The 144,179-nt window shown below is 40.4% G+C and overlaps 1 protein-coding gene across 2 annotated transcripts; it reads left to right on the top strand.

Annotated features, from left to right (window-relative positions):
• The first annotated feature begins 29,557 nt into the window (after positions 1–29,557).
• Positions 29,558–120,635, top strand: EPB41L4B (erythrocyte membrane protein band 4.1 like 4B). Of its 2 annotated transcripts, XM_061994897.1 has the most exons (17): positions 29,558–29,857; positions 81,253–81,357; positions 99,437–99,479; positions 101,658–101,736; positions 105,800–105,844; positions 106,632–106,684; positions 110,826–110,946; positions 111,577–111,664; positions 112,213–112,301; positions 112,630–112,699; positions 112,872–113,041; positions 113,147–113,256; positions 114,954–114,984; positions 115,488–115,521; positions 116,555–116,622; positions 118,685–118,727; positions 119,369–119,448. In XM_061994897.1, exons 1-16 carry the CDS (start codon positions 29,558–29,560, stop codon positions 118,710–118,712), a joined length of 1,434 nt encoding a protein of 477 aa, XP_061850881.1. In that variant the 3' UTR covers positions 118,713–118,727; positions 119,369–119,448. The 2 variants fall into 2 exon arrangements, with proteins under 2 accessions (XP_061850881.1, XP_061850880.1); XM_061994896.1 differs by lacking the exon at positions 118,685–118,727 and having other exon boundaries at positions 119,369–120,635.
• The last annotated feature ends 23,544 nt before the right edge of the window (positions 120,636–144,179 follow it).

Below are 144,179 nucleotides of genomic sequence, written 5' to 3'. Positions count from 1 at the left end.
TTCTTTCCCAAGGATGCACTGAACACACGAGCATTGATAAGTGTTTGCATTCTCTGTGGCTTGATTCAGAGCCACACAGTTCAGCTTTTTCCCCATTCACATTGGTTTCTATAGTAAATGACCACCTCTGCATAGCTCTATCATCCTAAGTCTAGACTGCTAGGACTGCTAAGACTGCTAGGTCTGTGGCAGATCAGGATGGTGCTGTCCAGGCAGTTGGTAGGTCAGTAGGATGGAGAGGTCTTCAATACCACATAAAAAGTATTTCAAGACTAGCTCTGACAACGTGATTGCCAGTGGGACAGACATGCCCATGATTTGCCCTGCATCCACCAGCAAATGTTTCATTGTGAAGGGTTATCAGCCTCTCCCTTCTGCATGGAACACAGGTGCTGTGAGCTCTGGCAAGACACACACCAGCAGGTCTCTGACAAGATCAAGCATGGATGTGCTAGGGCAACCAGCAAGTCCCTTGACCACAGCAGGTATGGATAAGCACCATTATTTGAGGAGATTCTGCTCTTTTTTTTTTTTTCTCTGTGTCTTAAGGCTGTGAAACTGCAGCTAGACTTTCAATTAAGTTTCTTGGATAGACAATGCATCCAGAGCAGAGAAACTGGGTAGTGTGTCCTGCCTCTGTAGTCACCCATATACCAATGAAGCAGACGTACGTGTGACTGCAGGAGTCTGTGCCTTACACAGTCAGACATCTCAGCTTCTGCAAACGCAGGATGTTCTTGGTGGGCCAGGCATTCTTAGTAGGAACACATCTTGAGATGTCTCCTGTCCTTTCTTCTTCCATTTAAAGGAGAACATTTTGTGTCTGCACAGATTATGGTAATGACTAGGACCACTCTGCTTTAGCACCTTCCTCCATTCTTTTATGCTGTATGTCCAACCAAAATAATTAAAAAATTGGGGAGCCCTCCAGTGGCTAAAACTATAGAGTCTAAACTACCGGTGTATTAAAGAGGTATCCAAACGGCTGATGCTGTCAACAGACTTCACAAAAATACATCTAATTTTAATATGGAATTTTACAAAATGCTACCTGTTTACTGAAGAAGAGATTTTTAAAAGGTCAGTCCAGTTAAGTACACGTAGAGATACTTAGAGAAAAATTTCCCTAAAAGTTCTTTTTAGAAAACACCCCTAAATGCAATGTATGAAATATCAACCTCAAGTTCTTAGACAGCTCCTTTTAAATATAAACTCTGGCAATTTTGAGAATGCTCTGCATTTGGCAATAAAATTGTTCTCCTACTCCTCAGAGTGGTACTTGATATTCTGTTTCTATTTTCCCCAAAAAAAACCAAGCTGTATATATGGGAAATCAGGCTCTTGACTCTATGACAATCTCTATATTGATTCCGTACAAGCCTGCATGCTGCAGATTTATCCAGAAATAATGCCAACAAAAGCTTCTGATAAAAGAAAGGAGAAAGTATGCAGAGTTAAACTCAGGATTGCAGCCCAGGGCTGTAGCTTACTGAGGTAAACAAAAAGCATTGAGGGACTGCTCTGCTCTAGATCCAACTTGATCTGACTTCTAAAGTGCTAATTGATTTCCATGAGAGGAGATTTAGAATAAAAATCTGTGGAGAGATGTTGCAAAGGAAAATATAATTTTTTATCCTTAAGATAGTCACTATGTCCTATTACATGCTTCATATTTCTTTTAGATTGTGAAACTCAGTACAGAGGGAAAATAAGTAACAATTTTATAAAATATGACATTTGGGACCATTTCATCTGTGCTTCATTCCAACAAACAGGAAGAACAATGCAAAGCCCATTTAAGTCAACAGCTTTTGGCTCAGGCTCATGGAGAAGGATAAGTGGATCAAACTAAGAAAAATGCTAAATCCTCCTTTTAGCCAGGAGACCATCTTTGTGCAAGAAGCAACTGCTGGGCTGCTGGTTGGCTTTGCCATCTAGTGAGGTGGAGATGCCCAACGCAAAGCCTGAGCTCTCTCACACTTCTGCTTGTTGTCAGCTGTAGAGCCAGACCAGTCACTAGCCTGGGAAGAGCCTCCTGCCCTCTAATTAGCAGTGAACTGACGTTAGTTCTTCCAAAGTCCTCCTGGTATTTATTTTTTTACCTCCTCTCAAATATTGCAACAGGTTTCTGTTGCCTTGTGTACAGCTCCACAGCCTATAGATAGATGATCATAGCACCCCATAGGCAGCCTGAGACAATATCTCATCTCTTAGGGCCCACACAGGCATCATACTCCTACCACATGATAGGAGGGCTGCACTGTCCCACAGGCATATCTCCATCACTGACCCTGGAATCACAGACATCCTAAGCAAGTTGGAGTATCAAGCTTCAACCTGATGGAAATGTCCTGCAAGTGTGAGGATGGCCAACTTTTAAGCTACTGGTGAAGAGCAGTCTCAAAGGCCCTCACTGCACAAGTCCAGCATCTCTCCCCTGAAGAAAAGAAGGTGCATGGCACAGCCTTCAATCATCTGCAAAATCACAAAAATAGCATGGGAGGCCTAGAAGTTGAAAGCAGTGTCAAGAGCTATCAAAAGCTGTAGTTGTCACAGGGATAATTGGTTTGTGCCAGCTGTATTTGATGGATACCAAGCTGATGAAAGAAGACAGGATAATATGCCTTCTGCTGTTTAATTAAGGATTTTCTAAATCTGCATAAACTGAAAGCTCTGGATGCTGAAAGTCACCTGAATGCACCCTGATATTTGTAGCAATCAGAGAATGCTGGTGATACACAGTTCCTCCCAAAATGTATGTGCACCTACATAAAGCACCTCCCTGCACAAGAAAAGGCCATTTGGAGATGCTCTTGCCCTCTATTTCCCTCTAAACTGCTTCCTGCAGATTAATGCTTGTCAGAATCTTTCCTTATGGCAGGGGCTGCAATCTTTACTTAATACCCTGAGGGAGGGACATCTTGGGTTATTTTGCACAGTGCAAGTGATTGAAATACGACAGCAAACCATTAACATGATCCCAAAAGTAATGGCTTGGAGCCCAAAATGTTTTCTACAGTCATTTCAAAGGTGACTAATAGCATGTCAGAGAGCTTCTCTGTATACCAAACACTACTTGAAGGATTGTAAATAGATAAAATGAATGATCAACAACCACATACTGAAATAAGGACAGGTACCCGAAGGGTGCTGGAAACTTCAGTGAATTCTACTTTTATAGTGGTTAATGGTAGGTATCAAGAGGGGATGAATAGCTCTCAAATTAAATTTGCAGCTAATCTCATGGTAGGAAGCAAAGACTTTATCATGCAGGCAGTAGCCCTATCTGTAGGACATAGTAATAAAATCCAGCCTGGACAACACAAGCTAATACACTCATAAGAAATGAAGAAATGTGTGTACCTGATGGGGCTGGAGGTGTTTGGAAAGCAGTGATGTTGGAAAAGTGCAGGGAGGGAATGAAAACAGAAAGCAAGCTCGCAGTGTGGTACAGCAATAAGGCTGAGCAGTTTGTGGGCAAAGCCCACAGTTGCAAGTCTGGCCAACACGAGAAGGATGAAGTTCTTCTCATAGGACCAACATGCTAGGCAAAAAAAACCAGACTATTGCTGTGTCATCAAGTATCAAACACTTGCCTTCTTAGGGCACGTGAAGGATTTTTCTCCCACACATCTCTCTCTGAGTTCTACCCCTGTTTTGGAAAAAGAGCAGTGGTAACACAGCTGTCTACACCAGTCCAGGTCCCCAGGGCACCTGCTCCTGCTCGGGGGGCTGGCAAGTGCACTGCAGCCCAGCTGTGCTCTGCTCCTCAGCTACAGGTTTGACAAGAGGAGAATACACACGCAGCATCCCCTGCTCAGTTCCAGGTAAAGCGGAGCAGCTGGGGGAGAAGAGAAGGAAGAGTTGGGCAGACGAAGTAGGGTAGGCCTGTGCTGACTAGTGCTGGACACAAAACTGGTCTCACAACTGCAGAGACGATAGTGCTGACACCTCATAGCTGCGGTATCATTTGACAGAAGGCACCTCTGTACTCATCACAAATATGAGAAGATGAAAAAAGATTCATATATGGATAACCAGGATCTTCAGAGGTGTGGAATGGCTTTTACAGCAGGAGCAGACCCAGACACCGGGACTTTCCAGCCCAGGAAAGGATGTGTACAACAATGGACATGCTAGAGGTACACCAAACAGCACAGGAAGGTAGGTAAGGAGTCTGTTGGTTGTCTCACATGATCTTGATATCCCACGAGGACTCTGACACCAGAGGCTGGCCAGGGCAGAACTTGCAAAAGGAAAAAGTTCTTCACAGAAACTGTGTAAAATAATCACGTTGGATCAAAAATAACGGAGTGAATTCACAAACATCCACTGTGAGCTTTTAAATATCACAATAGCCTATAGAGCTATTTAGATAGAGCTGCAAATTTTTGAAGGCTGGTGGAATATTCTAGGAAAGCATGCTTAACCTGTTCCGGCACTCTTGCTTACATGTCTGCTATGACTATGGTCAGAGGTTCGATACTGGGCCAAACTGACAAATACCCTGACTCAGTGTGGCCTCTCTGACATCTCTGATGATGTATATGTACCAGAGGTTTCCCTGTACGTGTCCTCTTGCCACAGCCCTTCTTGTCACAGCATGAGATGCATAAGGCTGCTCCTGATACCTCACTTCTCTCTGCTTTTATCAATACACGTTTCTGTGCCTCCAATAACCATCTCTGCCGGTGGTCACTATCATCTCCAAGGCAAGGTAGGGAATAACAGAGAGGAATCTGTGTATCTAAGTTCCTTTGGCTGAAGTCATTTTCTCTGAAAACAGCTATCAGGTTGGGATGGTGGTACCTTTAGCTATAGTTCCCACAGTCTCAGCCTTGGCAGGGGCAAAGCAAGCCACAGCAAGACAATTTTTCAGGGCTTTGTCCTGGTGACAAGTTGCTGCGGATCCTAGACACTCTTCCAGATAAAAATAATGGCTTTTGCAGAAGCCCACCTTTTACAAACCCAAGAAATCCCCAGGCACAAAACAAATGTACCCTGTTTGACTGCATACTAATGTTGAATCAGGGCGTCAGGTTATGATAGGTCTCCTCTGTCAGGTGCACTGGGCTTGGATCAACCCCTTGTTACTTCGCAGGTGGAACTGGCACTGGCAGCTCCCCAGGGCACACACTGCACATTCAGCTTCTCTGTTTCTGCCCTGAGATACACTCCATCTGCTTTTGAAGATTGTAAAAATAATCAATAATAGATTAAACGGCACATTTTCTTCAGGCACAGGATCCGTAATGAGTGTTTGTGAACTGAGGAAGGCATCCTAAAATTACAGAAAAGCTTTGGTAAACCTGAATCTAGATTATTTTTCTTTCTGCAAGCTTATGATATCCATTTGATTGTGCTTAGTGAATAAATTTAAATCATGAGCACAGTTTTGGACACATTTGCTTTTATTACATTTGGAAATAAAGGGCTAGTCATTCCTTACGCCACTATTTCTTAATTATGTGCTTTTGTCAGTGGAGATGAGTTGGTAAAGACATGAGATTTACATTTAAATTCAGCTGTATTTGTAGTTTAAACATGCGGGAAATGAGATGAGGGGAGGAAGAGTTTATGCTAATCCAAACAAATGGGAGTGCTAGTAATGTTTTCAGATGGTTTATTTGAAATCACATTAAATTCTGTTTGCAACCTAATGCATCAGTAAAACTGGGGCTGTCAAAATATGCTCACCTGTTTTAGCACGACCACTCCCAGGCTTTTAATGAACGTGTACAGCCATAGGGATGTTTAAATCATGTGCTGTATATGCCAAGCACAATATAATTTATTAAATAACTAATCCACAAAACCCATCTTCTAACTCAGCTGGGCAAATGAAGGCAGAAAGACAGAAGTGATCAGCTTGCGGCCTCACAGCAAACCTGCTGGAGCTGAGACAATAGTGTAGGAATATGGTATTACCCTCCCAAACCCTAATTGTTCTCCCAGGGCTGCAGTGAGCCTGTACCTTGGCATCCCAAATGAGTGATTAAGCACCGTCAGCAGCTCCAAAGCAGAGAGTAATTTGCAGAGGAAAACAACACTGCCTGGGCAGCTAATTAATCACCTCTCTCCTTTTTGTAAGACAGTGCTGGCCCTGCTTCGCAGCACCCAAAATCTGCTCATGTACCCCTTTGGCTTGGCTGTTTCTGGGAGATGATGCTGGCTCCTTTTGCCAAGTGCTATATCAGCGTTGTTCATACTCCATCCTACCTGAGCAGGATGGTTGGTCTCAAAGCCGAAGGGACTTTTCTAGTTGCAGGGGTTGCAGTGTTTCTGCAAGTGCAATTGTCTGGTTTATGATAATTTCACCCTTTGTGCACAAGGTAAATTATAACAGATAGAATAGGGGTTCTAGAAGAAAATGTCCTGCCAGGGATTGGTGTGGTGTCCATCTTTGAACAGGAAGCTGCTCCTACTCAGACTCTGCAGGCACTGTCCCAATCTACAGAAAGAGGACACTACCTTACATGTACCCTCTCAGTCAGCTTAATGAGTATTTCTGGGAAGAATCAAAGGGGGCAGCTCACTGGCTTGCTCATGGGTGGTTTTCATTGTGCCTTGGTAAGTCACCCCAACAGAAGACACCAAATGATGTTATGCAAATGTCCCTCATGCAGCCGTTCAAAACTGTGCATGCAAAGTCCTTTCACCAAATAGAGTTGTAGCTTCTTTTCCTAGGAAATCATCCTCTCCATTAACATGAGTGTTAAACTGATTGTTTCCCTAAGAAATAAATACACATTTGGAATTTTTTTGAAGCTTTTAAGCCACTTTTGCTGCTATTCCTCCCTTTTATTCCCTCAAAACGAGCCTGCTGGCCTACAATTGCAATGTTGAAAAACATGCAAAAAAAAATCCAATATTCAATATTTTTGTTGAAACAATCTTGAGAAAATAATTTTTAATAAAACACATTTACTATTTCTCACGTCTGTGCAATCTGTCTGATTTCCTAACTCCTCAAACTGACAAAAGCCATTTGTCTCTTCAGAGATGATGGCCCAAAGCCCATCACACCCACAGGCTGCAGTTTTATGATATGAAATGTTTGCCTAATTCTCCTTACTGTGGAATTATAACAGTTTAACAGGAAAAAAAAAAAAACCTGTTACATAAGCAAACCTATCAGAACATGGAATTAAAGGACAAATTCAATGTAGGCAACTCAGAGGAGTTGGACATGTATTTACTCTCTGAGATTACCTCTTAGCAAGTTCTAAGATATCACAGGGAGAGGTACTGTTATAAAAACAAAACACAGACTGCTGGAGCTAGAGCTGAACTGCTCCAGAGAATACAAGAAAATACTTCCGTCTCTTTCTAGCACATGCTCTCACGCAAGAGCAGCAGGTACTTTGTGCAGCATGAGTGAAAAAGAGAAAAAAAAAGAAAGCCCATAGTACTTAATATTGCAAAACAATTCAGGCAGATTAACTTACCTCAAGTAGTTAAATGACCTCAACTCTTGATTTTAATGAAAATTAAAAGTGCTTTGCTACAGCAAAAGAAGGAGCAGGATGTCCTGAGTGCTTTCAACAGGAAGGTCTGTACCTGCCAGCTTTCTTCTGCTCTGGATGGGATGAGACACAGGTGGTATTTCTTAGTGAGTTGTGGGCATTTCTGCAAATCACTTTAATGGCCTTGAAGCAATTTCAACAGATAACAAGACATTTTTCTCCTCTTTCATTTATAAATCACTCATTTGTGTCTTATAGACTTAGGAATAATCCTCTAGTCACATTGCTCAATATAGCATTATATTTATTTCTCATTTTCTCTGGTGACTTCACTTTCCAGGTGGACCACTTGGTGGTTTCTTTCACTTCATCTGGTGACCCAATGCAAGAATGTGCAAATTCTTCTTGCAAATACTTTCATTGCATCTATTTTGTACCTCCTGATACCACAAACTAACCACAAACAATAGATGAACTGTTTCTGTAGCTTTCTTTTCCCCTCTAATTGATGTAGCAACTTCATTTTTAATATACCAGTATTACCCAAACTCACATTTTTCAGGTTCATCACATTCTGCCTCTCAGCATGCTGTGATCTGCTCCTGCCTTGACAATGCCGAGCAGCACAGGGACTGATCTCTTATCACATATCTCCCTTTATGAAGGGATTGGTGGGCCAGGTGCTTCTCCACCTGTCCGACCTGATTCAAGGGTGATGTCAAACTCCTGCCCAGGAATGTGCCACGATGGCCAAGTGTACATGACTGCCTTTCTCCAGGAAGGCACAGTCCCCTATTTATACTGCTCCCCTTTGCACGGGATAAAGAAATGTTTGCTGAAGAGGAGAAGAAAGAGGACAAGAATGAACTTGCCTCTGTACAGCCAGTTATAGATGGCAAGCTTGAGCACAGGGAGGTGGGATCTGAGATGTGCTCCACGGCTTGGAGCACAGCAGGTCCCCTGTCCCCAGAGGAATGTTGTGACCATACTTTCCCTGAGTCATCAGTGATCTTATTCTCACTCCCACTTGATGTTTAGCAATCCCATGAAAAGAGGGACAGCATCTCCAGGAGAAGCATGAGTACCCCAAGTCCCATGTCTCTGTGTGTTACAGCCTGGGGAATTTGGAGACACTGATCTAACTTGCCTTGAGCAAGGAACAGCCTTTTGTCACCTATGAATGTGACTACTGACACATTCACAACACCAAATTATCCAAAAATTAGCAAAGGAAGGAAAATAGAAGATGTTTAGGCACTCATCTCCAGAAGGGAGTAAAGACTTGCAAATGTTCAAGAGAGCAGTGGCTCCTGCCATTCTGGCCTGAGACAGCCACAGCTTAGGACACACCCTATCCTAAAGGTTTCCTTCAGGCTACTTTACAGTCTCCCTGTTGGCACACTGACTCCTCAAGCACTCTACGGCACCCCTACGGGTCAAGTCAAACTGGGCACTGTCCTACTTTGGGCTCGGGTCTTCCTAACTGTGTTCATAGCTGCCATCACAAAGGATTCTAAAATAAAGAAGAGCAACTGACCACACAGTAATATGTGAAATAAGCCCCCAAGAAGGCTAGCACCCGTCATATGGGCCGTCCTGTATCAGTGGCAGTGGCAGCCAATGCAGACATGATGCTGCCCCATTTTGGCCTATACATTTGCTGTTTTGCATCCCATGGTGAGCACGGTTGCAAGAGTGTGGCCATGCCAGCAGCACCAGTAAGGCTTTAGACAGATAAAGCCCATGAGTCATGCAGCAGGATGTACCTTATTCAAGAGGGAGATATCACTGCCTTGAGATTTTTTGCCTCTGGACAGCTGGCCAGTGGTAGCCACTTGACCAGCAAGATACTGGTGGAGTGGTGCTTGCAAGAGAAGAGAAAGCACACACAGTGCAGCCTGCCTGGAGTGATGACAAGACTTTGGCAAAGGCAGGCAGGCTAATGAGAGAAGCAGATCCAATTTATCAGATCTTGTGTGCACCGTTGAGCATGCAAGCACTGCAAGGGTAGGCCGCTGCATTCAATGACAGCCTTACGCGGTAGCCAACCCAAGAGCTCCTCTCTCTGCTGTGCTACTGATGGTGCTTCTCTTTGCTTGTGAACAATTTCCTCCATAAACATCTACCAAAAATATGCACAGCATATGCAGCAGGTAACCAACTAACTCTTGAGGACATGTGAATCGGCTTTTAGAAATGGTAGCAACTTCTTTCACCTGTTTACTTCATCCGTTAGAGTAGTTGAAACAAATTAGCTATGCTGCTGCTTTAAACTACTGTCTAACTTCGACAGTTTGATTTTTATTTTCTAAGGTTTGCAGGCAAAAGAAGTATTGTTAGTAAGATCAACTAGAGTAGTTTGAAAAGTAGCCAAGGTTCAGGATACGTAGTTTCTTTTTCTATGTCTGGAGCATAGGTAATACATATCTAATGCAATACAAGTGAATCAAAGTGATTTCTTCTCTGGTTTCGCCAAAAGTTTGTAATTTTTTGCATCTGCTTTTCACATCAGGAAAAAACATACTGTTCTCGGTCTTCATTAGTAATGGAATAAACATAGTCAAAAGAATCATTCACAATCAATAGAAATTTTGCCATGAAGATTATAGATTTGTGACAAAATAAAGCCTGTTCCAGACTGAAATCAGTTAACAAAAACTTATTCAAATAACATACACTCATAGCCATACTCAAAACCTATGGAAATTAATAGCTGTATCTTGATAAGATCCAAATGAACTTTGAACAGATTCCTTTTAAAGAACAAAATAAAACCATGGGGATGTTACTGTGCCATGATTTAACCCCAGCCAGCAACTAAACCTCACACTGCTGCTCACTCACTCCCCCCTGGTGGGAGGCGGGAAAGAATCAGAAGAGTAAAAGTGAGAAAACTTGTGGGTTGAGATAAAGACAGGTTTTAGTAAGTAAAGAAAAAGCCACACATGCAAACAAAGCAGAAGGCATTTATCCACTGCTTCCCATGGGCAGGCAGGTGCTCAACCATCTCCAGAAAAGCAGGGCTCCATCATGCATAACAGTGACTTGGGGAGACAAACTCCATCACTCTGAACATTCCCCTTTCCTCCTTCTTCCCCCCGTTTTATATGCTAAGCATGACACCACATGGTCTGGGACATCCCTTGGTTCAGTTGGGGTCAGCTGTTCTGGTCATGCTTCCTACCAGCTTCTTATGCACCCGCAGCCCACTCACTGGTGGGTTGGGGTGAGAAGCAGACAAGGCCCTGACTCTGTGCAAGCACTGCTCATCAATAACCAAAAGATCCCTGTGTTATCAACACTGTTCTCAGCCAAAACCAAAAACACAGCCCTGTACCAGTTCCTGTGAAGAAAACTAACTCTATCCCAGCCAAAGCCAGCACATACAGTTAGGCTCCGACTTCATTAGCTTGAGTAACAATAATGATTGCAAACTTAACTCCGTTGCAGGCTCTTTCTCGTTGGATTCTACAAGGAGAAAAGTAAAACAGACCATGAATATTTACTCTACACCCTAAAAGTTCAAGAGACATGTTACAAGATACTCCAGATTTCATTGTAAGGGCTCCAGAAGCTCTGGAAGAGGGGTCAGAAATGTAACTGATTCTCACCCACTGCTGTAAATTCATTGTTTCTCTCCTGTCAGTCACTCTGAGCAGTAGTGTAGGAGAATGACTGAGAAGCAGATGGTTCCACCTAATAAATTTTGCAGCCTCATTTTTAAACAAGTGAGGCAGTAAGCAACAACAGCGCTATGTAAAAACCCTTCTGCCTGTCCTAATGTCAGCAGCAGCAGGGAAAACATGCCACGTGTCTCCTGGTTAGTAGGCCAGTCAGGTAGGCAGCACCAGCTCCTGCTGGGACAGGCAAGAGCCCATTTCTCCATCCATGCATCAGCAGCACAAGTTTCTCCTTCACTAGCAAATGTCTCCTGGGGTGGGGAACTGAGGAGAAACCTGGAGAATAGCAAGAAATAAGAGTATATTCTTCTTCAAACTATCAGTGTGCAACTACTTTGGTGATTGCCGATACAACAGCATGTAGGATTGCCAAGTCCTCTTTAGCATGCATAAACAAGAAGGACTAATTGGTAGATGGTGCTGTTGGCAATTTTGTTTTTCTCATTGTGATTTTCTTTTCACTTCCTGACATCTCCAGCACCTATTCTCAGCACTAGGTCAGCTGGGCCCTGGCAAAATGATGACTATGTCTCCAATAGCTTTTTCCAAGCAGTGGTACTTTATTGCACGCAAATATGCGTGTATGCATTACCTATGTATGCATTATTATCAGACACCCACTTTGCAGCTATGTATGCCAAGCTTTTCTTCCCTGAGGAGAGTGCAGTGAATCAATTCCTGTTGTCGGTAGAATCCAGAGGGGAAAAAAAGAAACTGTCTTCATGGATCCCTGTAAGTGAAATGTTTAACATATTCTGGAGACAAAAGTTAATTTTCACATATTCTTCTCATTTTGTGATGAAACTAGTAGTGCATGCATATTCATGAGTATATGAAATTGATGGGGAACAATTACGCTATTCTGGGTAGTAGTAAAAATGATTACATTTTAGTCACTTTTAGACTGAGAACTACCAAGGAAATCATCACTCAAATGCTTAGAAAATAGATTCCTGAGGAATGGAAGATTCCTGAGGTTTTTAAATGTCAGAACAATCTCCTCTTTTAGAAGGTCCGCAGAAACTGGACTTGATCGTCTTCATATAATTTTACATTTTATAGAGAATATACTATATGTGTTATAGATCTTATATATCATTACACAATACATTTTTCCATACATATGATATTTCACTTTTTTATATAAAACACACGGTGAAGCAGGCAAGTTATATTTGTTTTGCCTCAGGACAGAAAGCCCCAAACAGTTCTGCTCTGAGGGCTAGTGCAGCCAAGGTTTTGCAGGACCCTCGCCACTATTAACAAGTCTTTCAGGACTTCACAGTTATCCATGGGGACAAGTAAAAATTTCAAGTAACTGTTTCAGAGCAAAATCACCTCAAGATTTCTTCTTCAGCTCACATTTCAATTATATGAAATTTCTGAATGTTTTTTAAGCAACAACTTCCTGACTAAATCTGAAATGTCATTGGTTTGCTCTCTGTCTGTATTCTTGTATAAAAGCAAAGCATTTGGCTGAACATTCTTGAAAAGCTATATTTGGTCTGTAAAACTAATCACAGCTTTCAAATCTAACATATCAAAATGGAACTCATGATTTCAAATATCATTAAAATTCCATCAAACATATAATCACTTCCAGGTTGCAGAATGCTCACAGAATGCATTGCTAAAAATTTTAAACAGAGAACCTTTGCTGTGAAATTTGCCTTGAAAAAAAATTGAGCACTTTGCTCAAAGAAATCCCAGATCAGCGACAAAGCAAAACTCTTGTTACAGCTATAGCATCTCCTGTTTGCTTAGAGAAGCCCAGGCTAGTGCCAAATGCAATGGCTACAGACATAATTAATGCAAATTATGCACTTTTGCAGGAAGATAAAGGTTTCTAGAGCATGTGTACATTGCTGGCTTCTGCTTCTCCAGGCTGTACCCATTTGGTATCATTTGCTTGCTTTCGATAAGCATCTTACGGACTGAGAGTATACTTAATTACTGGTTATGGAACAAACTTTTGGAAATGGTAACATTTCTACAAGCTCCCAAAGCAGAAGGTATGGAGTTTTGCTGTTTCTTTTATGTATTTTTCCTACAGCAGGTGTTTAGCCAACAGGGCAGGGAAAGAAAGCAAGCTTGTGAGCTTTCTGACAGGTTCAAGAGATTTGGTCTACTATTGTGATTTTGGTACAGGCAGAATATCAAGTTATGCTACAAAATGCAGATATTCAACCCTTGCTCCAGGGAAAATACACTTCAAGGTCCTGATAAGACTTCTGGATGTGGGTGATTCTATCCTTGCAGGTGATGCTAGTGAAATCCAGGAAACTTTGATTCTGTTGCAGTTTCTAGCCACTGGAGATGTGGGTTGTTTTGGGTTTTTTTGTTGTTTGTTTGGGGCTTTTGAATATTATTTGAAAGACGTGGTGCATTTACGCATGGTGGGTAACACATTGCTCTGTGTGGACTCTCACTGACTTCAAGGAGTCTGCTCACAGTGCAAAGGACCCATTCAGCATTCGAAATCTGGCTTTGGGCACAATGTATATTGTCATTGCAAAAATTTGTTTTGAGCTGTGTTTAGGGAAACCACTTCTATGGGTGACAGCCATCAGTGTGTTTGGTGCTTCCCTGCTTCATTTCTCCTTCCCAGGCATAGCAAATGTGGCTGCTTTGCACTCTTTCCTCCTGCTGAGGCAGAGTGGATCAGGTGAAACCTGAGAGAGAAAGAAACCTGAAAGATAACAACAGCAGAGAGGAATTCTTGGGCAATAAGAAAGCAGAGCAAGGTCTTAGATGACTCACACTGGGGTTTCAGTGCTCACTGGTAAGCATGGCCTCTGGTTATTACTCTTTTGCAGTGTCTGAGGTGTAGAAGGCCATGGGCCTCAAGATACATGAGTAAACGGCAGTGTCTGAAGGCTGAACCATGTCAACTTTGGCACAGTATCTCTCTATATTTCATTCCACAGGAAGAATCCTTTCATTAACGCCCACTCAGAAGACAACAATGGCAGAATAGCCTGTCCTCATTTTTAGTTGCCCTGTATCAGTTACACCCAACTCCTCACACTCTTCTCCATCATTTCTGGTAGAGTCCATGCCACATTCCTCTTGTTTATCAGACAAAAGAAAATATTGTTGAACTAAACAATTTATTTTGTCTCTGTTTGGCACTTCTCCAAACATCAGCATTTAACATCACAGCTAAGTGGCTGCGGCTGTAGCTCTCATGCATGCTCAGCTGCATGGTGGGTTAGTGGGTGGGTTCCTGGGACTGAACCACAGTACTGTCTCCTGGCAGGCGGGCACAACAACTGCTGCACACAGGACAAGTAACAGCAGGGTACTCCACAGCCATGCAATGCACAGTTACAGGCACAATCAGGTTGATGTTAGGGTTATTGCAAGACAGAGTTAAGGTGCAGTTTGTTACAACAGTCAAAGCCAAAGGAGACCCATGTTCTTCCTTCATTCACATAGTGTGCTGAGTTCTTGGCTTTAGTGTATATGCAACTACTAAGGGGTGATTCAGGTGAGGTTTAGATTCTGAACAACACTTATTTCTCTCTCTTCCACTCCTGAGGTCAGGAAAGTAATTACAGAAAGAATTCCATAAGAAGTATTATGTTTCTATAAAAGAATTTCCAGAAAATAACAGGTGACTAACATTACCAATAAAATGGGAATATAATAGGTGAATTTCAGCAGTAAATCACAGTCATGATACCTATGCCTTAGGGTATTAAGATATGATGTACACTTGAGAGCTTTAGAAACTCCTGATCTATGTTCCATCACAAGCAGTATTTCATTAAAACAAGGAGGGGAGGAAATTAAATAACATTTGAGTCTTTAAAAAGCTGCTGCATTCTGACAGAAAAAAAAAAAGAGATATGTTCTTATCATATTCAAGATGTAATCACGAGCCTGCAACAAGAGATCTTGACAGTGTGATATGGTGCTAAAATCCATACTGAAAAGTTGCTGCAGTCTGGTTTTTTCCCATTATTTTTAAGCAGAGGTTCAAACAAAGGGAAAAATTACTGGGGGTGGCCACAAGTGACACATGTCTTTCTAGGACAACAGTCCAACTGGTTGCAACTGGACAGAAGGAAAAACAAAGTCACCATGAGGAAAATTAAGCACTGGAGCAGGTTGCTCAGGGTTGTTGTGCAATCTCCATTCTTCGAGGTTTCCAAGACAAAAGTGGATAAAATGCTGAGCAACTCAACCTGATCTCCAAGATGACCCTGCTTTGAATAGGGGGTGGGACTCAAGATTAGGAAACTAGATACTCCTGAAGTCTCTTTTGACTCAGCTGTTTTATGTTCATCTGAGCAGTGGGTGATGATCCTGCATTGTGGTGATTTTTTTTTTCTTTTTAATACTTAGAAAGTGTTTTTCCTTTCTTATTGGGAAAATAGAAACCTTTTGAACATTTACATGAAAATAGATGTTGTAAGAGTGTCAGCTGCACTCATCTGAGCCTTCTGGCTAGGGTGGTGTCTCAAAAGGTGAGAGACCTGAGTCTCTGCTGAATGACTCAGAGTAGAATTTCACACGCTGCATCACTCCAGATGGGTTGCAAACAGCACACCACTTAGATCAGTGTTTGCATCAGCTTACTAGCCATCTTTGCAGTCACCACCATGTTTTTTGGCTCGGCAAAGCGGTATGGTTTGGCAATTAAGTGCTGAGCCACCTCCGAATCCAACAGTGGTCAAAGGTGGTACAGTGCCTGCTGTGGCTTGGTCGAATCTCAGAGGTTACTGTAACTTGTTTGTGGCCCTTTTTTGTTCCCAGGGCAGGCTGAGCAATGTCGTGTTACTGATTTCTTCCTTCTCCTTGGCACATACCTGGCACAGCCTTGTTCTGGAAAGTAAGTATGGAACAAGAGGAGCTGTCAGCACCTATATTCATCCCCTTTGCTGCCTTAGAGGCAGCATATAGAAACTGCAAGAGAGCCCTAAGTGGGGAGCAGTGTTTTCAGCATCTCGCTAGGAGCCCATTCAATGTCTTTGGAGGCTGGCTGTGCTTCACAGAGCCAAGAGCTCCTGAAGGCTTACTCCTGCCCCTTAAAACTGTCTCCTTCTGCAGCCTCAAGACAAGCATTTCACTTCTGTTGCAATTTTTTCATCTGTAAAATTGGGATAATGACATTTTACTACCTCACAGTGCTGCTGTGAACTTCAATTAAGGCACGGTTTGTAAAAAGCTTTAATGAGTGAAAGCACTAAGAAGAAGTAGATTATGTGGTTAAGCTGGCTGATGTGGTGCTGCCAGACTTGCCCAAATAACTCAGGATCTGTATGTACACACTACAGACTGTTTTTCTGCAGGCCCTCAAAGATAAGCATTGCAGGACTTGGGTCTTGGGCAGGCAGAATTTGGTTTGGAAGTGCCCCTTCCTAAGTAGACTAATGTAGAGAACTTACATTCACTGCCCACCTTGTTTTTCTTTATTTTGCAGATAGCAAACAACTTTGACTTACCAAGAGCCACCTTAAAATGCAGTGCAAAGCCAGATAATGGGACAATCTGCAGTACCCGAGGACTGAATGCAGAATGTCTTTTCTGACCTCATGTTTCTAGGTATAGAGAAAGCCAAAGCCACAAGTACGTACGCATTACAGGTACAAAATCAAACAATTTCTGCACTGCAATGGCAGAGGTTACAAAGCGACAACATTGCATCCAAATATCTTTTCCTTAGCATCTGAGCAGGAGTAAGGTTTTGAGAGTGAGTTGCTCTGTTATGCTGTCACCACGAAGCTGCAGAGCCTCCTCTGAAACTGACATAAGGTGGCTGAGACAGAGTTTCTTGCACGGAAGCAAGCGGCATCTCTGCTTGCTGCAGTGAGCTGCAGGGAGATAGAAGGGATTGACCTGCCTGCTGTCTCCAATTCTTCATGCTCAGACATCATGTCACTGTTTTGCTGATGCTGGGAAGCCAAACAGAAATGTTTGGGGCAGTACCCAGCAGAGGGGTGACTATCACATAGATCTATTAATATGCTGTGTCTCAATCATTTTAAGTCTGTGTATCAACAGTTTAAAGTCCATCTGGATGCTGCCTTTCATTTCGCACCATATAGCAAGTGGTGAGTGATAACTCTATCATCCTTGCATCTCTCCTCCAGTTCCCTTTCTATTTTTTGGGCTGGGAAAGAATTAACTCCTGTGAGCTACACTGAACAATTCAATAAGTGGATGGAGAAAGGCATCCACATAAGAGGCAGGACTTCAACCAGCACTTCAAATCTGACAGCCAAAGGTAATGACGTGTCCTTGTTTCCTCAGATTGTGAGGCAGGCAGTCACAAAGGGACACTATGAGGACAATGTGCCCCTCTGTGAGGATCTTTAACCCTCCTTGTTCTACACCTAGAGAGGTGCAGGTTCTGCTGCAGCCTTGCCCAGAGACTGTGGCCCTGCTTCTCTTCCTCCCTGTTTCCTCACTGCCTGCTTGCATCCCCCAGGAGCATGAGAAAGGACCAGTCTCTCCAGTTAATTTGGCTGGAGTGGTGCTGAGGCCTCGGTCTCCATATTCTTCTCTGAGGAAGACTTAATCAGCCTGCCTCTTAATATTACCATGTTGCTCTTTGATCAAAAATTATTTAAGCTATTATTGAAATATTGTGCTAGACTTCTATTATGACTGGTATTCACAGAAACAATACTCCTCTCTATCTGAGCAAATAATGTTGAGCTGTTTGTTTTAGACAGAATTCCACATATTCACTTTATGTTACTTTCACACTGCTGGTCAGGAACAATGATACTTGTCCAGGGCTACAAGTGATTACTGAGAAGTAATTTCATATTTTGGTAACATTTCCAGCAAGCTTCTACAGTGAAAATCCATTTGCAGCATTTCCAATTCCTAGGAGTCAGACATTTGCTTGGCTTCGAGGTTTTGTATTCTGACGAGTGCCAGACTTCCTCACTGTGTTTCCATTCTTTAGATTTTAAGCGCGTTTGCAAAATGTCAGACATCTAAATCCATTTTTCTTTTCTCAGATTTGAAAGATTATTGTCTGGAAAGATCATCAGCTACTAATCTAGATAAATCTATGTTGTTTGTTTGCTGGTTCCACTACAGACACCTTGCTTCACAGGTATTCTCAAGATTAAGTATTAGCACAACGTATTTCTTTATTTTTTAGGCAAGATAGTTCAAAGCAGTTAACACAGAGTCAGAGCAATGACTAAGACTAATGATTTTAAATTTTTGATGTTGCTACTCTGTTTAGATACCTGACATGGTATACGAAGACTTGCATTTTCAAAGGAGAGCTGCTTAATCCAGCCTGAAAAATCAAGCTGCTGAGGTGAGCTACAAGTCAGTAGTAGATGCTATTGATAATCATGGACTTAAAGTGAAGCTTCTGACAAGTGGTTTTCTTAAACTGTTCCTGAGAACCACCCTGCTCTTCTTTTTTGTTTATTTGTTTTAATGAAGGTTTCACAAAGATGTTTCAAAGATACAGCAAGAGTGAGAGAGAACTCCAACTGCTGCCCCACTTAATAGAGTACTTGTTGAGATTCGGCATGCACTTGAAACCTATTGTGTGGCAAATCCAATAATCCAAATTATTGTTTGCTAATCCAAGTGGGAATTTTAATTAAACTGTGCAAAGTTCAGTGCTGCTGTGAGTTTTTATATCTGGGGTTTGTTTGATTTTGTTATTTTTGCATGCCATCAGACAACAGAGGTCTAGCTTGGAAAAACAAAGGTGTCTGCGTACTGGCAAGGAGCTCTCAAACGTTCCTGTCACTTTTCCCTAACAGCCAAGTCAGATAAAACTGCAGATCCTATCATTATCAAAGGCATCCAGTCCATTCCTCTGCCACTGATGTGCTCCCAGATGTATACTTACTTCAGTTTCCTTGTGATCTTCACCTAACCTTCAAATCTGGATAGAATACTCTTTACAGGATCTAGGCACAAACTGATGTGAAAGTTTTGTTACAAAAGCTAGCAATGATCAGAACCAGACTGAGGGAAAGGCTGTACACGAACATTGTCAATACCTCCTAAACAAATAAAACTGAAGTATACTGAAGCTGTAGCTGCCTTGTACTTAAAAGAACCCTGCTGAATAAGGCTACGCTTCACTCCACAACGTCTTGCTACATCTATTCTTGTGCCTGTGGGAGAGAAGGATAACTCCTCTATGGCCACACATGGGAATCCTTTCCCTTCATACAGAACACAGAATGGTAGGGGTTGGAAAGGACCCCTAAAGATCATCCAGTCCAACCTCACTGCAGAAGCAGGTCCATCTAGATCAGGTCACACAAGAACGTGTCCAGGTGAGTTTTGAAAAATCTCCAGAGAAGGAGACTCCATACCCTCCCTGGGTAGCCTGTGCCAGGGCTCCCTCACTCACACAGGAAAGTTTTTCCTCATGTGCCACCCTGATGTGCTGCTTTCAGGGTCAGCATGAGCTTCAAGCAAGCAATTGATTAGGCTCCAAGAGCACAACTTTTCCTTTTCCTTATGCACAAATAATGCTGTTTATGAACAAACTAAACGTGATTGGCCACCCTGTTAAGCAAGAAATATGATCACAACACTTGTAATGGTATATTAGACCTTTCCCAACTCTGGATTTTATTATTTGATTATTGTATTTGGAACTATTTTAAATGTTATTTTTAATTACTTTGAATTTCATTAATTTTGAATGATCTTATACTTCCAAATGTCTCCTCCAAATCTCTCTGTTTTAGGAAGACTAGAATGGGCTCCTTTCCTGCTGTGATGTGGCATGTTAGACAGTCCTGTTGTGTGATGGGTGGAAAGCCACGTTTCATGCTGGCAGCAGGGTTCTTATCAACTGCTAATTGAGATTTGTAAAATAATACATTAGCTGATAGCTGAGATCTGTAATGTGCCATTAACTTTCCTGCCAAAGGAGGCAGTAGAAAGTTTCAAGACAGAAAGCCAAATGCAGACCATTGCTCCTGTTAGTGTATGATCGTTAGCTCTGTCCTGTATCAGCATTTAGGACACACTTTACCTGGGACTGGACTTCAGGGCCACCCACTGGCATCTGCAGCCCAGCTATCCATCTGTCACGATGTATTCCTGCTGTGGAAAATTCAGCGCTGCTGTCTCACAGGTTGCAGTGTCTGCTCATTCCGTGGTTTTACTCTATAGTAAGGTTATTTACGATCTGGGCTGTGATTACCCCAGCCAGCCACAGAAGCAGCTGGGGAACTCTTCTCACCTCTCCTGACACTTGCTCTGTATGTCTGTATGGGAGGCATTACCCCTAGAGGGCTCCCAGCCCTCCCAGTTGCTTGGGCAGATTTCCAGTTTGGGATCCAGTTTGGGATTGCTGCCAGGCTTATCTTATCTGGAAAGGGGTTTTTCTGCCTGAAACCAGGCCTGAAGGGTTTTCAGTCCTCACTAGTGGGTGGGATTTTTTTGTCCTTTTACCAGAGGAAGCTACATCACTCTGGATTCCCTTTCTTGTTTTTATGTAAACAGCTCTGTGTTAGATGTGTCCCCAGGCAGGTATAGCTACATTTTATGTACTGAATAAATACCTCAGCTACACATTTGATCTTGACAATAGAGTTACTTCACTGTTCAAGATGGAGATGGCCCTTGTTATGTGGGTAGATAAGAGGTGGTTTTCCAGAGAAGCATCTCAGTTCTAGTTTACACAGCAACAGTTCCTATCCGAGTTATCCGAAGACTCTAAAGTAAGATCTTTCTGTTCAATGTACTTAAAAAATTTTGTTTTCATCCTTACTCAGCTAGTTAAAATTTTCACGGTTGGACGATGGAAAGAATAAAATGCATGCTTAGTTTCAGCATTTGAAGGAAAGGAGATGTGCAAGAGACCACATTCAGAGAGCACAAAGAGTGATCTGGGCATTCAGTAAGCATGCACAGTCCTATTTCCTCTCTTGCCCTTGGAATGGAATCACCTTTTCTATCTGTGCCTAAGCGGGTATTTCACAACACTGACGGGCTAAGGAAGCTGGGTACATTAATCCAAAACACAATTTTCTCGGAAGTTAGTCTTTCAAAGAACTTATGCATCAACAAGTAAACACTCATCTCTGACTTTTTTATTTTTTATTTATGAAGCTGAGAGGTGAGTGTTCCTCTCACAGTGAAGGAATCCTTGGTAAACTCCTGCCTGGGAGCTCAGTCGCTCCTAATATTAGCTTGCATCATTATGTAAATGCAGCGCCAGTGTTCCCACACTCTGGAGAGGGACTTGATCCCAGCTTCCCATTGTGTCCAACAGCTGCCCACAGCCTGTGCTCTGCCATCATAGAAGACTGGATCACTATGATCAGTCTTTGTCTCTACTTCAGTTCCAACTGGGGTTTTGCTAGCTCTGCCACTGGAAGTTCTTGTTGCAGCTCTGCATTTTTGAGTCTCTGCTCCAGTTTTCAAATGCAATAAAATATTAATTGCTAAGAATTCACATCAGTTGCTAACATTTAAGAGAGATAGTGAATACAAGATTTTTTTCATAATGCTTCATCTCAATGTCTACATGTAAACCTAAATCAATACCTTTCTGTTTTCCTTTTCTGGATAAATGTATTTGGAAACTGCTTTGCAATTTCCAAAGACACTGAAAAACCACAAAATCCTGGGGGTTTTTTTCTCTTTTTTAAATTTAATCTCTCAGGAAAGCCTGAGAAGACATTAAAACTCCCAACAAAAAGGAAGCAGTTCATTTATCCATGTTCAAGAAACATACCGGTAGCATACTGAAACTCTTTTCCACTCAAGCCAAATGAAATATATTGGCTTCAGTTCTCCATGAAATAAAATATTGGCTTGAACACACTGGAGCTTAAACATTAGGTTCAAGGTCTTTCAGATTGATAGCCCCTAATGTGTGGCTTGATGGTCCTGGGAATAAGTTTTATACAACTAGTGCCTTAGCTGAGAGCGTAACATGGTGCTATAACCCTGCGGAGGACCAAGTCTACCAGAGTAGATATCTCCCCTTCCCTTCCCTTCCCTTCCCTTCCCTTCCCTTCCCTTCCCTTCCCTTCCCTTCCCTTCCCTTCCCTTCCCTTCCCTTCCCTTCCCTTCCCTTCCCACCTTTCTTCAAAAGGCCCTCTCACTTCCTCAGAGCACAGGAGAGGAGAAGCCAGTAACCCTCTCTGCCCATCACAGGCCCTGTTTTGGTGAAGCAGCTAGAAATCTTTACTGCCTATCATCGTTCCCCTGCATTGCTCCATGCAGGGCAGCTTCAAAGGACAAAAGTTAACAGCCCAGTCTACTTTCCCATTTCATTTTTCTCATCTGTGATTGTGAAAACACTTAAATATACAAACAGAAAACACTTTTGGTTGCCTGCCTGTTAGCACAATTTTTTAATGCCTGAGTTCAAAACTGTAAACATGGGAATCAAACATCTGTTGTGCTTTCACAGCAGGAGGAAAGGATTACAGCTAGGCACAACTACTAACATACATTTATTTATGGCCTGGATTTTTTTTTTTAATTGCTAAGAGTTTTAACACAATGATCTTACACACAATATAAAAGAACTTATATTTAAATAGGCTTACAATTATTTTCACAAAATATTAATAATTTGGATGACACATGCCTTACTCTTTCATGAGCTGCCAGAGTAAAAAATACCGTCTAGCCCAGCAAACTTCTCTCTGCATGGCTTCACACCAGTGAACAAGAAAGGAATGCTTCCTGAATATCCAAGCTTCACCTAAAGCCACCAATGACTTTGCTATGTCTGAAGGGGTCCCATCTATCAGGGTTTAAGACATATGGTTTCTGCACTGCAGCTGTTAGAACAGTTGATATATTCAAACTTGTAAAGGAGTTTTATGCCATTGCGTTTGAAATGTATCTGCACCCAGTCAACTGAGTTCAGGTGTGTCTGAAAGTATGCCAAGTATTTCAGAGAAAATACCTATGAGGATTATTGTTCTTATAAAAAATGAAGCTGTGTAAATGGATTTTCTCATTTCAGGCAGAATTCTCTTTACCAGTCCATGTTTGGTTTTAGAGTAACTTGATTTCTTGTGTGCTGTAACTTGGACTACACTTCAGGGAAATTAAGGTAAGCAAAGAGTTTCTGTCTCTTTAGCAATTTGTTATAATATTTCCAAAGCTATCAGGTTTTCTTATGAAACTATCATTAAAACATTTTTTTAAAATTAAGCATTGGGATACATACAAGGAAGAGGTATGACATTAATCATCTTTTTGTTTTTAACTTGCCCTGATCAAGATGTGGTACTCAGCACTTTGCTCTATGTCATTATGCAGCCATGCCTTCTGAGCAGAAGCAATCCTTCATCAAATGCCTTTCCATGTTTGTTGTTTAAAGAAAACATGTCTTTCTGTGCTACTGAGTTTTGAAAGATAAGAAAAATAAATTAATTTATCTATACAATTGGATATTCCTCCTGACGAAATTCATGGGATACAAATTTCCTTCCAGTGATGTAATAAGGAGGATCTTTCTGATCTTCCTGCATGTTCCAGCCAGTCTACATCATTTTACTTTTGGTTTTGGGAAAGAGCTTCTGCAAACCTGCCAGAAGTTTTGCTCAGTGACTCCAATTAGTAAATTGCCATAAGCCTGGGTAGATCTGAAGAGAAAGATGAAATGAGCCCTTATGTATGCACTGCAGCACTGTGGGTCTTTCTATGGTCTAAGTATCTCTGCACCTTACACTACCATCATCTGACACAGGTTCTAGAGAGAAAAAAAATACTGCCAAGAAAACAGCCTCAGAAGAACAACATTAGAAAGTTCTGATGCCATCATTGCAAGGCAGCATAGGACAGTGTAGGGCAATCAGAAGAGGAAAATGTTGGGCAAGTAGGAACCTCTGTTGACAGTACATGTACACATTAATATTTGAAGGAGGAGGGGAAGGAGAGAAGGATTCAGAAAACATTTCCTTCTTCTGGTGTTGCACTTCTTATGAAACAAAAGCCCCACAAACTTGGTAGGAAAGCCATATGTCAGAAAACTTAAGTGGTCAAGTACTTGTTACGTCATTCAAACATCTTCAAAAGTTTTCTCCTCCAGACCATGCATTACAAAGAGATACTGCTCTCCAACTCTACCATGGATTTTTAAGCTATAAAAGAAACTTGCATTTGTGTCTGACAATCAATCTTGGAAGCAAAATTACATCTATACACAAGAAAGGACTGTATGCTTTCCCATCAGTATGCCAATAGAAATGAAAAGCCTTGCTATGGGGTAAGTGATGCAGTCCTTCTTCCATTTCCATTTTTCTTTTGAACACCAATGCATGTGACACTAGTGTGGCAAATTCTTCTTCAGTGGAAAGTAGATGGTGTTATTTCCTTTTATACTCAGGTTATTAGATAGACACAACCTATATTTTAATTAATATATGTTTTGTATTCCAAAATGAGCTGTTTGCTGTCTATGAAAATGCAGTTTCTAAAAACCAACAGTTAAAGAATATTTCTGTTTTACCAAGCAACTTCCTAATAATTCAACAGTTTGGTTCCACATCCCTCAGGTTTCACCAAAATGTGTGCTAGATAATGTAAGTTTACAAACTGGAAGAGTGTCTTCTTTTTTTAAAAAAATATTTTTATTTAAACTATTGGCACTGATTATGATGTTTACTCATTATATGACCTTTGTTTTATTTCTATGATGATTTTCCATACATACTGAAGGTTTCCAGCAGTTTTCATAATGGATTAATTTACCTATCATACCTATACAAGGTACCATTCAACATTTCTGTGTCAGTCAAAGGGATCCTTGTTACAAAATTCCGAACTTGTTATTTCCTGGACAGAACAAGAAGCCAGGGATATGTCTTTTTCAGTGGAGATTTAATTAAAAGACATAATTACTGTTAGGAAATATTTCTAGGAAACACTAGTGTTTTGGCATGTGATGTTTGTTTATAAGCAATATTGTGAGCAGTCTTCTAGGCTCCCCTGAGATTAAAATCAAAACAGTTCACCAGCAGAAAGGTGCCTCAATTCTTCAACTAAGCATCTGATATCTCTGTAATTTAACACAGCACTGTTAACTTTTTCATTAAAGCTTTAAACCTAATCATAGGTTTGAATAGAAATAATTTCTGCACTTTGAGGTCAGTACAAACCTGATAAAATCCTTACCAAAGGAAGAACATCTGATTAAGTGATATTGAACCTGCTTGTTAGATGGATGGGAGGCATTGCAAAGTGTTCACTCTGCAAGAAACATTTTATTTCTGTAGATTTTCTAACAGAAAGATTTTTGCTCTTACATCTTTATCATGAAACCTCTCTGAATATGCTAGAGAAGCTCTTTGAGCAGACATACTTAATATGGATTGAGTTACTTTTGTATTTATTCCAGCAGGAAAAAGAAAATCCCAGAATACAAGGATACACAAGAATAGCAATAGCTGCCAAAATACATGTGTACTGTGACACTGATATCATTCTAAATGGAGAAGTACTAAATTTCTTGCCTAATTCGGTTCTTTTGTAACGCTTGGAGGACGTACATTTCCTTTTAAAGGAAAGCCCTGACAGCCTATGATCGTGTGGCAATTTTGCAGGAATACATCCACTACCACCAGCATCATGGCAATACAATTTGCATAATAACTTTCTGCCTATCCTAATTCATACTTCTATTACAATTATATAAGAGAGATTCTTACTGTTTTTCTCTTCTGTTAAACAGTTGCTGCATTTCAGTGTCGGTAAACTGGTTTTACAGATAATTTTCTTTTTCTTTAATGAAAGTGCCTTGGGATCCCTCTAGCTGAAACATGGCAGAGAAATGCAAATTATCCTTATCTTAACTCAGAATTACCTTTGTCACTGAAAAACAATGACATTAGGCCTGCTGTATAACTGGCATGCTCTGAGGAAAAAAAAACAGATAGAGTAGTCAGTTGCTACATGAATGTTGTAATCCAGTGAATGTTTGTGCTAAAAAGTATCTCCTTTAATTTTTTTTTTTTTTAAACAATTTAATTTCATTTTTAAGTTTAGAAAACAAAATCCAACCAAATAATATCTGAAAGCCTGAGTGAAACTCTTCAAGTTTCTAACTCTCCCCTAGTTTTATTAGCACAAGTATTTGGGTGCACACCAGTATTTGCTTCTTGAATTCTTTTATACAAGTTTCCTTTAGTAATGGCTGTAACAAAACATATCTTGGCAGAGGCTTCCAAAATACAAACCTGTTTAAGTTACCAAACTGCAGAAAAAGAAACTCTAGCTGCAAGTAAATTCAATTTAGATCACTACTTTGCAGATAGTGAAAGCCTGGCAGGCCTGGAAAAATCCATAAATGTGATTGCAGTGACAGAAAGTAAAACAGGAAAGAGCTCTTTCACGTCCAGGCAATTTGTTTGTATCCAGTATAGGAGAGGCATCTTCTCAGGACTGTCAGTGGTTTGCTCCCCATCCCCATTAGGTGGCTGCTTCCATGATGAAGCTTTCAATAAGCAATTAGACAAAGTTTGAACAAATCAAAACTCTAAATGATTGGGAAAGAATAAAGCACTTATCACACTTTTGGTTAGTTATTTAGCCATGACCAGCAATAGTGTCTCCAGTGGTTACAAGTCCCCCTATCTTGCTGCTACTACACAAATGTCAGTAAGGATTTTGGCAAGTGTTCTCCTATTTACACAGTTTAGCATTATGGCGAAACCTTTGGTAAGGCTAGTTATTTGCAGAGATTGCTACCAGAACTGTGATTTGAGTTAGTACAATTGGTTCACCTAAGTGAAACACCACTTTTCCTGTAGTAGTGACCAAATCACAACTCCCAGAGGTGACTGCAGTACTCCCTTGGAGGTAGACATTGCAGTAGAGGGCTATTTTGGTAAAGATTTAGAAGCAACGTCCTTACCTACCGCACAGATGAGAAACACAGCACTTTCTGCTTTGCCTCTCATTGGAAAGCAAGCAAGTAGTAGGTAGACACTCTAAGGAGGACAGAGGTACCAGCAAACCAAATCACTTTTTCAGCACCTGAAAATGAAGAGAGGATGTAGACGAATGGAAAATAAATGTACAAACCCAAACGTAAATACCAGTTTAAATACCTCTCATCTTACAATAAACATATCATGGCATCCTCAGTATCCACAGTTGCTCAAGGCTCTTGTTTCAGGGCTAAAGACAGTTCTGTTGGTAACATGAGACAAAATAATGGTGGAATTGTTTTACTCCAAGAGCGACAGGTACTAAGGAGCTAGCTTTATTTCCTCCTACTACCAGCTCCTTCCAGATCCTTTACCATGAGTGTTATCTCATATTGCTTAATATTTAATGGGACCTCAGCACTGCCTCTGAGGTACAGCCAGTGGCCTGTATCGTGTGTGCTGGTAATGCAAGTCAAGCAAGCCTAGGTATATGCATTTTAAAACATCCAACTTCCATTTTCATGACGAAAGTTAAAAGTGACAGAGGGCTGAAGTCTCACAGCTGAGTAAAGGAGAGTTTTAGCAATAGAAAAGACTTACTCAGTTCTCTGCCAAGTCAATCCTGAGTGATGCCATACCTCCCTTCAATACCACTCTCACCAAAATTGCTGTAGCTCCCTCAAGAGACAATGGTATTTCTGCTGAATTTCCAATCCTTAAGATCATTTGTGTCACTTATGCTATGCAAACAAAATGTATGAAACTGTGATATCTTCAGTGTTCAAAGCAGTGAAAGAACCCCAAGGATCTGAAAGAAAACTCAAATTCTGCTCCTAATGCAAAACAAAAACACCAAAAAAAGAGGGAAAAAAATTCCATAATCTGTAACAAGGGTCTACTCTTGATTGCGAACATTAGCAGGCAAAGATTAGCACCTTTCCACTCTGTTTCTGTAAAAGCCCTGTTACGCAGTTAGACAGTGCAGAAGGGCTGCGGATGCATCCTTGCCAAAGATCATGCAGTTTCCTGACAGTCTTGGCTGATGAGACACTTGAAAACCTGATCCAGCACATTGAAGAAACACAGGAAAGGATGCAGAAGCAGCAGGCAGTTACCTAATACTATCAAGTCTCAATAAAAAATGACAATCTGAGACATTTTGGCAGGCTTTCTGAATACTAATAGGACCATGCTTGTGTAAACTGGCCTGGAAGCAAGGTTAAGAGAAATAAATCCACAGCAGAAAAAAAATCTCCTTAGAAGCAACAAATTACATCAGTTCAAAGTTACTCAGATCACATCTAACCATAGGGTGACAGAATTAGTGCCATTGATTTTTAATGCAAGTCATGATTCGTATCCAGTATTTTATACATGGCAACTCAGCAAAAACACTCCTGCTCAAGACAGAACACATATTTAGCTTTCTGGCAGAGCGACTCTGTTAAGAGAGTATTTGTACCTATGGATTTGCTATGACACTTAAATAAACTCGTTATCCTTCCCCACAGCTGCAAAGTCTGGAGGGTCTGCTTTGTCCACGGGACCACGTCCTCATGTCTGTTTCCTTGAACTCCCAGACCAGGGTGACTGCAAACGCAAATGCGGGAGCATTTTCACACACACGGGCAGGTGTGTTAGTGCACAACTGATGTATGCAGCAGCAGCGGCGGCGGGAGAGGTGTTTCGGTGTCCTCGTCCCTGCAGGACCTGCCGCTTCAGCCTTCCCCAGCCACAGGCAAGACGCGTCCTCCTGTCTGCGCCCCTGTTCGCTAGTTTTCCATCCTCCTTTGTCGTTTTTTATTTCGTTATTAACTTCCTCATCCCCATTCCCGCCCGTCCGAAGAGGCAGAAGCAGCGTCTGTTCCTGCACACAGGAGCAGGGACGCGGACCGCGAGCAGACGTGAAAGCTCGGCGCAAAGAACAGGCTATGTCCGGATGCGCCGCCGCGCAGCGGCTCCCGGCGGGCCGCACCCTCGGAGGGGCCCCGAGCCCCCGCCCCTCTCCCCTCCCAGGCCCGGCCTGGGGGCGGTGGCGAAGGGCAGCCACCACGCAGACACCGCCCCAACGGCCAGCGCGACCGTCCCTGCTGCCGCGCAGCCGGGGCAGTTGCTGGAGGGGCGGCGCGGCGTGGCGTGGTGCCGTGCGGCACAGCACAGCGCAGATCGGCTGAGCTCGGCGGTTTTCCGCACCGCTGTGCCGCGGGGACTGGAGCTGAGGCGCAGGGAGCCGGCGGGCCAAGGGCGAGCCGCCGCGCCCTCACCGCCGCTGCCCGTCACAGGTAGCCTCTCGCCGCCCGCCTCAGCAGCTCCCCCTGCCCGCCGCTCGGCTTTCCCCGCCTCGCGGCGGCGGGTGGTACCGCGGCCCGGCCCGCCCCGCCGTGCCGGTGGCGGGCGGCGCTGCAGAGGGCGGAGCGGACGGCAGGGGCGGGCCGGCGGGCGCCCGGCGCGGGCTGGCTCCCGGCGGGCGGCGCTGCTGCGTTGCTCTGGGAGGCGCCGTGGGGCCGGGCGCGGAGCTGCGGGCTCGGGGGTGTGAGCGGCCGGGCAGGGCGCCCCCAGGATGCTGCGGTTCCTGCGCAGGACCTTTGGCCGGCGGTCGATGCAGCGCTACGGGCGAGGACCAGGGCGCGGAGCCGGGCGAGGTGGGCTCAGCGAGGAGGGGGACGAGCGGGACGGGGGGCTGCGAGGAGCCGCCGCCGCTGCCGTCGGCTCGGGAGGCTTCCCCTCATCGCCGCACCCCGGAGGGGTTGTACACAGTGCCGGAGCCCCTGTCCACATCCCGGCGGCCGGCGGCAGTAAGCCGGTGCTGCAGTGCCGCGTCCTTCTCCTGGACGGGACCGAAGTCAGCGTGGAGCTGCCGGTGAGTAACGTGCGCTTGCTTCGCCTGCCTGCAAAACAGCGTTTGCATCTCCCCTCTCCCCTCCTCCTCATCGTCCCCCCCTTCCCGGTGCCAGGCACCTGCGAGTCGTGTATGTGTTGTGTATCGTGTGTCTCCCCCTCCCCCCAAGGCTGCACAACATGCACCGTTCTCTAGACAAGCCTCGCTAGTTTCTTCCTCCCCTCCGCGGGTTTCCTCGCCGCCTTCCCCGTCTTGCATGCACCTGCTGCCAGGTACGCGACGTGCCTCCTCGCCTTCACCGGCGCTCCTATCGCCCCCCATTGCCAGCTGAAGCCGTCTGTGTTTGTCCTTCCTTTCCTCGGAGCGAGCGTGGATGTGGGCACCTGCTCTCCTCCCTCCCGCAGCCAAAAATGCAGCCCCCTGCGGCTCTGCCTTCAGCGGCGCCGCTCCCGGGAGGGGCCGTCTCTATGCTATGGGGCGCTGCTGCCATGTCTCCCTGGGCCGGGGGGCAATGCGCACACACCCCGCCCGACGGCACCGCCTGCCTTCCAGGGCGCCAAGGTGTGCCGGGGAGCAACCGGTGCCTTTGGCCTCGCTGCCCTCCGGCTTGTAGCCAGCAGGGTCGGCCCGCAGCACCTGTGGCGCGGGCGGGGAGAGCGGGGTTAGGCTGGCCGTGAGGAGAGGCCGCGTTGCGCTCGCCGCGGCGGGGGGCTCTAGGGGCGCCGCCTGCTGCCGCCTTGTTTCCCAGCGCCGGCCCCCGACCCTCTGCCGGGGCGGGAGGCGAGCGGCGCTGGCTGAGGGGCGGCGGCGGCCGCTTCCCGCGGGCGGGCGGCGCGGAGCTGCGCAACGAGCCAGCGCTGCCCTCTGGCTGGGGGATGCCTCAGCCGCTACCCCCTGTCCCAGGTGAGCGGTTTGGTGCAGGGCCGTGTCACCGCGTAACTCCCCATAAAGGCTGCGACGTCCGTCCGGCAACCCGCCGTGAGGGGCGGCTGGGACGCCAGCGCCTCCGGCGGCAGGGCCCGGGGGCGCGGCTCGGGCAGGTGCGTGGACGGTGCTGGCGCTGAACTTTTTCCTCTCCTGCCGCCGTGCTGGAGGAATGAGGAAGGGACCATGCCCCTCGTTACCTTGCTTGGTGAAGTTAGGCCGCGTTTGCAGATGTTTTGGCATCCTCAGAGCCCGTTGTGGGTCCTTTTCTGTCCCTTACAGGAGGCTGCACGGTGTATGCTACTAACTTATAGACTTTAGGTTTCCCTAGACCTCATTGCTACAGCTGGTAAATACTCCCTTTTATTTCTGACCTTTCACTCCCTCTTGAAAACTAGGTTTCCTGTGAAATAATATGGATGTTCATAGCATTTGGAAAACATTTAATCTTCTTTCTCTTTCAACCCAAATATTGGCCGTCAAGTTTGGTCTACAAAAGCGGGTGGAGAAACTTGCTTAATAACGTGTAACAACCTGATAAATTACATGTAACTTTTTAATCTCCAGTAGTGTGAAAGAGTGGGTGTTTTTCAGGATACCTTCTGAATCTTGTTAGATGGTTTTCATATTAGTCTGTGTGTATATATGTATATAGGCATCATTTCACTAAAATGTGGTATTTGACATCCATGTGGTTTCTGCTTAAAAGAAACCAAACGTATGGAGTAACAGTCTTACAATATAGAGAATATACAAGCATGTGAATGGAGCCACCTAGAGATATTTGTTGCAGAATTTTCAGGCCTCCCTTGCCGTACAAACTAGATCACAGGTTTCCAGATACTGTAAATGATAATATATTTCCTCTCTTCATACCTCCTTCACAATTTGCTGCAGTCCTTCAAATGTCTCTGCACATATCATTTGTAAAGACGACTTGATGAATGTTATCAGCATGCTAAGCATTTACTTAGAGGTTTATGTAGATAAGCTCAGTAAATATTTTGCTTAAGGTTATACTTTTGATTTATCAGAGTTTAGCTTTTGCTGTAGAGCCTGTTTAAGATGGTCTGTGGTTTTGAAGCATTAGAAATGGTAATGACTCTATTCTTAGTCCTTGAGTATTGGAAGTATACGGAAGTAACTGTTTGGTAAAGAACTGTTTGGTAAAGTAACTGTTTTGGTAAAGAACCAGTAAAGAAGCTGTGGAGTGCACTAACTTGAATTTGACCACCAAACAAAGCTTAAACTGCTAGCATTTTTAGAACGTGAATTGCACATGTGGTGGTTGTATTTAATTTGTCCAGAATTCCGGGGTAAGAATTTGATTTTTTTTTTTTCACTGAAATCCATAGTGTGGTGAAGAGTTCTGGAGCACATAATAGCTGTCAATGTTTTGAAGATTAGAAACTGCTCTGTTGAATTGCATAGCTCTTCCTCATGCTTTTTCTCCTTCTTTCACGGAAAGTAACACCCACACTGAGAGTGAGAAAAACTGAAAGAGGCGTTGAACCATTTATAGAAGTTGATCAGTAAAGTTTCTCTGAGCTTTGCAGCTCTAGACTTTCAGGGATTAGGGCCTGAAACAAAATATGCTGTGGTACAGGAGTGGTTAAGCTGAATGAAGTGAGTAGCATCTTTTCCATTAAAAAAAAACCCAACAAATCCAACAAAACCCTCTGTAATGGTTTCTCTCAGCATCTGCTCAAATTTTACAAAAAGGAAGAGAGTGTGGACTTATCACCAGTGAGCAGTTTACCCGTGAAGTCAAGTATGTAGGCTATTGCAGAGGTCTTGTACTGCTGATTGTGTTCACAAGCACTTATTTCATTAAATACTGGCATCTGTAAAATGTGCTCTTTTTACTAACTGCTGACATTATATCCTAGATGTCTTCCCAGTGGAAAAAGGGATTTGTTGATATTAGAACATAATACTCATGCAACTACAACTTTTTAAGCTGCTATCGAAAATTTCACTTAGAAGCAATTGAAATGTTTATTAGATTTCAAAAAAATGGAGGGTCCATTTGTTTGTGTAGTGGAATGACAGAAAAGACATGACTGAGGGAAAACTTCAGCTATACATGTAGAAAAAAGTTTCAGTTTTTTTCTTTGAGAAATGCATTTGGTTTTTCTTTTTAAATATTCAAGTAATGCTAAAACCCTGGAACTTTTGTCCAAGTTAAATGTATCAGGTTCTGCCAGTGTTTTTTCATATGTGGGAGCTGGTGGTGATGTTGAAAAAATATGTTCTACATCAGTAGGTTGATAGGTATCTTTGGGGTTGTTAGAGATTCTGTCATATAAATGCTAGTAGAAGCTGCACATCTGGTAAACTCTTGGTGGTAACAGCAGAGATCTTGATCTCTGAGTCCTTTTTTAGCCTGTCCTTTTCTAGGCTGTAGAACAATTTTGTGACCAGAGTCACCTTTCTCTTTTTTTCTCTGCATTTCCACACTTGCTTCCTTCTGGGGTACTTGCACTTTATTATTGTTACTGCAGGTCCTCTTCCCTTGGACTGCCTCATCTCCGATCTGCCCTCCTATGGTGCTGCATGCTCTTACACTTGTGCATGTTTGCCGGCTTTTCCCGAACTTGTTTCCTCCCTGTCTGTCCCCATTCAAATGTCAATGTAAAATTATTCTGAGCATGGTAGATATCCCTGGATAATGGCTTCTATACTCATCTTCCTGCATGAAATTTCGAGGATTACTTAATGATTCTGGCTTTTTTGTTCACTCTTAAGGCAAGAATCATGTACTTTGAAAGTATTATTTCTAAATGGACTAATGCACTGGTTGGCTTTTGAAACCTACAAGCTCCTCGGGCTCTGTACTGAATACAAGATGCTATTAAGATTGGCTCTGTTGTATGGGAGTGAGCGGCAGTTGACCAGTTCTGTTGCTGTGGGATGATTTCCCATGGGAAGGGGGAGCATAAATGGTGCCATTACTTCCTCTTGACCAGACAGCACATCTGCATATCTGAAATCTAGTTATAAGAATTGATACAACGAGAAAAAGACTTAGATTTGACAGCATCCTTTCCTCCCTCTCACATAGGTATTGATGTATTTCTTTTTACTATTCTGAGTCTGATCAGTATCTTTTGTGTTGCATCTTCACCTACACTGGAGGCTGTTACTTGTTTAGATTTTGTAATTCAGCTGTAGGTAGGTGGAAGGCCACTTGCTCACTGCTGTCAAAACAATCTTGCCTCCGTTTTTTTCTGGAGGACTTGTGGCTGTAATGAAGGAAAAACGGTTATGGATGATGCTGTGTTCTTGCATAAGGAATGCAGGGAAGGAGCATTGACATTTACGCAGTAGTGATGATGCCTACTAGTTAATACGTAAACAGAACAGCCTACAGATGGCTCTCAGGTGAGGCCAAAAAGCCAATTTTTGTTGACTTTTAAGACATTGTTGCAGGCATTTCTAAAAACATGGGTCTTTTAATTTAGTGCATCCTATGAAAGCTTAAAGGGAGGATATGAAAGATGACTATTCAGTGGGGCTGCCCAGAATAGCAGGAATTAATGTCCCTTTCCATAATGTCACTGAAAATGGTATTCAGTGATAAAGTAGGGGACGGCAGTAGGAAAACAAACATGTGGAGGGTGTTCTTGGGTTTGTCTAATCTAAGTGGGATAGAAAGAGGGAACAAATAGCAGGCGTGCTATACTAAGAAAATCCTTATCCTGCAAAGCAAATGTAGGGTACTTTACCTTTTCTGTGACAGGGAGCCACAGCAGTCAACACATGATATGTCATAAATACTCCTTTCTAAAAACCTCCTTGCTCTGGTAGATTTCTGTGTTACTATAGACATCATTACGAAGGCCTTTGTGACGTATTAGAAAGTAGGTGATAGTTAATGATTAAATTAATGAACAAGTCAAATATAACTCTTCAAATCTATGAATTGTTCTCAGATGTATAGCTTTTGTATTATGCCTTTGCCTTCCTTTTGGTGTATCTGTGTTAATAATTGTTTTGGCTGCTATGGAAACACTTGAGGATAGGGATAGTAACTATTCTTTCGTACCCTTTTCTCATCTTCTGTGTGTTGTATGCTTGTTGGAGTAACAGGAACTTAACAAAATTTGCTATCTGGCCTCTATGCTAAGTAGTAGTCATCTCTATCATAATTATTGGTTAGTGTATTTGACTTGATAGTTATAAGTATCAGAAGTACCAAGTTTTTTTTTTTTTCTTTCTTTTACCTCACATGTTGTCTCCTAATGATAGGAATAATGACTCCAAAACATGTTACTACTTGTGTAGATACTTTGTTTCAATTAATTCTCTGTAGTCTTTGGTAATTCTGGAGTTACAGTCCCACTCAAATAGACATATTACACCAAATGGGGAACAGGATTTTTTATTAATTCTTTAAAGCTTTTATCACCTGTGAAATTTATAATATGTCGTCTTTATGCAGAAATTACCTTTCAACAACAAAATTAGAATACTTGCTGGAAAACATTAAAAGCATATTTGCAGCACTGGAAAGGCCTCTTAGGTTGATGAACTTCTACAGGCACCAGCACTTGTAATCCCTCTCATATACAGATTAAGCTCTGTTTTTTAGAAGGGGCTGTCTATTTTGCTTCTGCAGCTCAAGTTGAAATACCTTTTCATTACCTTACAGCTTTGAACAAGTATAACTGTAGCTAGAAGTGTATTGTCTTCTGACAGTAGCCTTTAATTATGTTACACACATACTGTACACTTTGATGCATTGCTGTGTATACTGAAGGTGTGTGAAAAGTGTTCATAGTAGTCACGGACAGAATCAGGGGCATACTCAGCCCCCAAGAGAGAGGGATGAGGTGGGATTTGGACATGTGACTGCAGCCGTGCTTCAGAAATGCATGATGTGTTAGGCTCTTGAGAGGAAAGAAAGAATTTTAGGCCCTTAACAAGCTCACCAAACATCCCTAATAAATCTGCAGCATATCAAAGACATTCCAAACGTACGTGGTAAAAAGAGACAATGAACAGTTTTGGTATATGCAAGGTAAATTCTGCTTGTGTGTTCCATTAGTTGTTTCTGTAAACCAGTATCATTTTTCAATGCAATACTGATACACAGGATAACAGGATCACCACTGCAAAGATTTGATGACCCGTGAGGGGAGAAAGCCACTTCTGAGAGCAATGTACTGCAAAACTAAAAGTATGAGCACCTAGTACTAATTCTCTGATGGACAGCTTATGTGTTTCAAGAGATGGAGCAAAGATAAAGTTGTTATGGGCATTCTTTTGAAAGCCTTTTTACAATGGCCTAGAACACAGATATGCGTACGAAAGTGAAGTATCAGTGTGGCTGGGCCTCTCGTTTGTTAGAACAAAAATGCATATTAGTAGCAGCTGTTTGCACTGGACTTAACTACTGACAATGAACATTGGAGAAACTCTGAAGACCATGATGTATTTGAATGGAAATGGTCAGTAAGAAAAAAACCTTAATAGAACAGTTAGAAAACATGTGTTTAATTGTAAACAGTGTACATCTACTATGTTTGGCTATCTTTTCTTTTTTTTGTCAATGACTGTGTTCCAGACAAGACTGGAGATTAGCAAACCTGTAGCTCGAGGCTCTTAGTAGTGATCCTGAAGAGGAGAAAGAGTGTCTGGTCATTTAAAAAATGGAGTAAAGAGACATTGAAAGTGCATCCCCTGCAGAAGAGCAAGCAGATAACTGGTTTTGTTAGGATTGCAGAAAGCAGTACAGGAAGAGACAGACTGAAATGGTGAAGAAACTAAAAACAGTATGTCACGTATAGGATTACTATCTACCCAGTTCTTTTCTGAAAGAGTGGACACGTATCTCTACCCTTTTTTCTGTGCATCCTTTTATTCATGTGCTTCTTTATGCTTCTATTTGTAGTCTCTCTGTAGACTTTTTTCCTGCAACTTTCCCTAACAGGCTGGCTTCATTTAGTGTCCCTCCTTCTCCAAGCATAGGTCCATTTTCCTGTTCGGGGCTTCTGGTTTTAAGTTTCCAACAATTTATCTCCCCCCCTCCCCTTCTCCTTTGCAGTCTCCTCCCTAAACAATTTTCTGTACTTTTTCTGTGTGGATGTCATCTGCATTGCTAGCATAATACATACTGAAATTTCTTTTTAATAAGAGCAGATTTCTTTTAGTTTTGTGGGGATTTTTCACCCACGCTGTTTTCACAATCTGTAAAAGCACTTTTCTTTGCCTTCCAGGAGCAGCTACACAAGCTATAAAACGTTTCACCATGGAGGATCTCTTAACGAACACTAGAGGTCTGCTTCCTTCTGGTTTGGGCTTCAAGCATAGTTCTTTGTCCCCTTAGCTCCTACTGTTTTAGGTAATTTCTGTGGTTCTCTGAAGTTGTCAGAAATTTGAAATGTTCTTCAGTCCCATTCCCCACAAAAATGTGATCTCTCAGCTGTGGCCAGGCATCCGAACCATGGAAGTCCTATGGCTGGCTCAGCCAGCTTGACTGGCAAAGTGCTCTGTCAGCACAGAAATGGTACAGGTGACCACTTGTTCTGAGCATTCCTGCTGTAAAGCAGATGTTACAGGAACATCGGTAGCAACTGGTGAAATAGTTAATTCAAAAGTTAAACCTCCTCACTTTAAAAATGTATGGCTTTGGATGAGACAACAAAAATGAACCTGAAAACTCAAAGGAAGTTGAGAGAAGGGAGAACATATATGTCATTGGATTTGTAGACCCTTTGCAAAGTAAAATATAAAGGATCAGTACAAATAATTTCTGTTATTGTTTTCTAGAAGGATGAAATTGACAGCTGTTAACTGTATGTACAGTGTTGTGGGGTTAGTATTTTAAATTTGCTTGAGGAACACAAGGGGGGGTTTTTGGTATTTGTTTTCCACTGCAGACAGTGATAAATGTCCTCTTATTCTTTGCACGTTAGAAATAAAAGGGTTGGAGGATAATGAAATGTGTAAAGTGACCATCTGCTCTTCATTTGACTTACTATTTCAATTTATTCTATGCATCAATTTAAATATGTCCTGGGCCATGAGCTATACTGTGATGAGATTATTTAGAAATATTTGTTGAAGTTCCAGATTCAGACTGCAGCTCTGAAGCATGAAAAATATAAAGAGTTAACTTCTGTTGGCAGTTTATGTTTTTGATCTATGCAGATTCAAATTATTTCCCTCACTTGTTGTTATGGAACCAGAGATCATTTATCCAAACAAATACCAAATGTTGTTTTCTAGCTTGTTATGTTGTTTTTTTGGGTTTTGTTTTTGGTGGGGTTTTTTTAGTGTACTTTTTAGACATATTGAGATGATACTGTATTTCATGATTTTAATATATGTGGTACAGTTTACAGGACAAACAGAGACTGGAAATCCTTACAGCATATTCAATTCGGTGTTTGTGCAGAGTGTAGGTCCTGTCTTTTGAGGAACCTGAACTTGTATGAACACAACAGTATCATACATAATGGAAATGCATAGTATTATAACTTAGGGATTCACACCTGTAAATCAAATTATTGCAGACTGCAGCATTATTTAAAAGAATCACTTACCCAAGGATTAATTATTTTATGACTGTTTGAAAATAATGCTTTTCAAAGGAGTTCTTCATAGTACTAGTATTTGATTATATGTGTTATTTTCATTGGTGGTTTATACTGATATATACATACATATATATAAATAAATAAAATCAAATATAGATTTGAGAGGAATTTTGTAGCTTAGCAGTCTTGGCTGGGAAAACACCTGTTTCTTTTCTGCCTAAATGAGACTAAACAAGGAAACCACTTGTACATTTCACTGTGTGAGGTCTTGTAGGTTATTTATTAGACGATAAACAATTTCACTTGACCGTGTTAAGCTTTAAAATTATCCTAGACTGTGAACAAATTCTCATTTTAATATTGTTGGGTAAAATAAACATATCAACTGTATCACCTCTTTTTTGTTGCTCTTGTCCAAACAAAATTACTTAATGTCCAAATGTTATGTGCTCTAATTGTGCAAGAGAATGTTTCTAAAATTTTTGAGAAAATGAGCAGTTCTGCTAAGTTTTTCCTCTTCCATTCTTGTTCTTAACCAGAATTAATCAAGGCTTTCATACCTTTTTAGTACTTCTTGGAGCTGTGATAGGGTAGGATTTTAAAGTGAGCGCTTGCATTTATGCAAAAAAAAAAAAAAAAAAACCAAACCAAAATCAAGAACTTCATTTTTTATAGGCAGACCTGAAAATGCCAGTACTCTGTATAATCATTGTATTGCAACAAAGATCACTATTCAGCAGAGATGCAAGTCCTCGGTGTGTACGTTTTATATTCAGGCTACTGAGTAGAAATTCTTTGTGAATAATAAAGCTTCCATGAGTGCTTTGCTTTGAGAGATGATGAATGATGAGTCTGTTATTTCTTTGAATTAAGCAAATAAGTGAAGAGTAGTGTTATTCTTCAAAATAGGTCATATCACTAGGATAGGCAGCACGTTGGACGTTTCAAGTCCGTTGGGCAGTATCCACTTACCCTCTCTCATATTGTGATCTTTGGATGTCGATGTACATCCTTGTGAGTTCAGACATCCTGCTGTAGCTCTATGGAGTGAAGAGCTGGTTTAGTAGAGCATTAATAGAACTTGTCTGTCATGCAAAAGACTTTGTTTCTTTCCTGTCTTTTCTTGACATTTAACGTTCTGGGTTTGATTTTGGTTTGTTGTTGGTTTTTTTTTTTTTTTCTTGCCCTGCTAGAGGGTGGCAGGACGTTTCCTTCTTTGTTACTAGCATCCCCCTTCTCTGAGGAGGAGCATTCCCAGCCCTGCTCTGTGACTGCTCCTGGAGTACTGCCTGCCAAGCTCAGTGCTGTGAGCTGTGGCTGGGAACACATCTGCCCAGTGCCTGCCTGACACAATTAACTCTGTACACAGGTCTCAGTGCCATGTTGACTTCCAGTTAATTAGATGATGTTAATTTTGATGTAGTTTCTTTAATGAAGGGACCTACTTACTAAGACAGCAGAAATTGCTGATTCCTTTTACAGAGGGCAGTGAAGCCACTAAATCTTGACCGTAGCACGTTTCCTTTTCTCCTTTAAACTGATGGTTTAAACTACCATCTGCCTATATGCCCCCTCCTCTCATACTGTATTTCACAATTTACTTTTCTCTATTGGATGAACTGTTGCAAAACTTGTAAAATATGGAATCAAGCCTCTGGGTTTAGGTATGAAAGTGCCTTTGGGGCATCAAAACATTTGCAATGGTACTCAACTTATTTGAAAACAGTAGGCACTTGGAGGACAATCTGTGAGGAAATAGTCTACACAACAGATATTTTTATAGTAGAAATTAGAACTATCCAGTAGAATTAGAAACAAGCTGAGGTTACGTAGCGCCGTCATCTCTTTTTCCTCTTGAATTCTCTGAGCCTTTCCCTCTTCTGTTGGTATTGCTTGCAATTGCTTTTTTCCTGTGTGGCATGTTGATGCACAATTGGTATTTATAAATTTATCCTCTAGGAAAACCTTTCTGATGCATCATTTCTGGGTTTAAAAAATAAAGATGTTTACAGAATATGGGAAAAATGAGGAAGGATTTAGAGCATTTGTCTATGCATTACAGAAAGAAGATAGACTTAAGTTGATGACTATGTTTCTCAGAGGAGAGTGGGAATACAAAAATTCAGCATTGTGAAATAAAAACAAATGGGTTTTATTGCTGCTATTGTAATTTGCCAGTAGATATTCTCCTTTTACAGTTCTTGTGCTATGATTTTCATGGTAGACACCCAGAATATTTTGGTTTGTAATTTGATGATAAAATGTTTTAATTTTTTTTAAATAGTTCAGCTGTTTCAGCAAAGATTTTGCTTTAAGAATATGAATGTGGCCAGGAAAGGGGACCTTGATTTCTTTCCCCTGCATGTTATGGTATTAGATACTAATAGAAACATTTCTTTCAGAAGAATTTTATCACATTTTGACAAAGAAAAAGGGATCATCTAACAACAGTTCCAATGTGATCATAATCTGAAAAATTGAGACAGAAAGCAGAAAGGTGTGATCTTTCGTAAACAGAAAATATTATTAATCAGAAGTTTGATTCAGAAAGGAGATTCTTTTCCCTGTTAAAACCATCAGTTTTCCAGCATTTGTGTAATGCCAGGAGTGTAGAACTTTCCCAGCTATTCCAGTAAGCTGAATGACAGAAGCTTTCTAGAGAGAGAAAAGAGGTCTGAAGACCCTCTCTGGCTTCACTATGCTTTTAAGGAGCTGTTGAAAGTGAGTAAGCTGAAATGCAAGTGCTATCTTGAAAGACAACCTGCAAAATGAACTTTGTTTCTTTTGCTTTTAGGATTTCCAAGACATTTCACTATTTATTGTATTATTACTTAATTTAAGGCAGATAGAGCTTTTAAATAATATAAAAGTCTTCATCAAGGTGTTTGGAAAGGATATTTTTTGCAAGCTACAAGGCAAATTAGGTTGTGAGGAAGATAGGGCAATATTTAGAATATTAATTCTTCTCCATTGCATATGCACTAACCTCATTAACAGGATCATAGAGTCATAGAATGATAGGGGTTGGAAGGGACCTTTAGAGATCATCTAGTCCAACCCCCCTGCAGAAGCAGGGTCACCTAGATCAGGTCACACAAGAACGTGTCCAGGCGGGTCTTGAAGACCTGCAAGGAAGGAGACTCCACAACCCCTCTGGGCAGCCTGTTCCACTGCTCCGTCACCCTCTTATGTTTAAGTGGAACTTTTTGTGTTTCAGCTTCATCCCATTACCCCTTGTCCTGTTACTATCTACTATAGAAAAGAGGGATGTCCTCACCTCCTGACACTCACCCTTTAGATATTTATAAATGTTAATAAGATCACCCCTCAGTCTCCTCTTCTCCAGACTAAACAGCCCCAGTTTCTGCAGTCTTTCCTTGTATGAAGATGTTCCATTCCCCTGATCATCTTGGTGGCCCTGCACTGGACTCTCTCCAGCAGTTCCCTGTCCCTCTTGAGCTGAGGAGCCCAGAACTGGACACAGGACTCCAGATGAGGCCTCACCAGGGCAGAGTAGAGGGGGAGAAGAACCTCCCTTGACCTGCTGGCCACACTCTTCTTGATGCATCCCAGGATGCCATTGGCCTTCTTGGCCATGACGGCACATTGCTGGCTCATATTTAGTTTTTTATCAATCAGGACAAGGCTGTAAAGGCTAGGGCAGCACTAAATAACTTGTGGGAGCTACCAAATGTAGATTCTGTGTAAAGTCCCAGGCATGGGGAGCTCTCGCTACAGAAAGCAGCTTTGGGAACTGTGCTGCCTGCTTTCCTGCAGGAGTTTAGGGTTAGAGTCCCAAGTCCTGGTATGTATCTGGGAAAAAAAGCCACTTTTTTTTCCCCCACCTTTCCTTTTGTGAGTCTCAGAAAATTGCAATTTTTTTGGTACTAGCTTATAAAATAGTGCAATAGTCTGTATTGCAGAGCTGATACAGGTGAGATGACAGATGAAATTCTTCTGTTTCCATCATCTTGTGCTTAAAGTGAAAGCACTCATTGGAAAACAGCCAGATAGGTGTCTGACACTATGCAATCCAGCAGCAGTTTGTGGTGCTGAAAAAAATGAATTCAGTACAGTTCCAGAAGGACAAGATGTGACCACTTTGTCTACTTCCAAGGCTGTCATCTGGTTTGCTTGAAAAGTATGTGCTATGAAATTCTGAACTTGGGTAACACTTCTGTCTCTGCACAAATGGTAATGAAAGCTCTTTAAGACGTGAACCAGGGAGTGGGAGACTGAATGCAGACCTGATGAGGAAATGTGTGCTCTGTGGTGTGTTTGTGCTTCTGTCCTATATGTGGATTTAACCTTCAATGCTAATAAACTTGGAGTGGTTTTGTTACTAAAGAATAGGTTATAAATGCAGAGATAGGCACCTAGTTAATGCTAGGAGGCAAATGTGCAGCTTTACTTTCAGAGCTACTTGAATTTATGGTGTTACTCAAAGCACCTTTTGTATCTCTGAAGCTCTTGTGAGGCTACTGGTTCCTGGTGGCACTAAGGAATGGAATTGATGTTCAGGGTAGCTAGGATTTATGGCACATGTTTTCTTTCTGTGCTTTTGTGCTTCAGGAGGGAGGGAGACGGTTTTCTGATGTCCTGACTAAATCAATACAAAACAAGAGTTCTTGTTTTTATAAGGAATTATTTTTCAAAGGGAATTGTTAGAATTAAGGATTTGCAGAACATCATTAATATTATTATAGTTACTTCTATCTTACACACATCTCCCACCTCTGACCATTTTTTTTCTGAAGTCCTGGCAATTTCATTGCCAGTTTCATTGCTACGGCATTTGCTAACTAAGAAAATTTACTTTGAGCAAGTGCTAAGCTAGCAGAGGTTCCAGATGTCTCTTCCCATTTGTTCTTCTTTTTAACATATCTTTGTTAAGGCTGTTAAGATGATATGAAGTGTAAGTCAACTGCCTCTTCTCCATAGATATCATTTGGACTATCAGTCTTTAAATTATATTGGAGAGTTAGCCATGTCAGTTGCTTCTAAAAGAATAGATGTTGAACTGCAGATTTGTTTCAGGTCAGACAGGTTCATTGTGAACACTTAATCCATGCTCCTTTCCGATCAGTCTCTAGAACTTCTTCCAAGAACTTGTTTTAAGCTTGTCACTTTTCAGCATCATCTCTCTCTTTGCAACTAATTAGTTTTTCTGCCTTTAAGAGTCTTTAATGACAAGCAATTAATTATCCAGGTTATACCTGGACTCTTCAAAATAGTAACAGATCTTTTATTGTATCTGATGTTTTTGTGGTTCCTCTTATTGCCTGTCATGGTACCTGAGCAGGCATGTGACGAAAAGTCATGGAACTTTGGGGAAAAACATTGTCCACATGAAGGTATGTGAAATTCACATGCCACTTCTTAGTGTTTGATTGTCTAAATAGATAAACCCAAAATTTATTTCCAGATGCTTTTTGAAGGCTCAAATTTATTCGTTGTAGCGTTTTTCTGACTTTGTGCACAGTGTGCAGACATTGCTGGGCACAGCAATGTTGTTATATTGAGTTGCCAAATATTGTATGAAATAGCATTGCTCCTTAATCAGTGTTTGCTTGTTATGCATTCATGACTCACATTTTCTTTCATGGCTATGGCATTAAGCTAGAGCTCACAGTCAGTTGGGTTTTTTTGTTATACTAGAGTTCTTACAGTGCTGCTGAAATCCAGGGCACTGTCTTTGACCTAATGAGTGCGAGTGAAACTTTTGTTCCTCTGTGTGTGACGTGATTTCACTGAATTAGCTAGTGTGTTGATGCAGTACTGCATTCCCAAGAGATGCAGATAAACGTGTACAACTGACAAGACCCATCACCTCCTGCTACTGTGCCAGTTCCATAAAATTCAGCAGTTTGTTTTTTTTTTTCCCATTTCCTTGGAGGGAAAACTGTCCTGTGAGTGACTGTGAGCAGAACGCTTTAGGATTGCACTGAGTGCTGCTGGCTCGCTGCTTTCCTCCTTTCCCTTCCTGAGGGGTTTGTTTTCATTGTTTTTTAAACCTACCTGTTGTGGACTACACGTGTCTAATTTTAGGAATAATTATGATTGCTTTTGTCTGACTAGTAGGCTGTGTTTTGAGAGTATAGGTGTTTCATGGTCAATACAAGTTCAGAGAGTTCCTGGTATCTTGTTCCCATCCTGGTGCTGTAGACAGATACCTGCCTTTTCAGCTGTTTGTGGGGCTATGCTGAAAACCAGGTCAGGGATCAGATCCAGGGATGTGTCACTGTAAAAACTACTTTTGCAGCATTGAATGTCAGAAATTTGTTCAAGATATGGTATAAGTAAGGAGCCAAGCATCAGGGAAAAACCTGACAGAGGGCATGGGATCTCTCTTTAAGGTGAAAAGTGCTGTAAAAGTCCCTGTACTGTTGAGATGGGCATTCTGGATGTAAAAAAATCACTTTAGGAATGGTTTGATTCATGTAGTTAGTGCTCTCGTGGCTTGATCATGTGAGTGCTCCTCATTTGCTCTCCTAAAGTCGGGGAGATTAGTATGAAGTGGAGAAGAAATGCTTAATTGCAGCAATGTGGTTCAGTTACAAGCTCAAGCTAGACCTGCAAAAACTCAACTGTGTCAAAGTTGGATATCTTACAGAAACATATTCTAAGGTTCCTTATTGCTATAACAAAACAAAAGTATAGTCATATGGAGGAAGAAGTTAGACTTATTTTATGAGCCTTAGTTTTCTTGGAATCATGATGAGTGGTATAAATTATGCTGCCATTATTTAATTTATTGCTGATTGAACCCAGACATGTCTAGTTTTTATTCTGGGACAAGGAGCCAGAATTTGTAAGAATAACAAAGCTGATATTGCAACTAGAAATATGATAGGAATTTTAGAGAAATTCCTTTTTCTAGGTTCCACCCCTGGAGTTTCAGATAGAACCAGAGCTTTGAAAATGTTTTGTTATGGTCAGACAGGCTGCCCAGGGAAGTAGTTGAGTCACAATCCTTAGAAGAATTTAAAAGACGTGTGGATGGTACTTAGAGACATAGTTTAGTGGTAGGCTTGGCAGTGCTGGGTTAATGGTTGGGCTCAATCATAAAGGTCTTTTCCAACCTAAGTGATTCTATTATTATTTGATGCAGATGTCTAGAGATGGAATACTTCTACGCTCCTTATCTCTTTAAGGCTGGTTGCAAGTGAAGAGAAAGATGACTATGCTGTTGAGGGAAAATGATGTTGCATGTAGCAGAGCTTGGATTCCTAATCTGTCAGGGATCCAAAAAATTAAAGTGATTCTGAGTCTAATCGTGATTTTTTTATTTGTAAATATTCCAGAAATTAGTCTTGCTGCTAGTAAAAATTCAATAATTCTTGATTGTGAGTAAAATGGAAAGATAACATTTGAATTGACAATTCTAATTCCTCAGTTATTTTTAGTTTACTCTCTCACTTGGAAAATAAACTGTGGATGAATTGTGGCTTCATGTTACATTTTCCAAATAACCCTACAAGGTTTAATGATTAAATTATCCCATTTATTGAGAGATACCTTTAAGACCATGATCTAAACCAACACTTTTTAACAGGCAGGTGGAAGATTATTTATGTTTTGAAAGCTCAAATGGACAGTTCTGAATCATGCTGAAAATACTCCCATGGAAAATATGCTTTTAGCTCCAGGTCCCCAGATTGCATTAGAAAATCAAGTTTCAACTAGAATGACAACTATTTTAAACATTTGAATAAACATACCTTTTTTTGGGAGAAGGTGAGGGGGAACGACACCAAGGAAACAAAGTTTTGCTTTAGTATTTTTTTTTTTATGACCAACTAGTTATGTTCTTCTCATGGCTTTGGGGATAAAATCAGTTTTCAAAATGCCTGAGAAAGCAAAGTTCCCAGGCCATCTGGTGCTTCTTTTTGTGCATGCTTGTATCCATATATAATCACAGACCTTGTGCTGCAGCTGCAGAGTGAGGGAGATGGACTTGAATTCCTGGTGTGGGGAAGCTGAAGGGTGAATGCATACTGACCAGAGAGCTGAGAGGTGCTAGTTTTAGTGTATATAGGTGAAGGCTTCTAATTTAAGATTTTTTAAAAATTATTATTCATTCTATATTTCAAGCCACAGACATTTGCTGCTTCTCTTGTGATGCTCTCAAAGCATCTTTGGAGGTGTTACACTGTCTGGGTACTAAGGTAACAATCCCCATCTGTAATCCCCATCTGGACAGAAACACTCAAAGCTTTGATAAACTACTGCAAAAAGATTACTGGAGATTGCCTAAGACATTATTGCCTTTAGCTGTCTTGCTCTGTGACTAAATTGGCAGGAGGATGTGTGTGCACCTGTAACTCAGCCTGTCTGTAGGATAACCAGATGTGAGCTTAAACCATGATATACTGCACTGTAGTGACCAAGATGTATGTATTTTGTATGATGTATTTTGTGTTGTGGAGGAAATGATGATCCCCAGCAGAGTCATGGGAGCATGTGCTTTGTAGGGAGTACAGATTTATTCAGCAGCTGCAGCAAGATTACCAATTTGGGAATCCATCTTTATAAGGAAAAGTCTACTCTTCTGGCATGCTTCACCAGCAAAGAGTCACCAAATCCTTTGCTTTTGTTTACCATGAGCTCACTCTTTTAGTTTAGCAGCTCTGTGCCTGTAGTGTGATGGATGTCATGGGAGTGGAGCACTGTAGTGGTTCTCTTGAGGAGCTAAGAGCAGCAGTTGCTTACCCTGTCAGGCTTCGTGGTATAATTCTGGACCACTCCTTCTGCATCCACAGTATTCCTCTGCAGGGATTTCTTTTTGTCTGAAAGACCCATGGAAACCACTACAAATGTACTTCAGAAACAAACTGAGTTTTATACTCTCCAAAATGAGATCTGAAATACTGTCTGCAAGAGAAATAGCATTGACGAACTACAGAAGTGTAAGACATAGTCCAGAGGTTTTGCACCTACAGACTCTGTGAGATTGAAGAAATTAGTTTAGTTTTACTGTGTTTTTATCTGGACTTTGTTCTAGAAGCAGCATTTCACCTTACACAAATACTGGAAGTTGACTAAAGGTATTGCAGTGTTACAGTACAAAGTTCCTTTTGCTTTAACATTCTTTATTGGATTGAGGTGATTGTCTTGAGATAACTTTGTACGGTGGAAAAGATGAGCTTTCCCTGTGGAACACCCAATAAATATAAATGGAAAATGTACAGCTTTTTAGGTGAAGCTGTCCATGAAGAATTTGTTTAAGAACAGAGCTAAACTATAGACAGAGCTGATAATGTACTAAAATACAGTTCTGTCTGTGCTGCAACTTAATCTATACAGATTATAGTTATTTTAAGCATATATTAGTGAGTTGTTACACACTTTTAATCCCAGAAAATCAAACATTTGTCATGAACTGCTCAAATTGGTGGACAAAATTTGACTTGATATTCCCCCAGCCCAAATGGTTTAGGTTAACAGGGTGGAGGGATGGGGTTGGAGAGGCAATTCTAAATTAAGTTAAACTGTCTGATTGCCTTGAGACTTTTGTTAAACATTTCTGCAGATTCTGAAGGGGGGTGAAAACAAAGTCCTTGTCTGAATTTGTGTAAGTTTGACTTGTCCAAACACACAGATTACTAGTTCATTGCATCAGTGTAAAATAAATCAACATAGACAAAGTTTAAGTGCAATGCTTATATCATGCACATAATTTAAAATGTTTTAATATGCTTTATTTACATTTTGACTAGTTTCAGTAAAATAGGTCTGTGCTTGTAAATTAGCAGACTTCTGTCACATTGGTTTCACTCTGCTAGGGTCAGAGTGCACAGTTCAGATAACTGCAGAAAGCTCTCATGCTGGAGTTATGGTAGAGATGACAAATCAGTCCACTATGCTGATTGTGTGTTTATAGCTTTATTTAGATATGTGTATAAGCTTGTGTGTGGTTTGTAATAACCACATGTGTAAGGGTAGGAAACTGACACATCTCATCTAAATGTACTTTTTTTTTTTTTTTGTTGAGCTGCATTAGCTCTAAGGGTTGCTAAAACCCTATAGGGAAGCTCCTTCTTTTCCACTAGAAAGAAAAGGAAAGCTTACTCTACTTACTGCAGAGACTGCTTTTAAACTTCTGCATTTAAATATGAAACTGTATTGCCTTTAGTTGGCTGTGCTGGACACAGTGTAAAAGCTTCATAGTACTTCCTGCATTAGGTAACTAGCTACAAGGTAGAAAACAATACACCTTAGTGTTGCTTCTAGTATTTTAACTTACCATCTTTTACATGTTATTGCAAGGATGGTCTTGATCTGAAAAGTGCCATTCCTGTAGCTCTGTGGAGTTGAGTGTTGTTAATTGAGTCTTATATTAAGGAATCCAAGAAGGGGAAGAACCACCTCTTCCTTTCTTCTATTCCTCCTCTACTTCTATTTCTAAGCTGATAATCCTTCAAATTCAGCCAGATATCTTGTTCAGACTAGACCTTTTCCTTCTTTTTTTGTGGATACTTTTGGTATGAGGTGGTGATAGTAAATTTTGATCAAGATTTGTCAGCTGAGTCTTAAATTTGCCATCAGCATAACACATGTAACCTGAGTTGTTGGTGACTTTGTGAGCAACAAACTGAACAGATCTTAAAGAATATGCTTAAAAGAAGGAATTCAAATCATGTCCATTCTTTATCTTTAAGAGCTGCTTTTCAGGCTGGTACACCGTCATCTCAAGTTAATTTTTTTTCTGCATATTCTTGGTAGTATGTAAAAGGCATGGATCTTCCACTCTTTTGATATGTAAACCTCTAAGAATCTTGCCAAGTGATCACTGCAGCTTTCTCCAAATTTCATGCTGCTGACACAATGGGCAGCTGTATTACTGTGACAATCCTTTCCCATTGCATTCAGCTGTTTTAGCCAATAAATTCAAGACTGTGCTTTAATGTGACTGGTGCATCCTGTGGCTGAATTTTTGACTTGGTATGCCTGTAATGGAGCTAACATGTCTTCCCAGTGACTGTCCTTCTTGCACCAGGTATGAGTGCTTTGTGTTCCATTCTCTGAGTTTGAAATACTCTCTATTCTGACACGCCAAGCTCACAGCATATTGTTTTCCAGCCCAGTGGACAGAATGTGTACTTGCATAAGTACTGTGGGGAATGAGCAAGTCAAATGGTACTTACCATCTCCTATCTCCAGAAGCATGCTCTTTTCTTTTGATGTTTTGTGTTGGAACTTCATCTTTTGTTAGAAATGTTTTAAGGCTAGAGCTTGTGGGTTTATGATGTGAAGTGTGTCTTTGATATTTGATGATGGTGTGGTGAAATGTTTACCACTCGTGTAACCTTATCTGGGATCTTGTTTTTGAGGAATCTATCTCCTTTGAAACCTGTGGAGGATGAGGAGAAGCGTTGTGAACTGGCTTCTACGGATACTTGGCAAATAAAGTATTACTCAGACAGTTAAGTAGTAAAGACCTTTATGATGCTTTGGAGTTTGGTACTTCGGTGTGCTGAGTTTGTTCAAGCTGGGGGAAAAGATTTGACAAGTTGTTCTGCTTGGGACTTCCAGTGAATAAGAACATGTCGTGAAGCTCAGTAAAAAGTAACAGTCAAAAAGTGGTTTAAACTGTTTTTTATAACCTTAATGATACTTGGATTTAGTTAAATGGAATGTTAAGCATTAACACGTGAAAAGATTAATGACAAAGTACCGAAGTTAGAAACTGAATAGCTTATAGCAGTCCACTCAAAATGCATTTTTCTAAACAAAGATGAACTCTTAAGTTTTTGTATTAAAGGCAGAGATTGCATTCACACTACTGCAAGCCTGTGTAATTTATCATAATTTGTTTATAATAGTAAGAAAGAATGCTACAAAACATGCAACTCAACACAGTCATTCTTTCTGACACATTGAATTTGCATGCTCACACTGCAGTCTTGACTGAAAAAAAAAAAAATATATTTTCAATTTGCTGCATGCTTGTAGGGAAAAAAAATAAACCTGAGATTGTCCAGTGTGGGTTTTTCCCCACACTTAAGAATTTGAAAATGTTTGCATAGAAATAAATTCAAATGTGAGGTGATTTAAAAAAAAAAAAAAAATTAAAATGCAGAAACATTTGCAAATTTGAATAAGATTACTGCATTCCTTGGTGATCTTATGCACACAGAATGAAGTAACTTGGTGGTTTTGCTCTAATAATGCTAAAATGCACCTATTGTTCAATAAAACATTGTTATGTTTACCTTGTGACTGTCTAATGATCTCTGTTTTGAGTTGCTATGACTCATTAGAGGATGGACTGTGATGACAAACCAAATTCTTGACACTTAAAAATTTTTGGTTCTCACATTCTCTTCCTGAAGCTGTCAATCTTCTTCACATTAATTTTTAATGACTGTTTCCTGACTTCCTATCTTAATTGTATGTTGATGCATTCTGTACTTGCTTTGGGCAAAGGAAGTTCGCAAGTAGAGCTCTGGAACCTAAAGATTTGCAGAGTGATAAAAACTTGTAAATCAGTAGATAAATAAACTGGAACCAGTACTTAGCACAGTGCTGGGAAAACTGTCTTTGATGTAAAAGCAAACTTGAACTTGGGAAGATAAAATATGAGTTTATTTATAAGAAAAAAAAAAAAGTTTGTGTCCTTTGTTCTTCCAGCATAGAGGATAAGGAAGAACTAAAAGGTTTGTGGTCAAAGCCAGACTTGCATTCCTGAAAGAAAAAAATTCTTTGTTAGGGCAAAACTTGACTGCTGTCATTAGGATAATCAACTCCTATGGTCAAGTAGTAGGCATATAATTTCTGGTTGTCTTTGTTACAGAGATTCTGTTATAGACAGCCCAGAGGATCTTCTCTTTCTGTAAGTTATGTTGAACTGTTGTCCTTGCATTTTCTAGTGTCGGATAATTTTGTCTTAATTTTGTGCTAACATTAGTGTTTAAAGTCAGGGTTGACCTAAGGTTTCTGGAAACTAATAAGACTACAGCCTCTGCTGTGGAAAGTTGTGTAAAGGTTCAGAACCTTGTGCTAATTTAAAATGTCACATGAATAAAAGAGCAATAAAAGTGAGAGGAAGGGCAAAGGCAGTAAGAATGTGACTTTGGTGGCTGACTGCAGCATGTGCTCACCTTTAACGGCTCTGGATCACAAGCTGATTTTATTGATAGTCATCACCTCAATGCACTTCTGCCAGTGTCACAGAATGAAGCAGGATTCCTGCTTCCTGACTAATCACACAAGATGTTATACTTTGTTAATGACAAATACAGTCAAGGAACAAATCTGTAACGGTAATAGAATGGTAGGGGTTGGAAGGGACCTTTAGAGATCATCTAGTTCAAACCCCCTGCAGAAGCAGGGTCACCTAGATCAGATTGCATAGGAACATGTCCAGGCGGGTCTTGAAGACCTGCAAGGAAGGAGACTCCACAACCCCTCTGGGCAGCCTGTGCCACTGCTCCGTCACCCTCTTATGTTTAAGTGGAACTTTTTATATTTCAGCTTCATCCCATTACCCCTTGTCCTGTTACTATCTACTATAGAAAAGAGGGATGTCCCAACCTCCTGACACCCACCCTTTAGATATTTATAAATGTTAATAAGATCACCCCTCAATCTCCTTTTCTCCAGACTAAACAGCCCCAGTTTCTGCAGTCTTTCCTTGTATGAAGATGTTCCATTCCCCTGATCATCTTGGTGGCCCTGCACTGGACTCTCTCCAGCAGTTCCCTGTCCCTCTTGAGCTGAGGAGCCCAGAACTGGACACAGGACTCCAGATGAGGCCTCCCCAGGGCAGAGTAGAGAGGGAGAAGAACCTCCCTTGACATGCTGGCCACACGCTTCTTGATGCTGGCCACACGCTTCTTGATGAAAAAAGGCTCCAGTTCTGAATCTCCTTCCTACCTTCTCCCACCTGCAGCAATTGTGATGGCAAGTAATAAAGGTTTTCACAAGCACTTTGTAATTTATCTTTTCTGGAGTTTTAAATTGTGCTGATTATGATGTTATTTTGTTGAGAAACTAGGATGACTGTGCCATCTTTCTTCTAAATAAGTGATTCTAGAAGCCCAAAATGAACAAGTAGGGTGCAATATCTGAATAAGGTCATTTACTTCAACAAATATGCTTCTCCCAGAGAGATTTGGAAAATTAGAGGCAACTTACCCAGAAAACACCAATCATTAAATGCTATGTACACTTACCAGGAGTGCAAATTTTCAGATAAAGGAAGTTGATGGAAACAGATTCAGGTCAACAGACTTGGGTTTATTCCTGATGTTTAAGGAATTTTGATGTTTTAGCTCATGTTGTTAGAAGCTTTTTGCCAAGAAAATGCATCAAAAAATAAATGAATCAACATCATCCTGGGCTGCAATATTTATGTATTGAAGTTGGATACTTGTCTACCTTGCACAGGTCTTCCAAAGTAATTATTGTGTATATATTTTTATACAGTAATTAAAACATTGGCGATTTGAATAGCTGTATTAAACCTAAAAATACCAGGCTTGAGGAAGCCATGTGCATATGTGTTTGCTGGAGCAACTTGTCATTTGAATTGAGAAAGAAGCCCTTATTGAAGATCAATGAACTAGGAACAGAGCTGATCCACCTATATTGTAAATGAGCCTTAGAAATGAGTATAAGGCCAGCGTTCATACCTGTTAATTTATACTGAAAAAGTAAGATAGCTGCTTGTGACACTGGAAGGATGTTGAAGTGTTGTGTGATAATTTCGTTCTCCCAAAAGGTGTGAGGTAAGAAGGTGGGAGGCAGGGAGGGAGAAAGACACTGAAGAAAAAGTTGCAGTGTGTTCCCTTAATCGAGGGATCTTAAGTTGATCTGGTAGCATGCTATTGGTCTTGATCCTAAATATGAGTGGTCTTCAGACTGCTATTACAATAGGGACTTGTGGTGAAAGTGTGTCATTGCTAATGTCTGTGAATTTTGGTAGTTTGAGTATTTTTACTTGCATGGATCCATTTTTCTGATGAGGTACACTTTGGGCATACTGAGATTGTGTTCTTTTTAACCATTAGCATCATGTATATAGTCTAAATGCTCTTGCATTCTCCTCCTTGAAACCATGTTTCAGGTCCTGTTTCATTCTAATTCTTGGTCCCAGAGTGCTGTTTGACTCCACAACACTGTATTTGAAACCTGGGAAGATGGAACTAAAATTTCTGGATGTAACCAGAGTCAGATGAATATTTCTGAATTTATTGTGGTGCCAACAAGCTGGAACCTGCTTATTCCAGTGCTCCACCCTTGTCAGCAAGCAAGCAGGCAGTGCAAACAGTAATATCTCAATAGGCCCTTCACCTGCCCAGGACAAGCACAGATCTGGTAGACTCTCTTGACAGATGGTAATGCAGCTAACCATAACTAATTTCTCTTCCATTGTTCATATTTGGTGTAGATCTATTTGTCTACACAGAAAATAGCATGCTTTGCCTTTGTTGATTCCGTCTTTTCTTTGCCTACTTCTTTTTATGTATGGTTAGGGGTAGGAGGCGAATTTGAGAAATCAGAGTCGGTGCAGGTCTAGCAGTCAACAGGATTTAGATGCCCCTCTGATTCACTGTCTTCCATTTTGAAAACTGGTTTGTTAAGAGAACAGACCCAAGACTGGTCCACCATGCAATAGGAACCTTTTCCATGATTGCATTACTGATAAAAAATTAGTGGTTTTCACCTGAGCTCATCCTTTATATTTCAGCATTTAAAAATTTCTAGGAGTGCTTTATGCTACCTCCAGTTCCTGAGTCTTCAGTAATTTCTGTTTTGTCAGTGTTACAGCCTATGTAAGAAGCCATTTTTGAGCCCTGCTAATGTACTGTCTTCAGTTGCTCATTCTTGAAGCTTACTCCCTGAAATAAATTCAGTGTGAAGAGCTAAGTAAGCCACTGTCTGCTTTAGTTAACTTGGATTAAGGTGCTGCTGTGATCCTTCTGCCTCCTTTTCCTACACTTTCCAGTTGCCTAGCATGTTGATTTTGTTTGTTAAACCAGAAAATTAGTTATACTCATTCTTCCACAAGTCGCTTATGTATGGGAGGTCTTTAGGTCCAATAGTTTTATTGGTAGGGAAAAGCATAAGCAAATGAAGACTTTGCACCTGATTTGCCAAGGAGATTCTAGCTAACAGAGGTGTTATTTTCTGTTTCAAAAAGAAATCCTGGCAGCTTCTTTCTGCATGAAAAAGTGTTTGTGTATTGGATGTATGCAGGGCTGCTGCTTCGTCCTAGATGTTCCTTTTAACAAAATAATTCATCAGGAGTCCAGTTGTTTTGTTCTTATTTAGATGGCTAAAGGTAGCTAAGGATCAACTGATTCTTATCTTGCAGACTTTGAGATTTACTATTTGTTGCCACAAGTGGGATGAGAGTAGGCAGAATGTGAGGGAACAGATCTTACACAACCTGCGGTTGTTCGGTCTTGGTGCGAGTCTTTCTTGGCTTGCATTCCTCCTCTGCCCCCAGTTTCTTCAGCACGATTGATGCTGAGACATTAGTGAGGGGAGTGGGGCAGCAGGAACTAAGCTACCTTTACAGAGAAGCTGTGCACATCTGGGGTGAATGAGAAGTTCTAGAGTAGGTGAGCAGTCTCCATGGACAGTGCCAGGTGGATACTGTCTGTAATGTCCGAGGTGCTCACCTGAGAGATGTGGAATCCACAGACACAGTTTTCTTCATAGAGGCCCAGTTAGTGAAGAGGGATAATATTAGGGAGAATTTTTTTCCTCTCGTACAAAGCAGCACCATGTTTTACTTTTATCTAGAGATGACATAGAAGCTGCTGTAGTGAGCCCAAGTTCAGAACAGGGGAATGTTGCTGAGCGTTGAAACCAAAATGAGGTTTTGATTCCCTTATCTCCTGCCTGCCTTCTGATAAACACAGAAACTGCAGCTAAACTTTGCAATTCTGACCTTTGGTATGTGCCTTTTTGTGTCATAATGTAATCTGTTGTATGATAAATAGCCATCCAGAACATAACAGAAGCACATAATGATTTTTATGCTAATTGTGCTGTGGACTTCATTTGATTTCATGGTTAAATGTGAATGGAGGGAGAGAAAAAAACTCACAGCACTGTCCACACAAAACTGATATATCAGTTGCAGATGGCTTTATAACCTCTCTGGCCATCACAAATGGCCTTTGGCAAGAAATGGTGTAATTTGCATAGGTACCATGCTTGTCTGTAATAACGAGATGGGGTTTCAGGACCTGCACGCATACTTAGAGGGCAGGTTTGGCCTCCTGTTGTACTTTGACAAGCCTCCAGCGTGTTCGTGGCCTGCAGTGTGGGCTACCATAAAGGAGCTGGTACTACAAATGCTTCCATCTCTTCTTATCTATTTCTATATAAATAAAATTCTGCTGAAAGCATCCAAAAAGAATTCTGTTTTTTTGAGTGCATGCATCAATCCTGTTACATAACACAGGTGTGTATGACAGTTGTTCAGTGGCTGAATGAAAAGACACAGAAATTAACATTCCCTTAAAGATAATCTGTTTTCTTGGAATAGCCACTTAAAGAAGTGGGAGATTGTGTCTTGCCTCCTCCTCCCTTCAAAAAAGGCAGAAGTAATGGATGCTTTGGTACCAGCCCACAGGTATTCTGAATCTTAATTTAAACTTGAATGAGGCTGGAATGTTTGTTCTTGTGTGTGTGTGTGTGTGTGTGTGTGTGTGTGTGTGTGTGTGTGTGTGTGTGTGTGTGTGTGTGTGTAATTTGAAAAAGACATTTACGCTACAGCTTTTAAATGACACCTGCTTTGATTCCTGATTATTCTCTTTTTCTACTGTTAAATGAGATACGCCAGGTGAGGCTGCTTTTTTTTTCTTTTCTTTTTTAGGTAATGTTAAAGAAAACTCATTTTGGTGTATTTCTTGATGTACTTATTCTGAGATGTTAAGGAATCACACTGTTAGAATAAAGGACCCATTCCGTCTAATTATTTACATGTCAGTTGGATTTGTCTGAATACAATATATCTTTTCCTAAAAACTGATGGTACAAAAAAACTCAAACCCTATTTAATAATTTGAATTGGATTTTTTGCTTTTATGTGTGGGAACAATTTACTGAGACAATTAGAGCCTTAGGAGCGATGACATAACTTGCACAGATAAATGGTTTTACCTAGAATAAAACAGAGGAGTATGGAATGCTTTTCTGCCAGTAAAGATGTTAAAATCCCAGATAGCAGAGAATTTAAAAGTTTTGGTAAATTAGAGCATTTTGAGTATGCATAAACTAGCCTGATTGCTCGCAGTATAACAGCAGTGCTTCACGTGAAAGCTGAACCTACATTCCAGGATTATCTGATGTGTATTATCAAGAAAAATTCCTCATATGTTGGAGGAAATGCAAACTCAGTGCTATTAAATAACCTGGAATAAAGCAGACTTCTACCAGTCATAGCTTGCTTGTAGCACAGTGTAGTACACAAGAGGAACTCATGTAGAAAGAATCATTACAAACCTGAATTTCTCCATCTGAATTCTGAGTGTTGAAATGGTGGAGTGATAACTGAGAATTTGCTTCTGTACATGGAAGCAGACAGACATGCACACCAATCCCAAGTAAAGAACACTATTACTAGCAATAATATTTGGAACAGATGCAGCTTTTTATAAACTATGTTCCCAGCAAAATTATTTGAACTTTGTGCAGACTTATTGAAAGCAATATAGACCTCTGTCTGTGTGTTTACATCTCAAAACTTGACAGACAGCTGTTTAACAAATTGGAAAAATAAGGGACTGAAGCAATAGCAAAATTTAGGGTTAAAATTGCAAGTCTGCCTCCCAGTGCTGAGTTATTTCTGTTGGTTGTTGCCTTGTTTGTTTATTGGGATGGGTTTTTTGTGTCTTTATTCTCCATTTGAACCTGAAGTGAACCTGAAGTATCGCTGAAGGTTACTGCCTTGGAGGGTGGTGCTGTGTGCTCAAATTTCACTTCAGTTGGATGTACGCTCCTTTGGGCTGACTTGTAAATACCAACCTCTGTGTATGTGTGTTTCTTTTTAATCTTGATAGCATTTGTTTTGTTCTATTTGATCTTGGCATGCATGTGTATTAGCTCCCTGGTAGAGATGAGTCATATCTGAGACACTGTACAAGTGCAGTGCTGTTTATCAAGTAGTAATTTCAGACTTCATTTAAATGTATTTCGTTTAGCTTGAAGGTGTGTGCATCTTGAAGAACAGGCTTGACAAGATTTTGAAGTGTAAGCTGTAGCAAAGCAAACGATATCTGCAATGAGTTTATAGCTCTGAAGAGCAGTATTAGAAATTGTTGAAAATATGCAGAGAACTGGAGAAGGATTTGGTATAAGATTAAAAATACAGAAGAAAATATAGAGTGGATTAAGTATAAAATAAGGAAAAAAAATAAGAAAATCTGTTGGGAAACAGATTTCTCAAGTCAATCTCAAAAGGAAGGACTTAACTTGCAGAAAGAAAGTTCTCTTTACCTTAAAGCTAAGCTACTGAAAAGGATGAAAAAGAATAAAAATTATGAAATAGAAATTTAAAAGAGGAATAAACAAGGAGAAGAGAGCATTTCTGACTTTCTCCTTTCAAAATATGCTTGAATACTGTGTGGCATTATCCGTTCTCACATATGTGTGGGTGAAACTTAAGTGATTTGGACTGATCTATCTGGGCCTTCTTTGCGTTTTGTGACTCCTAACTTTTGCACTAAAGCACAGAAAGGGTTCATGTCCCCCCTTTCGACTCCTTGGTACAGAAGAACTTCCTACAGCAGTCGGGACAGAATCTAGAAACCATTTAATCTTTATCTTTGTTAAGAGTCATAGACAGACTTGTTATTTGGTAGGAAGTCTTACCTTCCTGTACCTGACCCTTAGCAAAGGCCAGTGCCAAGTCCTGCACGTAGGTGGGAAAAACCCACACATCAGTATGTGCTGGATGCTGACTGGCTGCAGGCAAATCAGGGAAAGGCACTTTTCAGTGGTGCCCAGTGACAGAATCAGAGGCAGTGAGAACAAAATGAAACACAGGAGGCTTCACCTAAACATCAGGAAACATTTTTTTACTGTGAGGGTGACCAAGCTCTGGAAGAGATTGTTCAGAGAGGTTGTGGAATTGCTATCCATGTAAGTATTCAGAAGCCATCTGGATAGTCCTGGACAACTGCCTATAATTCGTCTTACTTGAGCAGGGGTAGTTGGGCCAGATGATCTCCAGAGATCCTTTCCAACCTCAGCTATTCTGATTCTATTCCTAACATGGGCAGTTGTTAAAGAATAAATTCACTCTGAAGATATCAGGGACTTAATACTGCAAAGTCATTAGGTACTGTAGAAACGCAAGGGATGGTGTTCATTTGTCAATGATACAGGGGGTAGAATCAAGTTCCTTTGGGCCATTTGTCAGTCTTGTTCCTGCAAATCATCGACGGCAAGAAATCCCACAACATCCTTTGGTATATTGTTCCTTAGTTTTAGTGTTCTGACTATTAAACCTTAAGCATTGCTGACTGCTGTCCTGTTCATAATGTGTTTTGTTTTATTGAAACGCTTTGGTTTAGACTGTTGTGGTTGGGCTGTAGGTTCTTATGTGGTAGACTGGATAGCCTTTTGCATTTCTGAGACAAATATCCCAATGGCTTTGTTGCTTGTTCTTTTTAAGCCACATTTACTACAACCAATGTCCTTGCAGTTTTCCTTGGGCTACCTTCTGTTTATCTGTCACCAGTTTAAAATATGAAGCCCCAAACTGGATATGAGATTCAAGTTGTGATTTGTCTTTAGCATCAAGGTGCTTTTTAGACCTCACTGATTGTCTAGTATAATGCTTCTCCTAGAAATGGGATTCGCTTTGTATTGTATGTCTAGTATTGAGCATGTACAGTTTTTAATCCACTGTGAACATACCATTCTCCTCTGCTGTGCTGCTTCAGTGATTAATCTCCTTTCTATAGTACATTTGGGTTTGTGTTTAAACCTCTTCATTTCTGATACTTGTACTTTACTACTAGCACGTTGACTTTTTAATGTAATATGGTTTTAAAAATTCTTAGTACAGAATTTATTATTTTGGACACCTTTGCCTAAATTATTTGAGCTACAGTTCTCAATGCCATCTATAAATGTTTAAAAATGTACCCATTCTGGCATTCAAACCACTAATTAAAACTGTTGAAAAGAATCAGATCCAAGAAATAATCAGCAGAAGGGAATTTTAAGTTATTTAGCTGCTATCTTGTGAGTGCAGTTGATCAACCAGATGAGTCCCGTATTTTAGGTCACGTTTCTCTAACTTGTTATGAGACCATTTAGGGAAATTTATGTTGAGAACCTATTAAGATGAGACTATACTTCACCTTTGGGTTAATTGCTCTATTTGAATACAAAGAGAAAGTTTTGCTAAGAGGTAACATCCATCTTAATTCTCCACTCATATATATCTTCTGCACTGTGGTCATTTCTATTCTGGAATAGAAGACCTGGATCCCTGTGAAAACCTTGAGAGTAATATGTCCTGTGGAAATACCTGAAATGGCCTTGTCTGAGGGAAATTTAAAACAATTAAAAAAAAAAAAAAAGGAAGAAAAAGTAACATTGCATCAACTATGTACTACTTCTGTGAAGACAAGCCAAGTATTTTACAGTAAAACCCAAAATACCGAGAATTTGCAGTAGTGACCCATTCTAACTATGGAAAGAGGGCAGTCCTCTCCTAATGGCAGCCACCAGTTGGAGAAAGTAGCACTTAAAAGTTTGGGCTTTTTTTTTTTTTCAGTAGTAAGATAGAAGAAATAGTACATCAGTAAGCTCCTAGCTTTTAAATGCAGTTATTTTCATACTATTTGCTATAATATTTCCTAGACAAATTAACTCCTCTCTAAGGTATACCGTGAATAAATAATTCTTATAAATATTTTTCCAGGACCTTTGTTGTAAGAGAACGCAGTACATGATTTGTATATCAGGGATTTTTTTTATTTTGTTCTTTTCAGTGTGAATTTACTTGTTTGTGATGAATAGAGACAAGGTCCAGTACTGTGGAAGAGCTTAAACTGTCTTATTGGAGTAGACCATTTTGTATTTTTGGAGCTTTTCCTTTTATATTTATCTTACTGAAGGGCCAGTGTATTATTATGAGCATTTACTTTGGATATTGCTGTTTTCCACTTCAGTGCTTTTTCGTACAAGAATTGGTTGTAGAATCATAGAATCATTACAGTTGGAAAAGACCTTTAAGATCATTGAGTCCAACTACTCACCCCACACTGCCAAGTCCACTACTAAATCACATCCCTCAGGAAGTGTCTTTTAAACATCTCCATGGATAGTGACTCTTCCACCTCCTTGGGCAGCTCATTCCTGTGCTTAATAACCTTCTTGGTGAATAAGTCTTTCCCAATGTCCAATCTAAACTTCTCCTGGGGCAACTTGAGCCCATTTAATTGTGTTGTATCATTCATTACTGGAGAGGTTGACTCTAGCTCACTACAACTCCCCTTCAAGCAGTTGTAGTGAGTGATCGCATCTCCTCTCAGCCTCCTCCAGGCTAAACAACCCCAGTTCCCTCAGAAGCTCATTGGTAAGACTTGTTCTCCAGACCCTTTACCCAGCTGCATTGCCTGTCTGGACACAAAGCAGCTTTGTTTTTCTGGTATCCTGTGTTGATAACAAAAAATATTGGTTTTCCTTTTGAGTAGTAGGGATTCTTCAAAAATGGTATATGGAAAATTAGTTGGCATTGACAGTGCGAAACTGCTTTCCAACTGCTGTCTGCTTGACAGTGAAGCTGTACAGGTGCAAGGTCCTGGAGCACACTGCATCTCTGGAAGAAGCAAGCCAGCAAGCATTTGTGAGTCTTGTGCTGAGGTATAATTACATGTGGGCCCCATCATCTGTAACAAAGCAGAAAGATTTTCAAGTTGGCCCCTTCCAGACAGGGCTATAGGTGTAGTAAAGCAGATGCTTCATGGAATGTCTGCAAATCAAGAGGCCCCTCATGAGTTGTTCATTTTTATTTTGAAATTAGTTATTCCAGCCTTCTGCAGAAAATGTGATTTCTCTTCTTTCCAACAGAAAAAATGCCATCTACTGCAGAAATTTCTGAGCATACATGAAGCATTGTTCTGTTGACTGTTGCTCAGTGCAGTATTTTTATTAGCCTTTCTACTCTTGTCAGAAAGGATAAGAAATTGAAGGAGTCCTCCCTCTTTTGGGATGGTGGAATACTGTGATGTGTGTTCTCATATGTATCACGTTGCAACACATTGACTGGTATTTCTCAAAACAGAAGTGCTTTTAAAGTACTGGAAGTGTTTTAAAATCTCTGTCATCTGCTGATACAGATAATAATTCTGATCTTTTCTTAATCACAGAACAACCTTGAACTATCTTGATGTGTAGAAGTGTTTTCCTTTCCTCTTTGAATTCAGATTTTTCTTTGGTATAATCAAAGTTGATGCCATAGTGAGGTGTCATAAATTTATACTTAATCAGCTACTGAATTGTAAAACCCAGCTGGATTTCTCCAGTGGAGGAAGAAAGTAAAGTTGCCGTCCAAAACCTGTCTCTTCAGAGGAATTTAAACAGGAAAATGCTTATTGTGACTGGAGTAGTCATAGTTCTTGTTGAAGTCATCATTCTTGTTGATGGGAGACCTTTCCAAATGTTTTCAAATCATTGTCATGTGGTTTGGAATGCTGGTCCAAACTCTTACTCAAACCGGAGTCAAAACTGAATTTAGACGATTTTTTTGATTTACATTTGGACTGAGGGCTGAATGAAAATGCATGGACAGCTTGAGACCAGACCACCTCATTTTCCAAGAAGATCGGGACTTTGAACAGAAAGCCCATTTGACTGGGCAAGAGGCTTCTTGATGAACAAAAACAAATGAGGCTCATAGGAGAAGTGGAAACATGGACCAGCAACAGGAGCATAAAAGCATTACTCAGCTATTTGAGGATGAAAACTACAAGGCCAAAGCCCAGCCAGAGTTAGCGCTAATGAAGATTAACAGGAAGGGCTTCTACAGGTATTCAAATAGAACAAGAAGATTCAAGGAGAGTGCAGATTCATTGATGAGATGGAGGAAACAACCTTGTGGGAAGTGTGGGAAAGATTTCTGTATTCAGTGCCATTCTTGCCTTTGTCTTTGCGTGAGCCAGTTCTCATACCTATACCTTTGTGTGTACTGATACAGACTGGGAAGTTGATGAGCAGATGGCATAACAGAGCAACAAGTTTAAGACTACTTAAAGCATCTGGATATGCTGACATCCATGGTGCTGGATTGAATTCACAGTAGGAAGCTGACAGAGTTGGCAATGTGACTACAAGGAGACAAATCACGGAAAAAGACTAATGCTACCCCATCTGCAAGAAAGTTGGGCAAAAGTTATAGGCCTGACAGTGTTGAGTCCCTGGAAGGATCGTGACTTGTCTCAGATTCAGTTCCATTTCCTAATACATGGTCAAGAAATTAGTACTCAATAGTTTGCATTGACCAAGAGGATGTTTACCTAATCTCATTGCCTTCTGTGGCAAAATGGCTGGGTATATGAATGATGGGGGAACAGTGAATATATTATAATTTGAATTTACTGTCATTTTTGACACTGTCTGCAACTGCATTTCCATTGAGGAGTTGAGGAAAGCATGGGCTGGATGAATGATCTACATAGCAGGTTGAAAATCAGCTGGGCTATTACTAACCAATAGCTCAACATCCATCTGGCAGCTGACTGAGTGTAGTATACCATGGATTAATTCTAGGGTCTGTATTTTTCAATATCTTGTGATTTGGATGATGACATGTATTTGCAATTGACACTAAATTAGCGGGAGTTGCTAACACGATATATGGCAAAGAATAAATCCCAAGGGATCTTGAGAGAGTTAAGGATTGGGCTATCAGAGGCTTCATGAAGTTAAACACAAAGTGCAAAGTTGTACCCTTGAGACATAGCAATACTGTGAATCAGTACAGGTTGGGAACTGATGAGCTAAGTGGGAGATTTGCTCAAAAGGACTAGGATTTATCATTGAAGCCAAATTGAATATGAACCAGTAGTGTGCTGTCATTGTCGATAAAGCTGGTACCCTGCTATGTACATTATATATACGTTATGTGCCAATAGATAAATTCTTCTGTACTTGTGCTTTTGTACTTGATACCAATGAGCCTACACCAGTAACGTTTCTTTTGGATCCACTAGTTTGAAATAAATGTCAAGAAACTGAAGGTGTTTCAGTGGATGATTACCAGAGTGTTCCGTGTGGCCTGGAAGGGGAGGCTGATGGAGTGAGCTTTACCTGATGTAGAGTAGGCTAAGGGCTGATCCAATAGCAGCTTGCATCTGTTCGGAGGGTAGTTACACAGGTGATGGAGCTAGGCATGTCTTAGTAGTGGCAGATGATGTAACAAAACCAAAGACCTATTGTCAGTTTGAGAGGTTCACACTGACCGTTAGGAAAACTTTTACCCCCAGAAAATAGTGTAGCCCTCTAGAGCAGAGAAGCCATACCTTTAAAGGCTTTTCAGGAGTCTTGTCTGTCAGTCAATCTGTCAGTTCTTCTTGTCCTTATTGTGTCTAGATCTACAGGATAAAGGATATAGGAGAGCCTCTGGTGCTTTCATAATTTTACATTATTTTGGTTGGAGTTTCTTTTCTTTTGCTTGGAGATGTGTATGTGTAGATCTGAAACCTCTCTGAATTCAGAGGAGATGCTTTAACATGCTCTAGCAGCATGCTTTGCAGTTAATTAATATACCTGCAGTGTGTAGAGGGAGAGCTGGGGGGAAAAAACAAGAATGCTTTGTTAAGTACTGGCACCAGTAGTCTTTTGGGCTTTATCTTAGGGGAACATGGTAATCTTGCTGGCTTCAGGATCACAGTCTGGCTTTTCTTGTCAGGGGAGTGGAGTCTAGGCAGAGTTCTACTATACAAGGGGGTTTTTTTGTTTCGTTTCATTTGTGTTGATTTGGTTTTGTTTGGGTTTTGTTTTCACTTTTCCCATAATGGTGAGTAATTCCCTCCTAGTAGTGGAATTTCAATAGTGCCCCTGGGGAATCCATAGTATCCTCATAGGTTTGTTGCTTCAAATCGGCCTCTTGACTGAAATGGGGCTGAGAAAGTTGAGTTTCAGTGTGAATGAGTGCGTCTATGCACTACCTTGAGGAGCTAGGAATTCCTCAGAAGCAGTTTTGTCTTAAGCTCCTTGTATTTCGATAAATCAACTTCTCTGTAACAAGGGCTTTCTCCATCAGTGATGGATGGCAATTCAAATTCAGCATAATGGGAAGCAAGAAACTTGAAAGCAGTAGAGAGTTTGTGAATTCTTTAGTAATCCATAGCTGGATTCAAGAGTTAGTAAGAGCTGTGCATATTCACACTAGAGACTGAGTTCACTTTTTGGGTATAAACATTGTTTTGCTGCAGCAACATAGTCCAAATCTCTGTGCTTAGTATGTTTAATATGAAATAATAACTCTACTCTGACTAGTACACCACTGATTATCCCCTACCTTCATCTTAATTGCTGCTTAATTATTATCTTTCTGAAGTAATATGCCAAACCTCTACACCTAATATTTTTGTCTGGAATTGATAGGAATCTTTAAGTCTACATATTCTGTAGTAGGCATGTGTTGTGAAGCTGAAACACAAAGTTTGAGTGAGTTGCTTGTGAGTTTGTGTTTGAAAGCCATAGTAAAATAGTGAGTTGTGTGAGAACTATGCTTCCTTTCTCTTAATTTGAGGCACTGGCACTTCAGAGTTTGTTGCACAATTTTCTGGAGCTGTTTATCTGGGTGATGTGTTGCTTGGGCAATCCTTTGAGTATGGGCTGTTGATTCAGGGCTTTCTGCCAACTAATTGCCCAATTCATTTCCCTCCTGTACCTTGATTCTTGTCGTGCAGTCTGTTCCCTAGTACAATTATATACACATGCAAGAATTTTGTTAGTTTTGTAAGATTTTTATCAGTTTTCATAAATTTGTCCATACATATCTTGTCGGTATTGTTTGTCTAATGCCACCTTCTCCCCCCTAGCCAGGCCTCCATATTTGGCTTTTTACATTTGATTTTGTAATTAAATATGTCATTTTTATGTAGCTTAATTTTACAATAACTACGTTTAGGCAAAAGTTAAAACAGCTTCTCTGAAGTCTTAGAACTGTGCAAAGTCTATAGTTTGTGCATCTAGATCATGCCAACTAGGCACCATTAAGGCTGGTTATAGTGAGCATTGCAGGATCAGACATCAAGATAAATTCATAACCTTAAGCAGATCTTGTAAGACTCAATTCAGTGTGTATACTGTCTAATAGAGGAAGGTATTTGTATTGATGCAAGCAATCTCTGTGGATTCCAAGCTAGTAGAAGATGACTGGCTGATTTCCTGTGTTTCTCCACATCTCTTCCCCAAGTTGCATTCCTCAATTATACCTCATATATGTCAACATTTACACTTGCTTGTGTGGTTCTTGTTCCCTTCTTAGTTTTATTCCTGTCTTCTCTTGACTCTTAAATGCCCCACAAAGTTGCAGCCTTCACTTCTTTCAGTTAAAGTGTTTCTCCTCTACTTCACAGCAATGACTTCAACTCTTCCGTTTCTAGATCAGTAGCTTGTGAGATATTAGAATGCAATACCAGGAGCATAGTTCTTTCTTTGCTTGCAATGTTTAATACAGAAAAATAAATACTCCTTTCGTATTCATATTGTGACATTGCATGAACAAAAGATTATTTGGCTCCAATAGCCGCCTACCCTGTCTGAAAGCATCAAAATTAGATTAATCAGTTTATCAGAGTGATGGAAAAGGAATGTGAAATCAATAGCTGAGCTGCTGCAAAGTGCAGAAAACACAGATGCCATCTACAGCTGTTTAAAAAATTAAGATGTGGTTTTAGTGCATGATAAAAATATGGTATGTGATGTCTGCTCTATTACATAATTTGACATGTGCACCAGCTTGTTCTGACACAAAAATAAGACAGTTCTAGTTCCCTTACAAAGATAAATAGTGCAGCACACCTGTAGTATCTTCCGAAGTGAGAAAGAAGTTTGCAATTTGTGTAAATTCTCACCTCTACGTATGAGCACTAGTGAAAAGCTCCAGTGAGTGGTCTACATGCTACACTCAGTTCTTATCTTGACAGGTTATATTCAGGACTGTCAATAGAATTATTAAATATTTTTAGACAATTCGGTATTTTGAGCAATGTCTTTGGTATGCTCTTTAAATGCTTTTTTAATCTTTGGTGAGTCAGCCTCATGTAGTGGAAAATGGTATGCATTTAACCTAGTTTTTAGTAGTAAGACTTAACAGCATGAGGAACTTAGTTGTCTTAGTTCTAGCAGAGTTGTTTCGCTCTGGTTTCCTTGCAGATCTCCTATCCTGAAATGGGTGCTCAACTTCCTGAGAACTTCCTCTTTCCAAAGTGCAGAAGTTGCTGCAGAATAAATTGCTTGTAGCACAACTCCATGAGGAAAGTGGAATATCATTTATCTTAGAGGGATGCTTTCTCAGGCTTTTGTGACGAGTATCTGAAGGGTAAACAAGCTGTAACTCATTCCTTTATCTGTGTATCCCTTCCCAGGATCTTGAAAACAGCTGGCAGGTCTCTGGAAAATGATGTTTTAAGCATTGACTATGTTGAGTTAGAACAAATGAGTTAGACATGCACCTTTCTGAAAATTGTTATTTGAGCCCATATGTCTTGGGAAACAGATGTATTACAATAATGGATTGTTACTTTTTTAAATGCTTGCTTTGTGTAGGTAGTCAAGTATAAGTGCATGAAGCCTAAGTAGACGTTTTGGAGTAGAATAACAAAGATGATTGTTTAGAGTTGGTATGTCTACTATTATTCTTGTGCTTCGGCAAATTCCTACAATTTAATACTCTCCCTAGTTCACAGTTTATCCTGAAAATTCAAAACAGCCAGTGGCTTTAACAGTGATGGAAACGGAAGACACCTGGAACATAACATGAGAAAGTGCTTTGCTTCTAAATGCTACATGCTAAACAAAACTGCATTCATTCAGTATGAGTTGCACCCAAAGTCAAGAAAGGCTTTTTACCAACAAACTGTCAATCCTATGGCTGCTCGCTTGCAGAAAGCTTAAATTATGGAGTGAGGGAAAGAGAGAGTTTATGATTCACATGGATTGGGAGATGATAAATCTAAAGCTACATTTAAAGTAACATAAAGCTTTAAAAATGCTTTTAAAGTGTTAAATATTTGTCATATTGTAGTTTGTGAAATTTTATGTTTTCATGATTCACCAGGGAAAATTAATTCACTGGAAATGAGAGAATAACTCAGGCTAGGGAAAGATACTTTCAAATACACAATGCTTTTCAACTCCTGGATGTTGGGGAAAATGGGACTGGGAAGCATTTGGAAGCTTGCAGGTCCATATGTACTCCCCACTGACTCTGTGGCTCATGGAGTCTTGGCACTTCACTTTTCATGGGATCTTTGAGCAGGAAGGAAAGAGTGCTCCCACATCAGAATAACCTATATTTCGGTGGATTTGGTTGTGCTTGTATTGGTAAATACATATTAAATATATGAAAGTTGTATTTTAATTGAATGCCTATAGTTATTGAATAGGAGGGAAGATGTTTCCTTCTTTGAATGTGAGGAGGGGAGGATGAGAGAAAAAGGAGCCATCCTGTTTCTCAAAGAGTTGAAAGAGTTTTTATCATTCATTCAGGACAAGAGCTCAGTATTGTAAGTAGAGAGTATTGCCTTTCAGTAATGAGTATGACAGATTTAAGATAACCTTGTCTTGAGTTAGGACAGTAAGAGTGACAGAGGTGACTCCCTGCTCTCCACCCTCCTCTGAACACTGGCAATCTGATACTGTAGGGCTCGTAATCTGTACATGGTGTATGAGAAGCCTAGATACTGAGGTTAAGACTGTGAGAAGTCTTTGAGGGAGGGTAGACATTTGTATTGGATTTACTTGGCAAGACTTTGGTAGTAGGGGGGCTGCAGGCATGGCTTCTATGAGAAGATGCTAGAAGACACCTCCATGTCAGGCAGAGCTGGCACCAAGACAGAGATGACACTGGCTAAAGCTGAGCCCATCAATGATGTTGATAGCACCTCTGTGATACCATTTTAAGAAGAGGAAAAAAATGCTGCACAGTTGCTGTGAGAGAGAAGAGCAAGAAAAATGTGAAAAATAGCCCTGCAGTCACCAAAGTCAGTGGAGAAGGAAGGATGAGAGGTGCTCCATCACCAAGAGCAGAGATTCCCCTGCAGCCCACGGTGAAGAGCCATGGTGAAGTAGGCTGTGGCTCTGCAACCCATGGAGTTCTCCATACCAGAGCAGATATTTACCTACTGCACATCAAGGACCTTGTGCAGGAGCAGGTAAATATGTCCAGAAGGAGGCAGTGACCTTGTGGAGAGCCCATGCAGAAGCAGGCTCCTGGAAGAGCCACAGCTGCCCCATGAAATGATCCCATGCGGAAGCAGTTCCTGAAGAACTACAGCTCTTGGGAAGGACCCACATTGAAGAAGTCCATGAAGGACCATATCCTATGGATTGGATCCCATGCTGGAACAGAAGAAGAACATGAAGAGGAAGGAGCAGCAGAGACAAAGTGCTGTGGACTGACTGCTACCCTTATTCCCTGGTACTGCTTGAGGAGGAGTAAGAGTCAGGAATGAATTTGAGCCTGGCAAGTAGGGGGAGACAGGTGGTTTTAGTTCTGTTTTTGTTTCTTGCCGTCCTACTGTTAGTAATCGGTAAATAACTAAATTAATGTTACCCAAGTTGAGTCTATTTTGCCCATCACAGTAGTGATCTTCCTGAACTTGTCTCAACTTGACAGTGCATGTGGTCCGGCCTCAACACCATCATGGCCCTTTCCTCATCTCTAGTTTGTCAGCATCCCTATGTACTGCCTTCACATAAGTCACCTGCACACCCCACCTCGATGTCTTCCAAAAAGTCAATGAAGATGTGTTCCATCTCTTCCTCCATATTGTAGATGAAGCTGTTAAACGGGATAAGTGCCAGCATAGATCCCTGAGGAATTCCCCATACAACTAGTCTCCAGGTAGTGTACAGACTGTTAATCGTTAGCCTTAGAGCCCAGTGATCCAACCTTCTGTAGTAATCCATCTATTCAGACTATAATGTCCCAGCTTGGATGCAAAGATGTTGTGGGAGACCATGTTGAAAACCCAACAGTTGAGATAAACAACTTTTGCTGATCTTTCCTGGAAAATTTTTGAAGAAAGCATAATTTTAAGATCTTCAGCGTGCGTGATTAGCAAGTGATTGAGCATTCAGCTTATCACTCTCAATCTGAATTGCTTGTTTTCCCCCAACATATGGTATTTTCTATACAGTGAGATGAAAAACTTGAGTTGCTCTTAGTCTACAGACTCTCTGGTTGTATCAACAGTCATATGTGCCTTGTTGCTCAGCCTGAATAAACTTTATCACATGCTGTCTCTTTCTGAATCGGCACAGCTAAACAAGTGAGTTGACACTTGCTCTTCCTGCATCATTGGTACAGTGTTGTGGTTGGTTGTAGTTCAAGATTCTGCTGGCTATGTGTGTAACTTTGAAGTCAGCTGAGTTGTTGGTGTTGTTTAAAAGCCCCGAGGCAGTGAAATTGTCACTATGGTCAGAGTTTGGCTTGCAGAACTCTGCTCCAACAGAAGAATGGGAGCTTGCTCCCATTATCCACGTCTGGAAATGAGAAATGTTGTTTCTATTTTTGTAGTATAGCCTTTGCTGCAGCCACCAGAGTAATTTCATTTTTAACTACATTATCGCTCTAACTAAAAGTTATGCTGTGAGTGGCTTCATGTTTCAGTGACTTTTGGGTATGGACTGATATATTCATACTGAGAGTAAGGAATTTTCGCTTTTCCTTGAATAACAAACCCAAATAAAAATGAGATGGTAGCAGTTCAGCCATTTGTGACTGACCAATTCACAGTGTTTGATCTGATCTGTCTTGAGGTCCACATGCTGAGAAAAAGATTTTTGCAAGTGCTGTCAAGCATAGCCAAAGTTCTATTGAGGTAAAATCAGCAGCTGGAAGGAGCCAGCCACAAGGAACGGCCTGTTAACCCGTCACAGGAAACTGGGAGCATCGCCAGCTTCATAAGCTCTGTTCAACCTCTGGTGGTCACTGTAGCCATAGTGAAGGCTTCCTATGGTTTTGGGTAGTGGTCTGAATGAAGAGTGTAAGATCCTATTGAAGCCTTGTTAATACACAGGTAAAATAAGCAAACTGAAAAGCTGATACTTTATTTACTCTTTAAGGTGCTTGGGTTGAATTTCCACTCTAGTCATCTGGATTCTGTTTTATTTCCCTGGACATGTAAATGGCCAGAATCTGTTTAATGACAAGGAGACAATTGGGCAGCCAAACCTCAAACTGAAAGACAAAACTGAAACCTTCCTGCAGATGACTAAAAAGTGCAGCCTACTGCAAATGGATTTTAAAATCCAACCATTTTTGGTATAGCTGCATAGCTACTACTAACATAGCTATATTCTCTGAATATATATACATGTAGCATGTAGCTTGGATCATGCATTTTTCTTTTCGTCTGTATTTTTTACTAAAAAATTCTGAAGGCAGTCTTTCAAAGTACATCCAAAGGAAGTGCTGGCATGTGATATTCCCTCCAAAGAAGTACCAAAGATTGCAGCTTTCAAGGGAATTGTTAGGGAAGAAGTCTGGCACTTGTGTGGATTTGTGGTGGTTCTTTTCTGCCTTTTTTGAAAATGTTCCTCTTCCGGATTCTGATCAATTCTGTGGTGTTCTGCATACTAACTATGGGGTCAGAGGTTTTGTTAATAAATGCGACTTTGGTCTTCTCAGCCTCTTGATTGGATGATCTGGTGATTGGCATGAAATACACAAAATCAATTTTAGCTATAGTCCAGTCTTTCTGTTCCTCATGCTGACACTCAGAACTTCTAATTTAAATGTGTTTGTAGTTAGGAAAAAAAAAACAACCCCCCCAAAAAAACAAACGACAAAACCCAGGTACATCAGTAGTTCTTATTCATTCTTCAGAATGAAGATAAGCTGAAAATTGTGCTGCCATGCCTCTTTCAGTGCTGTAAGCAGACCATTTCTTCTTCAGATCTGAGTATTTATAACAGAGCAAGAAGTCAAATTCTATGGCATGATGAGAATTTATCTTCTCTCCTAATTCATTTGTAGCAGTGAGGAGATCAGTGTGCTGGACTTCTTTTTTGATATAAAAAACTGAAGTCTGGCATTAGTGTGTCTTCACTGAGCAGTGGTAACACCTCAGAGAAATTATTTCTGTAACATGAGCTACTGTTTATTCTAACTTTAAAAAAATATACTAGTGAGGTTTCTTTATGAAAACCACATGGCTTTTCCTATGGCATCTTTTATGTTGCTAAAAAATATAATTTGTAGTGATCTTCCTTAATTGACTAATTATGTGTATGTTCAAAAATAATTATGTCTTCCTGGCTGCCCACTAAATAAAATATTTTAGTAGCAAACTTTTCTGGTATTTCTCTGTTTTTTAAACTGCTGATTATAAACATGCAGTTTAAGAGATTTTACTGCCTCTTCTGAACCTCTGGATTTCTATTTCTCTTCAGAGAGATGCAAGAAATTGGAGTTGATTCTTTGGAGAGGTCCTGTGACTTTAGTGTATGCAAGAAGAAAGAGTGAAGAGTACTGAAGTCTGTTGACTGTCTGAATTCATAGGTAACTTCTAAAAGAGTTCGTATTTTCATTTTAAATTCATAGAGCTTCTGAGGAAGGACCAACTTAGATCTTTGTCCTCAGGTTCTAAACTCCCTTTGTGGCCATTGCTTCTATATTGCACATCTTTGAACTTCTTTTACTGTCTATAACTGTCAGATTAATGAATAATTAATATGATTCATGTGGAAAGTTTAGCACTTTATAAGACTTTGTGCCAAATAAGCAAATAGGTAGTTAATGCTAACGTTCTGCTTTCAAAATTGCCACAGATAATACGTATAAATTAAAACCAGACATAGAAACAATTGAATGTCAATGATGTGAACATAAACAGTACTCAATAATATGCTGGAGGAGAGAAGTGGTTCTATAGAACTTTTAGTCTTAACTGGACATAGATAAAAGTAAATTCCTGCAGCATACATAATATGATATTTCTAAAGGGATATACACTCTTTTACTTTAAGAGGTTAGCGGTAGGGGGGGAAGAGGCAGTTCTTGTTCTATACACTCAATACCAGTTCTTAGAGCAGCACTTCTGGGTTTTGCCTCCCAGCCACAACACAACTTTGTGACCGCCTCCTTGCCCCAGTAGCCAGCATTCAAGGAACAGCTTTGGGTACAACAGACTCTGTACCAGGCTGTACAGCGTGGCTTATGTGTGAGTATTCATGTAGGGAGGGAATTTGAAAGCACTACTAGCTTAAGTCTGTAGTGATATTTTACTGACGTAACTTCCCGCTGTAGGCAATTCTTTACTGGTTATATAGCTGTACCACTGCACTGACAAGCTGCTTGGGTGGAGTCAGAAACAGAACCTGTGACTTCGCTGGTTGGGATAGCAGGGACCCCGAAGGCTTCCTTTATATGAGGTACTTCTGTCTTGCATTGCATGTGTCTGACTGGGTGTTACTTCTGATCTTAGCTATGTCTGTGCTAGAGGAAGGTTGCCAGTAGAGCCATATCATTAAATGGTTTTATTGTAGACAGACACAAGTGTCCTATTTTAAAACAAGTTAAAAAATTGGAAGGAGTTGTCAGGCACACAGACATATAGAATTTATATGAAAGACCCATGTCCATGTGGAAATTCTGTTTGTACAGTTGCATCTGTTTAAAACCATTTCTACTTGTGCAGCACTCAGATGCAGATATATAAGAAAGCAAAGATGTCTTCTGAAATTTTGGTACTGTCATTAGCATAAGAAAGAAAGAATCTTTGCTAAACTCTCCTGGAGTTCTCTTCTGACAGTGTTTGCCTCTTCCTTCTTGTTTGCTTTTAGGTTAACTTAGCTTATGCTGGTGTTCTCTGTTATTTTTCACATCCAATTTAAACTCATTACCTAGAATCTTCTCTAGCTCTCCAGCATAGTGACACCTATATCCTGCTGTGGTTTTCACAGGAGGGCAACAGGCAAGTCACACCAGGGAATCCTAACATTATGTATCATATGTTTGATGGTATCATGTCTTGGATGTGACTACCACTTCACACCTATAGCTTAGCTTTATCAAGTTCTTCTTCTTCTTTTGGGCATGCGGAACTGTAAATTATGTTTTGAGTGAGATCATATAGGTTAAGAAGTCTCATAATATGTTTTTGTTCTCTTCATACTATCTACTTTGCTTTTTCTCAGTTGTATGCTTGAACCTGAGAGGCATGTAGTATTTCTAGCAGGTCAGGAGAGGGAGCTGGCAGTCTAGGGGTGGAAAAGAATCTTCTTTACATATAAATAACCATTTTTTTTAATCTTGTCTGTGAGTATGGAAATGGGGTGGAGTAACCTGTCTGTATCTGAAATAATGAGAATCCGGCCTCACTTCCAGAACGTAAAGTTACAAGTAAGGATTTTTTTACTACTTTGTTCTGTATGGTACTTTTTATCTATTGCCTAAGGATCCTATTTACCAGTGTTGGCAGTGCTTCTCTCTTGGAAGAGGTCTGTGTTGCCAGTAGTACATGTAGGTGATGGGGACAGTAAAGAGTGACTCTCACCTTTATCTGAGTCCAATAAAATAAATATGTCAGTGGTGGTACTAATGTTGCCAATAGTAATTGCACTTACTGGGCACCCATCACAGTAGTATCTGCTTGACCTTCATGTAGCTTTTGGAGAAGTTGAAGGCTGTTGAAAGGCAACATGCCCTTTAAATGATTACTCTAAAACTGTCCAGCATAAAGGTTTCTCCAGTGCTGTGCGTTAGCTTTAGCCAACAGCCAGGCTCCCACCCAGCCCCTCATTCAGTCCCTCAATCTGCAGGATAGGGAAAGAAAATATGGAGAAAAACAGGAGAAAGAAAGCTTAGGGATCAAGATAAAGACAGCTCCTTGCCATGCTCAAATCCAGTCCTTCACTTGCAACTTCTGTACCAGCTGCCTTCCCATCAGCTGCTAGTGGGTCCATTGTGGAGATGACTGGAACCAGCTATACTCAGCCTGGGGAAAAAAGCAATTGGTAAAAATATCCTGTCATGTAAGTCTTGATGTGATAGTTCCATGCTGCTTTTTTCACCAGAAAAATGGACTTCCGAGGAGGCTTTAGATGTGCTACTATAGTGAGTTTTTGAAGGGTTGTACTGTAAAGCTGAGCTAGTGAAAGTGGGTATGTTGAAAACTGTGAAAAAAACATCTTTCAGAAAAAGTTGGGATTATGCAGATTGTTTTAAAAAGCTTGTCCACTTGTTTTTGTACATGCCTACTTGAGGAAGAGGCAGAGAATATATTTCAGAGGCGAGGAAAGGAAGTGACTGGATGCCACGCTGTGAACTCACAAAGAAAGCCCTATACTCACCCTTCAAATCTCACCTGACTTTCTTAAATCTCTTGTCTTTTAAATGTTACTGCACATAACGACATCTTTCTACTCGTTACTTGGCATGGTTTGAGTCTCTCTAGTGATTGTTCTGCATGTAAGGTAATTCCCTGTCTGCTATGTTTTCTGTATATTCTCTACAGTGCTGTGCTGCTGTTCCAATCCTTGATCCCCTTCAGTGTGTTTGTACTTCATGAATAACTTGTTCAGAAGTGACTGCCCTTACATAGAGGTAGAAAGCTTGGGCTGATACAAGAGACGTGGCCAATGTCATGCTAACACATACTAAAGGTATAGTGATCTAACTAGAACCCCAGTGCCATTTGGGTTTATGTAGTGCCTTGCCTGATACATACAAAATCTGGTCATCTGTTTATTTCTTCTTGTTCAAGTGTCTCCTCCATGCCAGTTTTATAGACTTTCTACCTTCATTCCTTGCTGTCCTGTGAAAAGGAGCAGAGATGCTACTTATCTTTTACAGTCAATAATTTCTGTATCTGTCTTCTTTAGCAGGGAGTTACACTAATTCTTCTTGTCGATAGTTGGTGGAGAGACAAGAGTTTGAGTGCTGTTGAGGAATGCTGCTGTGCAGAAATAGTGAAGTTTACTATACACACTGTTTAGGGATTTTTTTTTCTTAATATGTGTCTGCAGATGCTTATTGGCATCTTAGTTACAGAAAACCAACTCACTTGCACTGTTATGGGCCAATCTACCTGCACAGAGAATGTACTTAAATGGTAGTGTGCTGTTTTTTTATTTGAGGTTGCACCTATCCCCTTGATGGGATGTGACTTGCAAACATCCTAGTTTTTGAGGGTTCTAGTTTTATCATAGGTTTTGAGAGTAATTTGAAGGAAGTGACTTGGTTTATTGGTTGGGGTGGCTTTTGTAATTTTTTTTAAGGGTTCTTAAACTGCTTTTGCTTAGGAAATAATTTTAGTTTGGGGCCTTGACAAAAATGACTGGGAGCAAAATGTGCTTTCAAGGTTAGAAAAAGTAAATGCCATTTAGGGAATGTTTTGCTTCTGATGAATGGCTGTAGTTTTGTTGGTGTCTGTATGCATTTGGGGATCTGTGGGGTTGGTTTTTTTGGGGGGAGGGAGGTTAAAGCACTTTCAGCTCTTGTTTTATCTAATTTCTGGAGAAAGTTAGAATGAATTTTGTTCCCTTTAGCTGAAAGTTCACATGCATCATCAGTTGCATTTTCTTCTGGGCACGTTCAGGAATGCTGCTGGTTTCTATGGTCCATACTACATTTAAACGTAATTTGCATGCGGCAGCAGGCTCAGAAGCAATGGTGCTGTTACTGCTATGACAGGGTAAGAGGCTTAATGGTTGTTTGAACGGTGTCATTTTTTCAAGTTAACTTGGAGCCAGAACTGAAAACTTGAGTAAGTGGTTGACTGGTAAGAAAACAACCTCACATCTTCATATAGCTTAATCAAGTAAGCGAGCCTCGTGAAAGTATGATATGTAGAAATAACTTGCTTTTCTTTCAGAATTAATACTGAATTTATTGTGTATTGAGAGAAAGCAATATGTGCATAATTTCAAGCACATAAACAACTCTGTCCTTATTAACTTGTGCATTTGGTCCCCTGGGAGGAGGAAGGGACAGTCATCTAAGTCATGCCTAGTTTATGGAGAGCAACATGTCCTCTGCATCTCTGGATGGCAGTACAGAAACCGAAGCTTGAAAGTATGTTACCATCACTGACAATACTACCTGTTACCAGCATTGCTGGGATTGATAGCGTGGTTTTTGGTGCAGCTTTTGCAAGCCAGCCACAGCCTCTACTGTGTACTTGGCTGAAGCAGACATCACAGTAACTGTGCTGTGTAAAACCAGCTCTTTTTAGTTAACTGGTAGCTCTGATGTGCCTCCAAGAGTCATGGTCCAAAGGAGAGCTTTACTGTGGTCACATAGCTACCAGTGACCAAGCTTAGAGGGTGCAGAGGGTGATGTCTGTTCCATCCTCTTCCCAAGAGACCTAATGACCAGATTCATAAGAATAATGAAAGGATTGTATTTTCGTGCTTAAAGGTATGCAGAAACTGCTTTCTTTTAGTACAGGTGAATATGTTAGAGAAACTGAGGGCTTGACTACCTAGAGGAAAGCACAACAAAAGACAGATGGTAATGACCATGAAGAGTCAAGGCTAGTTAGAAGCCCAGATGGCTTTATGTATGTTTAGCCTGTAAGTATGTCTGAAACGCTGGGAAACAACATTGCCAGTGACGGCTAAAAGGCAAAGCAAATTTTTGCTACTAAGCAATCTGGCCAGCAGAGAAAGCCTTAGTTCTAAGTTTGAAAAAATTGCTTAACAGTTCAAGTTTAAGAGCATTGAGCAGAACATAATGAGCTAACCTGTTCTAGGAGATGCCAAGGAGAGGCAATGCTGATGCTGTCAGAGCAGAGCAATGTCAGGGCTGTGGAGCAGAGAATTGCCAGCTAGAAATGTTGCCTTATTAATTTCTAGAAGCTAAAAACTGGTGCTTGTGTCCATGAGATCATAGCGACCCACTCTGCAAAATACATAATCCCCTGCTTTCTTTAAAAAAAGGAACTAAATCTACCCTACATACTAATTTATGATACTACTGACTGTTAAATTTGGGACACGTTATAGCTAATTGACTTTGAGTTTTTTCTTGGTAGTAATTTATTTTCTTTTTTGCTGTTAACATTTTGTCAACTTGAGGGCTATTTCGTGTACCTCCTGGCCTATTTGACAGGTTGTTTTCCCAACACAACTCGAGCTATTTCTGTAATCTGTTAATAGTTCGTTTGTAATGCTGTAACCTGAGATCTCTACTATGACTCAGCTATTTCAGCCACTCCACCTGGGTTCATATAATTCACTTGGTTGCTGCATACTGCACTTTGGTTTGGGGAAGGTGTGTGCAGAAGCTCTCCAGCTTTCCTGTGTGTGCACTGAGAGCATTCAATGGCTTTCTTACACTGTATCTGCACTAAAATGAGACTTTTCTGGCTTGTGTGTTCCCTTTTCATGTCCTTTGGCAAAAACCTCTCAAACAACTCCAGAACAACTAAAATCAACACTGATCAGCCTGTTTAGACAGAGCCAGTTAGTGTAAAATGTCCCTGGCTGATCAATTTGCCCTTTCCTTCATGCCCACTAAAAGCAAGTTAAAACCTTTTGCCTATTCGCATGTCAAGTCTGGAAGAGTTTCTAATTAGAGAAGTTAATCTTTGTTTTGTTAGGTTTTATCTGACAAGAATATCCATAGATTCCCTGAGATTAGAAGCCTTTAGCAGCTAAAAATTTGGCTTCCTTGAAATATGGGCCATGCAGCTGTCACTGTGGCTCTTCAAGGTACCTTATATCCGAGCTGATTTGAGTTCTTGTAGGAGGACCCAGCAATAAGTCCTCATTAAATATAAGTATTTTCTTTAATGGCATTTTACATAGTCTCAAAGAATATAAGATGAGAGATTTATTTGAGAAGGATTTCCAAGATACAGAGTGGAGGAGACTGGCATGACTGTCAGGCATGACTTAAGAAAAAACGTTTCTTCTTGTTTCTTCTTTTCATAGAGATTCCCCAACTTCAAGTGTACTTCCATGTTTCTATGTTTCTTTGAGAACAGAGAGGCAAAAGGCAACACAAATGATTACTTCATGCTAGTTCAGTTTTACCTTGGGTTGAGGCTGTAGTTTTGTTTGTAAGCTGGACATTTAAAATGCTACTCCCTCTGTGTTTGCCTGTGAGGTTTCATGTAAGTTCTCCTGGGTTCCACAGAATGCTGTACCAGAAACTGAGAATAGGTTAATTGTTTTGGGTTTGGGGGTTTTTTTTCATTAAAAAAAAAAAAAAAAAAGCCCAGGCTAAAAAAACTCAACTCCAAACCACAGAAATAGACAAGGTTTTGCAGCTTTCCTTACATTACTGTTTCCAATTGTATGTAGTCTTTCATAAAAACAGAGTAGTAACTGTGTATAATAGTATACCTATATTGTCTGTTGCCCTATACTTCCTTTTTTGAGATATAAGTTATACTGGTCTTCTATATCTGATGATTTTTAACTATCTGTCTAGCAAAGTAGGACTGTAAAATATTTTTAGTTTAAAGATGGAGTTTTTAGATGTATCTTTAAGAAATATACATGTCAGAAGTCTACAGAGAAAGCATGATTTGCAAACTTCTGCCTGAATAGATCTAGTATGAAAATTTTGTTGTATGAAGGAATTTTCATATTCTTTATGTGGAAGAGGAAGCATTTTTTTTGGCTTCTGTATTATCTAGGAGAGGAGGAGCAAAAGACCATGAAAATCAGGAGTTTCTCATAATAGGGCCATTTTTTCAGTTATTGACCGCTTTTATGCCTATGTAATTCCTGAGGAAAAAAACCCACAGTTTTGTGTATACTATTCATTTCATGCAACACACAGCTACCAATTTATCCGTCCTCAGTCTGGTTTCCTAGATTGTCAGGCAGTGAAGAGTCAGAGGAAAGGAGTCGATCACTTTTATCTTCCCCCTTCAGTGTAATATCTCAAAGAAAATTTTTTGTCAGCACTTTGTTCGCTGCAGCAGCTTTATCATCTAAGAGTTACGAGTTACTGGGAAAACTCATTTAGTGACAAGTTAAATGTTATAATCTCCTGTAAGTTATGTATGTAATACTGCATTTTATGGTCTAGCCGTGCAGTGCAGAGCTATTCTCCGTGTAACACATGTTGAACATTAACTACTCTTTGGATACAGAAGGTGGAGTGTGCCCTTTCCAATTTCTGTTGGGTGTGTGGCAGTCAAAGATAAACACACTGGTAGCTAATGCCATAAAGCAAGCAACCAGGAACAGAGTGATCATAGGGCATCAAATCAGTTTTTCCTTGTTTTATTAATTCCTTGTGTCTTGCTGTTTCTTCTTTATTGCTTTGAAGAGTTTTCTCCTCCCTCATTTGAGCAGAATCAGTTTAAATTATGCTATGCTTCAGTTTGACTTCTTTTAACAACTGCTAAATTTACTGCATATGAGAAAATATGTTCTGGAGAGTTTTTAGAAAGCTTTTTGTTTGGTTTATAGAAATTATCATACATCTAAAGATGATGGTTTCTTAGCAGTGTACTGCTTTAAAAAGCAATTATAAAGTAGTATCTTGTTATGATAATTTAATGCTTGTTTTAGCTTGGCATCCTGGACAGGAGTTCAGCATGTTAGGATTGATTCTGCTTTTGTGCAGAAGGACAGACTAGAGGAACTGACTGCTATTAGCTCTCCTTCATTTGATATCAGTGAATTTGGCTACATTTGGGGATAAAGCAGGAATGTCTACTATGTTAGAGATTTCAAAAATAAAAATTAAATCCTCAAAGATTTGTAAGGGACGGCAGGCACAAAAAGGATTCCAGATCTGCACCTTCCTGTATAAAGTATAGCTTGTAGCTTCAGCATCTTACTGAGGTTTATGACCATTAGCCAAGAGTTTGAGTTTTTTTTCTCAAACTTGAAAACTTCCTTCCTGAAGTGACACAACAGAGTCTGCATGAAAAGTTGTTTTGTTACTCCCTCTTCCTACTACACACCTGTAACCTCCAAACTTTACTGCTTCTAATGTTTGAGAATTGAAGCACTGCGTATCTAAATTCTTGGCTTGACCTCAGAACAAGTACACAGTCCACTGCAGAATAACTTCAAGATCAGATAACTTTTCTACTAGTACTTAGAGCTCTCATGACTGGTATTAGTTTTGTTTCTATGCCTATCTGTTTCAAGTGTAAGAGGTAGTAAGGGTAAGAATTAGGGTTATTAAGTAAGAATTATAGCACCGTGGGTTTTTTTGTTGTTGTTGTCTTGCCATTGAAAGGCTGTAAATGTGATTGGAAATAGCAACATAATGGAATTTGATAAGAATCTTTCAATAATTTTTCCTCACAGTGCTCTTCATGTGTTCCAGCTGTCTGGAATTTACTTTGCAGCTTGACTAGTGGTGTGGCACTGCATGACTGCAGTTGATATTTGATTGAGCCAGTAGATTTCAAGCAGTGTGTCAAGCAAGGTCTTCCTGGAGAATTTGACTTCCTGGGGTTTTAAATATTGGCTCTGTGACTTAGAACACTTATATGACATAAGCCTTTCTCTCCTACAGTTTGAGTTACAGTGAACTTGGCAATTTTTCTTTCAGATTGAAGTCTGATGCTTTTGGAATAGCTGCAGACAGAAACAACATGTCATTGTGCCTTTCTTGGAGAAATTATAAAAATATCAATACAATTCCTTAGAATAAATAGAATTACTGTATAGATGTTATTTTCTATTGTGCATCCCCTATCCCTTTTTTGAATGTTGAAACACACCTAAACAAACCAACCCATACCCACCCAACAAAAAAAAAAACCAAAAAAAAAAAAACCAAAAAAAACCCCACTTTCTTTTGTGTTACAGAAAAATGCAAAGGGACAGGAATTGTTTGACCAGATTGTATATCATTTGGACCTTGTGGAAACTGATTACTTTGGCCTACAATTCATGGATGCTTCCCAGGTTACAGTAAGTATACAAGTTAATTTTTATATTCTGCAATAGTTTGTCTTACCTGTTTATAAGTGTATTACTTGTGCAGTTTCATGGAGAGGTGTAGGTATCAGGGCATTTACTGCTAGAGGTTTTCACATACGAAGCCAAATCCTCTAAATGAGTTGTGTCATTTTATGATACACACGTGACTTGATTTTACATTAAGTGAAAAAGCAACAATTGTAGGCAAAGAAAAATATGATTTATGTTTAGTAGGCTCATGGTATTAAAAATGGGGCAAATCTCTTGCAAGCAAGGGTTTCTTTTAACTCTTATTTTTGGTGTTCTATGCACAGAGTATATTGCTGTGTAGATTTAGCTTCATTGGCAACAGAGAAAAATTTTCCTATCTTCCCTATTAATGCACCTACGGGTAAAAGAAAAAAAAGAATGTATTTAGGGTGCATGTAGATAGATATATATTCATAAGATAGGTTTAAAAGACTGCAACCTTGTGATTAAACTGTATTACTATATATTTAATGTTTTCCTTTGTCTGTTCACCTTGTGTGCTGAGGTATTGGTATGTCAGCAGCCTTGGTTGTGGATAGAGAATATGCAGACTTGGAAAATGTGTTTGCTTTCAGATTGTCTGGTCAACATGTAAATGTTTTTGTTTTTTTTTCTTTAAAGCAACAGAAAACAAATGTATTCTGTGCTATTAGGACAAAATAATGTGAAAATGTAGCTGCAATACTGATATATTGTGAAATATAGGTTCTAAATTTATTGTCTCAGATGTCTCAGCTTTTTTCTCTAGCAAGTTTGGGTCAATGTGATTAAGTCAGATCAGCGTTTTACCAGTTGCATTATCATCTGTGTTTTAACAATGACTTTTAAACAACAAACAGGAAATCTGTCCAGATATAATGACTCTATATTGAGAAAGGCTTCTATGCTTTTGAGGAAGAGAAAACTAGTATTATCTATTTAAGTGTTATCCTGATATCCCAGTTAATATAAGGATATGTACTTATGACCGGAAATTGATGTTTGAATGACCATAACGGGTGTGGAGTTTTCAGGAAGTTCATAGTGTGTGTATTTCCTGATATTACATAAATTGTATATCCTTTCATGACAGATCTGATCATAAGGACACAGCTAATAGAGCAGAGCCTGCTCATAATAAACCCCCAGATTATATTGTCACTGAGTGCCAGATCACCTAACTGGGAACTTGATAGTGAGGAACAGTTACCTAGCAAGGAGTTCTGCAGTGTTTTGAAACAAGGGACACAGAAAAGGGAAAGCAAAACAATCCTTTCTAGCAAGAGAGGGCAGATCAGAAAGAAGCAAAAGACCTAACTGAGGAAGCAAAGAATGATCATTTTCTTCTATATTTGTGAAACTGAAGGGCTCTTTTGAATGGTTAGAAAGGTGAAGCATAGATGTAAGCAAGTACGTTTTGCCTAGGTAGCTCTATAGCCGGTGATCAGGGCAAAATGTGCCTATATGTGCAAGTGTTTTAGCTTTGTCTGTATGCAGTTTCTTTGCTCTGTATTAGGTGGGAGGAGTAAATCATGGTATTTACAGTTACAAGAGGGAGAATGGCTATGAACAGCTTTCAGGGAGTCAACAGTGACTGAAAAAGTCAACAGTGGTTTTGGTAGTAGGGTTATGGTTTCCTGGATTAAGAGGAGTGTTGAGGGGCAGAGTTCTTCACCTTCACTGGAGTGCAGACTCTCCTTTGAGTTGTTTTTTAGGTCTACCTCAAACTGGACAGAGAGTAAACTTTAGAGAGCTTCAAGGCACAAGCTTTTATCTTCTCCAGCACCCTGTGCAAAAATATTCCATGCTTTTACAGCCTCCCTTGATCTGTTTTGAAGCTGTGACCCACTAATTTCATTTGCATAGCAATTAATGCACAGGCTTCATTTGCTTCTGCTTTGTGCCAGCCCAGCCACATAGTGGCAGTTGTGGAACTGGGAGATTAAAGGTGTGTAAACTCCTTGAGGCTCTAAGCCTTTGTCTTTATTATGTATTGTTAAGTGCTAAACATCTTTAAACTACCATTATAAATGAGAGAGCACAAAATAGTGTTTGAGTAGGTGGAGGTTGCTTCTGTGTGCTCCAAGACCAGCAGCTTTTGAGTACACTGTGTTTGTTGCAGTCCTGTAACTTTGCCAGATTCAGTACAGTGTTCATAGAAGTGTCGTAGAAAAGATAGTCACTATTAAAGCTTATTTGCTTTGTAAGAGGAAAAAAAAACTTCCTTTATTTGAAAAGTTATTTAAAATACACCTCCTTTCCCCAAATATTTTTCAATATAAACAAAAGCCACAATGGTGAAAGGAAAGATCTCAGCAGTAAGGAGGTAAATACTGTAAAGCCTATTCGGTGAACTCTGCATCCTTTTGTAGCTTGTGCTCTTTGAAGATATCCATGAATAGAAGGATGCAGACAATGATCTAGTAGTTTATTCTAAATCAAAGCGTAGTATATTGTTAGTAAATTAGCTGGCATTAACTCCAGAAGCAGAAATACTCAGTGGGAGAGGGGTTGTTCAGTTTTGTTAGTGTGGAAGAACTTGATCCAATGGAAAATCTTTATTCATAAGTGAGGTTTAAAAAGTGGCACAGATCCATTGCCTGATGTTCAACACCTTGACTGATCACAGTTTATAGATTATAGTGAGGAATAAAACTATATCTTACTGTATTGCAATAGCTTTAGACCAACTACTTTCTTTCTACCGGACTCAGTAACAAAACTCCTGAGACATAGTGCTCTGAAGCTGCTGTAGTGGTGGTTTTTTCATCATTCTCATGGGTTTTTTTTAGTATCTACTTTTGTGTATGTTTTACAGTGTGCATAATATTAGTACAGTGTGACATGTACATAATTTATAAATAAATACAAATATATAGGAAATGTGTGCTCAAAACCTAATTTACTTTTTATGTCCTCAAAAAAAGGTTGGAGACTACTGCTGTGTGACAGCTCTAGTGATTCTGGGAGCATTCTAAGGCTCTTCAAATGTTTCCACTATTTTGTAATAAAAAACACTATGCTTTTCTGTTCCTTCTGTTTAGGGAAGGGAGAGAGAGTGAAAGAGAGAAGGAGCAAAGGAGGAAAATGGGAATCAAATAATTTCTTGTTCAGCTGCTACAGAATTTGCACAGGGTTGTAGGACTTGAGGTGATCCTGCTCTAGAAGCCAATTGCCCATGGTTTGGATGGACTTACTCTGAGATGGGTGAAAAACTGTCTGGATGTCTAAGGCCCAGAGAGTCTTGGAGAATGGAGTTAAATCCAGTTGGCAGCCAGTTACCAATGGCTCAGTGCTGGGGCCTGTTTTGTTTAACATCTTTATCAATGACCTGGATGAGGGTATTGAGTGCAACCTCAGTAAATTTACTGATGACACTAAGCTGGGTGGGGTGCATAGAGCTGCTTGAGGGCAGGAAGGCTCTTCAGAGGGCCTTGGACAGGCTGGATGGCTGGGCCATGGCCAATCACATGAGGTTTAACAGGGCCAAGTACCAGGTCCTGCGCTTGGGCCACAACAACCCCAGGCAACGCTACAGGCTTGGGGCAGAGTGGCTGGAAAGCTGTCTGGCAGAAAAGGACCTGGAGTTGTTAATGAACGGCCAGATGAACATGAGCCAGCAGTGTGGCCAGGAAGGTCAATGGCACCCTGGCTTGTATCAGAAATAGTGTGGCCAGTGGAACCATGGAAGCGATTGTTCCCCTGTACTCAGCACTGGTGAGGCTGCACCTCAAAAAGTATGTTCAGTTCTGGGCCCCTCAGTACAAGAAGGACATTTTGCTACTGGAGTGTGTCCAGAGATGGGCAACAAAGCTGGTGAAGGGTCTGGAGAACAAGTCTGATGAGGATAGGCTAAGGGAGCTGAGGCTATTTAACCTGGAGAAGAGAAGGTTGAGGGGAGATGTGATCACTCTCTACAGCTGCCTGAAAGGAGATTGTAGTCAAGTGAGAGTCACTTTCTTCTCTTCCATAATGAATGATAGGACATGAGGAAATGGGTTCAAGTTGTACCAGGGGAAGTTTAGATTAGAGACTGGGAAGAACTTTTTTACCAAAAGGGTTATTAAGTGTTGGAAGGGGCTGCCCCGGGAGGTGATAGAGTCACCATCCCTAGAGATATTCAAAAGACTCATAGATGTGGGGATATGGCTTAGTTTAGTGATGGGCTTGGCAGTGTTAGGTTAGTGGTTGGACTCAATGATCTTAAAGGTCTTTTCTAACCATAATGATTCTATGTTTCTATGGTTCTATGATTTCAGAGTTTCATTTATTATGTAAGAGGTCTGCAATGGTTTAGAGGAAATGTAAACCTTATTGGATTTTTAATTACTTTTATTATCGTGTGTGTGTTCTAGTAAAGCAGGAAGCCTTGAAAGCTTTAGTTGAGTTTAGAAATAGCAATGATAAAATCTTGAGATGACAGTATTGAGTTGGAGTTGCCAGATAGAAGTATTTTATTGATCTTTACAGAAACTAGTCATGTGCAACGTATTTTATGGTTGATTTGGATACTTGGCATTTATTTTAGGGTGCTAGTAGCTAACATTTATTCCTCTTCTATCCAAGCTTGTTCTTTCTTTTTTTTTTTCTCATCCCACATCGTAAGATAAAGTACTTTTGTGTTTTAGCTCCTTATAAGCTGCAAGTTATTATACAATTCTCTCCGTATACAGATCCCTCCATTTCTACAGTTGCAGTCTGGGTTCTAGTTGTCTGTCCTGTGACAGCAAAACATGGATGCCCTTCTGTCCCCCTCATTTTGACAGAATTCAGAACAATTAAATTGTGCATGTTGAGTACCTTATAATTTTCATCTGTTTCCCTCATTTTGTTTCTAATGAGAAGAACAAATAGAGAGGAAAGAAGATTTCAGTTACATATTTAGATTTTGCTACATTTTAGCTACTGTAATCCTTGAGATGTGAAATTCTGTTGGGAATGCGTGGAAGCAAAAAAATCAAAATACCACTTTTCTTACATGGATCCCTTTCAGTGATCCTCTTAAGTTCTTTAAGCCCTTTATGTCTGATTCTAATTTCACAAAGGCCCCTTTGCTTAAAGAAGGCCTGTATGGAACAACCTTTTTCAGATGGGTAAACAGATTGCGCTCTACAGCCAGTTGAGCCATTTGGAGCTTGTCTGCATATGCTCAATGTATGTGCATTTACTGGGTAGCACTGCATTTACAGCATCTGTGCAGCAAGACTTTTTTGCCAGGACAGCTCATGCCTCCTGCAAGTGCCCATGGCTATGATGGGGGCCAAGATTCTCTGGAGAGATGAGAGCCAGGACCAACCTGCAGTGAATCGTCCTGTCAAGCCATGTTTTCATCTGAACTTCTTCATATTGACTAGTTTAAGGTTTTTGTATTGACCAAATTGAGTTTTGATTAATTTTCCGTGAGAGATGAGGAGTCAATGACAGGAGGAGATGGAGAAGAGTGTATAGAAACTAAAGTAGACTTTGAAAGCAGTATTCCAAGTGCAAAATAGAAGGAAAGAGGGCCAGAACTGTACTGTCCAGACTGGGCCTAACCAAGAGCAATATGTCAGGGCCCACTGATACAGACAGTGAGATCCTCACCTGTATGAAAGGTGGCTTTGTGGCCAGGTTTTTCTGGGAGGGTCAGAATTGTGTATGTGCTTCACAACATGGGCTTTCAGCAATTCGGTGTGAGTGTGGGCAATGAAGCAAACTGAGAAACAAAGAAGAACACCTGAATGCCTTTGTTTTCTCTGCACATCATGAACGAGACTCCTAGATGTTTCAGCAGGTATTGGATCAGGCCTGAGGAGGGAGGTGGTGCTTCATAACTGCTTCTGCTGCCTCTGATTTTCTTTTAAGTGTTCCTTGTCATTTAAATTCATTAAGGGTGTGAAAGATGTGGAAAAATGAGCAACTCAAACCAGTCAATGAGCCTTATAGTGTGATATGTGGGAGCCTTTTTCCTTATATACTGCTTAATACTGTAACAACAGGAAGTGCTTGTTGGACAGAATGAAATAGGTAGGGATGAGCCTTTTTGTTCAATACATTGAATGCTGGGAGGAAGGGACAGTGGTAAATATTTTGATAACGCAAAAGGTTTCCTTTCTTGATTCTGGTAGAAACATCCCATTTCCCCATGAGTAAACTGTGAAATTCATCCACGACTCTGTTTCTCCTTGATGAATCTCTCTTGTTCCTCTGGGTGATGAGCTCTTTGGAACTGTGGTTGTTGCAGGATATGTTTCTTGCTCAGAGCAACAAATACCAGTTCCAGCTGGAGAGTGCCAAGAGCTGTCGATGTAACAGTATCTTTTAGTACTCAGTGCTTTGGTTACTAATAGTGACTTACTCCACAACAATGTGAAACACCCAATGAATGACTGCTTCCATCTGTGGCTGTCCAAGGCTATATTTGCAGTCTATGAAAACTTTGTGGGAGACTCCGAAACACTAAGAATTCCAAGATTATCTTCAGTTTTCAGTCTTCCAGTGACCCTTGCTGTTTCCAGGATGACTGGAGACTATTTCTCTGGCACAGATTTGAGATGCAACCATGCAGGGCAGATGGCTATGGTACTGTCTCGGTGCTTTTTCACCCATTTTCTTGGTGTAGAGAAGTCTAGTTTCCAGTCTATCCAGGACAGCAAACAGTTTTTGCTGGTTTCCTTTGTCTTTGTGCATGTTGGAACATAAGCTAAAGTGATTTCCCTAGTTTTCTTCTGCAAATTTTGTCAGGTTTGTTGCTTGCTTGCTACAAATCCTTTCAGTTTATTTTTTGACTGTGCATGGGCTTCAAAATTAAAAGTAACTTACTTTTCATTGTGAGAATTAATCTGGAATGACATAAATTTTCATTGTCTGTATAATAAATATAATTAAAATTATGCTACACAAAGCACATTTCACTTAAAATCCATAGATGAGTTTTTGCTCCGGACAGTAGTTACAGTTGGCTAGAAAATTACTTTTATGGTTGATGCTTAGTTCTCTGTGGGAATGGATGCTGTAGAATATTTGTACTGCTTCAACTATTAAAGGTTAAAAACTAAAATAAGTGAGACCAGGGCAGAATGAATGCATGGGCAATATAAAACTGGAGTCCACAAAAAACAGTGACTGAACATTTTTATACTGTAGCAAAGATGAATTGATACTATACTTGGTGATTAGAGAAAAAGATGCAACAGTGTTTTCACAAAAGCATGCAAGGGTCATCAGAGTGTGTCCAGTAAAGATGAAGTGGATTCTTAGAAGAACAGAAGTGTTTGCAACAGAATAATAATGGACAGCAAGCCTCAGCACAGATGGGATGTTTGATACATTTAAAAGATAGAGAAAAGTACTCTGTCTTTGTTTAAAATTAGTCAAGTTGCTGATCTTATCAAGAACTCTGGAAGGGCAGGAGGTCAGAATAGCCGAAGCATTTGAGGGCTTGTTTGTGAAGTGGAACCTTTCACTGGAGTGTAAGCTAGAGCTAAGTCAGTGCAACTGTGGAGGTGAATAAACAAGGACCTTACTGTCTTCTGGTAAGGGGTCATGGTGTCTCTAGGCTGACAGGGGGACAGGACAGCTGAATGTTTGACACTCACTGGTAGCTCGTAGAAGCATGTTTGCAATAGTTATTGACACTATAACTTGCAGTAGTATTTCTAGGGGTCCTTGACTGCAAAAGAAGATGCATGAAACTGAATACAAGAGCCACCTGAAACTAGTAACTGCATTTAGGAGGTTGCTTATGTCACGTAGTTGTGTGATCTGGATGCTGAATGTCAGACTGCTTGATTGTATGTGTCAATATATTTAAAGAAAACAAAACTCAATGCTCTTACAAGGCCAAAGCTTCCAGAAGCACTTCCATATTGAAACAGAGATAAGAGGTACCCCGGACACATTGGTTTGATATGTTTATTTAGAGGGTGTTTGCATACTATGAATATTAAGAACTGATTTCATGAAGGTTCATGCAAAATGTTACATGATCATGTTTGTGACCAGGAGATAGTGGAATTCAAGATCCTGTGTGAAAGAAGCAGGACACCAAGCTGCGTTGCAACCCTGGACTTCAGACTAGCTGATTTTGGCCTCTTTAAAGACCTGCTTGGAAGAATCTCATGGGATAGCATTCTAGATGGTAGGAGTGCCCAAGAAAGCTGGTCAATCTTGAAGTGCCACTTCCTCCAAACCCAGGAACGGTGTGTCCCCAGAAACAGAAAATCAGGAAAGGGAGGCAAGATGCCTCCATAGATGAAAAGAAAGAAATACTGGAAGGACTCAAGGAGAAGAAAGAAATCTATGTAAGGTGAAAAAAGGGCCTGGTTTCTTGGGAAGAGTATGCAGAGATGAAACCAGGAAGGCCAAAACCCTTTTGGAATTAAACTTGTCAAAGGAAGTAAAGAAAACAAGAAAGGCTTTTTCAAATACATCAGTAGTAAAAGAAGATTAGGGAGAATGTGAACCTGCTGATGAACAAGGAGGGTGTCCTGGTGACAGATGATGCAGAAAAGACGGAATGACTGTATTTGCTTCAATCTTCACTGCCAAGGCCAGTCCTTGGGAAGCCCAGTCACTGGAGTGTAGTAGGATAGTCTGGAGAACAGAAGACTTTCCCTTGGCAGATGAGGAGAAGGTTAGAGACCCATTGGGCAAGCTTAACACCCATAAATCTATGGGACCTGATGGGATGCACCCATGAGTGCTGAGGGAGCTGGCTGATCTTATTGCTAAGCCATTCTCCATCATTTTTGATTGATCGTGGAGGATTGGCAAGGTGCCTGAGGACTGGAGAAAGGCCAATGTCATGCCAGTCTTCAAAAAGGGCAGGAAACACAACCAGGAAACTACAGGCTGGTCAGCCTCACCTCCATCCCTGGAAAGGTGATGGAACAATTCATCCTGAATGTTATCACTGAACATGTGAAGGAAAAGATGACTATCAGGGAGTCAACATGGCTTCACAAAGGGGAAATCCTGTTTGACTAACCTGATAGCCTTCTATTATGGCATAACTGGCTGGCTAGATGACGGGAGAGCAGCAGATATCATCTACCTTGATTCAGCTAGGCTTTTGACACTCTTCCATAACATCCTCATCAGAAAGCTCAGGAGGTGTGGCGTGGATGGTGAGGTGGATCAAGAACTGGCTGAATGACAGAGCCCAAAGGGTGGTGATCAATGGAACAGAATTGAGTTGGAGGCCTGTGGCCAGTGGAGTTCCACAGGGATGGGTTCTGGGGCCAGTCTTGTTCAACATCTTCATCAGCGACCTGGATGAGGGGACAGAGTGTACCCTCAGCAAGTTGGCTGATGACACCAAACTGGGAGGACTGGCTGATTCCCCAGACGGCTGCGCTGCCATTCAGCGGGATCTCAACTGGCTTGAGAGTTGGGCAGAGAGGAACCTCAGGAGGTTCAACAAGGACAAGTGCAGAGTCCTGCATCTGGGAATGAACAACCCCATGCACCAGTACAGGCTGGGGGTTGAACTGCTGAAGAGCAGCTCTGCAGAGAGACCTGTGAGTCCTGATTGATAATAAACTTGAACATGAGCTAGTAATGTGCCCTCGTGGCCAAGAAGGCCAATGGCATCCTGGGATGCGTCAAGAAGAGTGTGGCCAGCAGGTGAAGGGATGTTCTTCTCCCCCTCTACTCTGCCCTGGTGAGGCCTCATCAGGAGTCCTGTGTCTAGTTCTGGGCTCCCCAGCTCAAGAGGGACAGGGAAGTGCTGGAGAGAGTCCAGCGCAGGGCCACCAAGATGATCAGGGGACTGGAACATCTTTGTTATCAGGAAAGGCTGTGGGAGCTGGGACTGTTAAAACAGCTTGTTAAGACAAGACTGAGGACATGTTTCATTAATACTTACAAATATTTAAAAAGTCAAGAGGATGGGGCAAAGCTTTTTTTCTCTAGTGTCCAGTGATAAGACAAGGAGTAATTGACAAAATCTGGAATACAAATAGTTTCATTTAAACATAAGAAAAAAACTTCTTTCCTGTGAGGGCAAGGGAGCCCTGGCACAGGCTGCCCAGGGAGAGTGTGGAGTCTCTTTCTCTGGAGGTTTTCAAAACCTGCCTGGTCACATTCCTATGTGACCTGATCTAGGTGGACTTGCTTTAGCAGGAGGGTTGGACTAGATGATCTTTAGAGGTCCCTTGCAACCCCTACCATTTTGTGATTGATTCTGTAACTTTCTCTTGATTTCACAGTATTTCTGGCATTAATGTAATTGCAGGTGTGACTTGTTTGTGCTATTTGTAGTTTCCTCAGGTGACTATTTTGTAGTCTTGAGCTTTTTAACTTGATGTCATGCTGTGCTGATCCTATGGCCATATAGGGTTCTTTTCCTGACTTCTTGTTGCCTCTAGAAAAGCACCAAGAAAACACTGCCTCTGGACCTCAGCACACTGATTAGAAAAGAGAACTCCTGGAACAGGGATCAATCAATTACTCAGGTTTTTCTGTACTCTATTCAGGCATGAAATACAGATATCTTGCTGCCTTTGAGATATATGTAATCATTATGATTTTTTAATTTCATTTATGATGATTGTTTCCTAAAGTACCTTTTTAGCCTGGAATTGTAGACCACAAGGTACTATGGACAGTTTGTAAGGACTTTACAAAAATGAACTAAGGAAGAAACAAAACTAGTGTCAGCAGTTTTGAATTTAGTGTACAAGAGTCTTCATCTCTAGTGGAATACTTGTGGGAGCTTACTTAGTGAATGATTGTAAATTGCTGGCATGCTGCTAGTACTTTTCTTGAATCACAGGAATACAAAACATTTTTCTTCCAAACAGTGCTTGTATATAGATTTAAGCTAAGGAAAACATTTAAACACATTATCAGTACTAGTAGCTGTTTCAGTGGTTTTGGGATTTAATTCAGAGGGAGGTTGCCTCTGTTTTTGGTACCAACCAGATGTTAGTAATCTATTTGGGAACTTCTGTACTACAGGAATGTGATAGAAATTGTTTTCAGATTGTATCATCTTACTTACCTGCACTTATTAGATCATTATTAATACCTTTATCCCATCTGTTAATGGACCCAATCTTACAGTGCAAGTACAGATTTCTCCACAAAGAACATAAAAAAATAAGAATAACATAACATGTAGTTTTCAGATGAAAAAAAAATAAAAAGCTGCAGAGAAATAAACTTGTGAGTTCATTAAGTTACCAGCCATAATGGGAGATGGGAGTAGAAGCATGGGATGTAAAGGCAGGACATCTGACGGTGACATCCCCTGCCATCTGGGGAAGGCAACAGCTCGGTGGAAGCCAGGTTCCCTCCTCCCCTCTTCCTCAGTGCAGAAGAGATGCCACCTCTTTGAGGGACACTGTAGCTGAGGATCGGAAAGAAGGGCCCATGCAGCTCTTGACAGTTTTTGTGGTTTAGGCCCAGACAGGAATAAAGAACCACAAACAGCTGCTTGCTTGTCCCTACCCCTCCTGACAAGATGGGGAACAGAGAAAGACCAAGGTCCTTTGGAATTCCCTAAGGACAGGGAGGGCTCACTTACCACTTATCACTTACCTGGGCAAAACAGACAAGACTACTCAAGTTTAGGAAGAAAAAGAAACTGAATTTAATCCACTAACAACCAAAAACATAATAAACAGAAATACCCACTCAAAATCAATACTGAATAGGATGATGATAGAGGGTATGACCTGTCCTTTCAGACCCCCTTCCTCCCACTCCTCCTTTTCTCCCAGGCTCAGGGCACTGATCCTGGTGTTTTTACCTCCTCCTCCTTAAATGACTTAGGGGGGCAGGGAATGAGGGTTTCAGTCAATCCTTTCCCCATGGCTCCTGCTGCTTGTCTCTCCTTAAGGCAGATAAGCTCCTCACCGGTCCTCTCTGCTCCTCACATGCCAGGCAGCCCTGCACGAGCCTCTCCAACGTGTGTTCGTCCTCAGGACTGCAGCTCTTCTGTGCCTATTTGGGCACAGGGTCTGCCCCAGTTGCCCACTCTGGCATGGGATCTCCCCACAGCTGCTGGTGCCCTCCATAGGTTGCAAGGGGACAGCCTGTGTTCTTGCTGTGGGCTACAGGAAGGTCTCAGATCAGGCACTGCTCCTCTTCCTTTCCTCCTTCTCTGATTGCAGGGTTCACATAGTCACCTCCATCTTGTCCCACCCTTCCACCTCCTTCTATGCACTACAAGTTTCCCTTCTTAAATAGTAACAGCAGAGGCACCAGATTGGCCAGGCTGGGGGTGGGTCCAAACCTAGAGCCAGGAAGAGTTTAGGAAACTCCTTTCAGGGACTGGCACTGCAGTCCCCTCCTCCTGTTACCAAGCACAAGTGGCTTCACACAAACCCATCACAACAGTCCACAAAAGATGTGTCTGGATGGGAGATGTTGCAGGTGATCCTGTGGGATATCCACTGAGTTTGTCTTCTCCCATATAATATTTGTGCTGAGGCTGGGTCACGGACTAGGAACTCACTGGCACAATGTCACAGAAGAGACACACTGGGATAGTGCCAGGCCAGCCCAGCTGAGGTTGCATCCACTTCCATCAGTGGTTTTTCATCTCGAGGTGGGTCCATGCTGTAATCTGGTGGATTGATATGCCTGGGCCCCACACCATGGTCTGTTGGTTAAACATGCATGGGCTCTTGGGTACAAGATGCCTCCAAAACTTGTCTATGGAAGGGTGGGCATATATCCAAGCTCCTGCTCAGAGGCTGTGACCCTGTGGAGAGCCCACACTGGAAGAGGTTCCTGGCAAGACCTGTGACCTTGTGAAAAGAAGAGGCCCTGCTGGACTAGGTTTGCTGCCAGGAATTGTGATCCCAGGGGGAACCCATGCTGGAGCAGAGGAAGAGCATGTGAAGGAAGGAGTGGAAAAGACAATGTGTGATGGACTGACCACGACTCTCCATTTGTTATCCTCCAGGGGAGGAGGTAGAGGAACTGGGAATTCAGAGGTCCAGGAAGAAGGATGGGTTGGGGAGAAGGTGTTTTAAGATTGTTTATGATTATCTTACTCTGATTTGATTGGTAATAAACTAATTTTGCCAAATCAAGTGTGTTTTACCTATGACAGTAACTGCTGAATCATGTCCCTTGTCCTTATTTTGACCCACGAGCCTGTCACCATATTTACTCTCTCTGGGAGGAGAGGATGAAGTGCTAGAGCGGCTGATGGAGTGATTGTGGACCTGGAAGCCAGCCAAGGTCAAACCATCACACCAAAGCAGAAGCTGTCTCTAACTTCTTTGCTTGATCTGCTGCTGTTGTTGTGCCCTGCAGTGAAGGATCTGACTTCATCTTCAGACACTCCTTGGGTAGCCTTGTTGTCGTCAGAGTGAAAAAGCTCCAGGCCTCAAGGACCTCAGTGACCCTCTGTCCTCCCCTATCACGGCAGCCCAAATGAAGCCAGGTGGTCACCTCTCCTCTGCCTTGGGATTCAGCCTCAAATTTGGGAGTGTCTGTGTTGATCCCACAGAATCCTATTTGTTAATTTGTCCAGCCAGTTTAGAAATGCCTTTCTATGTCCCAGCTCTCACTTTCTGTGCAGTTTGGGGTCATTAGTAACTCTATGGAGATGCATTGTGTCCCATCATCCTGCTTCCTGTTGAAAATACTTGCCAGTGTCACTCCTAGTGTTCATTAAGTCTTGAGTTGTGTCTGCGCAATTTATCCAACAGTGGTTTTTCCTCTGCATTTGCATTTTCAAGAGGAATATAACTTTCTAGGATGGATTAAAGAAACTTATATGAGTATAAAGGACAGTCTTGTCATTGTTTTAAGCTGTGAATTCATGGGAGCTTATACCATTTCTAAGTATATGCTTATATAATCCCCGAGTTTCTATGTGACCCCAATTCTGGCTTGTTTTTCTGTTACTGCCATCTTAATATTGAAAAGATAATCTTCAGAAGAAGAGAGGAAAGGGCTTTTTCTCCTTTGTTACTTTTTAACTTCATAGGTGTAGAGAAGTCCCCCAAGTATGGTTTGGTGGGTAGGGTGTCTGTTGACATGTTTTGATGATCCCTTCTTCCCATATGTTACATACATTTTTGTCCTCTTTGCTTTAGAAGGCCATGTGGCTAATGGCAGACAACTTGATAGGATTCAGCTGCCTAGAAAATCAACAGCAAAAGGACACTTGAAGAAACAATTGGGTTTTGATTTTAGAGGTGATATCTTTTGTTTAGCACACCTTCTTGTCTGAACCTGAGTATTTGGCACATTTCTCCCTCCTATACCTCCAGGTAAGGCTTGAGAAAGCATTTAAATAATATTTTTCAGACAGCAAATAAAACTTCCAATAAGAATGAGCTTTCTTTTACCGATAGTTAAATATGTAAATAAACATAAGAGAAAACATTCTATGCAAGACCTTCATCATACATTTTAAACTAGCAAAGTAAGCCAACAAAAAAGGGTCAAACAGTCTTTTTCAGGTTGCCTTTGAGGTCTGTGTAGATCAAGACAAGGATTTTTTTTTTTTTTTTTTTCCAAGTAGAGAGATGGTGGAATTTGCAAAGCTCAAGTGTGTGATGGATTTCTGTCAACCTCTGTGGTACTTTCCTTTCAGTCTTCATTTGACAGTCACTATGTTCCCTTCAAAGACTGCTCCAGTAGCTATAGTTTATCAGCTGTATCTTGACACAAATGCATCTTCCCTTTCTGCATGACTATCTTGAGAAATTATTGGTTGCTACCACTTAAAAAATGTTGAGTTGCTTATTTTTTCGTCTTCAGTTAGATCAAATGAGCGATCGGCAGAAAAGCATGCTGAGATAAATATATGCTTCCAGTATTTTAAGAGATCTTTTTTAGAACGATATTTCACTTGTGGAATTGATTTTCAACACATGAATCCCAACCACTGACTACTGTTGTACGCCAGTCAATATGGTAGGTAACATTATTTATTTGACAAAGCAAAGAAACTATACTGGGATTAAACAGGAGTAAATCGAAGTTAATCCAGTATTTGAACTTCCAGTTTTCCTGACAGAATTGGAGGAGTGACCTCATGGCACTCTACAGCTTCCTAAGGAGGGGAAGTGAAGAAGGAGGTGCTGATCTCTTCTCCCTGAGATCCAATGACAAGATGCATGGGAATGATTCACAGCTGTGCCAGATAAGATTTAGACTGCACATTACAAAGCATTTCTTTATTGAGAGAGTGGTCAAAGAGTGGAACAGGCGTCCTGGAGAGGTGGTTGGTGCCTCAAGGCTGTCAGTGTTTTAAGAGGCATTTGGAAATGCTCTTGATAATGAGTCAGGCATTTGGACTATGACCATTGTAGGTCTCTTCCAATGGAACTAACTATTCTGTTCTGTTTTTGTCTAAAGTAATCACAGAATCTTGATTACCTGCAGTTTGACCAGGTTTGGGATTGTTTTTTCTCCTTACTGTGGAGAAAGTAGCTTAGACACCAGTCTTCCTATGACAATACAGTCCTAAACTAATTAATCCCCTTTCCCCTCCTTGTTCTGCACAGATGCTTCCTTGAAGTGACTGCAGTCAACTTTTATCCTTGACTGTCAAATCCATAGTTAAGTTTCGTTGATGAGTTTGGATCTTGAAATGATGTAGTTACTATAGCCAAAGCACGAGATAGGCAGAGCTACAGTCACAGGGGCTGAGAGAGAAATCTCCTCTGGTTTTAATCAGCTTCCTAGTGAGACCTCAGAATTCATTGCTTTTCACTTTCCTGGTCTGGTGTCAGCAAGACCTTTCTTTTGGCTTTACCTAGAGTGCTCTGAGTTTCTTTTTTGAGCTCAGAGGGACATTTGGAAAGCTGGTGTGATTTCTAGTGTGAAGAAGACCTCTGACGTCATCTGAGGCAAAGAAGTGTTGAAATTCAGCCTGATTTTCACAGAAGTTGCACAAAATATTATTTTTAAATTAGTGCTGGTTCACAAATTTGCATGAAAACTACCAAGCCTGGGAAGTCTGGGCCAATAATAGTGCCAGACCATATTTTTGTTTTGTGATCTATGTGGTGGCCATATCACATGCAGCTATTGAGGTGCAATGTGGGATGAGGGTAAAAATGCAGCTCATATGTGCTTCCAAAGAGAGATGAGTTTAATGCTTGCTGTGTTTTATCTCCTGGAGCAGTCTACCTCTGGCTCCACTCACTTGGAGAGTGAATGATAGTTCCCTGTCTAGGCTATAGTCTCATTTAATGGTCTGTGCAAGTAGTTTCTATAGTCTTATTAGTTATTTTTAAACCTTCTTTGAAGTATTTACACTTAGAAATAACTTGGTGTTATTTGATTTTTAAACACCTAGAATACCACATTCCAAGACTAAGACTATCAGCTCTTATTTCATTGGGAATTATTGTAGGGTTGTGGGTTGTGTGGTGCCTAGTTCTAAACATGGTACTAATATGACCCACAGATGAAAAGTTACTGGAAAATTTTTACATGTGACATAAATATGATTCATGTTTGCTCATATCTAACATGAAGCTAATCTTTTCTTTTAATGGAATCTGTATATTTGTCTTTGAGTAGTTTATCTTTAGACAAAATAAATATGAAGGAGAAAATAATTTTTATAGCTAGATATTTGAAGCATAAAAAAATTAATATACTCTGGAGGTGTAAAAGTAGCACCTTGTGTAATTTCATGTTTAAAAGCATGATTTCAATGTTCTTTTTTTTCCTTATCAAAAATCTGAAGTTTTGCAAAGCTTCAGTGAACTGCTGTGGTTTCTGGTGTAATTCTTCATAAGAGAGCAAAGTAGAGACAGAATAAATTGTTTATAACTTTAAAGAATGTATTGCTATGAGCTGCTGTGATGTTTTATTTCCACTCTGATAGAAATTTCTCCAATTGTATGGACTGATTCCTTTGCAGCCTCACCTAAGGGAGTCCAGCAAGTCTCATGCAAATAAAAGCACCTTCAGGATAATTGTCCCATTTCTCTTTCTCTTTTTCCTTTTTTTTTTTTTGTGTGATTTTAGGGTTTTTTGGTGAGAACATAAGTTGTCAGACTTTTTATTTATAACCTTTCTATCTATAACCTTATCATCATAGATATATCTCATAGATAGATCTCATAGATCTATCTATGAGAAATCAGTTTTTGCCATGGTTTAGTGCATATTTAATAGATAAATACCAGCCTTAGTATCCAACATATAATTTGTCACATTTATATAGCTGTAGTAGCACAGTGTTAGTGGAGCAATAAGTAATAATTCAGAGATTCTTCTTTTTCTGAAAGCATTAATGCTTTAATAGGGAAGAATGAAGAGTTTTTCTCCTAATGTTTTGTTCATAGTACGTTATTTATTATTTAAAATAAATACATACATACAGAAGAACATTTATTTCAAGTTCAAATACTCTTTTATTAGCTTGTGTAACAGGAATGTTTATCTGGGGTTACTTCAAATCAGAGTACAGCTCCGTGTAGGACGTTGCACAAAGACAGTCAAAGATTTAAGCTGAATTCACAGCAGAGAATGTTTATTGCTACTCTTCTGCAGATGCAGCTTACACTGTCAAGACCCTACATAAACTTTACACGCGTTTTTGTCGTCATAGTTACATCTATTCAAGATCTTTTGCAGTTAATTTAAAAAAGGCAGATATGCATCAGTGTCTCATAATTGCTTTTAATGGGGGTTAAGTCTTCATCTTTATCTTGAAAACACTTGGTTATGCAGCAAAGGCAGGCAGGATAGTACAGAATCTGGAAGGTCTCCATCAAACAGGGGAGCTGAAAGGAGAATGAAAGCCAGGAGTTTGGCCTGCTGTCCTCAGAGGCACTTGAACAGTTAAAACTGGGAGTGAAAGGGTATTTTGCTTGCACACCACTGCTTTTGTTTGAGGTTTAGTCTCTGGAAGAGTGAAACTTCCCTGACGGTAGTGATGCATTTGTAAGACAAGCTTTCCACTATGGAAGAAGGTAAGGCGTTAAAGGTGCAAACACTTTTGCAAATGTATACAAGTTTAGCAAAATAATATGGTTATATTTCCTTGTAAGATAGCTTTATTTGTTAAATTTTACTGTAATTAGTTTATTGCATCAATAAAATCTTGAAATGGAACTACCTTTAAACATGGATTTTTTTTTTTTTTTAGCACTGGTTAGACCATTCAAAATTCATTAAGAAGCAAATAAAAAGTAAGTACCATGTCTCTGCCTGATTATTTTGTTACTTCCTTGAGAATTTTAACTTAGAGTATTTGAATGTGATTGTGAATGTTTAAATATGACCTTTAATGGAATAAATGTTTCTGAGGAAATAGATTTGATTTAATTTAATGGCTAATTGGCTGACTATATCATGTCTAAATGCAAGAGCACTTACAAGTAGTAGAGCAGCCTTCAGTAGCCCATGTTAAACATGTGCTGTTTATCTGAGACAGAGTAGGTTGCCAGGTAATTTCAGTCTAATTTGTGAAATCAGGTTGCCTGGACACAGATTGTGGCTTCTGTCACTGCTTCTGATCCAGAACAGGTTTGCTGGGGTGTTTTTTCAAAAACTGGATGGAAAATATTTCATTCTGTAATGATTATCCCTGTTTTGTATGTTATAAATAAAACGAATTGTTTCATCAAGGGAGTTTTGGGTGGAGGGTTTGGCCATTGAGTTTTTTGTGGAAATGGGCTAAGACAGGCAAGTTTCTCTTGGCTCTCTAATCTGGTTGCAGAGTTGGGTACAGTACAGCATTGGCATTAACATGTTTTGTTAATATAGTGCAGCTGGCAACAGCCGTAGGCCAGTTGATAATATCACTTCTGTGAGATAAAATGATAACATTTTGCAAGGAAATTGTTGACCTCACAGAAATGAGACTTGATCACTTCAGTGGTGCTTTGCCTTTCTTTCTTGTATTGGGATATGAGTATCCAAATAGCTAGGAGTTTTTTGTAAATATTGGAGTAGTTCTTCAAAGAGCTTTAGGACAGTTAGTTAGGTTTCACCCTGTGGCATGTGGGTGTCAGCTACAACAAATGGTAAAGACAGCAGCTATGGATAAGGGTTTGATGGTTGGTTTTCTCTCACCTTTACATCACATCACATCACACTCTGCTTTACTTTAAGTGACTTAGTGTTTTGCAGGTGCAGTTTCTGCAATAGCTTTGTCCTTTTCTTGTTCAATCTTAAAATGTGGAAAATCAGTGATTCTGTAACACCAGATTCTGTAAACAACCAGTTTAGAGGCCCCGTTTTGCCTGTATTTAATCTGTGAAGGGACTGTTTTTAAAAGAAGTTAGCCAAGCCTTGCCCTGAGGAACAACCAAAGAGCGAAGCAATTTGATGACTGATGCAGAGGTCTGTCTCACAACAGGATACTTTACCTTGCATTCAGCAGGTGCTTTGAGAAGAGTTCCATGAGGGATGTTGCTCACTCCTCTTTTTGTTTTTTTCCTGACACAATCTCACTCTCTGGCTGATGCAGACCTTGCCAGTGGTGCCTACCTGTCAGCTTAGTGTACTGCAGTATGTCTTCTAGGAGCTATTCTCAGAGACAATGTCAAAGCTCTAATTATTAGTTTTGGCTGCATGTTGCTTAGTAGAGTGGATCATTAATAGGCACGTGTATACTGTGTTGATGTGTTGTTACAGAAGACCTTAGAAAGGTGTGAAAAAAGAGGCATTTTTCCAGCACTTAAAATACCAACAGACTGTTGCTCTGGAAGATGAGCAGATAAGGATGCCTTGGTCACAGTCTCATGATGGTAGCTGGGTAACATTTTATTATCTGTGTTACTTAAAAAGTCAAACCTGGTATTCACCTCCTGGCATTACAAAACAATTCTTGCAACTCCACTTCATGAAACTTGTTAACTTTCTGTGTTCATGGGTGCCTTCCAGAGTCCTCTTCAGCGCTTTTCACCATATTTATCTTGGCGTTTCTCATTCATAGAGAATAGCCAATCTACTGGGGAGGAGGAAGGAGTTGGAGTTGTACTTGTGCCTGGTAACAAGAGGCATCACCCTCTCTGTCTCTCTCCCTTCCATCTCCCCGTGCCCCTAGCAACATGCAGCATACCTGGAAATTGCCAGTCATTCACATTGTGCAGTGAGGCACCCATCTTTGAATAAAAGTGTGTTTGACAAATGGACTATTGCTTGACTAATGATTAGGGTGTCATAAAGTATGGTAATCATCTAGGGGGGGTTTATTGCATGCATTTTTAAATATTAAATATTTGCTTATTTGAAGAGTTTGAAGTGTGTACTTCGAGTTTCTTTGGTTGTGGGATTGTGGGTGTTACCTTACCTAAGCAGAATTGCAAGCAGTGTAAATGTCTTTATTTTTTTCCCCGTTTTCCCCATCTCTGCAAATACAGTTGGACCTCCATACACGCTGCATTTTCGAATTAAGTACTATTCATCAGAACCGAACAACCTTCATGAGGAGTTTACAAGGTAGGAACTAGGCATTGGTGAACTGTGGGTGAGCAGCAGAGAGGTAAATAAGCCATCAAAGGTACATGAGGTACTGTAAGCAGGCAATTTACCTTTCTTACTAAAATTGGTCATTTAGTCTGACTTCTAAGATATTTTGCTGTTGTCAGAGAAATGTTATCTTTTTTTTCTTTGCTACCAAAAAATGTTTATGGGGCTCTCCAAGTGTTCTACAGTCTGTAGGAGATGCTGTGTTCTGCTTTGAAGTCCGCGAAGAAAGGCAGCATAGGGTGGGAGAGCTGCAGCTCGGAGACAACTGCTCTTTGCACCAGCATTTTCTGTTGTGTCCTGCTAAAATGCCAGTGCTCTGCTTTGTCCCCATTGCTCCAAGACTGACAGTAATTAATAATGGTACAAAGGTCACAGAATTGTGGGAATAGAGGTCTTAGTTAGCAGTTGGTCGATTGAATGTCTTCCATTTGCCAACAAGTTCTCAGTGGTGGAAAACATGTAAAGACTGCATTATATAAAGTCACCTTAGAGTACCTGGAAGGTCTCTTGTTTCAATCTGGTGGGCTGTTTTCAATGCTGTGAGGACCATTCCTTGCTGGGTTCTTAGCACCCTGGTGTGATCTACAGGATACTCTGAAAATTGGGAAAGCAGCGGCTGGAGGAAAAGGGTTTCCTCATCTTTTCTATCTACTAATTTTGTGTCTTTTTTGCATAGTAGTCATCTATGAATGCTACTTTAGGTGTTTGTTTTTCTGTTTCACACAGTAGGACACTTTCTGTGTCTTATAATTTGCTTGTCAGTAATCTGTGTACTCCCAATCAGCCTAAGGTGTTTGAAGATTGTTGTTTTTCATTTGCATGTGATATTTCTCAAACATAATTTTTTTTTTTTACCTCCTAAGACAACACCAAAGAGCTAATTGTAAACACCTTATGATACTCACATGGAGGCTTTAATATCCATTATCCATGTAGTCCAGAAGTGTTAATTCAAGAAAAGGGCGTATTCCTAAATAATGTATAAATAACCCATGGAAGCCCTTGCCATTTATGTAACTGAGTACAAGATTTTAGAGAATCCGAAAACCTGAATGAATTTTGGACAACTCTGATGAGAAAATGTAGTTTAAAAAATAGCAATAATACGCAGTTTCTGAAAATTGGTTTAAGTCTTCATATATCGGGGTGCATGTCTGACAAGTATTAGAGTTCCCCTGTGGTCAAATTATTCTAGTTCTGTCTACCACAAAATTTCATGCTTAATCCTCTGAAGCATATGATTCTAGCCACTGTGAGATGTGGGTTTCTGAGCTACGTGATCGTTGCTGTGATCAACTAAGACAGTTCCTCTGAAAGTATTAAGTTCTGATACTTTATGGAGTAATTATTACTGAAAGGTGACATTTCAAAGGACAATTTTAATCACAAAAACACTTTAGTCAGCTAAACTTGAGAGTTGGGGAGAGGGGAACCTCATGAGGTTCAACAAGGACAAGTGCAGAGTCCTGCATCTGGGGCGGAACAACCTCATGCACCAGTACAGGCTGGGAATTGAACTGCTGGAGAGCAGCTCTGCAGAGAGAGACCTGGGAGTCCTGATTGGTAATAAACTAACCATGAGCCAGCAATGTGCCCTTGTGGTCAGGAAGACCAATGGCATCCTGGGATGCATCAAGAAGTGTGTGACCAGAAGGTCAAGGGAGGTTCTGCTCACCCTCTACTCTGCCCTGGTGAGGCCTCATCTGGAGTCCTGTGTCCAGTTCTGGGCTCCTCAGCTCAAGAGGGACAGAGAACTTGTGGAGAGAGTCCAGCGCAGGGCCACCAAGATGATCAGGGGAATGGAGCATCTTTGTTATCAGGAAAGGCTATGGGAACTGGGACTGTTCCCAGCTTGGAGAAGAGAAGACTGAGGAGGTACTTCATTAATACTTAAAAGTATTTAAAAGGTCAAGAGGATGGGGCAAAACTTTTTTTCTGTAGTGTCCAGTGATAGGACAAGGGGTAATCAACAAAATCTGGAATACAAAAAGTTCCACTTAAACATAAGAAAAAACTATTTCACTGTGAGGGTGACAGAGCAGTGGCACAGGCTGCCCAGAGGGGTTGTGGAGTCTCCTTCCTTGGAGGTCTTCAAGACCCGCCTGGACATGTTCCTATGTGACCTGATCTAGATTGACCTGCTTCTGCAGGGGGGTTGGACTAGATGATCTCTAAAGGTCCCTTCCAATCCTACCATTCTAAAAAAAAAAAAAACAAACCCTCAATGTTATGAAAAATTTGTTAAAGCTATAAGCTTGACAGAAGATGACTGTGAAGCTATGGAAGGAAAATGAAAGTGAGCTGGAAATTGATTCTACAATGAACAAATAGTTACATTTTTCTCTTTTGTTGGGAAAGTAATTTTGAATATTTCTGGATTTTAAGAATAAGCTGGCTAGATCATATTTTCCATGTAGCATTTTGAGTAAAAAGTGAGGATTAACAACTATATATGCAGAATTACTCCAAGTGGAAATGGAATGGGCGGAAAAAGGGGAAGAGGAATTAACAGTAACCATGAACTGACCTGGTTGTGTAGGAGAAGGAGTGTTCAAAATTCCTTATGGAGACCTGTTTTCTAGCACACTCCAGTTTCTAGTGAAGCTGTAAATGTCATATTCTCATAATTAGCACAGTAATGGGAAAGTGTTGAAATCGTTCACCCACTGTCTTTTTCCAATTTAAAAACACAGTTGAAATCCAGTGCATTTTGGAACACATCTTCTGTCACTTTTATGGGACTTTTTATGGGACCTGATTAGTTAGTTCAGATGGAAAAAAACCTCCAACAAAACAGAGGAACGTGTCTGTGTGGTGTGCTGTGGGGAATTTTCTAAGGTATTTTTTCTGATTTGGAATGTGAACAATTGAAGTGACAATGCTTGTCAGTGTGCATGCAGAAAAAGAGCAAGATTAAGCCATACCAACCACAGTAGAGCTGCAGCACTGCAGTCAGGATGACACTCATAGAAGCACTGCTCAGATTTTTCATGCAAACTTAAGAGTTCATAGGATTGGGAATCATTGGTGAAAACAGTAAGGACAGCAAATACCTACACCTAATCTGTGCACATAAATACCCATGTTTGATTGGCAAGTCAGTATTAGCCAAGTAAATGAATCAGAGATGTGACACAGAGCTAACATGGATAAATCTGATTCTGCTATACTGTATGATGAGAAGTCTTTTTAATCTTCATCTTCTTTTTAATCTTCTGTTTTTCTCTCTGATTCCAACTATTAATCTTTTGCCACATTCACAGCACATCTCTGTAGTGATCATCTAGCATCCTTTGTAAACATAGGAGAGGTTTACATTTGTGTTTACTGGGTTGACCTTCAGTAGCACTTCATGCTCTCTTCTCATGGGTCACTCATCATTGCAGGCTTCACTCCACAGTGCCATCCTGTCCTCTACAGAGCTCTAGTATGTGTACCTCAACTCCCAACTCTGAGTGGCTGTGAAATATGAAACATGCTTAGAACTGAAGATTAAAATACTACTACAGGTTGAAGGCTGTAAATTCCTACTCAGCCTCCTAAATAAATGTGTAGGCTCTGAAATTCAGGCTTCTTTTTTCATAACTTTTCTGCTATGAAGTTTTCTGTGAAAATTGGATCGTGACATTTCCTTTTGTCCACTTTGGACTTTGTCCATGTTCTGTGTTTGTGTTTGAGAAGGTAACCCTGAAGTCTTTGTGCCTTTATCTGCCTCTTGTCTCTAGATCTTTCTTGCTTGAATTGGGCAAGTCCCATTGTATTGTTGTGTATGCTCAGATGGAGCATACCCCTAAACAGCAAGGCTTTCGACAATGGCTTGAACACAGCCCATAGGTGAAAAATGTTCTTTTTAGTGAAATTTAAGGAACTTTGAAGGTTGCAGGGTATGTCTGAATGATCCTAAAGCCCCTTTGTTTAAGAACAAGTTAATGGAAATGTTGTGAACTCAATGAATTGGGTTATCTTTCCAGCCATTGGGGCTAGAAAGATCTTATTATATATACTTTTGACTTTCTGAATTTTCATTTGTCAGATACCTGTTTGTATTACAACTCCGGCAAGACATTCTTTCAGGGAAGTAAGTACCTCTTTGTTATTGCAGCTGTAACTTAAAATATTTAAAATGGTTAATCTCTTAGTGGTTTAACTGTGTGATCTTTTTAAATTCCCTATGGTATTTGTGTAAAGATTATAAACACTATTTGCAGTTCCACATGCATTTTTTTCCCCTTCAGAATATAGAGATGTATGTATGACTGTGTTCATTATGCTTCATTATTGACTGATAGAACAGGTAGAGACTTTTGATGGGTTGACCGGATGATGGAAATGAATAAAGGGAGCAAAGACTGTTGTGATTTTTGTGACTTGAAAATGTAACATGGGCTTGCCATATTTTTCAGTATGTCAGATGAAAGAGAGGAGGAAAAGATGATGATGTGCAACATTTTCTGTATAGGTCAACTTTGAACAAATAATTTGTATGTTTATAGTATCACCCTGGAAAGTAAATTCACACCTACTCTTTTTTTTTAAATGGCAAGACAAAAAAAAGCACCTCAAAAACAAATGTTGTAAAATACAGTGTGGAAGCAAAAATGGTTTCTTAGTCAATTTAATGTTGTCCCTGTTAGTTCAAGCGTATTATATAGTGGAGAGTATCATGTGTTTAGTGCTAGTTAGAATGTACCAAATTAGGAAATAATCATATGTGAGTAAAAATTAATTGTGTTTCTTATTATTAATAGCTTGTGGAAGTTAATGTTTACATTTCTTATACCAGACCACATTTTAGTTTTATTGCAAGAAGAATTCATTAAGAAAAAGGATTTGTTTTTTGTAGCTTGTGTTTTTTTCTTTTTAAGACTGAAATGCCCCTATGAAACTGCGGTTGAGCTAGCAGCTCTGTGTCTTCAAGGTATGTAGTCTTTGGAAAGTGGCTTGCCTTAATGTATTAAAAAACTCACCTCCTAGTTTCTTTTCACTCTTTGTTACTAGCGCTTTCTCATTGATCATATGTAAATGCCATTCCTTTACCTGAGGAGAATTTTAGGAAGATTGCTTTCCCACCTTCTCTCCATTCATAACTTCTGAACTAGCACTGCATTAGCCAACATTGGCACACTTGACAAGGGGAAGGAGCCTAGAAGACATGGATAGACAAAGGTGTATAGAAACCAGGGGTGACCAGGGAAGAAAGACCCTAAATAGTTCCACACTGAGGGAGAAGCTGCAGCGTGTGGACAGTGTCACCACTTCAGTCTGAAGTGCCAGTTTGGTCCTTCAGCATACACTTTGTGGCAGGGCTAGCTCTGAACATTGTCTTCCTGCTGCCCAGCTGGTGCTGAGGAGAGTGTTATGGGACACCGCAGATGGTGGCAGGTACTAGGGAGGAGAGAATTGTATGGAAAGGTAAGAAGTAAGATTACTTCTATGTCAGGAGCAAGACTTAAAAGATTTTTTTAAAAATCCCAGGATTTTTAATTGTGGGAAAAGTTTTCATGTTTGGTTTTTTTTTTGCTATGAACACATCAGTACAAATATTAATTCCATTTACAGCAGTTTGTTTTGCAGATGGTAAGCAAACTTGTACAATGAAGCTCAAATCCAGTTCATTCTTTACTAAAAGAAAGTGTAGTGAGCTGGACCATTCTTGATCTATCAGCAGCAAAATGACTCAAATGACAAATACCCATCCCATTCCATTGGTGGTTGGTAGTAGCACATGGAGTGCTTAGGGCAGAGCCTCTTAGTTTAATACAGCAATGGAGATAGCTCAATGATTCTAGATGGACTTGACAGTCAAAAGTGGTAATTCAGTTCAAAATAGCCAGTGGGATAAATCTTAAGGCAGTGGATTATTTCCCTTAACCAATCTGGCACAGCTCAGATTGTCAGGTTTGCAAAGAACTGCTGCAGGCAAAGTCCATTAGTCTTTTTGAGATGGAGAAAATCTGGAGCCCGGATTTGATTCATTGCTTCCGTTTCCACAGATTAAAACACCGGTAACCTCACCCCTGGTCTAAGCAAGGAGAACCAAGCAAAGAGTAATAGGTTGATGCCTCAACATTTTGGGTAGTAACTGATACCTGTGATTACTGTGTAAATGTAATACAGTAGCCATCCACCATATTTATAATGTCTCCAACTAGATACCAAAAATAACACTTTTTGATGCTGTTTGTGGAAACATAGTCTTATACTCTTCTGCTGTCATTTTTTTCAGTTTCCTGCTACTTTGACATCATGATAAATTTCTACTAAAATATTTAATTATTTCAACTAATTTATTATCTCTGCTAAATATGTAGTGATTAGCATTTTTTAGTATAACATTTGTTACATTTTATTAACATTGGAAACTTCACCAAGCAGAAGGATTTAAAAAAATGTCAAATAATTATTCCTTCCTCAGCAGGTTACATTTACTCTGTAAAATCCACTCTTGCTCCTAGTGTGCCTTTCCTAAGACTGAAGAAAGAGTTATAAATGGCTGAATTGGCACTCTAAGCCCTGTGAAGGAACAGCCTTTTCTCTTCAAGATAGCTTTAAAGTTCAAGCATTTTCATTGTCAAGAAAGTTGTTATGTTGTAGTAATTCTTTCTTTCTCTCTTTCAAACAACAGTTTCCAAAGCTGGCATTTTGTGTGACTCATCTTTCAAACATAAATTATTGGTTTGTTGCCAGTCCCATGAAGAAACTTCTGTAGTAAATAACTTCATTTGCGGTGTGGTGTTGTGAAGCAGATACGTAATTCTATCCTTCCCTTAGGGTTTATCTGTAGAAAGGTTGTAATCAAACTTGAGTCGTCACTGTTGGAATAAGTTTTTAACTACCTCGTTATGTCTTGCACAGCTTTCATATTTAACCATGTATAGTTTTGAAACTACTCATTAAACTCTAAAGGAAAATTTTTATCTCATATCTTCAGTTCTAACCATAAGTTGCATTCATGGGACAGTGTAAACTTTTTTTTTTCTTTCTCTGTAAAAGAATAAACAATGTATTTATAGATAAACATGGAGTTTTTCAGTTTTAAAAAAAAAGTATAGAAAACTTCCTTTTAAAAATGTCCCTCAGTTTATGCAGTTATTTTTTTTAAAGACCAAAGGAGGGGCATGCCAAAGCATGATAATTTGTCATAAAACCACAAATGAAGAGATGGCTCATGTTGAAAAATATTAGGGCTGTTGAGCATTCAGGGATCATAATTCCACCAGGAGTATCTAGTGGGAGTATCTTCATGGGAAATCCACACTTTACTCTTCTGCTGCTGCCCTTCTACCCTGTGTAGAAAGGTAGTAAGATTGTTACTGGCTCTTATTTTCAAGACCTGTTACTTAGAGATCAAAATTATGACATTGTTTGCCTGAAAGTGAATAAGCAGTGAGTGCAGCTATTGAGAAACAAAGGTGATATTTCTCTTGCATCTAACACATCTGTGCTAGCTTCTCTGTGTGTCTTCTGTGCTACACACTCATGATGATTCTCATCCTAACACATCCTCTTTACAACAGTCAGCCTTCATTGCCCACCTTGTCTCTCAATTAACTAGTAAAGAAATCTCTCGTATTTTTCCTAGATGGTTGTCAACACATCAGACTTCTATTTCTTACTTTTTTTTTTCTCTGAAGTCCTCGTTGCTAACGCATTGTGACTCCCTCTTATATACTGGTTACTGGACTGCAGTAGTTCTTAGCAACATCTGTGTTAAATAGACTTCCAACTTAAATGAACCAGCAGCAGAGCTGAAATTCTCTATCAAAGACATATAGATAAGAACATTATAACTCATCATGGAAGATTACTGTCGAAGAGAAAAATTGTGAGGCGGTAGTTAGAAATGAAGATCAGTGAACCCAATCTGTTTAATAACCTCAGAAATGTTAAAAGTCTTGAGCAAAGCTCAAGTGCTCAAAACCACTTAGTAGGTATATCAGTCAAGAGATTGCGTTTTGAAAATAACTTCCTATGCTCTAATGCATCCTATCAGGTATTTTTGAAGACTGAGAACAAATTAAATTTTTGCAACTGCTACATATAAAACTGCCCCAAAGCAATAAAACTCTTCTTCAAGGGATTTCATTTTCCTCCATGCTTTTATCTTCTTTTTTGCCTTTTTTTTTAATATTATTGGTGGTAGGAGTAAGAGCGGTAGTCGAAAAACACCAACTGACAAAGGCCTGGTTCGGAATCATGTATTTTAGGTGATGTGTGGTATTGCTAAACAGTGTATTTCCCACTCATGTTTGTTTCTCAGTCCCGAGGCTGTGACATTGCAGCCTCTTTGTAGAGCTGACAGGTTCCAGGAGCAACGCATGTTACAGGCACAAGACGATTAAGGGCATCAATCACCAAGATGCTCAGCACTTGTATTTCCTGCTGAGCTCAGTAGAGTTTGTAAGTGTTCTTCTAGAAAAGAAGATACCAATCTCTAAGCAAATAGAAAGTGACACCTCAATTAGATTAATGCTTCAGCGTTTCTTTCCTTAAAAGTTACTTAATCTAAATATCACACCACCACTGGTTTTAAAAGAAACCCACAACTTTATCACTGCTTTCTTAAGACTAGGTATTATCTTCATGTTTTGACATGAACAGCAATGTAACAAAGCATGCCATAGAGTGGGAAGTGTTTTGGAATTAAAAGTATGACTTCATTGCAATGAGAGGAAGTTTCAAAGTATCTTCTTTGGAAACAGAAGAACATTGATTTAACAGTAACTTTATTTCCTTTAAATGCTTTCAGATCCAGAGAGGAGGCTTTAGTTAAGCTGCTTTCATTCTAACAATCTTGAATGTCAGAATTCTGTACTATAACCTTACACTGCTCTTGCAAATGCATTTGTCTGACTTCTGCTGTAAAATCAGGTTCGAGTTTGAGTGGAAAGATTACAGGGGAGCAGGGGGCAGATGGTGTTAAAACATGGACACAAATACATGTTTCTTCTACAGCATACTTGGAAACTTAGAAACTATGATTGCCTTTGTAGAGATTATGGAATGAAATGTTTCTGGTCATCCCATAATCTTTATGTTTACTTTTCAATTGATTGCAGCTGAACTGGGAGAGTGTGAGCATCCAGAGCACACACCAGAACTCGTGTCTGAATTCAGGTTTGCACCAAACCAGACTGAAGCAATGGAATTTGACATTTTTCAGAAATGGAAAGAGTGCAGGTAGGGTACCCGTATGGGAGCGCTGTCTCTAGCAACAAGAAGGTTTCTTCCCTTTCAAAGTCAAATATGTCCACAAGAACCCCTTCAATAGATATGAAATGGTGATTATGTTTGCCAGCTAAGAAGTATTGTAAATAGACTTTGAGTGCTTCCCTTCCCTGGAAATAGAAAGTGGTAATTTAGGGAAGGTCTGTGGAGAGAGTTTCAGGTTTGTAAAATTATTTTTCCTCAAATGATTTCATAACAGTTTAAGCAGTCAGATCATTTTGCTGTTTATGTTGGAATTTCTCTCTAATTCTCTCCTCCTTTTGCACATGCACATATGAAGTTTTTTATTCCAGGTAGTAGCAAACTCTTTTTTCCTTTCTTTTGTAAAAAAATATGTCCATTTCAGCGATGCTGTCTTACCAGAACTTTCACCCTTATTGGCAATTTTAGACCTTTTGCAGTTTTCATCCCTCGGTTTTATTTTCATTTATAGGAAAGAGAGAAAAAACACAAAGCTAAGGTTGAAGTACCATTTAGTATGATTGAGGGCCTAAAGAAAAGAGTTAGGTGAATGAATCTTGAAATATTTGAAATGGACAAATGTTTCCTACCATAGAGTATAAATACTTTTTATGTTCTTAGGGGAAAGAGCCCTGCGCAGGCTGAGCTGTGTTATTTGAACAAAGCCAAATGGCTAGAAATGTACGGTGTAGATATGCATGTAGTTAAGGTAAGATCCATGTGATACTTTTTATTCATGTAAGGTCCTTGCCCTGGTGGGGTCAGTCCCTCAGGGGTGTCCTTGCTGTGGTGTAGGTTGCCTCATAGTCCTTCAGAAATATCTTCCTGCAAGGCTTCTCCAAGGAGTGCATCTGCAGCCATGTTCCCCACCTTGTCCCTTCCCACATGCCTTTCCCTATGTTTCTCTTTTTTTTTTTCCCCTTTGTGTCTCCTTCCCCTACCAGCTATTTCGTCTTGAGCACGGGTGAGCTGAGTGGGCTTCCCTGGCTGCAATCTGTGTGGGGCCATTTCTGTGAGTGCCAGAGCTGTATGCAGCAGCACGTGGCTTCCTCCCACAAAGGGCATCCTGCAGCCTCCTGTTGCCAAAACCTGGCAGTTTGTACCCAATGCATGTGTGTTTTCTTCTGTTCTATAATGTTAAAAAAAACAATACAAACCTTACTATTTAGTTCAAAACCTGTGGATTTTGACGTACTGCTGTATTAAGATTTATGCTACTAATGTCATATTGATTATTGATTCTATGCTCGCTTGCAGGGAAGAGATGGTTGTGAATATGCCCTTGGACTGACGCCAACAGGCATATTGATCTTCGAAGGAGCCAATAAAATAGGCTTATTCTTTTGGTAATCTGTTTTTGTGTTGTATTCCTTTCTGTTAAAATGATGTTTTTCTCCATTTTATAATGGGATCTTGAGTATATTTCATAATGTGGATCAAGTCTACCAGGTTGAAATACCAAGGTTAAACCTGGAGGTTAATTGGACTGGTTAGAAGTACCATTGTCAAATGCAAAATATTTGTTGCAAAATAGTCCAGTTTCCAGAAAGTAATACTTTTATTTTAATTCCTGAAGCATTCCAGGGCTGCAAATCCCTCATGTGTTTTAGGGGATTGTCCTAGATTACAAAATGCCGTTTTTCCATTAATTTTCTTTTTGCTTCTTGTGTTTAGGCCTAAAATCACAAAAATGGACTTTAAAAAAAGCAAACTAACGCTTGTGGTTGTAGAAGATGATGAACAGGTAACTTTCTTTCCTTAGTTGTGCCTGATCCAACAAAGTGTGGTGTGTGCTCAGGCCGGTAAGAACACAAGGGAGGCTCAGCACACTGTTGGCCCAGGCTGTATTTCTCCTACCAAGGACAGTAACTAATATTATGCATGCCAACTTCCAAAGCTTTTGTTTCTGCATTTAGGGCAGAGAGCAAGAGCACACATTTGTTTTCCGGTTAGACAGTGCCAAAACGTGCAAACACCTGTGGAAGTGTGCAGTGGAGCACCACGCTTTCTTCAGATTGCGAGCCCCAGCAAATAGCAAATCTAATAGATCCGACTTCATAAGGCTGGGATCACGCTTCAGATTCAGGTACTTAGCAAAGTAACAGCACTCTCTTTGTGTTTGTGTACAAAGGAACAGGTACAGCGTGCAGCAAAAGGCTGTAGTTAACTTTGTTTCTTTCTGGTTTTTAAGTGGGAGGACAGAGTATCAAGCAACACATGGGACAAGATTACGGAGAACTAGTACATTTGAAAGAAGGCCCAGTAAGCGATACCCTTCTCGAAGGCATTCAACTTACAAAGGTAAATGTTTGTACATGTCTCCACTGAACCAGTCACGCAGCTGTCCTCTTAACACATAGTAATGTCAGATCACAACCCTAGAATCTGTGCCACAATGTTAAAACAAAAACATGTCACGCCACCTGAAAAATCAGAATATACATAGGATTTTTTCTCCAAAATCAGAGTCTGTTGTTTGTATCCACCATTTTTAACCTCTCTCTACACTTAACTCTTCCATCCTCCATCTATGGAGAAGGAGGTACTTGTGGTTTCTTTTATTGCTCCCTTGAGGAGGTAATAAAAGTTACGTCAGACTGAATGAAGAGAAGCACATAACAGTTTCTTTGAAGAAATGTGTTTGCCTTGTGGAGTAAATGTCCAAAAGCCTCACTGTCCTGCTTATCCAGAGAGACAGCTTTAGGGTTACTGAGCGGTCTCATTAGGCAGTTGTTGCTGCTTTCCTGGCATCTGTGTAGTGGCATGTTATTCAGTTATCTAGACTCTGACCTAAACTAGCTTTATCTGGGACTTGAAATGTGCTGAATTTGAAAGGAATGAGAAGGAATTTGTTTTGCTTGTAGTTGTTTTGTCCTTGAAAACTTAAGCTGAGAGTTGTGTTCCTTGTAGAAAACTTAGGAAGGAGCGCTGCAAGACAACCCCCTCTAAATTCTGTATTACTTGAGGCTGGAGGTGTAGTCGCTCTATGGAGCAGGGTGAGCTGATGTTCCCTTAGAATGGCTTTGGATTCCTAGAACAGGAGCCTCAGTTCCATGTAAAGTCCATGTGAAATTTGTGAAATCCCTCTGATTCTACATGGTCTCATTGTCACCCACCTTACACATTCAACAGAGACTTGTGTTTTCAGCTGTATCAGTCCACAGTTTTTCAGTGCTCTTGAAAAGTACACTTTGTTAGGAAGAGGATATGATACATCCTGGTTACTCATCTGCCTTCTTCACCATTCTTTCCAGCCTGTCCAAAGCACAAGTCAAGACCTTGTGCTCAAGATTGCTCAGTGCTTTCCTGTGTTCCCAACTGATTGGTTTTTTTGGCTACCATTGTTCACTGTAATAAGACATAGGCCATTACTAGCTTCAGTAATACTCTAGTTTCTGTAAGATATAAGTTTTCAGTGAAGGGTAGCTTCTGATTTCCAAAAGACTTGGTGGTATTGACATGGCAGCTACAGCAAGGTGAGAAAAACAGTGTTCTGGTTGTAAGGAACTTACTCTGACTCAAGTCCTTCTTTTGTGACATTTGGAAGGAATACTTCTGTATACTGTCATCTTTGCTGGGCTTTGCTTCTTGCAGAATTAGAGGGAGGTTCCTGTCTGCCTCATGCTTCGTGTACTCACACAGGAAGGCTGGAAAGCACAGGGCTTCACCTGTGGTTCTGATGAGTTGTGCAGTTATCAGAGAATCACAGAATGGTAGGGTTTGGAAGGGACCTCGAGAGATCATCTGGCCCAACCCCTGGCTAAAGCAGGTTCACCTAGATCAAGTCACACAGGAAGGTGTCCAGGCAGTTTTTGAAAACCACCAGAGAAGGAGACTCCACAACTTCTCTGGGCAGCCTGTAGGCAGTTATATCTATGAGGATTCACTTCAGCTGTAGCGTAACATCCCAATCACAACAGCTGCAAAATGCCTGATATTTTACACGTCTTAAGGTTTTTTCCCCCATCTTAAAAGTTTTTCGTTTGTTTCTTTTTAAGCAAACAATCCTGTGAAAGCTGCACAACTGTGGTAAGTGACTACCCAAGTTCTCTCTAACTCTCAGTTGCTGTTGTCAGGCAAAAAGGTTTCTGAAAACCATTTCTGCATTATGATTTGTCAAAACAAATTCACTGGTGTGGGATGAATTGCTTTGAGATCTTTCATTATGCAGCACTAGATTTTTCTTGGGGACTGCCTGTAAGACTTTGAGTGCTTCCATTTATTTTTCTTTTTGTGTTTGAGATCAGACCAAAGTAAAACATATTTCCTTTCTCCTCATTACTATTATGCTAACTTAATCTAGCATTATTTGTTCCTGTTTCATAACTGTAAAATGAAGGAAAAAATATTGCACCCCTCTTACTTGCACTCTAATGTCTGTGGTGTGTATCTTGAATAAAATATTGATGTCTGTAAGAACATGACTTTTACTTGGCTGTAATATTTCCCTGAAGACCAGAACCATGAACTATAGGAAACCAGTGACATAGATGTATCCATTATATAAAAGCTATTTTTTTTTTCTCCTGTAGTGCTAAAAATACTCCTGAAGTCCATAACTACCAGGTAAGAGCATAACAATTGTTGAGGAAAAAAATGTCATTTTCTTATTTAGTGGTGAATATTTTTGCTCTGTGTAATTAGTACAGTTGTTTTGCTCCCCTTTCCTTACTCTTGGGTGGGATTCTCTGAGGTGGTTCAGAAATAAACATCACCACTGGCAGTTAAGGGGGAAGTGGAGAGACTCCTTTTTTCTCCTTCTCCCCTATGTTCTTGGATGCTCTGCAAGCTGACTACAATCCATTTTCCACCCTCTTTCACTTCCCTTTCTGTGAAATCACAGGTTAAAGCCTTTGAGACTGTGAATATGATGAACCCCAGGAGTCTACTCTGTGGACAAGCCTTTGTCTTGGGCAGCCTCTCACATTGGGTTCAGAGTTGTAGTTGTGTTCCCTATCCCACCAGTTCATTGTTGGTCAAATGTTTGTTTGTTGGGTTCTTTTTAAACAAGCTCCTTCATACACTTCAGAGAAAAACCTTAAGTCAGTTTTCATCTGTGATACTAGTAGGGAGTGCCACTGAGAAAGCAAGCTGTGCTTTCATCCAAATGAGTGCTGTGTGCATGAGTCTTAAAACTTGTTTTTATTTAAAGCCTCACTAGTGATTTTGTATCACTGTTCCTTCTCAAGTTCTCATGGATATGAGAGAGAAATGCTGTCACCAAAGACACATGACCTTCTGAATTCTGCTGTTACAGTAGTAACCTTTCTCACTCTCCACCTTTGATTAAAGTCGACATTCTTCTGATGTGCTGTCTATGAGAAGCACTGGATGTGCCAAGTTTGTCTCAAACAGAAAAGCAATTTTCTTTGCATTTTGCCATGAGTATATCCTAATGAAGAAGCTCATCACCAAGAAGTCTCATGTATATTCTCAGTGGCATGGGAGAAGGCCTGAAACAGTGGGGTTTCTAGGGCTCGCAGGAAGTGTGTTCCTCATGGCTCCAGGAAAATAAAGTTGGCAGGGAGTTTTTAATGAGGTTAAACTAAGTTAAAAAGGTTGAGCCTTCATTAACCAGGTTTAATGTTTTCACTTGCAGCCCCAATATCATCCCAATATACATCCTGCTCAGCCACACTGGCATCCACATACACCTGTGAATGTAAGGTAAGCAATCCTCACTTTGAAAAAGATGATTACTTACTTCTTTACCTCAATCTGTTGGCATGAAGCTTTGGTGGACATATTAGGCGTGTTCTGCACATGAAAGGCACAAGCTAGAAATACATGACATAGTGGCAGTATTACATAACCTCTGTTTAGATTTTGCTTTGAAATGTCCTCATTTTCCCAACAAAGATTTTTTTCAAGCTGATTTTTAATTCAGAATTTGAAATACAACTTTAGTTTATTTCTACAGGAAGTAGGTTGGATGGGAAGATGATCAGTAGATTTGGTAAAACTACTTGCAATTTGATCAGTATTTAACCTCCTACAACAAACTCATTTTAGGGTAAAGTTATGAGTGAACAGATTCTTGCATTGCAGCGCTTATTAAATTCCTTGCAGAAATGTGGAAAAATAGCATGTAAGTGTTGCAAGCACTTCACAGATAATTAATGTTAGTGAAATTATAACATTGAGTTTTTGAGGACTATTTCATCGAAGTATTCCCGTGTGTGCTATTCTGCTATTTTCTCACATACTTTTTTTATTTTGTAAATTAGTAGTGAGATAAATTGAGTGTAAAGAAACTTTGGAAGAAATTCAGTCCCAAGTTAAAACCACCTTGATGGAACACACAGTGGAGGCATGCACATGCTGGTGGATATGTGTCTGTGCATGCACACATGTAATAAAAAATCTGCTGCTGTTTTATCCTAATAAAAAGTAACATTTTTAGGTTACTCAGGTTTCTAGACAAATAATTATTGCCTTTACTGAAAAATACCAATATCCCAATCTTTATTCCTGTTATCTTACATTTTTATGTCTTTGTTCTTACATCAGGATAGGTAGCCTTCATTCTTAGTGTAGGCAGGCTCTGGAGATGAGGCTGAGCTTCAAATGGGTGAAAAGACGATTTGGTCCTGATTGGAGTCTGGGAATGCAGAAAAAAAGGCAAATATGTTATTAGAAATATTTATTAGGCAGAGAAGTAAATGTATTCATTTTCATCTCAAAATCTCCTAGTAAAGGAGATGCTAAATTTATGCTAGAAACAGGAGACTTTAAATTGGGTAGTTAACTCTGCTTGTACTTCATGATCAAGATTCTTCCTGATTTTAGGATTTACTTGTGCATTTAATTGTGTGTGATTTAAAGTGTACAATTTCACATTAAGAACGGATCATTGCCGAGAGGGATCAATGATGCTGTAAATGGCTTGAGGTTTTACTGAAATATTTCTAAATATTTCTTCACTTATGATACTAGTCTGTAACATTTAAAAGCCAAATACTTCACCCTGGAGCAGAGTGATATTGAAGTAAGCACAATAATGTATTGTAATGTGTGTAGAAAACCTCCCTTTCAGCCCCTGCACTGCCTGGACCAAGATTAAGGTCAGTGAAGTATGAACAATGGCTTTTTTATAGCTAGGCTTGTAAGGCTAAAAAGCATACTTAAAAAGCTCAATCATTTAAGCTCAGTAGAAAAGTTGCTCAGAATTCTTGTGCTAGGCAGGTAGAAGCATTGAAATGTGTGGTTAAAGTGGAAGCTTCAAGTTATTCTAACCTGGAGTCAGAGTAGAAGAGTTGGATGTTTAACATCTTAGATAGCTTGATGTGAGAAAGCTTCATCCATCTGGCTATGAACTTGTCATCAAACCACAGAGGCTTGAAGTTCTTTCTGCTAGATAAGCAAGCCTGTAACAGGCCAAGGGCTGAAAAGAAACAATCTGTGCAATACATATGTGAGGTTTTTGTGAACTAAGACGTGAAATTGTGTCGCAGTCTTTTTAGTAAAACCCTTTCAGTGAAATTATTTGTATTTGCATAGCAATGTTCAATCTTCTGAGAAAATTATTTCCAATTAACAGTTGGCTTTATATAACTTTAGCTCCAAAAACTGGTAAAGTGTGAACCTTTCTATATTTCTGCTGGCAAAAAAAAAAATATCCAAAATAAAAAGTGCAACTTCAGTTTGGTAATAAGGGAATCTTAAATATTGTGGTTTCCTACGTACTGTTCAAAAATTTTCTTTGTTTATCCCCCTCCCAATGATTCAGGAGACACTGTGGGAGTGGTTGGGGTTAATATCTCTAAGCAGCAGTAAGTAATAAACACATAAGGGAAAAATAATTTTCCTCTTAGTGCTTTTGCATACTCACAGAGAGATACCTGTACTAACTATGGACTCCAGATGTTCATCTTAACAGAATGCAACTACAGACTGTCACTTACAGGCTGCTTCAATGTAATTAACTGCACCAGCATTGAACCAAATGGCAATATTTACAGAAGACCAATTTTAACTCTTAATAGGATCACCTCTCTTAATTTTTTAGACCTTAAGGATATATTTTCATGAGCTCAACATTTTGCATGATACGGTTTATTTTACTTGTTTGTTGTACACGTGTAGTTTTTCTATAGCCTCCTCCTCCCTCTGCATTGTCCCTCTGGGATTCAGGAACGTTACTGCATGACACTTGTCCATAACACTTGAAAAGGGAGGGTTCTCAGTGACTGAGCTCTGATTCAAAGCCTTTTGAAATCAGCTAAAAGATTCCCAGTTGCTTCAGTGGCTTCTGCATCAGAGCTGTAGGTCTATCCGCTTTTCCTTCCCTTACTGCCAGCTGCCCACCACATGGTATGCATGCTTAGCACTTGCTGGATGAACTCATGTTACTGTGTAGCACTCATAAGTTTACTCCATCTCTCACTAACCAATAACTGTGCAAATGGTACAGGCCACCCTATCACGATGACAGGCCATATTGGAAACCCCCCACAAGTGGAGAGGACAGCAATTTACAATATATCCAGGAACAGAACCAGAAGAATTTAGGAGGAGTCCAAAGCATGATGTACCACGATAAACTCATGACGACCCTCTGAAAAGCAGCCATCTTCATTTCACCTGCCATCCTAGACTGTCATTGCATTCCATGGTCTTTGTCTGTCTGCAGTATGTTCAAAGTGCATTGTGCATAAAGCGTGTGTGGTGTCTTTTGTATGTACATCCATCCTTGTTTAGTGTTCATGGACATTCTTGGAAAAAGTCTTTTCCATATCTTTGTAAAAAATCTTGAAAAAACTTTTGTGAAAGCTGGTAAGAATTTTCAGTGCCCCAACGCCAGAAGTTTTTCTGGGGATTTACATTCTACCATACTTTCAAGTCTGTGACTCTGCCTGATGTTGAAGATCATCCATTTGTGCCTTATTTTTATTATCTTGTTTCTTTTGAGTCAAATTAATAGGTGAAGTTTGAGAAACTTAGGGTTTTTTAGTTGACATGCAAATAGGACATTAGAGGGAGGGAAAAAACAGAATTCACACTGGCAATCAAAGGGGCTTATAGACCACCAACAAAGGGAGCTTGCTGAGGTAGTCATAGGTCTGAGTGTCATTTGGTTTTAATTTTTGTGTTCTGCAGCAAAAATAGAGGTGCTTGCCTAACTTTGAAAACAAGTATAGGGGTAGAATATTATGATGAACTTCACAGAGTATGTGTATTCCTTTTTTTGTTTTGACTTGCTGATTATATTGAGAGCATTCCCCAAAACCATACCTGCTGCTATAAAGGCAAGAATGTTAAAAACAAATCCTTGCTATAAAAGGGTGCTGCTGTCTTCTTATTTTTAATGTGATCATGGAAGTGAACTATACAATCACATAAAACTACCTGCTGATACCTTTTCTCTGAGTGGGTTCAAAAACACAGCTCGTAATCGGTACACTACAATATGAGGACAATCCAGTGAAATAGCTCTATTTTTTTAAAGTTAAATGTTTGCAAAGTTGAATATATTTTAAAAACCTTAGTCTTTAAATAGGCTTGGCTGGTATTTTGATCGCTTGACGATTATTTTTTAAAACAAAACAAACTGGAAATGATAGTGCCATCTTCACTCTGCGTTTGTTTTAATTAGGCCTCACATCTGCGGTCTCTCTGAAGTTGTTGGAATGAATGCATCTTCATATTTTAAAAATGAAGTAGTTTTAACTTGATTTCAATAAATACACATTTATAAATGACTATAACAGTGAATTTTTTCAGAGCAAATTTGATAGAGTTTAACTTTTTGTGAAATATATTTGTTTACAAATGCTATCTTTTAATATTTGTTTCTATCTTTCCTGTATATGCTAAGTACAAATAAAATTTTTGATCTTCTTGTTTGGTTGTGATGTGTTATTTATTTTTGAAATGTTTTAGGGGAGGGTGGATAGGTTATACCACTTTTACTTGTACCTGTTTTGCACTGGAATCACTAATGCTGTGCTGGATCAGTGTTTTCAGCACAGTCTGTAGAGGGGGAAAACAGTAAAGTAATTGTGCACTCAGATATGGAAATAGCAGGGTGTAAGCCTAAGATGGTTAATCACAGAGGCTGACTTCAGTTTCCCCAGGCTAGTTTTCCTCTGCTTCAGCAGCATTTTATTTGGGAAAGGAAGAAACTTTTTTGTAGCCTAGTGGAGCTACTGCTCTGAATGCCCTCTAGAGGAGTTGTTTTTTGAATATGGAGCATTAAAGTGAAACTTTGTTTCTTCACAGTTCACACACCTGTGTTCATAATACAGTATCATTCATGTCATGTAACTCTACTAGTTTCTGTGTGGTTTGTTGTCCGTGTTCCTTCTTACGCTGTGTTGTGCTCTGTGGTTTGGTTTATTGCTGAAGGTGCACTGAGTGAGGGATCTTCCTGACAGATTGTAAGGAAAGCCGGCACAAGGCTTAACTGGTCCTTAAGTGTTAAAATGCCTCATACAGGAAGTCTGCACACAGTTGAAGTTGAACCTGGGGGGCTTGTGTGTTCTGCAGTTTGTGTGTCACCTGAGGGAAGCAGCTGTCATTCTGCTTCTCTGGAGAAGGAGCTCATGCACTCTGTATTCCGTTTTCACTTTTTCATCCCACGATCTCCTTGCTGTCTTCAGAAATCTGTACCAATAAAGTCACCGAGCCATCAGATGGGTAAGAAGAGATCAGTTTCTCTGTCCTTCGTTGCTTCTAGTCTTATTTGGCTTCTTGTAGCAAATGGGCTGGGATGCAGTTGGGAAGAGGGAGCATTTCTACGTGTTTCCTCTCTGACCTCCCTACATTGCTCTGACTGACTTGTGGAGCTTGTGTCACCTGAACACAGATGGAAATGAGTTCTATCTGTTTGAATAGGGTAGTACAAATAAGTTGCTTTAAACTTAAAAACACATTGTGGGGTTTTTTTTCCTAAAATTATCACACTCATTACTTACAAAGTATTGTTTTTGACAAGTGACTAATCAGGCCTTGTGATGTTAGAGATACAATTTTGTGTTTGAAACAACACAAAACGCTGCAGGTGAAAGCCAAATTACATGGGGAGAAGGGAGAGAGAAAAAAGGTAGAAATTGGTTGATTAGCTTGGCTGTTAAATGTAGTAGCTCTTTTTGTTTAAAAATAAAATATTAGGAAAGCTCTGGCAACATAAATGAATACTACATCCTAGACATACGACATCCTAGACGTACTACATCATACTGCTGTAAGAAGCCATTAGTAGTTCATAGATGCACAAACTCAATGCAGTTACTTGATAGCACTGATATGTGACTATTTGTGCCTTGTGTTGGATTATTTTAGCCAGGAGTCCCTCATGAGGAAATGCCACACAATTTTTACCAAATGGTGAGTTATGCAGTCATTCTAGATAGAGAGAAGCCAGCATGTTTTTGAATATGTTCTAAGTATAAAGAGAAGTTGTTTTAAAAAACAGCTTTGCCAACTGCCTGAAGGAAGTACCACCTGAATTCCCCGTGAAGCGTGTTCTCAGGCGTGGCTGTCGAAATGGGTGTGTAAAGTGTCTCCACACCATTCTGAAGTCTGTTCATGCTGCAAGTCTGAAACCTTTTTACAACTCCAGCATACAGTTAGAAACTCTTGTGCAATCTGCTTATGGGCACTCGACACTCCTCTTATGTCACCTTGGGTGGGCAGGTGAGGGGCGATGTGAGCACTGTGATGGGCATCTAAGAGATGACACTGGCCTCAGGTCCAGCTTGTGCTGAAGAGGTCCTCGATACATCTTGGCTGAGGATACCTTTCGTTCTTGCTGCATAGTTGCCTCCTGGGTTTAATAGAGCTGAAAACGAGTTCTTTCCAGCAGATCTCAGGCCCAGCTGTCCGCCCTGTGTATTTGGATTTGCAGGGGACTAACTTTTGCATCCTCTCCCGCAGGAAGTGCTGGGGGAATGGAAAAGCTGGTGATACTGCATCTGTAATTTGGGCTGAAATACATTGCTCTTCAGCTCCAGCCAGGCTCTGCCATGCAAGCTAATGGCTGACATTGAATACTGAAATATGATACTGAAATACAATACCAAAAATGTTTGCACTTTCAGTGTGTTGTTCTAGTGTGGTCTTTTTCTTTAAGCTTTAATTTTCAGCTATTTTTCTTTAGCTGCTGTGAGTCACAGGCAAAGTGAACAAAGGGATCAGTTTTTCTAATGCGTTTCTCAAGCTGGCAGTCAGGGGTTTGTACACTTAAACAAAAGAATCGACAAGTCCTTCCAGGGTCTTTTATTAGTGAACCCAAATTGACCAGAAGATGATTGGTTTCTCACACTGAAGATGGGAACAAAGCATATGTTATTGGCCTTGTAATGTAAAATGTTGTTTTCCCTTCCATCTGGATGACTGTTGCAGAAGATGTCTCTTCAGCTTGCAAGAGAAAGAGTTTCAGAGCTTGCAAGTCATTTTGAAAATGGAAACTTCAGCTGCTGGCAAGGAATGTGCTGGAGATCTTGTAAGATGGCGAAAAACTGGAGTGTATCAGTTGTTTCTCAGGCATCAAAGTTGGCTAGATGGAGCCCTCTGAAGGGGAGGAGGGAGACAGTTCAGCAGTACTCTGTTTTCAGAGGAGGTTCTCCACAAACTATTCCAGATTTGGCAGGCTGGTACCTAGTTGGAAAGAAAGAAGTTTCAATGCACATCCATCTAACCTGACACACCAGACATCTGGAAAGACTGTTGATGATGAGTGGTTTTCCTCTTACTCTGCAGAGGAGAACCAAGGAGAAGAGGCTTGTAGGGAGTGCTGTTTTAGTGGCATTGTTAATGGTAGCCAAAGAGACTGTTTGAGGCAGAGCTGCTACAGGCCAGCTAGTGTTAGTGGATATAAAATAGGAACTTTATTTTTAAAATGATCTCAGACTCTGAGTGTTGTGCTTTGAAAAGGGACTGATCCGCTGGGACCCTAGTTCTTTTGTTAAGACTGCTAGCCACAAATCTTTGAGAGCCAGCTTGAGCTAGCACTCTCGTAGTCAAGCCTCTGCACCCTAACCAAACTTGTGCTACTGTGTGAGGATAGAGATTTTGAACCATTTCAGAATAAATACTTTTTCCCACTTTACAGTCAAACTAGAAATGCTTGGAGGAACACAGAACTCATATGCATGCTCCCAAGTTTTAGTGTAGAAAGGCCTGCAGGAAAATCAATCCTCCTTTCTCAGCAAGCACCAGGCACTTAGGCAGCTTTTGTGCAAAAACAATGCTAGTTAAAGTAGGTAAGAAAAAATCATTTAAAGGGACAAATGACAATTTTCTATCTCTCTCTTGCAGTACATTGCAAGGCAATGAGACCTTGTTCAGCTTCTCTTCCTGCATACTGTTGTACCTTGAAGGGACTGGCCAAATAGGTTTCTTTTCTGGGTGTCTGTGCTGTTGCTCCTGCTGCCACTGCATCACAAAGACCAGATAGAAACTTGATTCATCTAGAGTTCCTCCCTTGATATGAGTCACTTTCAGTAATAAAGCTTTTACAGACTAGATGCTTCTCTCAACTGCTTACTAATGACTGCTTCATGACTGTTCTTTAAAGCAAAACAACTTATTTTCAAGCAGCTGATGTCATAAGTGTTAATCTGAATGTAGTTGTAAAGTTCACAAGTCAAGCCTTTCTGTGCACTGTCCACTGCATATACTACTAGATTGCTACAGAAAATACAAACGTGTCTGTAATAACTTGCATATTGCTTGTAATTTCTGTGCGTAGTATACTTTCAATTTAGAATAGGATTCAAAGTGGATTTAAAGACAAACTATATCTCACATCCAATTTTACTGAAGATGATGATTTTAATTTTTTGCTTTTTCTTCAATCAGAGTCTTGGTGAACTTGTCGTATAGATCGGTGGAGATGGGAAGTTCCACCAGCCTGGTATCTTAGACCCAAGGTTGCTACTTTGTGTTTCTGGAGTAATGGCTTTCTCTTGACTCTGTGTGACTGCTCTTTTTGGTTTGGTGGCATCTTTTCTTCTATGATCTGTCGCATGAACCTTTTCAGAAGAAGTCTACTTTGTTTTCTTTCTAGCAGAAGAAGCATTCATGATGCCTGCCTTAGTTGTCACATTTTCTGAGAACTGAAAAATCTTACTATTTCAAAATAAGATAAAAGTTGAGCTAAGACTGAGCTAACCTCAACTGGTTGGGAAACCAATGGAAATGCCCCTCGGGTTCTGTTATTAATTGCCACCATAATTACTCTTCTGCTTTTGGGTTTTGTGCTTTCTGCTTTCTAAGTTTGTAATGTGCTTGTTTTTCCCTTTTCCCTCTTCAATTTCCTCCTCCTTCTTGTCATAGCACTGGTAGTGTGACCTTCAGCTTTAAACTATCAGTGAAACTGTCAAAGATGAAGAATGTACTGGGTCAAGCAAGAACAGATGTTTCTTCTACAAACAGTTTGGAAAACCTGTAGTTCCAGGCTTAACAATGTCATATGCTGGTGCATTTTAAAAAACCAGAACTTTTTAAAATGAGGCAGTGAAAATTCAACTTTTTGCACCTCAAAGAAAATTAAACAAGTAGCCACATCTAATTAGTAGTGGGAAGTACTGATCTAATACAATTAAACTCCAGAGAAGAAGCTAATTATATAAATGTTTTTTCCTCACTAAACCCGTAAGAATCTGTGGAGGAATTAAAATGTTTTACCTACCTTGGCTGGTTTGTGCCATTCCCAATTCTGAGAACCTTAGAAATGTAGAAATATACAACATTAATACACCTCCAGTGCTCTCTAAACTGTGTAATGGTGTAGCAGTGAGCTTGGTAGCTAATTAGATGAAACAGCAGCTGTGCTTCTTTTCATCTTCAGGTACCAAGCCCCTGAGTTTTAAGGCCTTGCTGGCAACAGGACCTTGCATCATGGTGTCCCTGAATCAAGTCTTTCTCATCAGTAGGAGTATTAGAGTCAGATAGGAAGGAAAAAAGAGCTCAGGAAAAGGAATAGGCCAGGGTAACAAAAGGCTCAAGCAGAGGGTTTAGGAGAAGTAATTTTACAGTGGAATGCACAGTAGGAGACACTGGAAAAGAAAAAGCAGTGAAGTCTGCTAGAGACTGTCAGAATGGAGGAATGAAAGAGGCAAGGGAAGCTTTGAGGCTTGAGCATCTGTGTCTTCTTCACCTGAAGCTCATTGAATCAACAAGCAGGACTGTTATGAACCAGAGCTTCAAGAAACTTGAAGGTAAAACCAAATGCTACTTCTTTATCAAAATTTTGAGCTCAGGAAGGCTCTGTTTGTTATCATTCGTTTTCAGATTCTACTGTTGTATTTAATGTATGTGTCTCATTCTCAGTATCTGACTCTAAAAAAGAAATCTGAAAATTGCTTTTAAGGTAAACTGAAGAGTTTCATGCTGTAACTGAGTTGTCCAGGTATTGCAGTGAAAAGGGAGATAGGACAGACTGCAAGTTTGTAAATAAGAGAGCTGTGTAGAGTGATTGATTTTGTGTTACTTTTACTTGTTAATACTATCTTCTGAGCAACTAAGTAAAAAATTCTGTCCTGATTTGATGAGAGTTTTTTACTTGCTAGAAGCTCTACCCCTTCAGTGGTTTTGCTGGTAACATTTTAAAAGGGAGGAAAAAATCTGTAACCTAAACTGAAGTCATTTCAGTGGTAATGGTGTCAGGGATGTTCATGCTGGACTTTAAAGTTACAGCAAATTACTGAAAATTCAGAAGACTGCATTTCTTTGTAGGGCATTAACAACATTCAAAATCTGAATAGTTTAGAAGTATTAAACTTCTACAGCTTGATTCATTTATTTTTAAATGTGGGTTTTTTTCAAGGAATTTCACCCTTGTAGGAACAGAGACAGAAAGGACATTTTCTAAGATGGGTCCATATTGTTGAGGGAAATCAGCTCCAGTGGACTGGCTTTAAGGCTAAAGTTCACCTTCCTATTCTGCTAGCTGTGAGGCTGCTGTAGTTCCATGTTTCCAAGCCTACCTTGTAGAGATGCCAAGTAGGTATTCCAGAGTAAATAAAAAGAAATACACATAGAACACGTGTTCAGCCAGCTGTGCAGAGAAAAGAGGTGGAGAGCAGCACCTTCAGCCACAAACAGCAGCATGCAAACATGGGGCAGCACAGAGAGCTCAATCTTGTATGTGTACACACCCATAGAGAGTAATCTGCAGTTAAGGTGATGGCCTAGACTGCAGCGATTGGGACTTGACTGGCCAAGAGTACCAGTAACCAGCTTGCTTACACGTAGCTGGTTCCTTTTCTCTCCCCTCTCTCCATTTTCCCATGCTTGTTCTCCCTGGATACACACAGATTCTCCCATTCCCTTCCCTTGTGTCCTCTCAGTTGCCAGAGAGGGCCTTGCAAGGATGTTCTCACCAAGAAGTTCATGACACTTCTCACGTAGCTCCTCCGCAACTAGCTGTGAAATCCATCGGTCTTTCAGGGCATGCTCAGTAACATTTATTAGCTGCTTAACACTTTCACCTGTTACATCCACCAATTCTCACCTCCTGTGGTTCCTCACATTCTCCGTTAGCTCAGCTGCAGGTCTGTGTCTACTTCTCTGCGTGCTTTGTCAGCTGTGAGACAAGGAGGGAGGGACAGACAAGGGCTGTGCTTAGCTCACAGGACATGAGTTATTTACTCCTATTTTAACTGGAGTTAGCTTGCTTGGATTAGCCGCCCCAAGCTGGTTTATTTCACAAGGGCAGACGTACTTTATCTGCCTGTGACTGGAGGGGGAAGGCGGCCCTAATTTGTGGTAGAATTTCATTTGCGTTAGAAGACTTTGTGTCTGCGTTTCAGAGTTTTTTCTCATCTACAAGGACATCTGGGATAATGATTTCTTTTTTGACAGGTGATTAAATATCATTAGCTGTCATTATCATTAATTAAAACCATTTGTAAATGAAGGAAAGTTTAGTTCTCTAGCGGGCATATTTTGCATGACAGTTTTGCAAGGCGGTAGGCTTTAATGATCTTTATTGTAGATAATGGTGAAAATCTGTGAGGACAATGGCTTTGTCTAGTTCTGAGTTGTTTCTTGGTATTTTATTAGAACATACTTTGCTGCAGGCTGTGCTCTTCTTGTGGAGAATTCCAGATTACTCCTGCTTCAAAACTTGATTTGACATACTGTAACACAGAAAGGTGTTGCATATACCTTTATCTCCTACAGGAGAAATTTTCGCTGTTCCTATCACCACTTCTGAATACATATTTCCCCATCACCGTTTTCTCTTTCCTTCCAAGGTCAGTTTGTCTCTGTGAAAGAAGGGTGCTGCCCTGCTTTTTGAGGTGTCCCAGGGAGTGGTTGGGGACTCCTGATCACCCTTGGAAGCAGTGAGAGAAACCTGCAACACGTCTCCCCAGCCCTTCCTAAAGGAAGCAAATAGGCCAGCATTTCTGTTATCTGGTAGTGTCAGGGTAAAGCATGAAGGTGTAATGGCACTGTAAGCTTTAGTTTTACTTGTCACAGTTTAGGAAGACAGTTCTAGCCAGCAAAGAGGCCTTGGTTACATAGTGCAGGAAAAAAACCAATAATGTATAGGCTTGGGTTTAGTGATTTAATTCCTTCTTTACTTAGGAATGCTCATTGCTATCTCTCTTTGTATAAGAAGTCCTTCTGCTGTTGTCTCTTCTGGTCTCATATAACGCTGGCTTCTCTTAAAGTCTTTTGCTTCAGTCAAGTGGTTCTGGCCACTGATTGGTATTCATGCAAAACATCACTTTCTTGCTATCCCCTCTTTCCTCTTTATTCCTCTGCACAGGGAAACTTCCAGAGTATGCAAAATCCCTGGGCTCTCTCTGCCACTTTACCTACTCTAGCAACACAAGAGGTGCATGAGATTCTAAATATGATTAAAGCACGTTTTCTAAAAATGCAGTTGGGTTTGTTTGTTTTTTAACTTCTATTGAAGCATGGGCAGGGAATAAGCCAAAAGCCTTTTTTTTTTTTTAATCTTCCCTCAAAGAGAGAGACTAAGCCCAAAACCAACTGTTTGCCTTAACATGGTTAAGTCTCATCCCCTCAGCTGCTACACTGAAGCTTCACAGCAATGGCTGTTTTCATGTAACTTCAGGCAGGTGAGAGATGCCTACAAGAAGAGCATGGAAGAAGGGGGCATAGAGGATGCAGAAGTAAGCCTGCTCTGGGACACAGGTGAAAGATGTTTATGCAAGGCTACAAGGTTACGTTGTACAGGAGAATGAGGATGGCATAGAAAGGCCATTACTTTTTTTAAAAAGAATTTCTTGTCTCTCACAGGTTACCAAAATGGGAAGTCTGCTGACAGCAGGCCTGGCATGGATGAGAGAAAAGTCCTCAACGGGTTGTGGTCTTAGCACCTGAGAAAGTTTAGGACACAGCCCAGGAGAAACAACAGTTTTGTGCTGTTAAGTAGGAGTAACCTGCTTCACAACTGAGGTTGTAGGAGGTGGACACCTGCCTAGTTTAGGAAAGGGTTTGTTGTTCTTGAACATTGTTAGTTCAAAGTGAGACAACAACCCCAAGCTATTTAGAAAAAAGCAAATATCAAGAGATCCCAATAGTAGATCCCAAAAGACATGGGAAGCAACCCTTCCTCCTTGCAACGCATTTGCAAGACCTCAACAGGAATGGGGTGCCCATTTCTGAGCACCACATGACAGAGGCAGCACAGGCGACAGCTGGATGGACATGGGTGGTAAGATCTACCAGATCTGTAGGAAATGGATGACCTGTGAGGGACAACTGAAGAATTTAGAGCCCTTCAGACTCTGAAGGGAGATATGAAGAGCCATTTTTCAAAAGCAGTTTTCTGTAGCAAGAAATAACCTGTTCACTGTGTCTGTGATGGATGGGAGAGGAAATAGCAGAATTAAATTGCAGTAGAGGAGACTGGATAAAATAAGTGTAGGTATGACAAGACATTGAAATGAATTGGACAGGGAGGTCATGAACTCTCTGCTAGTGACGGTGTTGAAGATTCATTTCAGCTGATCAACTGGGATAACTTAGGCCTGCTTAGTTTGGTTTTGAGAGGACAGATTGATAATTCAATCTTTAAATACCTTTCCGTTCCCCATTTTTCTGTGATCTCCTAACACTTGTATGTGTTGTATGTGTGAGTTGCACACTAGATGCTTGGTAAGGCAGTAGATGGCTGGAGCACATGAAATGTAAGGATGTCAGCTGAAAATAGCTTTTAAAGCAAAGGATGAGAAGTATAAAATTGGGATAGAGAACTAGTAATGTACTTAAAATTTTTCAAATGGAAAAAGTAATTAGAAGATACATGTTATTTGCCCTGTTCCTCAATATGCTGCCTTGTTGATCAGACTAAAGTAATTATGTGAGTTTGAGGTTAAAGGCAATTCTAAGTGTCTTATAAACTTTAAGTGGCTTTTTTTAACTGTTCAGCCTCAGGTAACTGAATCCTCACAAATGCTTTGACTGAGGGAGGGAGAGGGAAGGAAGACATGTTTTCGTCCTTAACGTAATAGCTTGTAGGCTCCTGCCTCATTTTCCTTGAAGGACAGAAGTTGGTTGTATAGGAAGCAGCTGGAGCTTGTTGAGAAAACTAAATAGCAGAGGAAAAAGGAGAAACTTGCAAGACAACCAGTTGACTATTAAAAGGTAAAACAAAGGTTGGCATACTAGGAGAGACAAAAAACAAACACCAGAGAAAGCATAAAAAGTAGTTGCTGTCCATGTATGCACATAGTCGTAAGAGCATTACTTGATGTCTAGGGAGCAAGTGTGAAAACTTACAGAACTTAAGATGTGGTCAGAAAGTTGGTTCAATGAAAGTAGTGATTCCTTTGCATCAGTGGGTTGGGAAGGGTGCATGAGCACATTATCTATTTGGGTAAGCCAGATAGAAGCAAACAGTAGAAAGAAAAGGTAAGGTACAGAAAAAGGTGTATTGAGGGAAAGAGTCTCCTCTAGATTTAAGGCAGAAGAACAGAAAAATAAGTGAAAAGTAGATATAATATGTTAATAATGTTACCACCTTTGTAGAAACTGCACTAAGATGTCCAATGTGCACCTAAATTATATTGTAGAGGGTAAACAGATTTGAAGTAGTCATTTTATTTTTTGTGTGGGTACTGTCAACTCTGCCTATGGACTGGCTCTGGGGCTGCTACAAACCCTGTTGTTTATGATTGTTCAGTAACTCATCTGTGTGGTAGTGAGGTTATAGGTGTAAAAGTCTTCCTCAGCCCAACTCCATATCCATCAGAAGGGCAAGAGTTGACTGACCACTAAGATGAGTTTGCCTCAGTATTTGTTAGTTGCTGTGAGCCTGGCAAGACTGCAGATCACCTCATCTTTTTAAACGTACCAGCAGTTTCAACATGGGGTTTCACATGAGAGTGCACTGCCCAGCAATTGACATCCTGACTGCTTCATGACTTACTGTCCTCAAGGGTTTCAGTGCACACCTGAACATCAACTTTGCTGGATCTTTACTCCTTTGAAGTAATCTCTTATGTGTTAGACAGTATGAGCAGTCCTCTCTGGACAGTGAAGAAATAAATCTAGATAATTTGATGCATGTTTGACTTTATGCCAGAGGAGTTTTGGCCCATTCAGTTGCTTAGTTCATTCTCATTTTAGCATGGAAGCTCCCTCATGCCCATAGCGCTATGAGGAGTTAATGTAAGGATTTGGTGTGATCTCATTTGTTTTGAGACGATCAGTCAAAAATCTGCTAAACCCTGCCTGCCAGCGGATGAAATGAAAGCAACTCCCAAGCACATGAGGTTTTCTGTCTTGAAAAAAAAACCCTTAAAAATTGCATTATAGGCTGGAAAAAAAGACCTGCTGAGCCTCTGGCCCAAAGCTGATCTTATTTCCAATGGACGTTTTCACTGTGTGAACAAAAGTGGCCATCCTCTCAGTCAAAAAATGTCACTTCAATCTAAGGCACTTGAAGGGAGAGGGCAGGAAGGCTGTTACAATCAGCATGCAGTCTCATTAGTGTGTACCATTTTCCTCCTCTAAGCACTTGCTTGATTTGATTCTAATGGTGAAGATACAGAGCAGTTTCAAAAGGCAGACCAGCCCAGTATTGTCTGAGCTCACCAAAGCTGTATCTTGTGGATCAGACACCTGTTTGTATTGTTTCCTTAAGGCAAATAAGGCATCAGAAGTGCCTTTATTGGCAATTGTTGCTACATGCAGGAACCTGCCAAGATTAATATACACACATTCCTGTCTCTGCCTCCCACTTTCAAAAAGTAACCAGCATAAAAGTGTTATTCAATTAATATCCAGTCAGAAACCTCACATTGTCAGAAGTTGTTACTAAGACGACTGTGGTTATTAATGATATACCAAGTTGCATGCTTCAGCATATCTGTGGAAATTATACAGATGTGTTTATTTGCAGATGACTGATTAATTTTGCTTTGAATCAGTAGGTAATCTGCAGAGAACATATGTAGCAGAGTAGCTAGGTATAATTTGTTAATTGTTCCTTTAGTTATTCTGTGTTTATTCCGTGTTGTCAGGTTTTCAGTAATAAAAGCAAAGTGAAAACCCATGCAGCTGAAGATGTAATTTCTTTAGCATTTTTCAAATGAGCAAGGGATTCATCTTTCTTGGAATTAATTGATTTACTGCAACTGCTGTATAATGCAATACTATAGAATAAGTTAAAACCTTATAAAAATTTTAAGCGCTCCTCTGAGGAAACCACATTCAAGTCATTTGCTGTAGCTATGTGGATTCATCTCAGACTTTTTTTGGTTACTGGCATGGAAATACCATTTCTAAAAACTCATCATTGTTGCAAACAATAAACTGAAACAGCATCAGTTAAAACTATTCAGGAAGATCAACAATGTCGTTTGATACCTCTGAGATAGAGATGACGAATTAGCATTTTAGCGTGTCACCATTTCTTCACATACTGCAGACTGACAAAGTTACTCTCCCAACTAAACACATTGAAAAAACACACCAAAAGAAACAGAACACCAACAGTTAATTTACCAGCTCAGGTACGATTCCTTTTTGAACACCTGATGTTTTGCCTGTTGTTACCTCTAAAACTTTTTACTTCCAATGGGACCTTTCTCCTTTTGTCCCAAGTCACAAATTTTTTGTACAACTGTTTTGTGCTGGAAATTTGGAGGCCTGAACTTTCTCAGGAATTGAATGTTGCTCTGAGATTGTTCCTTGATTTGCTCTTCTGACGATTTCACTTTAAAGGAGTTACGGTTTTCTGCCTGGCCACTTTCCTATCCCAAGGGAAGTTGCAAATTCCTACAGGACAAATTTTGGTGGTTTTGAGAATCATATTCCATAAGTCAGTCAGGATTTGAATTGGCATAAAAATCTAGCAGTATAGTGTGTAAAATAGAAAATAATTCTTATAACAAAGTCATGCCAAACAAGCAGAGGCATCCTTTTTTTTCTCACCACAGGTCTCCTGTTAACAGAAAACTGTAAAATTTGGGATATACATCATTAAAAATTGTATTTACAAAAAAACCTTTTTTTTTAGTTTTCCCAAGAAAGTTTGCACTCAGTATCTCCAAAAAGTACAATTTGTCCTACTATTTACTTCTCCAATTTGAACCAACTTTATTTTGCAGCTATCCCTTGAACAACAGCGATCTACACCCTTTCAACATTGAGGAGAACGGTGGAGCACCGTACACCGCCAAAATGCCTGCAAGGCACCACCACCACCACCGTCATCACCACCACCACGCCAGTTATGGTGCCCTTGCTCCTGACAGCAAAGACATTGTTTCTGCAGTTCCAAACCCAAACAGTAAGTCCACTGCAGTGAATGGCATTTCAGTAATTGTGTTGCATTCAGATTTGTCTCTGGCGAGGAGGCAAAGGAAAGGAAAACAACACAACACCCATTTTAGTTTTTCTCCTTGAGTAATACACTTCCAGTTATTACTTGCTAGCTTTGTAGTGAGTGCAAATGAGACAAGATTTGTCATTTCCTGACTTCGCTATGGGGTTGCGGGATTTGGTGTTAGATTGGTGTTCCATAACTGAGCAAATACCCAATTAGTCCCAGATACTGAGTCTCAAGCCACTTGGCACAGGCTATATTTTCATTGTTACTGTTTATTTGTATAGTTTCACAAACCTATCCTCATCTGCCATTGTCTTTTGCTGATCTACTGAGCTGGCCTTCAGCCCTCATTGTTTGGATCTGACTCTTCCTTTCATGTCTGGGCACAAACAGTAGAAGTACTGGGCAAGCAGCACCTTCTTCTTAGTTTGAGTAACGGGAACAGTTCCAGCTCAGCTTTACCTACCTTGACCAGACTATGCTTGCTTGCTCAGTGAAGAAATGATTGGCTTGTATAAAGCAGAGGAGAGAAGCCTGTCTGTTCCTGATGCAACCTTGGGGAGTTTGGGCACAAGTCTCTACTGATGAACATGTACAGGCTTTTTTAAGGGTACATAGCTTGACCAAATGTTTGTAGATTTACACAAGAAGTGGAAGAGAAACATCCTTGTCGTTGAGCAATCCTGCATCTTTCTCTCCAAATCTATAATCTCTGCACTCTGCAGTGTATGAGATGCTGAAACTGTGTAAGAATTTCAGAAAATGGGCAAAACAAGGTAAGATCCATTACTTTCCTTACCTCACGGGAATGACAAGTTCTTCCTTTTCCCAGTTTTTGCCTTTAAAATTGTAAATCACCCTGAGATAGGCATCAATAGGGGAACTTTCAGCCTGGGCAGTTAATCTGACAACTTTCAAATTCATGAAACCAGGAAACTGTGTGACCTTGACTGTAATCAGTCCCACCTCAGCTCTAATCACAGGCATCTACCTGCACAGGCACTTGCAGACTTTGTTTCAGAAACTCTGAAATGTTTACTTTAATTTTCTTTCCCAAAGAGGAGATAGTTTTTAGGAGGAACGCTCAACAGATAAACCACAAGGCACTGTAAACATTTAGGGAAGGAATTCTAAGCAGCAGTACAAATTAATTACTGGAGCTTTCCATGAAGTTACTCCCTTAGGATCAACCTCCATGGTGGGTAGTCCTGTGCCGCTGCCAGGTATCCATATCTTGGCCATCATGGAGGGATGGCACAGACCATCCCATGTCTAACTGCTGGGCGCTCTGGCCGTGCAGCTACTGGCTCTGGCCAGCTGGTCACAGGGCCACCGTGGGTGGCGGAGGGCTGCTGGCAAGGCTGAGCTGGGAAGCCTCGCCTGGGCTGTCAGCCTGGTGCAGTGGGAGATGGTGACCTTTCTGGGGGACGTGCCAGCTCATATTTTTCTTTCCCAAATTAGAACTGAAGCATGCCAAGAAATTCAGCCGGAGCCAGCTATGCCGCTGCTGAATGTTCTGGCCCTGAGGGCACTGCAGGCCCCTGTTCCCCTCCTGGGAGCTGCCCCCATCTCACCCATGGCCCCGTGTCAGCCCCCTGAGGCCTCAGCTGCTGCCCCAGTGACACTGCAGCAGGGCTGGTCTTCAGCTCCCCTTAGCCATGCCATGGGCCCTGCTGAGTGGGACCCTCCTGTAGACCCGAGGGTGATTAAAGAAACAACAAGAAATACAGTACAGGCTGTTTATTCTGGCTCTCTTAGGCCATGCTGCTTTCCTACTCATCACTGAAATAACCCTAGAAAAAGCCTAGAAAAGCATAAGGGCAAACATCAGGAACAGTTCTCTTTGTGCCTAGTGAGTGTTACCTGAGAGATGAAATGCGGTGCCAGGGAGGCATTGCCCCTATCATGGGGAGGGCGAGCTCTCTCCCCTAGACCCCTCAATGCCCATGGGGCACAGCCTCCCCAGTCTGCACAGCAGCTGCAGTGCTCTGAAGGGGACTTCAACAGCTGAGACACGCCTTTGGCACCTATTCGTGGAGATATATTTACCTTTGTCTTCGTCTTGTCTGCTTAAGGCTGGTTGATGCTAACTATTTTGGTTAAAGAAAAGGGAGTCAGTGCTGGTTGCTCAGTGCCAATAGTGCCAGATGCCAATTCCTAGTTTCTGTCAGGTTGTGGAAAGGGCTGGGGCACATCTGAGTGGAGGCTGTGTTGTGGGCATGCTGGCTGCGTCCAGCCGAGCTGTTCAGGTGGCTCTGCATGCCCTGCACTGACTGGGCTTGGCCTGCCTTGCTCCAAGCATGCTGCCCCATGGCAACCCATTGCTGATCCCCTGAGGAGACCCGTACCCATGCACCGGGCCAGAGATGCAAAGCCGATTTCCCTTGAGAGGCCAGTCAGCAGTTAGAGCTGGCATGTTTACACTGTTACAGCAGTGATGATATGGATAGGACCAGTTCCCTTAAAACAGAATCAAAATTACTTATTTGCAGTTTGAGGTCTCCCAAACCTGGATGCTCAATGGCGGCCTTGTTTTGGTTTGGTTTGTTTTTAATGTATTCATTAAGATATGGTTTTGGACTGTAATCTGAGAAAACCGTCTTGTGGAGAGCCTGTGGAAAAGGCTCATAGTGTATGTGCTGAAATTGTTAGGAGCATGCTGGCCATCTGGTTATTGAGCATGGCACAAGTGGCAGAGTGTGTGTGACAAGAAAAGCTGAGGCACAGAGGAGACACTTGTCATGGGTCTGCATCAGGGACATGGAGACACATGAGGGGGAACTCGTATCTGGCTCCAGACTGCGTAAAAGTGCCACTTCTGGGAAAGTGTTTCTAGGAAGTAAGTGATCACTAACCTGGGGACACTCTCAGGGAAGAAGCAGCTTGTGACCAAAATATCTCAAGTGCAAATGCCTGGAGAGCCAAAAGGCCTCATGGGGGGAATATGCTATCCTAGTGGAAACTTCTCAGTGAGGCTGACAGAGGTGAGGCTCTGCACACCAACACTTCAGTTTGGCTACTTTGTGGTTTTCAAATGGACCAAGGGTGTTTTGTGACTTACTCCAATTCCTGTAGACAGGACTCATCTCTGAGCTGCAAGGTGATTTTAAAGTCATCTGAAGTAGAACGTGGAGTGACCTACCAATGTATACCTGGCATCGGGCTGAGAGAAGGAGAAAGCGTCTGCCTTTCTTCCACTCACACCTATTCTGATAAATGCCAAAATTCCAGTGCAATTCACAGGACATGGACAGGAGAGAGGGAAATGACAGTATGCCCAGACAAGGTTCCTTTTTAAATGCTCCTGCACTTTTCTCAGTAAACACAAGGCCTGGGATTTTGTTGTAGAAAACAGACACAGGCCAGACACACCTGATTTTTCACATTTCAAGTAATTTGTCTACTTCAATTACTGGAAGAAGAGAAATCCGATGAAACAGATCTGACTTGTGTTTATGAAGGCCGTTCAGCAGAAGTCGCTTTCCTGCATTCAGTGTGATTATTGTACTCAGGATGCTGCCTTTCACCTCAAAGCTAAGGCAGACAGATCGTATCTTTCTGTGCAGCAAGTCTTCCCCCAGCATAGCTCAGAATCCCAGTTGGAGGGACTACTGTATTCACCAGCAGTTTGCCTTAGGGCGCCAGCGCCTCCGCGCAGCCTGATTGGCATGGCAACGCCGTGCATGGATTTCCAGGTGCACGGGAGCAGATTCACTGGCAGCAGCTGGGGCTAGCACAGAAAGCAGATGCTCACAGAATTTATGTGATGGAAAATGATGAACAAGAAGAGAAGGGCCCAGCTTGTCTCTTGAACTCCAGGCTGAGCTTGCAGGTTATCACTTAAGAAAAGGACATGCTTTATTTCTGAAGTGCTCACTGCAGAAATCCTTGTGTAACCCCGAGTAGGGGATGGTGTAATACAGACTGAGTTTCAGGTTGAAAACAGTGCTTTGAAAAGACACTGCTGCCAGATCCTTTCTTGAAATGAGAGCCTGGTTTTGCCCAGACTTAATACTGACTTGGGAAATGTTTTTCTTTTGCAGGACTTAAATTTTTTGCCTTTTAAAAACAAATCTCTTTTCAAAGTTGAGTTAAAAGACTAAACTGACTAGCTTGTTTTCCAGAGCTCTCCCTTTAAACAAAAAAAAAGCAGTTAAAAGTCAGCTTTAGATCATAGCAAACTTGCATAATTTTAAAAAACACTTTTTCTCCTCTGTGTTCTTTCTCAACAGGAAAATAGAATGACTGTGTTTCTTAAAAAAGACAAAAACAAAAACAAACCATCATCGTGTCTTACGTTATGGTTGTGGTAATTTATTCCTGGATGTCATCAGGCAGTTTCAGTCTCATATCCACAGAAGCAGCTGTGATGTGAGAAATGCTGAACGCTGGCCTCACTAACTTGTGATGGGAGACCACCAAGGAGAGGTCAATGCTGATATTGTAACCCCTTCTAGGATGTCATTACCTCAGGGTCTGATAACATTTCAGCAATGCTAAAACCAGCTTTTGGCATATATCCCTATAAGCTGGTGTTAGCAATTTGCCTCTAGTCATCAAAGCGCTTAATGTATATTTAAATAGCTGTAGAATTAGGTCTTGAGTGAGTAATATTTAATATTCTTAAGACAGATTAAGAACCTGATCCAAACCAAACTGCAGTCAGTGAAAGGTTTTTATTGATTTTGGTGGGTTTTGAATCATACTCCAGAGGTTACTGGATTGTTCCCAACTGTTATTACCTAGAATCCCTGGCAGAAAAAAATACAGGAGGATGCAGAGATTAGATAAATCATCACATGATGAAGCTCTTTTTTTCTCAGAGTACTTGCAAATGTACATATATATGCCACACCATCCCCAAGATGTTGACAGAAACCTTTCAGGTCTGTCTCAAAAAATATTTTTCCCTGTCTTTCTGTATCGGTGGCTTGCTCAACATCTCTATTGACAAAGCACAGCAAATTCCTGACAACAGTCTTAAAGAGACTGGCATATAAATAAAGATGTCTGAGAGAAGCCAAAAGCTATACTCTGATCTCTTTACACATCACATGTTCTGAGAGTGGCACCTTGGCTGCATAAATAACCCCTCTGGTGTCAACTGAGTTTTAGAATATAGAGGGAGGGTGGAGAGGGGGAAGTAAAGAGAGAAATATCTAGCCTAAAGCTGGCAAAAGCCTTGCTGAAGTGAAGGGATGGATGAGAAAGAGAAGGGGGAGGAATTGTTTGCTAAATAGAAAAAAGGAAAAAGGACCCGACAGGCATAATTACAGTTAGAGGATCTTAAAGGAAAGATGATTCTTTGACTGCTGTCTCTTCTAATGCAGTTAAGTGTCTTGCTCTGCAGTTCTCCTGTAGCCTCCCTTCAGATTGTATTGTTTTTTCTTTCTTTCTTTTGGGCATCTTTTTAGAACTGAGCTCAGGACTTCCCCTTCTTTATGATGAAACTTCTCACCTGAAGAAAATAGAAACTGAGAGTGTGAAGGTAGTTGGACCATGGCCAGCCCTGCACGTCAGCATGAACAAGGTACAGCATGTACATATATACTTTTACATATATATGCCACTATCCCTTTGTCAATTCATATTCAAAAGCTGCTGCTTTTTCACCTCCAATTCACGTAAAAATTCTTCTGCAACTGGCTTGCTTTTTGAGCACCTCTCATCATCTCCTTAAGGGGCTGGGGTTTGGTTTTCAGATTTAGCATTTCCTTCAACTTTGCCTTTTAAAAATTCAGAAGCTGCTGCAACAATGTTATGATGTAGTTTTAGTTCAGTTGTGAAGAGTTAGTCATCTAGGCAGCCCAGAGCTGTAAAAAAATAACAACACTTTAAGTGATAAAAAAAAAAATCTTGTTTTTCTACATGAGGAGTCTGTGTTATGCCTTAAACCACCCCTGGCATCTGATGTGAGTGTTTTATAAGTGGGTTTTTGCAGGGATAGCAAAACAACTGTGTCCCACTATTTCTGCCAGAGACCAGAGGCCAGCAGCTTCTTGCGTCTATGTGAGGCAAAATCCACTCTGCCTGTGCTATGGGGTACCTTGAGTTGGGATAGAGCCACAGAGACCTGAAACTCTAGATTGCAACCACGTCAGTCCTAAGCTGGACCCAGTGAAGTCAATTAGAGCATTGCTACTGGCTTCAAATGAGGTGGATCTGTGCCCTCAGTGACTGTACAGATCTGTTAAAAGAAATGTGGTGTTCTGAGATTTCTCTGTCAGTTTAAGGGAGAATTCAAATTACCTTGGTTTTACAAATGGCCTTTTGTTATTGATATTATTTCAGCAAGCATTAGGGAAATTAAAATCAAGGAGGAGATGTTAAAGTGTATCCATCCTTTTCCCCATGGACATTTCTCAACTTCATTTTCTAGAAATACTGTTAACTGGTAATAAGTATGGTTTTTTATAGACAAAACTAATTAAGCACTGACATATTTTTCCAAAGGAAAATTCTCCATCTTGTACATGCAGCCAGTGAATACTTGAGAGCAGCAGTCTATTTCAGACGTAATTGCTGATACTCTATCTGAACTCCAAATAAGAACATAAGATACCATGTCCAAAATATGCCTTCATGGACTGCCCTACTCTATTGAGCTTATTGACAGATCTGTGTGGTGTAAATAAGGGGCTAAAGTGAAGAAGTGAGAGGTCTCTCTCCATGTTGACCACAGTGCACAAGTGGATAAACCAGTCTGGCTTGTCATGCACAAAAGATCCAAACAGATGATCTCAATGGTACCATTTTGATCTCAAAATTAGTAGATTTATGGTCTTTTTTCTTTCGAAAGTTTCAAGCACTTGGCTCCCATATTCCACCATACTGTATAAATAGTCCCAGTTGAGTCCCTGGGACTTCTGCCTGGCAAAGCTTGACCTTTCATCCTCTTGTTCTTCTTTGAAAATCTGTGGAGAGACAACTCAGCACTTCTATAATTAATGGTTTTCTTTGGCTTGACCTGACAGCTCTAGAATCTTGTCCACAGTCAGACAGATTATTTATTTAAGGACTGATTAGCAGAACCGAGTATCATAGCAAGTCCACAATAAATGCAGCTGCACAGTAAATGCAGCCTGTGTCTGTTGTAGTGAGACTGCCATCAATCAGAGTTTAGCTAATGAAAAACTCTAGCAATGAGCACCAGGAGCTGCTAAATGCATCTGTTTCTGGCTGAAGCTGAGCACAAGTCAAGGCTAGAGACGTGGGCTGTCTAATGAAAACCCTCTCCTGGCAGTCATAAAGGGTTTGAGTTTAAGAGCTGGGCAGCAGTCCCATGAATAGCAGATACTATGTGAATGCAAAGGAGGCCATTCCCTCAAAATTTATGAAAATTGCCATTTTTTGCCATCTGAAAATACATGTTCTTGAAACGAGCCCAGAGTCACCACCGAAAAGCACCACCTCAGCAATCAAGACCTCAGGTTGCAGGCTGTGGGTTGTGCTTGACAAATCATTCTGAAATTCTTTTGGCCCTTCACTTGTGGTTTCTTTCACAAGCACCGTTCTCTGATCTAGATCCTAGTGAAATGTGTGCACAAAGCTCATAATTCTAAAACAAACAAGTCATAAGTCTTTAAGCTTTGAGCGGAGCCTGGAGTCACCTCAACAGATGGCTTCTGAAATGAGAGAGAGGGACATACTGTAAATACTGGGCTAACCATGGGCTGTCCAGCATCACACAGCACAAAGGTAGTGGGGCAAGTTAGACAGGATTAAACAACCCTCAACTGTGACAAGTATTTTTTCACTGAGAACGTGGCCTTTAAAGCTCCTTTGGTTATAGTAGTTAAGGAGCTGCTCAGTCCTGCAGCAAACAAGTTTTCATGAATGGTCAGTGTCTCTAGTTTCTGGCAGAAAAAAAAAAAATACTTGCCTCTCTCCTGCCCCACTCCATAGATTTCTATTCTACTGCGTGCTTTTTGTTCCCTGGCTTTGCATGCTCTGAAATATTGCTCTGAAACAAAACCAGTGAAGCAGGTATAAAGCTGTTGAAAATAAATTATTTCTGAAAATAAAGCAGTGATTTCCACATCTGTTGTGGAGTCCCAACCTTCACTCCCTCTCTTCCTGTCGCTAATTATTATTTTTTCAAACAAAGTGTTTTGGGGCTGGAATTTGTCAGGCCTAATAACCAACCCACAGGAGAACTAACAAGAAATTGGGTAAATTAGATTCAGCAGTTAATTAATTTGATTGTCCACTACAGCAAACTTCGTCTCACTGGAATGATGAATGCATGTGTCCAGTCTCTTTTCCAGAGCTGTTTGGTACGGTGGATATGTCTGTCCACCTAGTGAACAAAAAAAGTCAGTTTCAACATGCATTTCATGCCCTTTGATGCTAGCAGACTCCTTAATGTCCGTGAGAGACAAGCCCAAGCATTGTAGCTGTGAATGTCTTTCCAATTTTCTTTGTTGCAAGACTTTCATTAGAAAAATATGTTCTCCCATTCCTCCTTGCTCCACATGTGTATGTGTATGTATATATAATATAGAGCCAAGAATGGATTGCTAGCATTTCTGAAATATTTGATGATCTAGTAATTATTACTCTGGATGTATTTATTATACGACAAGAAAGAATACTGATACTGTTCAAATTGTTTCTGCGCCTTTTCCTGGTGTTATGGTCATGTTTTCCCTTCACCCCTGGGTCCTAAGGTTGATGATTTCATTCTGGTGAGGTGAGAGGAGATGTTATGGTGGTCACAGAATCCTGGAATCCTTTATGTTGGAAAAGACCTTTAAGATTGTCAACTCCAACCATAAACCCAGCACTACTATCTCCACCACTAAACCATGTCCCTAAGCCGCACATCCACATGGCTTTTAACTGCTTCCAGAGATGATGACTCCACCACTTGCCTTGGCAGTATGTTGCAATATCCCATCCACTCATGTTCATTGTTTGTTCTTCCTTACTCTAAGATCCACTTGGGGTCCTTCTGTATGTTTGCAAACACGTTTTTAGACTTTGCTTTTTCTTCATTGATCTGCATTTCATGTTACAACCAAGTTTACTATACATTAGCCATGGACGGTTGCTTTTACACATATATGCTAGATGCTATGTGGTCACTCTTGTTGTTGCCCCTAAAACTAGTGTTATCCAAGTCTGCACTCCTTTAACTGGTCATTGGTGAGTTGTTTATAACCATGGGTCACCAGGGCCAGCCTGTGTCCCTTGCCTTATCACCCCATGCCTGTGCTCCTCTATACCACCTCATGTGTCTCCACTTCTCAAGGCTTCTGTTACCATACCAGCCATGTGTTGCTCTGTACTACGTTATTGTGTTCGTCACAAATACCTCATTCTACAAAGAATAACTGTGTTATTATTTTTTATATAAAATTATTGCTGTTGGCCAGTAAAACAAAATTGTAAGTGTATCAAGAAAGGTTCAGACAGAGTGAGCCTGATGAGCCTCAATGGCTTTGCAGGCTCTGTTCAATGCTTGTGGCCTTTTGCTAGCATGGCAATACTGCGTTACAGGGCTCTACACAGTTACACTACTGACTGCTTGCAAATGATAAGACTTCAAAAAAGCTGTGGTGCTAACTGCCCTGTGCACAACTGCAAAGCCTAAAGCTACTGCAGTTCCAAAAGTGTTTTGTGGTTTAAAAAAAACCACAAACCCAAATAATTCTGTTGATATATCAGAGACTCTTCTGTGTGATATATTGATCAGAGGGTGTACTCCGGTAAACATGGTTACTATGATCCAGAAAGGCTATCATGAAGCTTGACACTGACACAGGCAGGATCTAATCATATTGTGCAATAACCTTTTATAAAATAAATTTGATACCAGAAACTAAAGAAGTTTGCTTCAAGGATATATGCATACCAAGATTTATTGAGAGTGATATCCTTCATGATATCAACTGATAGTTGACCTGAGGAAGGTCCTGTATATCTCACAATTTAATGAGGAACTCGTTTGTTTGTTTGTTTTTTCCAAATGTATTTTTCTACTGAAAGACTGAGCTTCTGCTTGCAAACCTTGCTTCAGATAACAGATATTTATACAAGTTTTATCCTTATGATGTCTGTTAGTAATTGGTGTAGGCTATCACATGAGGGAAAAAAAGTCTATAAATCTCTTGGTGAAAAGGATTTTCATGTGCATTTGCAGATGTACTTGAATCTCAGGAATGCAAAGGGTTTGACCTTACATAGCTAATGTGCATTCAGAACCTATACATCTGTGTTGTCTTCATTACAGTTCTACCTCCCACTGGTAGTGATGACTAGTAACAAAGAGTAGACCTGCATTCCTAATGAAAACATAAATTCTATTATTCAGATGTGTCCAGCTAAATACATGTTTTAAACATACTGTTTAGGTAAGAGACTGTTGATAAATTCACAGAGGCAAAAGATCATGAATCTTGCTTCTGGTACAAAGTTTGATGTGGAGCAAAGCATGAGCCTTTTTAAGCAGAGAGAATGGAAA

Source organism: Colius striatus, chromosome 4, assembly GCF_028858725.1.
Source record: "Colius striatus isolate bColStr4 chromosome 4, bColStr4.1.hap1, whole genome shotgun sequence".
Taxonomy (NCBI): domain Eukaryota; kingdom Metazoa; phylum Chordata; class Aves; order Coliiformes; family Coliidae; genus Colius; species Colius striatus.
Note: the sequence above shows the minus strand (reverse complement) of the source record. Positions and strands in the feature narration are given on the sequence as shown.

Coding starts and splice junctions, on each gene's coding strand:
- EPB41L4B (XM_061994896.1), top strand. CDS start 29,558: ATGCTGCGGTTCCTGCGCAGGACCTTTGGCCGGCGGTCGATGCAGCGC. Junction 29,858..81,252: donor AAGTCAGCGTGGAGCTGCCG/GTGAGTAACGTG, acceptor TTTGTGTTACAG/AAAAATGCAAAGGGACAGGA. Junction 105,845..106,631: donor CAAGACATTCTTTCAGGGAA/GTAAGTACCTCT, acceptor TTTCTTTTTAAG/ACTGAAATGCCCCTATGAAA.